Genomic DNA, 127,730 nt, shown 5'->3' with positions numbered 1-127,730 from the left:
AGCCTATAGGTAAACCACCCGGTAACTGACACTTTAAGTTTTTAACTGTTTTGAGTTGTAGACAGTGTCTCGGGTCAGCACTGTAAATGCCTGCATTTCAAGTTGCAAATGTCTTCCTTGAAAAGGAACTGATTTTTGAGAAGCTTATGAAAATCTTTATTCCTTGCTACTGAATTAAGTCTGTTTTTGAGTTGAAACCCTTTTTCACTGGGTCATTGATATGTGTAAACATTTATAACTTTGCTTTTCATGCTTTTGCTTTCGCAAATTGGGTAATAAGTTGTTTGAGACAAAGTTTTGAAGCTATTTCTTGTTATATTAAGATGGTGGCCAGTCCAACAAGTCTCTCTTTCAGCATGGAAGAATGAAAGCCTGTCTTTATCAATTTTAATTTTGAAAAGCTACACACCCCACTAGCAACAGAAACTGGAAGAGTCAAGAGAATTGGAAGATCAATGAAAATGTTGGGAAAGTGATCTGTGAGTCTTTGTTCAGAAATAAACTTCAGTACATCTTGAGGTGTAATGAAATAGCCTTCCATTTGTTGTACAAATCTCTGCATCAGTATCTTTTTAATTCTACTACATCCCATGGCGGGAGGAGACTTCTCTCACTTCTGCCTGCCCCCAGGCCCTGATTGGCCTGGGGATGGGGAGCGCATGCAGTCTCTTGCTCCCTGCCCCCACCCTGCAAGTGGCACATGGCACTTAGAGTCAACCCTGGTGGTTGACTCTAAGTGCCATGCGCCCCTGGCAGGGGAGGAGACTTTGTGCACTCCCTCATCTCCAGACCCTGATTGACCTGGGGGTGGCGGAGTGGCAGGGTGTGCGTGAGCTGAATCAACCTGCTTGGCAGGCCGGATCTGGCTGGTGCAGGCCCTTTTGCCCGCCACTGTCATATATAGTGGGTCCAGCCCTGTCCCCAAGGCTTCAGACATGTGAAAGGTAAAGATTATACGTGTTTCATTACCCAAAAATACTTTGATAGAACCCATAGATATGCAAGATGGCCTGCAATCATGCTGCCTTGAATTGCTGCCCTGTCAGATCTCATAAATTAAGAAAGAGTAGTCGTTGATAGGAGATATATGCAGCAAGTTGTGTTGGTGAGCATCTTCTTGTTGATTCAATGCCAGATGTGTCTGGATAAGAAACAAAATTGACATCCTGGCCACCTGTGGGTTTAAAGATCGTATGGCACTTTTAGCTAGAGTAGATAGGTTAAAACCTCTTCCCTTGGTAAATTCCAAATTGATTAATTACATTCTGCCTCCTTGAATTCCCTCTCGTGTTCTAGTTGGATACAGCATTCTTCACTCCCTGTCCTATATCATGCAGTGTATTGTGGACCAAGCTCTGCTGTGGATGAAATGATTCCTGTGAATAGTTGGAATTTCAGCGTGAGTTTCTAAAGACTTTGGGATCCTTCAGGATGAAAGATGCTGCGTGGGTATGTCTACACATCAAAGTTAATTCGAAATAACAGCCATTATTTCAAATTAACTTTCCTAGCGTCTACACAGGCAAACTGCTATTTTGAAATTAAATCAAAATAGTGGGGTGCTTATTTCGAATTTGGTAAACCTCATTCCATGAGGAATAACGCCAAATTTGAAATAGCTAATTTGAAATAAGCGCTGTGTAGATGCTTATTTCAAAATAGGGGGCCTCCAGCCCTTCCCAGTTTCCCCTGGTGGCCACTCTGGGCCAAACCAGGAAAACTCCTCTCCTCTCCCCCAGCCCCAGAGCCCTTAAAGGGATAGACTCTGGCTATAGTGCATGTGCCAGCTACAAGCCTGCTAGCACAGAGCCAGCAGTCACTGACCCTCACCTAGTGGCCCCAGTATGAGCTAGGCAGCCAGTGCCCGCCCAGTCCTCCAGCTCCCAGGAGCCAGCCAGAGGCCGGAGACAGCCAGCGCCCTCCTGGACTAGTGCACAGATCATGGACCTCATTGAGGTTTGAGGGGAGGCCTCCAATGTCCATGATCTCTGCACAAGATGGAGGAACGCCACCATGTATGGCCGCATAGCTGCCACCATGACCACCAAAGGCCACATGCACACACAAGCGCAGGTGCGCATGAAGATTAAGGAGCTGCGGCAGCCGTACGCCAGGGCCACTCGGTGCAGCTCCTCAATGGGGGCAGACCCCTGCCCCTATTTTGATGCCCTGGACCCCATCATGGGGGCGGGATGGTCCGTGCCACCCCGGGGGACACCGATCCTGGAGCAGAGGGCCCTGATCAGGGCACGGAGGAGGAGCCACAGGAGCTGCCAGGGAGGGTGACATGCCGACAGGACCCCCAAGCAGTCCCAGCAGCGGAGTCATCAGGGTCATCCGAGGAGGCCACACCAGGTGAGTGCCATCCCTGTCCCCTTCCCGGGGGGGGGGGGCAGGGAGGGAGACCAGGGACCGCGCACGTGGGCCTTGCTTACCACGGATCACGCAGCAACCTGTGCATGTGTGAGCACGTGTGGTGCCACCCCTGGGCAGGTGGCTCTAGCTGCCTGCCACACAGGGGCTGTGGCCTGATAGCCACACACATGTGTGAAGAGACATGACATGCTCCTGACCCCGGGGCGGGACACAGCAAGACACCCTCCTCCCACAAGCCCCCTCTACATAGAGGCAGGGGACATCTCCCCCCCCACCTTGGACGCACTATACACAGTACAGGGGCATGGGTGCGATCTTGGGGCAGCTCCCACTCCCGGGGATAGCCGGACATTCCAACATGGCCTCTGTGCAAGCACATCGGTTCTGACAGTGCAGGGCACAGTCATCCTCACCTCGCAGAGGGGGGCTGGGCTTCACCCATTGTGTCCCCAAGGAGAACTGACCACTTCTCTTGTTTCTCCACAGTTGCACCAGCTGCTCATGCTGGGTGCACCACCCCGCGTAAGACATCCTCCCACACTGCAGGGGTACCGACAGTAGCACCCCCTGCGAACCCTGCACTGCATCTTGGAGCACTGGGTGCAGGACGACTGTGAGTTCCGATGGGAGCTGTTTGCCCAGGGTCGTGCCATCTGTGAGCACCTATAGACCCTGGTGCAGAGTGTGCTGCCTCGTGCCGCTACAGTGCCTGCTGCCTCCCCAGCTCCTGCTCCTCCTCCCACTCCTGCCTCTCCCTCCTCAACCTCCACACCCTCCTCAACCTCCATACCGTCCTCCCCATCCCCCTGGGGACACCGAGGCCCCCGCACCTGCTGTGCTGGGAGACAGTTGGCCCGGCGAGACCCCCACCCCTGAGCCCTAAGCTTCCCCTCCCCCTTCTTCCCCTTGCTTCCCCGCTTCCAGCTCCCTCCTCCCAGTTTTCCCCCTCCCCTCTCCCAATCTCTCTCTTCCCCTCTCCCGCCTCCTTTCCCCAGTCTCCCCATAGTTTAATTCCCCCCCCCCCAGTTATGTTAAATAAAGAGAGTTTATATTTTTGAAAATACGTGTATTTTATTGTATTTTATTTGACATTAGGAAGAGGGGCTAGGAAGGGGTACGTGGAAGGACGTGAGGGAGGAATGAGGCACAAGCTCCCAGGCACAAGCTCCCAGGAGCAGACCAGGGAGGTTCTGAGTGCTCCTCAGGGTGGACGCTCTCTTGCAAGGCCTCCTGGTGACAGCCCCCTGATGGACCACCCAGATGGCAGCCTGCAGCAAGTGCAGCCAGGCTGATAGCCCAGGGGAAGCTCTGGCTCCATGTTGCATAGTGCTATGGTGTCCAGAGAGAGGGCAACCACAGCACTCCAAGACACAAATGCTTTGCTGTCCCTCATCGAGGCAGGCAAGCAAGCAGGGACACCTGAGAACCGGCTGCCCAGAGGGGCAGGAGGGGGGGGGGGTGTCCCTTTAAGCACAGGCCTCAGATAGCCTCAGGCAACAGCCACACACAGACACTCCTGACCTGATGCCCTGCCTGACCTGGTTCCAGCTGGCCTTAAATCCGAATCAGTATCCACTCAGTGTGGATGTGATATTTCGAAATAGAAAAAGGCTATTTTGAAATGCATTTTGTGTGTAGATGCATGTAGGGGTTCACCAGTGTCCGTGTCCCCTGTTTCCCAGATAATGCACTCCTTTGTACGTATTTGGAGTTATCAGGTTTATTAAACCCTCTCGCCTTACAAATCCCGTAACGCGATCAATCGCCCTTCACACGCTAGGAAAGGGGGTTCGGGGACACCCTCGCTCCGAACCCCGACCCAGGGCCCAATGGTCAGGACTCTAGTCCTCACCTAGTGGAGGGGGTTGAAACCCCTAAACTCCCCCGCTCTCGAGGTCCACGCCCCCGCCCTGGGCCACTTCTTCCCTAGCCTCTGTCCGTGCCTAGCCAGGGGACCCCGGGTTAGGACTCACCCAGGATCTCCAGATCTCTGGCCGCTGATGCTGGGCTCTGACTCTCTGGGGATCCGCCTCCCTCCCCTCAGGTACAGAGCCTCCTTTTAAATTACCCGCCGGGCGCAGGAGAATGACGCCCCCCCCGATGTCATCACGCCGCACCACCTCCGGGCCTCGGGACGCTGACATCACTGCTGGCATCATCGCGGCTGGCCCCCAAGCCCCGCGGACGTGCTCCCCCGTGCCGCCGCTCATTCGGAGCGTCGCCGCTCCCCGCCCGGGGCTCTCCGCGGCTTTCCGCCCCAGTGCGGCGCAAACCCCGCTTCCCGGTCTCTACAGAGACACGGGATTTTTAGGGGGTGGTGGGGTCGCCCCATCACAATGCATTATTTCAAAATAATTTATTTTGAATTAACTATTTTGAAATAAGATATTTTGAATTAACGCTGTAGTGTAGACATACTGGCTGTGTCTACACTGGGCCACTTATTCCAGAAAATCATCCGCTTTTCCGGAATAAGCTGCGAGCTGTCTACACTGGCCCTTGAATTTCCGGAAAAGCAACGATGCTCTACTGTACAAAATCAGCTGCTATTCCGGAAAAACTATTCTGCTCCCGCTCGGGCAGAAGTCCTTATTCCGGAACACTGTTCTGGAAAAGGGCCAGTGTAGACAGCCCAGTAGTCTTTTCCGGAAAAGCGCGTCTACATTGGCCACAGACGCTTTTCCGGAAAAAGGGCTTTTCTGGAAAAGCAGCCTGCCAATGTAGACGCTCCTTTTCCGGAAAAACTGAAAACGGAATAGTATTCTGTTTTAAGCAGTTCCGGAAATTCATGCCAGTGTAGACGTAGCCACCCTGTAAGAAGTAAGATGATAAAGATATAAATAACAACAAGTGATAGTAGCCTTGCTTTAAATCTTCCCATTCTGTTTAATACGTTTGATGGAGGTACTGATAAAAGCCCTCATCTGCCTTCTGGTAGATGGAAGATAGGAGAAAATCAGTACAAAAAATGGAGGGCAGAAAATTAAAAAGAAGAGCACTGGATTTTGCAGCACAGGTTATCCACATGATGCATGACTCAGAAGAAAACTAAAGCAAAAATCATATATTTGTAATTCACAGCAACAGACGTTTCAATCAGCTCTTACTCCCTCTGGCCTGAGCTTGCTTTCTCTTCAGTGAAGCAGAGTCAGACTATAATATGGGCCCAGTTCACCTCATCATCATCTATTGAAGTCAGTGGTCACTGGAGCCTTCGGCACCATGATGATTTGGAGTGTATATTTGCAAATGACAACAGAATTTCAGAGGACAAGACTCTGAACAGAGTATGTTATCTTTGCTGTCACTCTACTGTCAAGAGAACTTGTGAGAATTTGGTTTTCCCATTGTCATAGGCAGAGCCCTGTGCAGATACAAAATTTTTATCCTCATCTGATCTGAGATCCACAAACATGATATAAACACAATATAAAGCAGATATCCACAGATTTGCAGGGCTTTATATAAAACTTGAACCTGCATCCATCCAGGAGCTTCAGGGGGCAGCCGAATTAGTCTGTTACAGAAAAAAACAGCAAGCAAGTGGTCTGGTAGCACTTTATAGACTAACAAAACATGTAGATGGTATCATGAGGTTTCTGAAGAAGTAGGCTGTGCCCACGAAAGCTCATGATACCATTTACATGTTTTGTTAGTCTATAAAATGCTACCAGACCATTTACTTGCTTTTTTTTTCTGCATCCATCCATAATCTGCAAAAATGGTCTATGGACATGGATATCTACAGATGTGCAGGACTCTAATCACAGGACATGATTAGGGACCTACCAAATTCACAACCATTCAAAATGTGTCATGGACCATGAAATCTGGCATCCTACAGTGAAATCTGACCATTTGTGTGCTTTTACCCTATACTATACAGATTTCACAGAGGAGACCAGCATTTCTCAGACTGGGGATCCTGACCCAAAAGGGTGTTGCCGGGAGACCGTGAAGTTGTTTTAGGAGGGTCACAGTATTACCATCCTTCTGTGCTTCCATCAGAGTTGGGCAACTGGACAATAGTGGTTGTAATGTTGTCTGTGTGCCCAGCTCTGAAGACAGCACTCCCGCAGCAGCAGCGCAGAAGTAAGGATAGCAATACCGCAACCCCCAACGATAACTGTGGGACCCCCACACAACTCCTTTTTGGATCAGGACTCTTACAATTACAACACTGTGAAATTTCAGATTTAAATGTCTTAAATCATGAAATTTATCATTTTAAAAATCCTATGACTGTGAAATTGACCAAAATGGACCATAAATTTGGTAGGGCCCTAGATACGATAGAGTATGTCTACACTGCCACCCTACTTCGAACTATGGTGGCTAATGTAGGCATTCGAACTTGCAAATGAAGCCCAGGATTTAAATATCCCGGGCTTCATTTGTACATTCCCGGGCGGGCGCCATTTTTAAATGCCCGTAGTTCGAACTACCTGCCCGCGACGACACGCAGCATGGACTAGGTAGTTCAAATTAAAGCTCCTAATTCAAACTACCATTATTCCTCCTGCAAGGAGGTTTAACGGTAGTTCGAATTAGGAGCTTTAATTCGAACTACCTAGTCCGTGCCGCGTGTAGCCGCGGGCAGGTAGTTTGAACTACGGGCATTTTAAAATGGCGCCCGCCCGGGAACGTACAAATGAAGCCTGGGATATTTAAATCTCAGGCTTCATTTGCAAGGTCTAATGCCTACATTAGCCACCCTAGTTCGAACTAGGGTGGCAGTGTAGACATACCCATATAGTCAGATGTTTTCCCGTTGCACTTCTATAAACCAGGACACTATAGTCTAGAAACATCCGTGATGTTCCAGGATCAGAGTCCCACAGTGCTGGGGGGAAGAGGGGTGGAATCCCAGAACACTGCAGGGCGCCCAGCACAATGCAAGGTGGGGCCAGGAAGCTGCTGCACTGTTGGGAGAGGGCGCGGCTCAGCGGGGCTGCCAGGAGAATGGGGGACAGGAAGCCCAGTGGGGGGAGGGAAGGGTTGGTAGAAGGGAGGCCAGAAATAACCTCTCCTGGTCTGGCAAATTCCCTCATCTGGGACCAATAAGGTCTTAAGGGTGCTGGACCATGGAGGTCCAACCAGTACTACTTATTTGACATGATTATCAGATGTGCTGAGCACCTAAAATTCATGCTGAAATCAGCAGGAGGAGCAGGTGCTCAAGACATCTGAGAATCAGGCCAATTATATCTTATTTTTAAGGACTCGATCAAAAGCCCATTAAAGTCAATGGAAAGACTCCCACTGACTTCTCTGAGCCTTGAATCAGGCCTCAAATACATACATTTCTATGCATGAGCAAGCAGATGACATTAATCAGAAGTTCCCATGAAAAGGAGACAGGAGGAGGAGGTAGGAGGTGACATGTTCCATGCTCATTTTCCATTTAGACAGAAGACATTTACACATTTGGTATCAGATACTGATAACCTTATTCGTGGTGAATGAAAAATCAATGGGACCACTCATATAGTAAAGTGCTGCTTACTGTGAGTGAGGAGAATGAATCTGGCCTTTAGGATTTTGTTAGGCTCTTCCCCAACACTGTTTCCAATGTTTATGTACATAAAATGTATTGGCAACCAAATCTCATTAGAATGATCTATCAAGAGAGAAGTTATTGAGCTTGAGCCTTCAAAACCTTAATCAAGAGGGCAGGGTAAACAGCTTGGCTGTGTCTACACTGGGCCACTTATTCTGGAAAATCAGCCACTTTTCCGGAATAAGCTGCGAGCTGTCTACACTGGCCCTTGAATTTCCGGAAAAGCAAAGATGCTCTACTGTACGAAATCAGCCGCTATTCCGGAAAAACTATTCTGCTCCTGCTCGGGCAGAAGTCCTTATTCCAGAACACTGTTCTGGAAAAGGGCCAGTGTAGACAGCCCAGTAGTCCTTTCCGGAAAAATGCCCTGATCGCGAAAATGGCGATCGGGGCTCTTTTCCGGAAAAGCGTGTCTACATTGGCCACAGACGCTTTTCTGGAAAAAGGGCTTTTCCGGAAAAGCAGCCTGCCAATGTAGACGCTCCTTTTCTGGAAAAACTGAAAACGGAATAGTATTCCGTTTTAAGCAGTTCTGGAAATTCATGCCAGTGTAGACACAGCCCTTCAGTCTAGTGGACTGCACATCAGGTAGAAAGTCAAAATACCTAGGTAAAATCCTGGCTCTGTTGAAGTCATTAGGAACTTGGTCAGGGATTTTAGTAGAGCCAGGATTCTACCACAAGTTTTTGTCCTGATGATGCTACTGAGGTGCTGTTTGACCTTTGGCACATCAGTTAACCTGTCTGTAAAATAAAGATGGTGATAATAATGCTGACCCACCTTTCTAAAGTGCTATTTAAAATGTAAAATTGTATTAAATCAATAGGCCTGCTTACATAATCAAGAGTTTGCAAGATCAAGCCTCACTCAGTGACTAACCAATTAGGTTTCACAGAGACTCTCGAATGTGAAGAAGCTTCTCTACAAGTCAGGACAGATCATGTGTTAACAGCAGAGCCTCCTCTCCCCACTTCCATCTACAAAAATACAAAAGTGAAGTATTATCTTTCCACTAGTCATTTCTACTCTCCTCAGGCATGCTTTGTTTCTTTTCTGACATACTCTTTTGGATCTGAGTATATTCCTTCTACTACATCCCATTATCTTATATCAGGTAACCAAAGGTGAATGCATTTTACTACATCAGTAATTCAAAATGATAACACACTACACTTTCTAAAGAATAACTCTAGGGGTTTCTTGTTAACAAACCACTGATGCCATCTGGAGGTCATCATACAAATTCATTTAAAGGAATAGGAGACATCTAGTGAACATACAGGCAATATTTCTCTCAAAGCTCTTTACTTTTGTCAATGAACTACCATCCGCTTCTTAGATGAAGCTGGCTTCTGAAACTGTACTTCAAAGGGGAAGGACAATGTGAAGTCCACAGCAGTGGTGGTATTAAATGATTAACTTACATTTTCTAGCAGGTCATTCCTTTACACTAGGTCTTGTTGCCATTCTTGGGTCACCTTCAACTCTGGAGCTAATATGACAATAATAACAAAATAGGTAAACGTGCTAAACTACTAATGCTGAGTCTGCAAGACAGTCTTACTCTTTTATCCACAAAATATCAGGTACAAGATTAGAGTGTTCATTTCTGTTTTCATAATAACAGAACTGCAGCCTCTTTCAAGGAATGTATTTAAATAGTACCTTTCTTAAAAGTCATGCTATTAATCATCATAGTTGCAGCTATTGATGCCTTTGTTTTAAAGATATGTTTACTTGTTGAAAACAATCATCAAATAATTTAAAAAACAGATTTACAAAATCAACAGCCAGTTTAAACTGAAGGTAATGATGCTAATTAATGACATGGCCCATAATCCTTTATGTCCTTTTGGAATGTATTCCACGGGAATGGTCCCATTACTATTCATTGCAATGAAATTTAGGAATCTATCATCTGTTCTCATCTGGACTGTTTAGCAGAGTATTTAGCAGGGTTGCAGAAGTTTCATTGAGATCAACAGGTACCTTTTTAGAGAGATGCTTGGGACAGAAATTTAATTATATTCTAGCTCGTCTCCCAAAAGAGATTTTGACTGATAGGTCCAACAGCTTTCCTGATATGGATGCAGCATTATTTTTATAAATGACCTAACACAAAGCTATTCCAACCCTTTTGCAAAGGAACCATTAGTTCTATTATTCAAATATGATTCATAAAGCATTCCTCTGACATTCCTTCTCCTGCTTCTACATGTGGTAACTGTTGATCATTTAGGGAGACAAAAAACAACAACAAGAAACAACAACAATCAAATATAGGGCTACAGTAACAGATTAAAGCATAGATAAAATCACACATTTGGCAACTTAGGGATATAGAAAATAAGGTATTTTATGGAAAAATACACAATCTTAGGACAGAGATATATTCTACATAATCAGGGATCAAACAGGCTAACATATGTGGGGAGATACCCTCAGTGTTTTTTAAACAATCACTTCAGTGCTGTGATGAAAGGGAGTAGTGATCATCATAATAATACCTATTACATAGCACTTTTCATCACCAAATCTCAAGGCACTTTACAAAGGTGGTCAGTATCAAAGCTGACTAGAATGACAGGCCTCTGTAGGTTCAACATTGTCTGACAGTGTCTATGGACAGATTAAGTTCCCTGCCTGCTCTCAATGCAGTGCACACAGGGTTAGTGTTCAAAACTCAACCCTTATCCAGGATTTTCCTTTATTCTAAACTTAAGAATAATAAATGGAAGAGCCTGATTTAGTTGTTCTTGAAACTCCCTGTCTTTCCAACGCAATGAAGATTACTGTCATTAGATGTCTATTACAAACTTGAATTTTAGACATTCACAGTCTCAATAAGAAAGACCATTTACAATTAAAATGTTTTGGAATGAACACTTGCCATCCACCTTATGTGTAAGCAAAGTGTTTGATGACTTTCGGTACCAGGACACTTGATCTGTGTGTCTTCTCTGGGCCAGTCTACAGCAGTACAGACCTTTGACTCCAGCTGCTGTGTCTTTTGTACTTCAAAACTTATTTTCTTCACTTTATGATGGGAAGATTCTGAACATGTCCCATATGCTGTTGCTTAGCACATAATGACTCAAACAGCATATGCCAAAGCAGTTTCTCTTAAGGCCTCAGGTGTTTGAAAAGGTGCTTAAAACTGTATGAAGGATATTTTCCTCACCTCAACACTGATTAAATATACTAACTTCTCTGTATTCTGCATGGAAGAAGACTATGTTTTTATTAATGCTAAAGAAAGTGTTAACTAGGCAATAAGAATTACACATTTCCTTTATATGAACCAAAAGTGAGATTCCCCCCTCCCCCCCTCGCCTCCCGATACTCTTATTAGACGTCCACGTGCAGCTACTACATCTTGTTGGCCAAATCTAACTTACAATATTGCATTCAGTTGCTCATTTTTAATGTTCTTTTGTTGAATATCCTGAAGCCCATGAATCAGTTCAGCCATATTCGTGCGTCTGAAGAAGAAAACAAACACTTTACCAGTATAAAACTGTATTGAATCTAATTAGCTGTAACATCCAACCTACACTTTGGTTTCCTGGATGGTTTTGCAGAACAGCTTTCCAGAGCCCTCTAGCGGATAAAGTAGTGGATGAAGCATAAAATATTTTCAGTGTAATTTCAAGCCATTCCTATTAAATATATCACCCACAGCAATGACTTGTGTTTCTTGTTTAATAGGTTATTTTATTTTTTGTATTAATTATTTATTGACCACTAATAGTTTGGTTGATGTTGCACAAATATAGAAATAGAATTTGAAATCTTTATTGTGTATCTAAGAACATACAGTACAACACACCTCCTGTTTATTTAGGCCAACAAACTAATTGCAATTTTAGTCTTAGATATATGTTTGCAAAGATCAGTGGACACTGATCACTTGTATCAAAGTACATTTATTATTATCTATTTATTATTGAGAGAAAGTTGTTGTCACATAAGTTATAGATATTATATGTTGCCATTCTATTGTTAAATGGATAAAATCTTTAAGGAAATTGACTAAAATAGTCATTGGAGATTATTATATCGGCCCTACATACATGTTGAAGAAAATGCTAATTTCCACATCACAGCAGAAAGCAGAGTTCAGAAAGAATTAGGTGACCCATTTTAGAATATGGCAGCTCCAAGACTAAAGGACAGATTAAAGCAGAGAACATGCAATAGACAGTTAGGCTACATCTAGACAGCCCCCTCTTGCACAAGAAAATATGCAAATGAGGCAAAGCGGTGAATATTGCCGCACCTCATTTGCACACTTAATGAACTGCCATTTTTGCGCAAGGGGCTTTTGCGCAAAAAGGAGCTGTCTATATGGCTCCTTTTTGCGCAAAACCCCCCTCTTGCACATGAGCTGTTCTTCCTGAAAAAAAGCAGCAGAACGGCTCTTGCGTGTAGATGGCTCCTTTTTGCACAAAAGCCCCTTGTGCAAAAATGGCGTCTCATTAAGTGTGGAAATGAGGCGCAGTGATATTTACTGCTTCACCTCATTTGAATATTTTCTTGTGCAAGAGGGGGCAATCTAGACATAGCCTTAATGGAAAAAATGCTCTTATTGTTTTATGAATTGCTAAAACCTTGCAAGCCTGCCTATACATGAATATTTGCTTGAGATTTTATTCACAAACCTACTTAAATATTAACTACAAACCTGTTTTAGCTATTTAAAAACAAACAGCAACAACAAAACCCCATGCACTTTTCTTGAATGTTTTATTTCTCTTCTCCACAATGGTTTATTTAGTATGGACTGTGTCTTCATCACTGGACTGCACTGAGCATGTTGGGGAAGTTACTGTACCACCATAAATAAATAAATAAATAATAATCCTGAAACCAATCTTTTAAAAAGTAATCTGGAGCAATCTGAAAAGCTTTCTCTGTAGCTTCACACAAGATTTCTCAATATCATTTCTAAGATATCATATTTCTAATATTTTTGCAATACACACACTTTGCTGTTGAAACTCTTAATTTGATGCATTTTTCTCTTAAATATTGGAACTGGGAGAAGTTATATGTCAGATTATACCACCTTTGCTCCCTGTGAATTCTGTGCCTCACTGGCCCTTACTACAAAGCATCTCCAGCATTGCTCCAAATTGCAGTGGCTGTACGTAGTTGCCTATGGGCTACTGAGCATCCTAGAATAACTGGAATACAACAGCCATATATCCATGTCCTTCAAACCCTCCCTGGCATGTCCTTATGACAAGCCTTGTCCTGAAGGGCATTGTTCTGCCAGATGCTTACCAGTAATAGAAACCTCTGTTCACCAGGGCTATGTATACACTCGCGGCTTCTTGCGTGAGTAATATGCAAATGAGGCTAAGCGTGGAATATCACCAAGCCTCATTTGCATACCTAATGAGCCACCATTTTTTCAGAAGAGGCTCTTGCGCAAGAAGGACCCTCTTGCGCAATGCTGTAATACCTATTACTTTTCAGGAGGAACGGCATTGCACAAGAAGGTTTTTCTTGTGCAAGAAGGGGCAGTGTAGATGCTCCTTCTTGCACAAGAGCCTCTTCTTAAAAAAAGGTGGCTCATTATGTATGCAAATGAGGCTTGGCAATATTCCACGCTTATCCTCATTTACATATTATTCGTGCAAGACGCCACGAGTGTAGACATAGCCCAGGGGTATTTCCCTGGAAGCCATTTTGTACCTTTTAGACAGGATCCATAATGAGGGATACAGTTTGATCCTCAATTCTGTACCTTTCTAAATCATAGAATCATAGAAAACTAGGGCTGGAAGAGACCTCAGGAGCAAGGTGCCATTTAGGGTGGTTGGGCGGCCAGTAGCCCCCCTCCCAAATTTGAACCTCCTGGTTTTCATACCTGAGGTCTTCTTAAAGCTGCATGCCCTAACTCCAGAAGCAGTTCTTAAATGCAACAGAATGTGAGCTGCTTGCAGCTTTGCCTTTGGACTAGGGAATTGGTTATAAAAAGAGGAAGATGGAGTAATCTAATATATAAAGGAGAATGGTTATATGTTTGTGTGCTAATAACTTGGGCACTATAAGACCTACCACAACCAAACTTTGCATGGATAAACCTTTCCCCCAGAAGGTTTTAAGGTACTTTTGGCAGTGGGGGGAGAAGCGGCTTCCCAGGCGAAGTGGCAGGGACAGTCACTCGCTAAGGCTGGCAGTGGAGGCACGAGGGGAGGGGCGGCACTCTGAGTGGCAGCTGCCCCACTCACCTCTACCTGGCTGTTCCACTGCACAGGCACATCTGGGACGGGGGAGCCCCTCCTCCCTTCCTCCCGTGATGTCATTCAGCCCATGCCCCTCCCCTCCGGCGTCGGCCGAGGATTGCCGAGCAGCGGGCTGAAGCTTGCGGCCACCGCTAAGGGGCGGTTGCAGGTGCAGCGGGGCGAGCCCAGCGGGGAGGCAGCGGCAGCTGTGGCTGTGCTGGGAGCGTCCTGGGGTCTGGCGTAGCTTCCTGGTTGTGTGGCGGGGAGTCCAGCACCTGCTTGCCGCGGCCCACGGGAGAAGGGAGCCCTCAGCACAGCCCCATGGTGCGGCAGGTAGCGGAGCGAAAGTTTCGGGGCGGGCGGTGGGGTCATTGCCCCCCGCGACACCTGCATCCCCAGGTGAGAGCTGAGCCACTCTGCCCACCCTAGGTCCCGTGCTCGCCCCCTCCCGCCCCTCACACAGGGCACCCCCCTGGCAGCATCCCACCGCCTGCCCCAAGCAATGCCCGGGTAGCTGCAGCTAGTTAAGAATAACAAAAAGCTGAGCATTCAAGTAATTGAAGGAACATTAGATCATCATGAAAACATTGTCGGGTATTCCATTTAAAAGATAGGAAGAAAAAAAGAGTAAGAATGAGTGTTGTGCTACAGGGCTTTGTATTTGGATTACTGTGTTAAATTTACAAATGTTCTTGGAAAAGGGGTAAACAGTGACTAACTCAAAGCTGACTGCAAAGAATTACAAAGAAATCTCACAAAACTGCATGATCAGGGAACACAAGTGCAGATGGAATTCAGTGTTGATAAATGCAAAGTAATGTACATGGAAAAATATAATTTAGATGCAAAAATAGCTGTTACCACTCAAAAAAGAGATTAATTTCTGTTGGTTTTTTTGCTTCTTATTTTCCTGAGACCCCCAAATGATTTTTCTATGGGTCAGCAGCCTCTGGCCCAAAAAAGGTTACCTACCCCTGCCTGAGCTCTTGCTGTTAGATATGTAGCTCTAGGCTTTAAATCCCACTCTCACTTCCAAGATAGGTCTCTGATAAAATGGCTGCTGCAACATGGAACTTAAACTCCTTAGTGGCGTCATGGGACCTGTTACAGTTACAGGGACATCTTCAAACCTCATTCTATGAAGAAATTTGTTTGTATTACATCGACAAATTACATCCTACCATTTGTTGTGTCTTTCCAATATGCATACTAATGACCACTCCTCTGTCTCATCTGTTATTAAACTTAATTTAATGTAGTCAGCTTTGCTCTTAATTAGATAATTGTTGTACAATTTGTTGTTATAATCCTTGGACTGTAACATTTGGTTATTGTGTTCATTTTTGCCGATCAGTTGATCTAAGTGTTTTATAAAAAAAAAAATAGGATCCTGAATTAGTTAACAGACTTGTGCACTCTGAAGAAGATACTTATGCTTCTAACATGAGTAAACTTCTTGTGGAAGTCAGAGAGGGAGATCACATTGCAGAATTAGCTGGAGGACTTTCAATGGCATATGTATTCTGGATGCTGTTGGGAGCTTGTTGGGAAGTGCCTCTTGCTACACCTGTTCAACTATGGTAATCACCAATACTCCCCAAGCCCCAGAGCAACTTTGCTGTTGCATAAGTTGCATGAAGGCAGAACCAGAGTCAAAGCCTAAGACTGATAACAGCACTAAAACTGTTAGACTATGCCATTCTTGTTCTCCTCACTACTTGGAACCAGGTTATGCCTGTTTGAGGGAGAGCTTCGTACATTTATTCAAGCAGATGTACAATTTTGTCCATGGTACTGAAATGTTAACTCCATTACCAATGTCTCTCTGGTTGCATATGCACATGCGTGCATGAACACACAAATTTACTTGAAAAATTATTTTGATATTGCCAGATTTCCAGTTGTGTTAGGCAACCACAATTCCTATTTATTCGCATGGGAACTGTAATTATTCAGAATCTTTGAAGTTCAAGCCATTAGCACTTAGATACTATGTAACGGGCAACATAAAACACCCTAAGAAAGAGCATTTTCGTTACTTTCAAGTTATATTTGATGCAATGATTTGTATTATAGGGATTGTCGAACCAAAAACACGCTCCTCTCTGTTTAGGCGGCTAACAACTGATTTCTTTTATTGATCAGTAAAGCAAAGTGAGCCAAACGTGGTCCCAGCAAAGTCGGGCCTATTAAAGCTGCTAATACAATCAATCCTAGTATCTTTATACTCTTAGCCAAACAGTCTGACGTCAGGGCATCCAATTACAGAAATCCTCAATTAAATTTGGAAAAACAAAGCCTTATCAACAAGATGGCGGACAGGTACGAGGGAGTACATCTCCTGTCCCAACCAGCCCAATTAACACATACCAGTAGCCCATCCTGTAGGCCTCTTCTCACAGGGTGACAGAAAGTTCACTCTGGTCTACGTGCTTGAGAGAAAAGCTGAAATGGTTTCTGATATACAAGATGGCTTCTAGCTAAACATAAAATAGCTTCTACAGGATGTTAAAGCCTGATTGTCATATGTTAATTCACTGCTGCAGCAGCTCTTAGCTCTTCTGGCTATATGCTGTCTGAGCACCCTCACAGTTATTTTTGGTTTCCGAATATTTTTTGTGCAAGAGGCATTAGGTGTATGTTCCAGTTTTCACTCAAACTGCATACCATGTGGGAAAACTGATAGCAAGTTTGCAAATGTAAATGTGTGATGATGCCTAAGATAAGCAGGTCAGTATAAACAAAACCAGAAAAACTAGAATTCAGAGTGGTATATGTTCACCTCAGTGCACAGTAAGGATGTAAAGTGTAAATGTGTGCATTGTTAACTGATGAGCTAACCTTGGCCCATTGGTTAACATTCACGGTTACATGCAAGAAGTCTAAGCCATGCACTCTTGACCCAGTCTTGCCATTATTCTGTGTGTAGGAGTCACACTGCCTGAAATCCCACTATGCGCTAGAACACATCTAGGATTCTGATCTGCTCAGAGCTGCCCATGATGGTCCTTCCTATCATGGGCAGTGTGCAAACCCACACTCTGGGGAGGCTAACCTCCAGTCTTACCCTCCCAGCCACAAGGCTCTGTCTCTGGCTATCAAAGACCCAAATCCACCCGCATGCCTGGAGCCTTACAGCTTCTCTCCCATGTCTGGAGAAGCCCGACTGACTGCCCACCCAAAGCCAATTAGCCCGAGCACAGGGTTGCCCCGAACTACCCAGGGCCTTCAGGTGGCCTGTCCTCTAGGCTGCTAGCCTGTCCCCAGGATGATCCTGATCCACCCTGGGCTGCTGGCTGACCCAAGCGCCAGCCCAGCTCCTGGACTGCTGGCCAACCTAACTCCTGGACCGCTGGCTGGCCCGAGCTCAAGTTCCAAGACACCAGGTGGAAGTGAGCCTCTGCCTATCCTGAAGGCAGATCATGGGCAGGGCCGCAGCCTGGGTTAGGGGAAGCTTAGCCTTCTTTGGCCTACTATACCTGCCAGCCTTTACCGTTAAAACTTGAGCCTTATTTCTAGTTTGAATTTGTCAAGCTCTAACTTCCAGCCACTTGCTATGGCTTTACTAGATTAAAGAGCCGTGATATTTATAAGTTATGAAGACACCTCTTCACACTCTAATTTATAAGCTAATTAGATTGGAGTTCCTTGAGCAGACTGTAGGGCATGTTTTCCAGTCTTTTTCAACAGAAAGATTTATTTTACTTGAATTCAATTTTATTATGAAAAGTTAGTTACCCTGTATGTTTAAATAAAACAGGAATTTTTCTCCCTTAGGCAAATGTGCTTGAGGATAGGAAACTAAAAGAATAAAGTGATTAATATGATTCATATTACTGCAGAAGTGTCTGATAGTATTATCAGATGCAAGATCAAGTTTCATATATTTCAAATGTGAATCTGAGCAAAACCCAGGACGTGGTGTTGATGGGGGACTTCAACCTCTTAGACATCTATGGATCAAATAATACAGCTGGGAACAGATTATCCAGTAAGTTCTTAGAATATATTGGAGACAGCTTTTCGATACAGAAGTTGGAGAAATTGACTAGAGGTAGAGCCATCCTGCCCATAGAATGGTTCAGGATGATCAGTCCAGGCCCTGCCCTTTGTGGGGCCCAGTGGCAGCCACCTCAACAATTCTATTGACAGGGTTCAGCAGTCTACACAGCTCTTTTTTGCGCAAAAACTTTTTTTTTTTGCAAATTTCCTGAGGGATACATCCTGGATCTTCAGAAAACTTGGATAATGGCATATAACATACAAAGTTTGTTGATGAAACCAAGATGGGATTGGTTGCAAGTGTTTTTGGGGACAGGATTAGAATTCAAAATAATGCTGACAAAATGAAGAAATGGTCACAGTTAAACAAGGTGAAATTCAATAAGGACAAATACAAAGTACTACATGACTTCCTAGGACAGAGAACTGCAGAAAAAGCTCTGGGTCAACAATGTAATAAAAAAAGCAAACATTCTGGGATGTATTAGCAGGAGTGGTGTAAGACAGACATGAGAAGTTATTCTTCCACTCTACTCTGCACTTCTAGGGCCTCAGTTGGAACACTGTATCCAGTTCTGGGCACTACATTTCAGGAAAGATGTGGACAAACAGAAGTCCAGAGGAGAGCAACAAAAATTACTGAAGGTCTAGAAAATATGACCTTTGAGGAAAGTTTGAAAAATTGGGTCTGTTTAGTTTGGAACATAACAGTCAACAATAATGTAAAAGGTTAAGATGAAGCACAGGGTAATAAATTCTTCTCCTTAACCATTAAGGACAGAACAACAAGTAATGGTTGATGTTTGAAGCTTACCAGTTCCAGTTAACCAGTGCGGGCTAGAGCAGGTCCCCCATGCCCACTGCAGGCAGGGAGCTGCTCCAGCCCCAGGGGGCCTGTCGCTGACAGGGACTGCTCCAGCGGTTGGGCTGGAACAACTCCTGCCTGCGGCGGGAGAGGGGGGAGCTTTAGCCCCCCCCCCCCATGCCTGCCTTTATTTTTAACCAGTTTAATCAATTAAATGGAGTTTTGCATGCCTAATAATTTAGATTGGACATTAGAAACAACTTCCTATCAGGATGGTTAAGCACATAAACAAACTATCTAGGGAGACTATAGAATCTCCAACATTGGAGGTTTTTAAGAACAGTTTAGAGAAACACATGACAGGGATGGTCTAGATAATACTAGGGATGTTAGATATCAGGCAATACAACAGTTGACTAACTGCATGAATTTTTAGTGGTTATCAACTATTCTATAGTCCCTAGGGATGGGACTGGCAGCCAGTGCAATCTGGCCCTACTCCCAGGGAGCCCCCTGCATCAGAGGCAGCAGTGACTGGCAGCCAGTACAATCTGGCCCTGCTCCCAGGGAGCCCCCTGCATCAGAGGCAGCAGTGACTGGCAGCCAGTACAATCTGGCCCTACTCCCAGGGAGCCCCCTGCATCAGAGGCAGCAGTGACTGGCAGCCAGTACAATCTGGCCCTACTCCCAGGGAGCCCCCTGCCACCCTGTATCAGAGGCAGCAGTGAGGGTGCCAGGTGGGAGCCGATCTGTGAGGGGAGCCAGTTTTAAAACCTAATCCCCTAGTACACTGGGTACCTGCCGCCTGTACTGCTGCCTCTGCTACAGCAGCAGCAGTGCATGGTGGAAGCAGCCCCTTATCTGTGGGAGGTCTGAGCTCATCGCGGACAGAAGCTGCTGGGGTCTAAGAGGTAGGAGAAGCTGCTCCAAAGCAGCCTCTGGCCACAGCAGCCTGGGCTGGCCATGGACAGAAGCTCCTCCAGCCTAGGGATGTTACATTTTGATTAATCAGCTAATCCAGTAGTCAATGGAATTTCCATAAGGGGGGGCTCCTGCTGTGCCTCTCCCTTTGAAATGTACAAGAGCATCTTGTATATTTCAAAGGGAGAGAGGCAGCAACTTCCCCTCTGTGCCTCTTCCTTTGAAATGTACAAGAGCCTCAGGCAGTGCTGCGGGGAAACGGCTTTTAAGCCGACTCCCTCCAGCACCATCTCCTGCTTCCCCCACCCCTTGCTGCTTCTGATATAGAAAGCAGCAAGATGGGGAGGAAATGTGAACAGTCAAGATTAACCAATAAGCCTAGGCTTATCGGTTAATCGTCTACTCAACTACTCGTTCACAACCCTAGATAATACTGAATCCTGTATCAGTGCAAAGCACTGAAGTAGTTAACTTATAGAAATCTCTTTAGTCCTACATGTATATAATTATCCACTAGATAAACATAGGCGTAATCTCCTCACTATCTTAATAATCTCATGTATATGAGCAGGAAGAATTCATAACAAAGACCCTCCAGTGTAGATGAACAACCACCAAAATGCTACATTCTATCAAATGTTCCTTTGTAATATCAGTTAGAAAAGATATTCCTCATTTCCAGACCAAAGTATTGTGTGATGTTGCTTTTACATGTTTTATGTTTCATCTTGGAGGTGGCTACACTTATATGAATTGCTTCCTATATATAGTCTATACCATCAACTTGTACAGCATTATTAATAAATGACACTTAATATACGCAAGGACATTAACCATTGCAAATTAGAGGTCAGAAATTGCAGCACATTATAGCAAAGTCAGAGAGATGGTTTGCTTAGCATGGAGTTAAAATTAAGTGTAAAATGAGGAAACTATAAGAAAACAAGTTAGCAAATTATCAAATTCACAAAAAATGTAAGGGGATTTCTCCCCTTAGAATACCAAGGAAAAGGTTCCTTCTATATTATAGTACAAGCAGCTAAATAACTGCCAAAACCTTTCCAGCTTGGTTTGCCTGAAGACCTATCGATCCTTTCACATTCAGGAGCATTTCAGCTGCCTCCGTTCTTCACACTTTTTACCCTCTTTAAAAAGGTATAGCACTTATTGTGAATGCAAATTTCCCTTTGTACAAGACAAACATGGCTTTATCTCAGTTAATTCCTATAGATGATAAAAATTAGGTCATAGGGTTTCAGTTGCCTGGTCCAGAAATCAAAGTCCAGCGATAGACGGCAACATTAATAGCACCAAACAGGTTGGTACGGAGTACAAATATGATCGCCTCATCTCAAAAAAGATATATTGACACTGGAAAAGGTTCAGAAAAAGACAACAAAAATGATTAGGAGTTTGGAATAGGGATGTTAAATTGCATTTAATCAACCAATTGACTAGTCAATGAGTGGGGGAAATTCTGGAGCTAACCCCACTGTGGCTCTGCCTTGTAAATGTATTAAGAGCCACCAGGCTCTAAATACATTCAAAAGGCTGAAGTGCAGTGGGGAGGGACAATGCATGAGCCAGGAATCAGCTGATTCTACTTGTGCCTGGTCCCCTCATTGTACTTCTGATAGAGGCAGCATTTGAATAGTCAATTAACCTCATGAACTCAGCTTGGGCTGCCTGCCTCCTAATACACTTTAAATGCAGAGCCATAGCAGGGTAGGTCCAGGACACAGTGCAAGTGTAGCCAGACAGCCCCCCCATCTCAACCAATCTTCCTTGCCCTCTGAGATGTCTGTATACAGGGCAGAGAAGGAACAATAAGAAAATCAGCATAACCATTAAGCTTTGATCTGCTTTGATGCGAGATCAGGATTTGCGAGTGTTCTCTGACTCTTGAGTAACGATTAAGGCAATAAACTTAGCTGGAGGCTGCAAGAAGTGCCCGGCTGGCACCCATGTTGATTCGAACACACGTAGTCCTTTGGAGAGGAATTTCCCACTGAGAAAAAGAATGCCCAGTACTTCCAATTTAATCCTCTCAACTCTCTCTTACAAGTGTAAATTAAGTTCACAACTCCCTTGTAAGAACTGGTCTCACAAAAGACAGACCAGCATCATTTGGCATCACAGATAAGAAAGAGAAATATGTGACCCAATGGGTATAAAGGTGGGTACAGGAGCGCACTCACTTTTGAGTGTCAAACTACCCTCTACCTGCTGATTGGGGTAGGTGCTTTGACCTCCCGAGGTTCCACGGGGACGCCCACCTCGTATTTTCTTCTTTCCGAGGAATTGAGGGACTGAACCTGGCCTGACACACTGGGACCGAGCGACGCAGAAGGGGGTAAAAATTGTACCCGTATGTGTCCTTTTGTTTTAGTGCATGCATAGAATAGAGCTCTTTAAAGATTAAGCTGTCATTTGGTACCATTATTTTCTATTTCCTATCTTTATTTTCCTTTGTAACCATTTTTTAAAAGATCTATCTATCTATATATACATATATACTTGCCAGCAGTTAAGAAATAAAACAATAGTCATTGCAACCATATGATTTATAAGCTTCCTCAATAAACCTGTAACTGTTTAAGCTTTAACCTGACTCCTTCAGTTGCTGTAACAGAACCAGGCACAATTTAAAAGAACTTCAGCTGGTCATTAAGGACAGATATAGGGAGAGCTTGGGTGTTTGGATTTGTGTCACACCCAGGTGGCAGAATCCACTGGGGCACCTTTCAGTCTTTCTCCAAGGCTGCCCACTGCAAAGGAATTATGAATTCTAGCAGCTGAAATCTAAGGTGTTATAAGCTCTCCCTGTACACTTATTGGGCACCCGTCAGCCTCCTCCAGGTTGCCTGCTGCAAGGGACCCCGGTCTCAGCAGTTAAAGTCTCGGGTGTATAGCACATACACACTGCCCTGACCGTCGGCTGACAGCAAGCCAGGACTGAGCTGGGCTGCTTGGTCAGCCTGCTAAAAAATTTACTAGCAAGGGGTGGAGGGGTATGCTGAAGTCTACAGCATTAACCTATAAGCTTTTGCTTATTGGTCAATTGACTACTCCCCCCCTAGTTTCTATGCCTTAGGACACAGTGGGCCCCACACATGCTGCAGGCAGCCTCTCCCCAGGCATCACTTGTTGCAATTCTCAGCACAACCACAGCTAGGGATGCTGGAACAATTTGTGCAGTGGGCTGCCAAGAGCCATTGACCCGAACTGTAAAGCCTGGATCTAAGGGGGAGCTGTAGATTCCCCCTGCACCTCTAGTTCTATTGCCTATGACCACGGCTTCTCCCCAGAGGGCTCTTCCCCCCCCGCCCTGCAGCCACGGACCCAGCGCGCCCCCCGGCCCGCCCGCGAGCGGAACCAAGCAGGCCCAGCCGGGGTTCGAGCGCTGTTGCGCGGACGGGGCTCAGAACCCCAGCGCCTGGCGCGCAACCCAGCCCCGTTGACAAGGCCGGGGGCTGCCCCGCTGCCATTCAGGCCGGAGGCAGCAGGTCAACCTAAGGAGGAAACGTCCCGTAGCCCCGCCCAACCCCGTTCCCGCGGGGTCCTTCCAAGAGCCTCTCCGCTCTCCCCGTTGTGCGCCGGCTTCAGGTGGCGCCCGACGGACCCGGCCGGGGAAGGCCTGAGGATTTGGAAGCGGGGTTTTTGGTGCCCCATGGGGACGCGCCGCACTCCTGAGCCCGGGGCCGTCCCGCCAGGAGCGGCGGGGCGGCCAGTGGCGCAGGCGTTCTAGGTAGGCGCTCCTCGCCGTCGAGGACCCATCGCCCGCTCGCACCACGGGCCCCTGCCCTGCCTCTCTCCGGCGCGCGCGCGCTCTCGTCTCTTCCTTTAGTAGCTCGCTGCAGAGAGGGAGCAGGAGCGGCGCAGGCGGCGGGGCCGGAGTGGCTTGAGGCGGCCATTGCCTACAGCGAGAGCGCAGCGCACTGAGCCCCCTCCCCTTGGGACACTCTCTCTCTCTCTCTCACACACACACACACACGGTGAGGGGGGGCGAAGGGCTCCTGGCTCGGGAAGGTTTCCGCGAGTGACCGTTGAACGGGGGATTGGGGCGAGCGGCGCCAGGCGGCTGCTTGTCACGTGACTCGCCCGAGCGCCCTCGTCGGCAAGGCGGAGAGAGCCGAGTGGATTTAGTGGCGAGATCGTTGGGCACGCGCCTGCAGGTGCGGCCCCGGCGCGCGCTCTGCGCGGGCAGGGGCAGGGGGAGGTGAGAAAGGTGGGTGCGCGCACGCGCGCGCCCTCCCGCGTGTCCCCTCCGGCGGCCCGTCCAGCCACCCTCCTCAACGCGCTCTCTTGTCTCCCCTGCAGCGATGCCCTCGGCCACTAACAGCACTATGGCGAGCAGCAGCGCCAAAGTGGGGCCAGCGGCGGCGGGCAGCGAGGCCGCCCCGGCAGCAGCTCCCCCTCAGGCAGTAGCGGCTGCGGGTGGCAGCACCAGCTCGGTGCAGACCGAGGCCATGAAGCAGATCCTGGGCGTGATCGACAAGAAGCTGCGCAACCTGGAGAAGAAGAAGGTACCGCACGTCCCCGCGCCCGTGTTCCAGCTTCCCTGGCGCCAGCCCTTCCCGGCCTCATCGGCCCCTCTGGCTCCGGATTGCCTTCCCTGCCCGGAGCCGCTCCCCCGCGGCCTGGCCCTCAGGCTCGCGCCGGGCTGCGGATCCACCTTTCCCTGTAATCTGCGGCGAGGATTGACCGGCCGGTGCCCCGCTGGGCGGGTGGGCGAGGTTCTGGTCTCGCTGTCGGGGCCGTCCGGGGCCCCAGGGAGTTGCCGCGGGCCTGCTCGGGACGCTCCTGGTACGGGCCCGCAGAGGCTGTCGCCGGAAGGTTCCAGAAGAGCGGCCGCCTCGCCCGGGGAATCTCTTTCCAAGCGTCCAGCCCTTTGGTCCGCCAAGCTCAGCGCGGGGGCGTGCGGCCCTCTGAGGGTCTAGGCGCGCTCGGTCGTAGGCGGGAGGGGCCGCTACTGTTCCCTGCCCGTTCTCCCTGTGGTGGCCGGTGTCTCCGCTCCTCATGAGATCCCGGAGGGCCACAGCTCCCCTCCCCCGCCCTTTGTTCCTTTGGCCGGGGTCTTCGCGAGCTCGGCCTCTGCGGGGGGAGGGAACGAATGGAGTAGCGGCCCTTTCCCCAAGCACATGGAGCTAGCTAGGTGCGGGCGGTGGGCTCACTAATCGGGGTTCCGTCCCTCATGGGCTGTGCACATGGAGGCTGAAGCTAACATGGCGGCGGTGAGAGGCAGTCAGCATTGTGTGAGCAGGCAGCACAAAGCCGGAGCTATCCGGCCACCCTACCACGGATTCCCAGCCTCTGGAGGCTTCCTCTGTAGAGTCACATAGCGAAGATGCGAAAGAGTCCGGGATTTTCCATAACAGCCCTCTTCCTGACTCCTCAGGGTTCATTGTGAGCATATCAATTCATCTTCAAGGGGCAGGGTTCTGTAAGGAGTGAGAGGGTGCTGTGATTGCTTATTATTTTTGTGGTACCAGTTGGGTACATGATGCACTGTGTCATATAAAACGTGACAGGCCGGTGGTCCTGTTCTACAAAAATGAATGGGTAAATATAAAAGGAAACAATAGCAAACACTTTTTGAAAGGCTATTGTCCCACTAAAAGATCTGGAATTTTGGTTGTATACTTGAGGAATCAGTTTATTTACAGGTTAAAACACAGAATGATACCAATTCTGATCTCCAGAAAGGTTAACATATCAATTCTGCTTTTTTTATGTTAAAAATTGTGAATAAACAAAACTTGAAATATGACTACACTAGTTGGGAAGGAATTAATTTGTATAGGTTGAAAAAGGTGACCTGCAAAGGGGCCAAAAACTGTCTGTTTTACGTCTGTGTGCATGAGTGCACTTTTTTTTAAAGAGCTATAGGATGAACTTCTCTAGTCCAGCACCCTTGGGACTTGACTGGTGCTGAACCAAAGATTTGCTGGACCTCAGGAAATCATTGTTTTTTAGCAACATTAACTACGCTTCCACTGCTCACTGAGCTCTTAGAAGACATGCAGGGTAGATTAGACCTGAATAACGGAGGATATTGAGAGCCAGGACTGCTGGCCGTAAACAAACTTTGTTATTTCCGGAAACTTGGCTACACCCCATGATAAGTGTAACCATTACGTGGTTAATTGGTAAGTATGAGCTCCTTGGTTACCGTGATTTTACACTAGGTCCCAGAGCAAGGGCTGAAAGCCAGTATGCACCAGGAGCTGGTTTAAAAAACAGCTTCCAGGGCACACTGGCTCCCTGAGAGCAGCATGGCTTTAAAGCTGGCTTCCAGCAGCCAGGTTTCAGCTCCTTGGAGCCAGCTGCTGCCCCGTACTGTGGGCTCTGCAGTATAAAGCTTATGTTGCAGAGCCTGCATTGCAGCCAGCTCCCTGGGAGTGGGTCTGGGAGCAGGCTCCTGCCGTACACTGACTGCCAGCCCATTCCTGGGGAACCTGCAAGGTGTAACCACTACGATTTTGAATGGTCACGTAGTTACCTTAATTAACTGCGTTTTTTGACATCCCTAATGATAAGTGGCCATCTGGCTAACTAAAATCATGCCGTACCGGAGAGCGCTGGTCTAGAGAGGTTCAATTTGTAGCAGGAATGTTAAATGTTTAAAGAGATGGAAGGCTTTTTACATGATTTAAAAATGCGACAGGGAAGTTCTTTCATACTTTGTCTGTAGACCAATGTATAGCTGTGTAACCAAAGGTGTGATACTAAACAGTTAAATCAGTGTAACCTTATTTGTAGACAAAGCTGAAGGCGTGGAATTTTTCAGCAAGTTCTTAGAACTTTCTTCTGGTATTCTAGACTAATTTATTGCATTGTAAATGGTGTGAATAAAAAACTTCAGACAAATCAAGGAAGTGAAGCAACATCATAAAGCTGCTAGTTTTCCAGGATGGATACAAATTACTGAATTTTCAGTTAAAAAATTAGGAAGAGTAATGGGAAAGGGGGCAAAGCTCTTCAGTTCACCTACCCTAACATAAACAACAAATGCACAAGTGCAACCTTTTTGTTGCTGGTCACTTTTACCTGTTGACGTCCAAATACAACAGTTTCTGAAGTTTTGAAGAAACTTCTTAATTTACATTTTAACAAATGCCAGTGGTGGTCTAGTACTTCTATGCAGTGGCTTCCAACAAATCTAGACTGCCGTACCCCTTTCAGTAGTCTGATTTGTCCCATATTCCCCCATGTTTCACCTAATTTAAAATCTATTTGCATATAAAATCATACATAAAAATACAAAAGTGTCACAGCACAGTATTGCTGAAAAAATTGTTTACTTATTAATTTTTACTGTGTAATTACAAAATAAATGTACCGGAATATAAATACTGTTCTTACATTTCAGTATTGTATGTAGAGCAGTATAAACAATATGAAATTTTAGTTTGTACTGACTTTACAGCTACATAAAAAGCACTGTTAACATTAGGCAAATATTTGGGCGAACTGATATACCCCCTGGAAGACCTTTGCATATCCCCATGGGAATCTTTGAATGGTCCTGATGTAAATTGTTTTTGACTTGAGAAATCGTGTATGTTAGTGCTATATTTTGCTTGCTTTTTTGTTGTTGCGCCCGAAGTATACAGTTCAGGTCAAAACATATGGGCGTATCTAGTTTAGTACTGTACACATGCTGAAAGTGAGTGAAGGGGGGGGGAAGAGCTGCACAGCTCTGAAGACTTTCTGAAGTGAGGCTATCTCTGGCAGACCACATAATATGCATAGGAGAAATCATTCTTGAAAGTGGCAAGTCAAGTTGTTAAACTAGGGATGTTAAATTTTGGCTACTCAATTAGTCGATAAAGGGAGGTGGGGCACTCCTTATCCTGGCTGTGCCTCTGCCTTTTAAATGTAGCAAAAGTCCCACAAGGTTCTTGCTACATTTAAAAGGCTGAGGCGCAGCAGTCAGACCCAGTGCGAGCGGGGACTGCTTGAGTCCCCACTTGCGCTGTTTCCCCTGCTTCACTTCCCCTATCCTCCCCCGAGCACTGGCTCCTGCTCTCCTCCGCCCTTAGTTGCCTTTGATACAGTTGAGTGACTCGACTATTCGATGAGCCTAGGTTTCTCAGGTAGTCGACAAGTTGATTACACCCCTGTATTAAACTGGATTTTTTTGTCTTAAAAAAATCAAAAGTGTTAATATTCTCTGAAGTGCTGAAGATAGTATGGCTGAGTAATCAGAAGTAAGGAAATGACAAAGACTACACGTACAGTATTTATTTGTGCTTCTGTATTGTTATGATTACATGCTATTTTTTAACTGAAGTAATTTATACAAGCACATCTTGAATCTTCTGAATTTCTCAAGATGTCTTGCTGTTTTGTATATGGAGGGTAAGATCAGAAATTATGCAGTGTCTAAAGACAAGTAGATGAAAAATGTTAAATATGAAAACTTTTGATTATGTGAAAGATTAAATGCTTTCACTAAAAGCGATTTTAGGTGTTTATATAGGACAGAGCAATAATTTTTGAAGGGGAGGCCACTTAATGAATTCAGAAGTGGTCGCAGGCCGACCCAGTAGGGGTGGGGCCAGGGGCCTTCATGTGCTCCCATCCCTAGGTTTCAGTTCACCTGCGGGTGGGAGAGTGGCACAGTGGATGCAGGCCAAATCAAAGGGCTTGGCGGGCTGGATTTGGTGTGCAAAGGCTTTGTTTCCTACCCCCATGGTCTGGGAGGGGGTTATAACCTGGGGCTCGACGGGGTGCAGGAATTTGGGCTGTGTCCAGAGATAGCAGATTTGGGTTCAAGGTCTGGGAGAGGGTTGTGACCTGAGGAGGGGTGTAGGAGGGGATGTAGTGTCTAGGAAGATGTATGGGAGCTGGAGCAGTGGTGCAGAAGGTTTGGGTTACATGGGGTAAGAGTGTGGGAGGGTGGCAGAAAGTTGGGGGAGGGAAGGGCTGGGGTGCCAGAGGCAGGCTCTGGCTGGGAGACCTTACCTGGGTGGCTCCTAGCCATCAGCGCAGCAGGTTCCATGCCCCTGTACAGCTCACAGCAGTCACAGGGGCCATGTGAGCCCAGGGGATGAGGGGGGAGGGGAAAACAGGCAGCTGCTATTGGCTGGAAACTGGCCAGTGGGAGCTCCTGGAGGCGGGAGCAGTGTGAGAAGCCTCTGCCCCTTTCCTCCAGCTCTAGCATTCACAGAAGCACATGGCCCTACAGCACCTGGCTTCACTGAGTTCTAAGTAGGAGCGGGTCAGGCAGGGAGCTGGCTGAGGCACTCCTGGGCCGGATCCTGAGGCTTGGCAGACTGGATCCAGCCCACAGATCATATTTTGCCCATATTTTGATCATTGCCCTGATCTAGGACAATGGAGTTAGGTTTTGAATGTTTGTTAGCTAAGAACAATGTAAAAATACTGTTGATTTGGTGACCTGTACAATTGAGAGAAATTTTATAGAAATCAGAAATGGCATGTTGTGGCTCAGAGAGCTTTAATTTCTCGCTTCCTTTTGTTGGTTCTATAGAGTAAAATGATATTGCTCACCTCAAGTAATATTTATTTTAGAATCCCAATATAGCCTTTGTTCAAAATATGTTGAAAATCAAGCTAGAAACATTATTAGAGGGGTTTATTAACGATGTCAATGTGTAGTCAACTATACAATTAACCTATAAGCCCAGGTTTATAGGTTCATCCTGTTGTCTACACACATTTCCCTCCTCCCCCATTGCCTCTATCGGAGGCGGCTCCGCAGGAGCACCAGATCTTGCAGAGTAGTCTGCCCCCCACTGTTCCCCCTTGCTGGTCCTCAGATAGAGGCAGCAGTGCGGAGGATCAGGGGGAGGGGAGGGGAAATGAGCCAGTACGAGTGGAAAGCCAACTTGCAAGCCAGTTCCCCGCTCATATCAGTTCCCGTCTGCCCCCCATACCTTCTGCACTGCTGCTTCTCTATCAAAAGCACCAGTGTGGAGGGAGGGAGGACGCAGACGGGAGATGTGTGTGGGGAGCCAGCTCCATAGAGCTGCCTGTGTCCGTCCGTCCCCTGCTTCCCTCCCCACACGGCAGCTTCCCACAGAGGCAGTGGTGAGGGGTAGCGGAGGCTGCCATGGAGCAGCATCTGTCCGCTGCAAGCTTGGGCCCCCCTCTGTATCATAGGCAGCAGATGGGAGCTGGTCTACATGGGAAGCAGGTTTTTAAACTGGCTCCCTTCGTGGAGGGGAGAGGGGGCTCTCTGGAAGTGGGGCCATGAGTGCACTGGGTGCTAGCCCTGCTCCTGGAGACTATTGAGTAATCATGTGACCACTAACATTTGATGTGGTAATACCATTATTAAATTAATCACTATCTAACATATCCCTAGTGTTTATAGTAAATTACTAGTTATGTTTGAATATTCTCGTTTTCAGTTTGTCTGATACAGAGGCAGTGGGGTAGGAGTGGAGCGCGAGCTGGTGGCTGCTGGGTGGTGGCTGCTGTGAAGCAGTTTCTGTCCGCTGCAAGCCTGGGCTTGTTGCAGATAGAGGCTGCTCTGCAGCACTAGCCCCTGTCCATGCAGGAGTTTGAGGTCACTGCGGCTGGGGCTTCTTGGGCATCCCATAGAGCATCCTCTGTCCGTGGAGGGCTCAGATCCCCCACAGACAGGGGCTGCTGCGTCTGATAGAGAGGTAGCAGCTCAGCATGGCAGGGGGCTCCCCAGAAGTGGGGCCGGGAGTGACTGGCTACTGGCCCACCTTTGGGGACTATTGAACAGTCAGGTAACCATTAAAATTTGATGTGGTGACATTCAGTTACATGCTAGCTAACTAACATCCCTAGTTTAAAAATACAGAAGATGTATTGAAAATATATTCTATAAACTAAGAAACGGGAATAGTTTAGACCTTGTCTGCCTGAGAAAGTTGAACCAGTTTAAAAAAAAATCGAATTTTTAAAACCAGGTTGCTTAATAGAGTGCAAATGGTTATATGGACACTTCTCTTGATTTAAGCCAACCTTAATTTGGCTTGGCTAAAGTCTAATGCAATGGTTCTCAGAGTGCGGTACGTGAACCACTGGTGGTCTGCAGCCACCTCCCAGGTGGTATGCAGCGGGAACTCCCTCCCTCTTCCCTATGCAGTTTGGAGCCTGCACTGCAGCCTCTCAGTTGGCACATAGTCATGCGGCTGGAGCACCAGCTCCATCCAGCAGGTGGGGAGGTGAAGAAAGCAAACAACCCTCCATCCCCCACTCGCACTGGCTGTGGAGCTACATGTGGAGGAGCAGCATCGTCACCATGATTAGGGCAGTGTGTCTCTTGGTTGGTCTTGCAGAGCAGGCAGCAAGTTGGGCTGCATAGGGCTTGGCCGGGTGCCAGTGGTGCACGAGCAGCTGGCACCCCTTCCTTCCCCCGCAGCAGGTTGGGCTGCTCCACTCGGAAGCAGTGAGAGGATGTGATGGTGGGACAGAGGACTCTGTACACACAAGAGGAAGGTGGGGACTTGGGGCCCTTTGGGGTTTTGCACCAAAGTTCCTATTTAGCTGAGGGGTCTCACGTCCCCCTGAAGGCAGAGAGATCAGCTGATTGGTGGGGACCAGCCTCTGTAAACAGCAGTTACTCACTGCCTGCCAGGTGTTAGAAATGGTAGACAATCAGCAGATAAGCAGGGAATGAGTGGCTGGGAGGAGGAAGTGAGGCTTGTAATTAATTGGCTTGGGGAAAAGTCCTTTCTGTTGGAGGAGAGAAAGGAAGAGGCAGAGACCCAGCAGTCTCTTCAAACCTCCTAGGCTGGTCAGGGGGAGGTAAAGGGCTGACTGCATGGGATAGATGGAGGAAAGAGGGAGTGAGTAAGTGTTGGCATCTGTGAAGTGAGGTAGTGTCAGGAAGCAGTTGAGGGTGTTTGACTCACTGCAGTCCTCTGTTAGGCTGATTTGGAGTGTGTGTGTACGCATGCGTGTTAGGAGGACATTTTCATGATTACATTTCAAACAAAGTTTGCATATAGGTGTTAAAAGAATCTTTTCTTTCTTAAACCAATAGCAGTTTCAGAGGGTAGCTGTGTTAGTCTGTAGCTGAAAAAAATATTAAAAAATAGTGAATAGTCCTAAGATGTTGCAGGATTTATTTGAAAGCTGTTTGAAACATGCAGATGTTTACAGTCGCTGAAGCCATGTATTACTTTGTTCTGGGGCTTCTACTCTTTCTCCTCCTTACCTTTGTACAGTACCTTTGTGGTCACTAAGGGTACTGCACAGCAACTAGTCACAAGGCTCTTGTTTTAATATATATTATTCCACACATATGGACTGCTTAAAATATATGTATATGTGGGGTGTGTATGTATTTTGTTTGTATTGGTGTATATTGACACACTACCTCAATAATGATGATGCATATAAGAAAATTCAACTTGCCCAAAAGAAAATTCAACCCGCCCAAGGATAGAAAATGTTAGAGGGAACACTGTTTTGCAGCCAGGGGACTTGGGCTGGGGGGGAGGGGCCGAGCAGCAGCTTGGCTCCCAAGGGTGCCCTGGACTGGACCTCTGTGGGACCCCATTCCCTGCAGGACTGGACACGCTGGGGTATCCTACCCACCCAGCCCCACCTTGCTGCACCACGCCCAGCCTCCCTGCTCTCTGCCCCTCCATTTCCCTGACCCCCCCCCCCCCAACCACCTTGACCATAGCCTATCCCATGGGCACCCTGCCCCATCTTCCTGAAACCCCTCAGCCACCCCTCCCTCCTTCTCCCCACTTTAGCCCCAGGCATTCCCTGCCCCAGTCTCCCTGCCCCTGGCCAGACACCCTACCCCCAGTCTGTTCCTGCACCCTCCCTCCTGGCCAGACACCCTACCCCCAACCTGCTCTTTTGGCCAATGGACCACCTGGCTCAATGTAAACCTTTCTGGTGACCACCAGTTGCTAATGAAAACACATAATTAATTACATAATTACCCCCAAGCCATTTTGCTAGTGCTGCAGCTAGGGAGACTGGTTTAGCTTAAATTTATTTAGCAGAGTAAGTGTTTTAACTCTCGTGTTATTTAAAATGAAGTTCGATTACATTAATATTTTACTTTAGTTTATGTCTAACACAAAAGACTCTTAAAATATCACATTTATGTGTGAACTCTAGAATAAGGTTCAGATGACTGTCCTTTTGCTAGACTAAATAGATGTATTTAAAGGCCTGCGAAAGCCAATTAAGATTATACTTTCATAATGAACAAAGGTAGTTCAGATCAATAAAACCCACTAAGGCATGGTCTACATTACAGAGGTAGGTCAATGTAATCTGCTATTCATCGACCTAACTGAAAGTGTCTGCACCAAAATGTCCCTCCCACCAATGTAAGTTGTCCACTACTGCAGCTTAGTAACTTCAATTCCGTGAAAGGTGAAATGCATAAATTCATGCCGTGCCTGTAAAAACACTGAGTAGTTTACATTCCCTGTTGCCACCCTGCAGCTGACAGCGGCAGTGGTGCTCTAGCTTTCAATGCCTCTAGCTTTCAACATGTACCATGCTGTCAGTTAAATCCGTGCAAGCCCTTCTGGTGAGGATGTGCACTGTTAACAGAAGGAGCATGGCATAGATCAGGGGTGAGCAATAATTTTTGACAGAGGGGGCCGCTCCAACATTTGGGAAGTGGTCGATGGCCGCACTTCTCCATGATATTAATGGAGGAGATGTGGGGTCTGGGATGGAGGTTGGGGGAAGGGACTGGGGTGCAGCAGGGAGACTGGAGTTTGGGAGGGAGTTGGGATGGAGCAGGTGGTTGTGACCTAGGACAGGCGACTGGAGTGCAGGGGTTTAGAATATGGCCTAGGATAGGAGGGGATTGTGATCTGGGGCAGGAAATAGGGGTGCCAGATCTGGGAGGGGGTATGGGTGTAAGAGTGGGACAGAAGGTTTGGATATGTTGAGTGGGGGAGCAGAGAGTTGGGGCAGGAAAGGGCTGGGGTTCCAGAAGCAGGCTGTGGCCAAGAGACTTGTCAGCTGCCAAATTTGCCTGCCTGCCTGCAGAGCTTAAAATGTTTGCCTGACTGGCCATGTGCTTCATGAATACCTGAGCTGAGGAGACGGGGCGTGGTTATTCTTAGCTGCCTGTTATTCCAACAAGCAGCTCCCATTGGCTGGTTTCTGCCAGATACCAGTCAATGGGAATGTTTTGGGGGCGGGACATCTCCTAACCCTCCTCCCCCGTTTCAAAACCTAAATGGAGCCTAGTTTCTCCATGTTGTGCAGGACTGTGGTGCAAGCTACGGAGCCTGCCTGGGGCTCCCTGCTGCCTCCAGTGGCTTGGCAGGCTGGATCCTGCCTGTGGGCCGTATTTTGCGCAGGCTTGGTATAGATATTAAAAATGAAATTAATTACTGTGGTGGCTGTAGGCCAGCTTGATTTTGTAGTATAGACGTGCCCCAAGGCAGTGACTTTCAACCTTTCTAGACTGCTGTATCCTTTTCAGGACTCTTAATTTCTCTTGCATACTGCCAAGCTTCACTTAAGAACTACTTAAAAAGGCATACATAAAAATACAAAAGGGTCACAGCATGCTATTACTGAAATGTTGCTTACTTGCTCTTTTTACTATATTATACAATACTGTACTCACATTTCGGTGAATAGTATATAGGGCACTATAAACAAGTAATTGTATGAAATTTAAGTTTATACTGATTTTGCTAGTGATTTTTATGTAGCCTGTTATAGGCAAATATCTTCATTAGGGACTTTAAACAGTTAGCTGATAAGCCTCAGCTTATTGGTTTCTGTTATGTTTACACACTGGCTTCCTGGGAGCCAGCTTTTCTTTTATACTATATAGCATAACTTTTATACCGTAGAGCAGGGGTGGCCAATCCGTTAAATGAAGAGCGCTGAAGCAGCGGTGGAAAAAATGTGAAGACCCACACCAGAATTGTTGAGAGAAACAAACAAACCACGCTGCCCCTTTAAAATCCACGGGTCAGGCTTTTTGACCACATCAGGCTCCCGCCGGCCGACACCATCTTGCTGCGCCGGATGGCTCCCCTGCACCCGGTGAGCACAGGAAGCTGGGGGCCATTTGTAATTACCTTTAGGAGTGAAGAGCCACATACGAGCCGCAGTTTAGCCACCTCTGCTGTAGAGCATGTAGGGAAGCCTCCCTGGAGCAGGGCCAGCAGGGGTTGCTGACCTACTCCTGGGGAGGCTTTGCTGTGGGCTCTAGCCACTAGGATTTTTAGTTAAGTGGTTACATTTTTAAACGTTTTTTTACATCCATAATCTAGATAAGCTGATGTGCCCCCTAAAAGACTTCTGCATATCCTTGTCAGCGTACACACGCCTGCCTATTGCTAGAGAAATCAAGTAGAGTAGTAAAACAAAAGTGCCGATGATATTGGCTTGATTGTATGCATAGGAGTCTACGGAAGCATATTGACGACAGTATTTAAATTCCAATGCATTGTATTAATATTTCTGCACTGAAATATGCTAGCAATAGGGCGTTCATCCACTAGGAAGACTTATAAAAGATTTAGGTACATTCAATCACTGACACACAAATTAAATTGACTAATTCCCAGTTAGATAAATAGGCATTAGTAGGTAAATCACCTGAATCATTAAGATGTATACATGTATTGCCTTGTATATTCAGGAGTGATTTTATTTGCCTAAGATATTAGATACTACCTGTTAATGGAGTGAACAAATAACGTTCTTAAAAACCAGTTCAAATAAAGCATGAGATTTTTACAGATAATAGAGGATAAACATTCATCTTAGTATCACTTACAAGTCTTTGATATTCTTTATTAAGCTGTGTTAAGTGCTTGACATTCAGGTTAATATAAGATCTCACTTAAATTTTCAAATATAGTACATTCAGAAAATCCTCAATTGTACAGTTTCTGAATAAGAGAGAAGGATATTTATATTAGTGTAGTATTGAAGCTGAAAATTCATGATCACATTATCAATCCAAAAGATAAAAATGTTACCACACTATTAATGTGATCCCATTCCATGTCCTATTTATTTTTAGAGTATAAATTAAATAGTGTTAAACTATTTTTGTGAACAAGGAAAACAATAATAGATAATCCTATGTGTTATGTGGGGGAAAACTTGGAGTTTCTGAAGTTTTAAATGCTCAGTTTCAACCTTAATTTCACTTGACTATTTTTTGCATTTAATTGTCCTGGGTTTTTTGTTTAAGAAATGTGGGGAGGGAAGTGCTTTGTAGTCACTTTCGATATGCCTTTGTCCTGTTAGATCACTAAAATGACACATACTTGAGGAATCAGTGGGGAACATTCTAAAGCACATGAATGATATTTTCATGTATTCATAAACTATTTCAAAGACAAGTTTTTCCTTTTGTATGAGGACTGTGTAACAAACCAATCTTTAAATATTCTGCCTTCATCTATCTGAATAACAGGGAAAAAAATCCAGACACGTATAACTCATAAAAAAACTAAGCTAGTTTTACTTAAAAAATTAAACATCTTTTGGGTCAAGATGGAGCATGGAAAACTAGTCCAAAAAGGAATTTAAGGAAAGTTAAAAGGCAATCCAAAGAGAGTGATGGTTTAGAATGAAAATTAAATATTATAGGTATTTACCAATAAATCTATATTAAAACAGACTTTGTCGAGCATCACTGTCACAGTTCAGGGAAAACTGCACTTGTATTTCCCCTTTGTGATCCACCAAGATACAAATGGTAGGCTCCTTGTTCCTTAACTTTCATCTTTCTTGGACTGTGTGTCTCTCCTGAAAACACTGTAATTCCCTGCTTACACCTCCACTGCAAGCCAGACTGCCTAAACTGGCCAGCATCTGCACTTTGCTTTCTCTGAAGGCTACACAAAGCTTTAATTGCCAGCAGTTCCACATTACCACACAGATCTTCCTAAGTATATTTACGCATAAGGTGAAAGTATTCCAGGAAAAAAATAGACCTGCATGCTTGGTTAAAAGCTTACAAGAGGTTACTCCAGCCTCAGTCTCTGGTCGATGTCAGTCCTTCAAGTCCCACAATGAAGTTTTCCCTGTAGCAATAGTTCTAGATTCAGAACCAGAACCACTATAAATAGTTGAGTCTTTCCTTTATAAGCCTTTGGCCTTTGACTTTGTATAACAGGTTTCTTAGGGTGTACCTTCAAAAGGCTGAGGTTGGCATAATCAGACTTTTCATTCACCTCCCTAGAGATATTTCTAGAAAATCCATTTTATAGGTACAGTCCCAAACATCCATTTTTGGCACATGGTTCAGTTTAGTCCTTTGATCATCCAAGCTTTACATCACCTCTCACAGGGTCACCATGAGTTGATGTCCGAGTGAGGACTAAAACTGGGATCTGCTGACTCAGTGTCTTGTGACCTGTTTACTAGGTCACCCATTTACAGCTTATATTTTTCTGCTGTTTGTGCTTTTTAATAGTTCAGAACACATGTTCTGTAAGAGAGCACAGAAAAATCAGTAAAATGTCTTTTTGCTGTGGTACTACTGTTGGGCTGCTAAGCAAAAATTTCTTAACTGCTATTATTTTACAGCACTTCTTGCTGATAGGTACTTTTCTATTAGTAGCTCAGCCTAATGCAGTAGGTGACCTTCTGTATCTAAAACTACAAAGGAATACTTACTCAGTTTAGAATCCTATTAGTGGTGATGTACATTTAGTTAGTGCTCCTCTGCTGCATTACGGAGGGCAAAGCAGCCTTTCTTTGTCTTCATCTTGGCATAGGAAATGTCTGAAAGCTTTTTGCCATCCCTACGGCTCCCCTCTTCCCTAGTCCAGCAGAGCTGCTGGTCCCAGCCCATTGCTTTTTACCCATGAGTGCTCCAGTCCCTGAGTACTGATGATGCTGGACCACAGGTGTTAGTGGACTAGGGAAATCTAGATTACAGAATTTCAACCTTTAGTAGGTTTAGTGACAAAATATGAAAGGGGGCAACATTTACTGAAAATTTATTCTTTTGGCACTAACGTTTCAGAAATGTATTTTGATTCATACAAAAAACCCCTGAAATTTAAGTGACTAAAATAGTTTTGTGTTGTATTAACATTTATTCTCAAGATATGACTTCCCGATTTTCAGAGTAAAGTGACTGGCGATTAAAACAAAAAATCTCTGCTCTTCAAGATAAATAGATTTGTAACTTTGCAGTGATTATCCCACAATAGAAAATTGAATGTTATGATCTTTGTGGTGATCTCTTTGGTATTATGGTTATCAGTCCTGCAAAAGTGGCGAGGAGTCCTGTGGCACTTTATAGAATAACTGAAGTGTTGGCGCGTAAGCTTTCGTGGGCAAAGACCCACTTCGTCAGATGCATGTAGTGGAAATTTCCAGAGGCAGGTATAAATATGCAGGCCAGAATTAGGCTAGAGATGACAAGGTGGGGATCCAGTCAGGGAGGATGAGGCCCACTTCTAGCAGCTGATCTGGAGGTGTGAATTCCAAGAGATGAGAAGCTGCTTTTGTAGTTATGGAGCCATTCACAGTCTTTGTTTAATCCTGAGTTGATTGTGTCAAACTTGAAGATGAACTGTAGCTCAGCAGTTTCTCTTTGAAGTCTGGTCCTGAAGTTTTTTTGCTGCAGGATGGCTACCTTTAGATCTGCAATTGTGTGTCCAGGGAGATTGAAGTGTTCCCCTACAGGTTTTTGTATGTTGCCATTCCTAATATCTGATTTGTGTCCACTGATTCTTTTACATAGGGACTGTCCGGTTTGGCCAATGTATATAGCAGTGGGGCATTGTTGGCACATGATGGCATATATTACATTAGTAGATGTGCAGGAGAATGAACCAGTGACAGTATGGCTGATCTGGTTAGGTCCTGTGATGGTGTTGCTGGTGTATATATGTGGGCAGAGTTGGCACCGAGGTTGGTTGCATGGATTGGTTCCTGAGTTAGTTATTATGGTGCGGTGTGTAGTTGCTGGTGAGAATATGCTTCAGGTTGGCGGGTTGTCTGTGGGCAAGGACTGGCCTACCTCCCAAGGCCTGTGAAAGCGAGGGATCGTTGTCCAGGATGGGTTGTAGATCACTAATGATGCGTTGGAGAGGTTTTAGCTGAGGACTCTAGATGATGGCCAGTGGTGTTCTGTTGTTTTCTTTCTTGGGCTTGTCCCGTAGCAGGAGGCTTCTGGGTACATGTCTGGCTCTGTCAATCTGTCTCCTCACTTCCTTGTGTGGGTATCATAGTTTACAGAATGCTTGTTGAAGATCTTGTAGGTGTAGGTCTCTGTCTGAGGGGTTGGAGCATATGCGGTTGTACCTCAGTGCTTGGCTGTAAACAATGGATCGTGTGGTGTGTCTGGGATGGCAGCTGGAGGCATGCAGGTAAGCATAGAAGTCGGTAGGTTTTCGGTATAGGATGGTGTTGATGTGACCGTCACTTATTTGCACCATGGTGTCCAGGAAATGGCTCTCCTGTGTAGACTGGTCCATGCTGAGCCTGAAATTTTAGGATGTTGAAACCACAGAGGTCCAGGCCCAAAAAGAGGTTGGGAGGGGGTTGTGGTATTGCCATCTTTACTTCTGCACTGCTTCTGGTTCAGAGCAGGGAAGCTGGACAGTTGCCCAGCTCTGAAAGTAACACTGCCACCAGTAGCAGCACAGAAGGTTGTGTGATATGTGGTTGATTACTTTTGAGGGAGCAGGGCCAGCTTTTATAAGAGTGACTGTCGAATTGTGGTTGGGAGGTGCTGTGGTAACTCCCCCAACACACGCAGCCAACCCAGTGTCCCTTTAATCTGTGAGTGCTGGTGTCTGGAGTGAGGAAGGACCAATCTGGGGAGAGATAGGACTTCCTCTTCTGCACTGGATGCTCCGAAGGGTTAGGTCAGACCCATCTCTGGGAACTTGCCCTGGCTATAGGAATGTGCTTCCTGCCCTTATCCTGTGGAAGTTAGAGCCTGCAGAGTCCCTAGGTGTGTTGCCCTCCCTCTCTTAAAATAGCTAGATGTCATGGTTGGTGAAGCATTTTTCACAGCTGTGAATTTTGTAGGGCCTTAGTTATAGATGGTTACCAGGGATGATGCTTTGATTCTAGTATTTGCTCAGGAAGTAGATGTTACTGTTAAGTTTTGCTTCCTGTTTCTTCATGCTACAGATCAGAATTTCCATTTCAGCTAAATTCAGAATCTTTCATGTTGATTATTCATATTATGATGATGTATTGTCAGTTTCATGTTGTTAGCTTCCTGCATACCACTTACCAGTTAGTTCGTATTCCCAAGGGAAAAAAATGTTTTTGGAGCGGGGAAGAGATGGAGGAAAGAAACTCTTTAACAATCTAAAACTTGATTTAAAGAAAAAAAGTATTGACAAGTAAAAAGTTCGAGTGTGAATGATTAACCAGCCAGGCCCAGTGCACTGTGAGCGGTTGGAGAGAACTCCAGCCTGGCCAGAGGAGCCCCTGCCTGCAGTGGGGAGCCATTCCAGCCCAGCGGGCCCCCTGTCCATCTTCTGTTTAAGTGCTTCACTGATTAAACATAACATTTAACTGTTTAACTGATTATACAGGTTTTTACACCCCTAGTAAAAAGTATAACTGCCAAGTTATGTGAAGAACCCAAGTTTGAAGAAAAACCAGTAGTTAAAAACGTCAGCTCCTTTGGTGCTCATAATATAAGTAGATTGGCTGTGAAGTCAGCATAGCTGACCATGGGAAGATCCTGTGCAATCCTTTCTGCTCCCAAGGGAGGGTATCTTGCTGTGGCTTTCCTATAATAGCTCAAAGTTACATCAAGGCTGCACTTCTGGGCACTGTGGTTTACTCTCCTGAGCTGCACTGTGCAGTCTGGAGTAGTATTTCCTCTAATTTTTGCTATCCCTGTGTGGACTGAATTTGATGTGCACCATTATGAAGGTGGTGTGACAAATCACCTTCATATTGGTGCACATAAAAAAATTAATGAGGATGGGGCTGAGGGTTCCAGCGTAAAGGTGTGTGGACTCTGGGGTGTGGCTGGTGGGGAATGGGAATAAAAGTGAGGCATCAACTACCTGATAAGCCTAGGCTTATCTCTTAGTTGAGTTGACTGCTCACTCCCCTCTTCTTGCTTCTTCTGTATTAAAGGCAGCAATTGGAGGCGGGGCAGGAGTCGGCTTTGTTGGCTCCCCCCGCCCAGCACCGTCTCTGCGTTGCCACCTGCCCCCTCTGTCCGCCAGTGCTGCTGCTTCTATCAGAGGCAGCAGTGCTTGGCTGGGGGGAAGGGGCAGGGGAGGCTGCCGCAAAGCAGCTCCTGTCTGCGACAGACCAGGCTGGGCTGCTGGGACTGAGCAATTCTGGCTCATGGTGGGTCCGGGACCTACCCCCCTGCGGCTCTGCATTTTAAATGTAGTAAGAGCTGGGCTGTCTGTACGCCCGGCTCTTACTACATTTAAACTGCAGAGCTCCAGGACCCCGGTGCAAGCCAGAACTGAGGAAGCCTTCCCTTATCGACTAATCTTGTAGTTGATAAAAAATGGATTGACTACACGATTAGTGGATTGCCTGCCTCTTAACATCTTAAGTGGGTAGAGTCACCTCTCCCTGCTGTGGCAGATTTGGGGCTGGAGTTGGGGGAGGAGCGGGCTGGTGATGACAGGTCTGAGCTAGTATTCCATTCATGACCCACCTCTCCCCGCCACAGCAGATTGGAGACTGGGCTGCGTTGGAGCTGGGGGGAGGAGGGATGGCTCGACTCTGTAGCAGGACCCTGGATGGGTTCCTTGAGTGCCTGTGGGGCACTAAGTAGGCAGCTGTGCTACTGCACAGTGTTGCGGGAACTTAGGTCTGGACTAATACTTAAACATTGCAACTGTCATGATTTGGTACAAAATTTGTTAAATTCTGAAATCTTATCTGGTGATCCTGGCCGGCTTTCATAATTCTGTTTCAGGAGCCCTGCAGATCTCATCAAAACTCCACCAATTGATGGAGTCTGCCTCTGACTTCAGAGTTTGAAAACATTACTAAACTTTTATTTAACTAGAAATAAAAATAACATAACTGTAACAGTAGTTTTCAATAACCATTTTGTGGGTTATTTGCAAAAAAGAAAGCCTAATCTTTTAAGAGCCTGGAAAGTGCTTCTCTTCCTGATAGCAATCCATCTCTCTAATCCCCTTTTTTCCTCTCCTCAAATTTAAAAAGCTCCCAAGTTCCAAAGGAGCAGTCTAGGCAAAGCTTCAATTCAGGTGTCTAAGTTTCTGTGTGTCTTCTGTATTCCAGTATACATTCTTTTGGTTTGTAATATCATATCTTATAATAGGATATGTGTTATACAGTTTTTCTTAACATCTTACAATATACAGGTTACAATTTACATACTGCCTTTTCTACAATGCACAAACCTTAACTTTGACCCCAAGTAAGCTGATTTCGCTAATACCTCATACATGCCCTGGAAAAGAAATGTTGTGTGTGTGCATTGAAGCATGGTGATGCATTTCAAATCCTACAATATTGTCATCACATTAATGAATGTATAAACGTCATTTGACTACTTTGAAAGAACTATTATAAATACATCGAACTTTAAACATGAAAAGAGAATACATAAAATAAAGTATTAAAATAAAGATAATAGAAATAACTAGGGATATAAAAATGTAGTTGTGTAAGCTGTTATGTGGCTACACACAGCTGCTGGCCCATCCTGGGACATACCGGCACTCCTTTTAACATCCCTAGAAATAACAAAGCAGTCCATAGGTTAGTGTTGTCATAGCCTTTTTGACAAAATAGGCATTTCTTTATTGAAAAATGTTTTTTACATGACATTTATCATTTAGAAAGCACTTGGTTTACAAAAATAGTTGTGATATAAGTTACAGCGGTTACGTAATTACCCATAACTTTTTCTTTTTAAGAATATTAGTTTGACATCACTAAGCTTGGTTCTGGAATCTTCATTTTGTTTGGAATCGCGTCCCTGACCACTGAATGCAGTGCATAAGATTTTTAGTTCAGGACTGAACTTGCTGCCTCACTCATTTCGGTTAAAGCAACACAAAGCAACCATTCTTGTGTTGGAGCGGTTTCCCACTTCTTGTGGGCAGCCACTTCTGTGCATCTAGTAATGGCATTTGTTTCTTCATCTGCTGAAATGTTTTCTTGACATTGGGATTTGTGGAGGTAAGAGGGAGTTGACTTGCACTGAACTTGTGGCTTTTGTACTTGTGCTATAGGTGATGCTTGAAAATCGGAAGAGATTTGCCTATCTGACTTAACTCTTAAGTTACCAGCAAATGAAAATGTGTGCACGCTCTTCTTGTCTTTGATGTATAGAGTTGTCCTACATTAAATTTGAGGAATTATAAGTATGGTCTGATCCTTCCTGGTTTTTCTGGAAGACTTCATAGAGTCTCATATGGATTGACAGTTTTTTCAGCCCATAACTGGAGGGGGTAGGTTTTGAATCCTGAAAAGCTTTCCTGGGAAATATTAGGAAAATGAGTGTTAGCTTCAAAAAAAAAAAAAAAAAAAAAAAAAAAAAAAAAAGTTTAAATCGCATAAGTAAAAATGTGTCCCCACCACAGTTAATCAGATATCACTTCATTGGCACGTGAGCTGGATTTCTCTGTTTCTTGTTCTTTCAGAGCAGATAGGCCCTACAGTTACTATGAGAGAGCTTGAAGTTGTCTTTATGCAGCATGGAATTAAACAGGGTACACAAACCTATCTAGGTTTCTTCGTAGGTCATCTTCAATGCTGATGCAAAAAACCTTTCTGTTGTTGCAATAAAGGTCACTAAGATGTGCACTGTAGTACACGCAGTCACCGACTTACGCGGATCCGACTTATGTCGGATCCGCACTTACGAACGGGGCTTTCTCGCCCCAGAGCTCACAGGCAGCAGTCAGCCACCTTGACCTCCGGGGCGAGAAAAGCTGCTCCCGGTGCCCCTGGTCTGCTGGGGACCGTCTCCAGCAGACCAGGGGCATCGGGAGCAAAGCAGCAAACCCGCAGCCGTGGCGGGGTCCCGCGCTTCTGAGGCTTTGCTCTGGCAAAGCCTCAGAAGCGCGGGACCCCGCCACGGCTGCGGGTTTGCTCGTGGTGCCCCTGGTCTGCTGGGGACCGTCTCCAGCAGACCAGGGGCACCGGGAGCAAAGCGGGTCCCGCGCCAGAGCAAAGCCTCAGAGGCGAGGCACCCCGCCGCTGCGACTTTGCTCCCCGTGTCCCTGGTCTGCTGGGGGGGAGGGGCGCAACTAGTGTGCCCGCCCCCCCCCCCCCCCCCCCAGCAGACCAGGCTTTTGTTGTGGACCCTGGGGCAGAGCAGCTGGGGCGCTGCCGGTTGGTCCTGCAGCGCCGCTCTGGGCACTACTGGACCAACCCGGCAGCACCCCAGCCCTCTGCCCCAGGCATCCTGATTCAGCCGCTGCTGGTCAGTTTCAGCAGCGGCTGAATCAGGACCCCTGGGGCAGAGCAACTGGGCTGCTGCTGGGTTGGTCCAGTAGCGCCAAGGAGCCGCACTACTGGAGCAACCCAGCAGCACCCCAGCTGCTCTGCCCCAGGTGTCCCCAAGTCAGCCGTTGCTGAAGCTGACCAGCGCTGACTACAGGAAGCCCGAGGCAGAGTTGCTCTGCCCCGGGCTTCCTGGAATCAGCAGCTGATCAGTTTCAGCAGTAGCTGACTTGGGGAAGCTTGGGGTTCTTAAGTTGAATCTGTATGTGAGTCAGAACTGGCGGTCAGTTTCAGCAGCGGCTGAATCTGGACGCCAGTTCCGACTTACATACAGATTCAACTTAAGAACAAACCTACAGTCCCTATCTTGTACGTAACCCGGGGACTGCCTGTAACAGAATAAGTGAGATTAAAATATTTCCTCCTTGTAACAGCATATTTTAAAATATAAAATGAGTTCAGATATTTGCATTTAAAGTTTCTAATCATGTCAGTTTTCACCTCATGTTACAGTATAATTTCAGACAGAATAGGTGTTGTGGCTAATACTGGAGAAACAAAAGCTTCAGAGGGGTAGCCGAGTTAGTCTTTAACAGGAAAAACTTAAACAAATAGTCTAGTAGCACTTTAAAGACTAACAAAATATGTAGACGCTATCAGTAATATAACTTGATCTCACTTTTATTGAGCTTCACTCTTGGACTTGTAGTACACAAATCATAAAAACTTTTTTTTCTCCACTAGGGCAAACTTGATGATTACCAGGATCGAATGAACAAAGGAGAGCGCCTTAATCAAGATCAACTGGTAAAAATCACAACTTGAACAAATTTTAGCAGACTGTTAATGCTTGTTTTTTAAATATGAATTCAAATTTAACAATAACTGAGATGTGGATTCAGCTATATGGATGGTTGAAAAGATAGCTACAAGGATATGTTTTGTGTGTTAGTGTTTTTTGCTTTTTTGGGTTCACAATTGTTAGTGTATTCTGGTGAAAATAGACTTTATTCAATAGTACTGTTAAATATGTGTCCGTAGAAGTGCCATAATTAAGATTGTTTTGTTTCATGCCTAAACCAGGAGTTGAGCCACATATATATGAAAAACAGTATAATGACCAAAAGTTCAGCACATAATCTCTGAATTCAACTTGAAATTTTGGGGGAGTTTTAGGAAAATCTGGCATCAGTTAAAACTTGGCTCCTCATTTGAGTCCCATAACTTTTGAACTGTTCGGTCTTAAATACAAACTGTATTACTTGTGTATAGTGGTAATTTAGGTTTTTTTCTCTTGCATGATATAAATTAGCTAATTAACCAGGTGAAATAAATTAACTTTGACTATAGTTGAACACTTATGTCCCATAGCTAGCTGAAGGAATGATTTACGGTTTCTGTTCTCATTCTTTGTAATACATAGAAGCTGCCTGATATGATTTAAGAGTAGAACGCCACCTTTATCACATACCTCATTAATTTTCTATGTGAAATTAAGGGCTAAGGTTGTGTATGTGAAGTTAGCTCATGGGTTCCCAAACAGAGGGGCCATGAAGAAATTCCAGGAGGGGGTGCAAGGTGACCCAGCCACACATCCCCATCAATCCCACCCCTTGTTTTGCTGCTTTTTTTGTGGGTGGGGTGGGCGTGAGGGTCTCTCAAAAATCAAAAATGGGGCGTGAGGCTAAAAAGTTTGGGAACCTCTGAGTTAGCTAATCTAGGAGAATTTGTTGAATCAAGATCTTTTACAGAAGAAGGGTAGTTTTGTTAAAGAACAAGTCTTCAGCATAACAGTTGCTGCTTTGATGAACACCTAAGTCTGACCCAGAGCTTCTGACTTAGATGAAAATCCTGATTTTTTTTTTTTAGATTGTTCAGTCAAGTATCTCTTCGCCTTGTCAAAAATCCTGGTGTTCATGAAACTTCAATAAAAGAGATTGAAAAAAGTGGGGTAATTAGTTGACTGGGGCACTTTATCCCTTGGGCCATGCTGGCTTAATTACCTTTTGGATTGCTTTGGTTGGCTGCACATTTGAATAATGTCCTTCATAAAGACATTTTTTTGAGCACTTAAACAATATTTTCTATTTAAAAAATTGTGACAGTTTTCACCGGGTGGGGGGGGGGGGGGAGAAACGGGACTTTTTACTAGTAATGCTTTTGCAGACATTTTCAGTTAGTTTATGCTGGATTTGATACATCTTTTTGCTACCTAGAAAGGTATAGTGTAACTATATATATTTGTGTGATTTATATAGCCTAATATTTTCAGATTTCTATTGATTGGTGTATATATAGTATGTTAAAAATGGTGAATAATACATTATGTATTTACAACTAGCAGGTGAGAGGCATGTCAATGACTGGGCAAAGTCATTTTGCATAGATTACAATAATAGGAAAGTTCAAGAAGCTAAATATATGTAATAGTATTTTTTATTGGTGTTCTTGCAAAAGGGAAGTAAAAGAACAGTTTGAATCAGAAACTCGTGAAGCTTCCATAACTCTTTCCGTAACTAATTTGAATTATTTTGTGATTTATAACAGTAAAAATTTTCTTTGCACTAAAATGACAGTTGAATACGTGACTCGATTTTAATTTTGTTGGCAAATATTTTTTATGAACGCTAATTATAAGAGTCATGTCTTTTCAATAAAAAATGAGAATAATAATTTAAACCTTTCCTCCAGCATATTCCGATGTAAAAAGTAGTGCATTCAGTTTGTGGCAGAATTGTTTATGCAAAATGTGATATCTGTAGGTAATTGTGAAGTATGACTTCATTTTGTACAAACAAATCAACAAACAAACTCTTCAAAATGGATATGATTTTGCTCATAATTCATGTCAAGCTGAATTAGGACAGTAACTGAAACTTAATTAAACACAAAATGGCATATAACATTTATTAAGCAAGACAACTTTAAGTGTTTTGGATGCAAAACTCTTATCAAAATATGTTTCACACTTTTACAACTAAATGATTTCTAAAACAGGGATTGTCTGTTAGTGAAATAAATTGACATTTATTCTCAGGTTGATCATTTCAGATCAACGCGAGAATTTTCAAATATGCCTTTGTTAAAAGTGATTGGAACTAAAGTTCCTGCTCATCTGTGGTGTTTGAAAATAAGTCTTCCAAGTTATTTAGACTAACCTGTTTTGCCATAAAGCTTGACCTCAAAATATTTCCTTGTGGGTCTTTCGTTAAGGAGAAAAGCAGCCTTGAATTTTTTGTTAGAGGCTTATGGATTCAGCATATTTTTTTATTAAAATGTTAAGAGATTATAAGAAGTTCAGGCCTTAACACAGCTGTATTCAGATTTCACTTTACATAGGGTTATTTTTAAAAAGAAAATTATTATTATTATTATTATCAGGGCTCGACAATTAATGTAATCTACTCGCCTATGGTGAGGAGATTTTAGCCCAGCGCGGTCAGCGCATGCGCAGTACGTTCTGTGCCTGCGCAGTGTGTGGTTCTGCGCGGCTGGCAAGCCCTGATTATTATTATTATTTAAATGCACTTCAGAGGGGAGTTGAAGGAAACATTGTTTTTTTTTAAATTTTGTTTTAATCCACTCTGCAAAGTAGGCTGGGCATCTACATTTCACTAGTCCTATATCTGCATTTCATGTACTAGTGATGTGGTAGTGTAAACAGTTAATCTTCACCATTACACCGTTCGTGTAACTTTCATCGTGTAACTTCACAGGTACACACAGGGTCCCCCCTCCCCTGTGTTGCTGCCTCTGTGTCAGGGGAGGCAGTGAGGGGGAAGGGTCAGGCGAGGGAGCCAGTATGTACAGTTCCCTGCATATACAGGCAGTCCCCGGGTTACGTACAAGATAGGGACTGTAGGTTTGTTCTTAAGTTGAATCTGTATGTAAGTCGGAACTGGTGTCCAGATTCAGCCGCTGCTGAAACTGACTGCCAGTTCTGACTTACATACAGATTCAACTTAAGAACCCCAAGCCTTCCCCAAGTCAGCTGCTGCTGAAACTGATGAGCACTGATTCCAGGAAGCCTGGGGCAGAGCAACTCTGCCTCGGGCTTCCTGTAGTCAGCACTGGTCAGTTTCAGCAGCGGCTGACTTGGGGACGCCTGGGGCAGAGCAGCTGGGGTGCTGCTGGGTTGCTCCAGTAGCACCGCTCCTCAGCGCTACTGGACCAACCCAGCAGCAGCCCAGCTGCTCTGCCCCAGGGGTCCTGATTCAGCCACTGCTGAAACTGACCAGCAGCGGCTGAATCAGGACCTGGGGCAGAGCAGCTGGGGTGCTGCCGGGTTGGTCCAGTAGTGCCCAGAGCAGGTGCTGCAGGACCAATCTGCAGCGCCCCAGCTGCTCTGATCCAGGGTCCAAAACAAAAGCCTGGTCTGCTGGGGAAAGGGGGGGGGCACACTATCCGCGCCCCTCCCCCCCAGCAGACCAGGGACACGGGGAGCAGAGCAGCAGCGGCAGTGGGGTGCCGCGCCTCTGAGGCTTTGCTCTGGCAAAGTCTCAGAGGCGTGGGACCCCTCCCCCCGCGGCTGCGGCTTCAGTCCCGGTGCCTGTGGTCTGCTGGGGACCGTCCCCAGCAGACCACAGGCACCGGGTCTCAAGCGGCAGCAGCGGCGGTTCCCCGCGCTTCTGAGGCTTTCCTCTGGCAAAGTCTCAGAAGCGCGGGAACCCGCCCGGTGCCCCAGGTCTGCTGGAGACGGTCTCCAGCAGACCAGGGGCACCGGAGCAGCTTACGAACGGGGCTTTCTCGCCCCGGAGCTCGCAGGTAGCAATCCGCTACCTCGACCTCCGGGGCGAGAAAGCCCCGTTCGTAAGTGCGGATCCGACATAAGTCGGGGACTGCCTGTACTGGTTACTGTGGGGCTGCCTGCCCGCCCCCGTGTAAACGTGTAATCATTGAAAACTTTTTCTCCCTTGGTTTTGATTCATAATTTGGAAGAGGAAAACAAGTTTTAGTGGTTTCAGCTTTCCAGTTTCTTAATTTTGAATGAATTAACCTTTGAACCTTGAGTTGTGTTCAAGTAGATGTACGTATGTATGCCATTTAAAAATGCAGTGCACATCTGTATCACATTTTAAAGGTCCATAGTTAAAGTAAGTCTTAACGTAGTTGGTCATTTAATTTTAAACAAGTTTATTTTTTAAAAAGAAATGTGTTGAATTAAAAATCAGATACAAAAAGCTGAGTGCTTAACATAGGGATGGGCAACTTTTATTGGGTAGGGGGCCACTGACCAACAGAAAAATCAGTAGGGGACCACATACAAGCAAGAAGCAAAGGAAAGAGCACGAGACACCTAGCTCTTGCAGTGTGGAAGCGCCAGAGTTCCCTTTGCACTCCAGCTCCAGGGGGTGAAGGGTAGAAAGGCTCAGGGCTTCTCCCCAGGGCCAAATTAACTCTTTTAAGGGCTAAGCTAGATTATTTTGTGGAAAGCCTCTGGACTTTGGGATGAGGCCAAAACTGAGGGTTTCGATTAGGGATGTTAATGTATATATTGTGTAACTGATTAATCAATAAACCTGGATTTATCCGTTATTCCAGACCGCTATAATCACTTCTCTTCTTCCTCCTCTCCCCCCACTCTCTGACTCTGTATCAGCAGCATGTGGGGTGGCAGGTGGGATGTCGGTGTAGCCTCTGTCTGTGGTGGGTCCATGCTCACCGTGGGATGGAGACAGAGGTTGGGGCGAGCCTGCGCTTGCCACTGACAGAGGCGGCTGCCACCCGGTGCTGCTGCTTGTGTATGAAAAGCAGCAGCAAGGGGTGACAGGTCGGAGCCGGTCTGCACACCCTGCTGTTTTTTATATGGAAAATGTGGTTGTTTTGTGTCATACACCTTCTGCCCATAATTTTCGCAGATTTCATCATTTATGGTGATCTCAACAACGTATCCCCCATGAATGAGGGTTTCTTGTAATCCCATTTCTGTTTTAAAGATGCTTATCTTACTTTTAGAGCAAGATAATGTGTTGTGAAGAAAGTTATCACTTGGAAGTGCATATCTCTTGCTTATTTGTAATCAGTGTTTAATTAATTAATTTATTTTCAAGGATGCAGTGTCTAAGTACCAGGAAGTCACGAATAACTTGGAATTTGCTAAAGAACTACAAAGGAGTTTCATGGCTCTGAGCCAAGATGTAAGTAAGAGATTGAAAATCTGATGCAAGCTAACAGCTGAAATAGGAAAAACTAAAGCTTTAAAACTTTTTTCTACAAATAGTGATATTGAATTACTTTTAATCTAAAGAGAACTTAATGCATGTTGTATTTTTTATATTTGACTTTTTAAATTGCAACATGTTAAACACTTGTTTGAAAATAAGACTGCATTTAAACTTCTTTGGGGGGGGTCTTTCAGACTCAATTCATTGTGTTGTCCCAACAGATGGGTTTCCTGTTATTAAAAGGAGATTCAAAGGGTGTTTGTTTAAAATATTTTTTGTAGAGCTTAACAGCATAAAAAGTACATGGAAAAGGAGTTCTTTGAGTTCTAGGGCCTTTAAAACCCTTGACAAAATGTGACTAAAAATAATGGAAATGCTTCATGATGAACTGGTCACATAACATAAGTGGTACACAACAGTAATCCACCACTTTCAGTAGCAGTAAAATTCCTATAAACTGGTACACTAAAAAGGAGGCCACAAGGATGCCACAGATATATTTGGACCTATTTTCAAAGGCTGATTGTGGGTTTTTTTTTAAATTGCAGATCCCCTGATGGTAGGCCACAATGTCATAACAAATTATAGTCCCTGCCTCAGATAAATTAGGTATTGTCTACAAAATTAAGTTGGCCTAAGATAAGTTGATAAACAGCTGCCGTAGTCATTACTACTTCATGTGGCACTGGCAGCTGAAGCCCCCGCCCGTCTGCAGGGCCAACAGCCAATGCTGTCAGTAGCAGGACTTATGGCTTGGGTTGTGGGGCCAATATGAACACTGTGTTGCTCTAACTACATCAGCCTAAGTACCACACATCTCTGAGGTGGAGGTAAGTCATCATAGGGGGTAACTAACATCAGCAGGAGCACCATTGTAGTTTAGATACAGAGTTACTTATGGCTGATTGTAAACTCTAGAGTTCATAAGCATACAGGAAATTTGTCAAGTCAGGTAAGACAGCGCCTATAAAGAAAAGTTTGAGTCTTAAGTTAACTATGACTAAAATGAAGATTGTTTGTTCAAATGTGCTTATAGGTTAAGATAATCTTCTAATGGACAATGATAAACACTATTTTCATACATTTTAAAATTTTAATTATTGGAATTTTCATTGGATGCACGGAAATTTCCAGTCCTGTGAACTTTCTTCTTTTGTTTCCTTTGCCTGCTGCATCAAACATATCAAAGTGTATTAAACTTCGTCAGTCATACTGCTACTCCTGAGGAAATTTTGTTTCAGAAAATAAAAATTTAACACAGATTACATTTTGCAAGATTTATTTGCCAATAAATATATATGGAGGCTTCAGCATGGCAGTGGGAAGAACAGGCCATTGGCTATGCAGAGGTGGGAATCACTTGCACCTGAGATGCTGACTTGGTGGTGAGGCTGCATGGGACTCTTGACATGGTGCAGTGGCCAGAAGCCCTCTAGGAGCCTGTGCATCTGCATCGGGTGTGGACTGGCAGTCTGAGCCTGGGAGGATCCAAGGGTGGAGGTGCTTAGTGAATGGGTATTCAGGTGTGGATTTGAAGGGGTTTTGTGTGGGGCAATCTGAGAGAGTGTGGCTTAGTTGGGGTCTGGGTATGTCTGTGGGGAATTTGGGGTGCATGGTGGCTAGTTGTGAGGGTTTTCAGTGCAGGGATAATGAGACTCTGCAGGGGGTGCCAGATGAAGTGTTTGGAGCTCAGCAGGGTAGAAGGTCTTAAGCGGGGGGAGGTCAACGGGACGGCTTAGGGTGGAGTTTGGCTGGTGGAGTAGGGGGTGCAAGTGTATAGGGGCTCATCAGGATGGTGCAGGAGGAGAGTGGGGCTTGCTGGGGTAGGGCCATGAGTTCAGCAGGGGATTATCTGGGTGCAGGAAAGGCTCTTACAAGGGAGTGACACTTGATGAGAGGGTCAAGAAGTGTGGATGTTTGGTGGATGGTGGGGGGCAGCTCCCTATACAACAGCTCCTTTATCTGTGATTGAGGAGCATTGTGGTCAAGAAGCAGGTGGAGAGCATTGTTTCCTGTAAGCTATGTGCTTGGGTGGCCACCCAGGAAAGATTAAAATACTGCCCAGCTGATTAGCAGAGCGCCCAGAGCTGGCAGCATCCACATGTCTTTATGCATATAACAAAATGTATTATACACATGGATGAAAAAAATTAGAGGGAACATTGGTGTAGAGGTGTGTGAAAGTTCCTGCAGACAGGAGAGGCTTCTGGGTGTAGGTCTGATGCCACCCAGGATGCTTTTTGCAGGGGAAGTGGAAGTCCTATCTTCTTATAGCCCAGCTGGGACTAGCAGTTGAGCCCAGTGCAAGGTAGGAACCACCAGCTGAAGCATACATAGCCCCATCCTCACACAGAGGTTTGATGCTCTACTGCCTTTTCCAGATACCCAAGATTAGCACTTACGCCAAGGATGGGCAATAATTTTTGACCGGGGGGGTGACTCCAAGATTTTGGAAAGTGGTTGAGTGCTGCACTCTTCTATGATATTAATGGAGGAGGTGCAGGATCTGAGATGGAGGTTGGGTACAGAAGGGAGCTTGGGGTAAGGTACTAGGGTACAGGAGGGAGAGTGGGGTCTGGGAGGGCGTTTGGGTGAAGGAGACAGTTGTGATCTAGAGCAGGGGGTTGCGGTGTGGGGTTTTGGTTTATGACCTAGGGTAGGAAAGGACTGTGATCTGGGACAGAGAATTGGGGTGCCAGATCTGGGAGGGTGTATGGGTGCAGGAAGGGGGCAGAGGGTTTTTGGGTATGTTGAGTGGAAGGGCGGAGGGTTGGGGAAGGGAGAGGCTGGGGTGCCAGAGGCAGGCCCTGGCGGAGAGTCTTGCCTGCTTGCCTGCAGAGCTAAATGCTTGCAGAGCTTAAAATGTTTCTCTGCCTGCCCTGCGCCTGCACAGGCTGCAGGGCCATGTGCTTGTGTAAATAACCCGGGGTGGGAGGCATGGTGTTTGTGTGCTGCCTGCTGTTCAAACTGGAAGCTCCCATTGGTCAGTTCCTGACCATAAACCGGCAAATGGAATTGTGCTGGGGGCGGGGGCAGCACCTGAAACCTTCTGCCCCCCAGGATCGCAGTTTTGAAAGAGAAACAGCCCTGCAGCCACTTTTCTGAGTGTTGTGTGGGGCAAGCAGGGGGACCTGCCTGGAGCTCCCTGCTGAGTCCGTGGCTGAATCCAGTGGCTTGACAGGCCGATTCCTGCCCACGGGCTGTATTTTGCACGGGCCTGACCTACGCTGTTTGAGGGGTGTGTGAGCACTCTTGCAACTTCCATGTCAGAGTGTCATTTTCCTGTGGGGAAGCAAAGCAGTGTTCCTGGGACATGAATTCTGCAAATGTAGAGTGGGGCAGTATTCTCCCCAGAGTATAGTGCATTGAAAAATGAAGCTTAACACATGCACCAGGATACTGCAGATTTTAAGACATGATAAAACACAGAGTATTGAATTATGAGGCGAGAAAGAGAAATAGCAAAATTTTGGCTAGTCAGTGTAAGCACATCAGATTTGTGTGTTTTTAAGACCTTGGAAGCATGTTGAGTTTGTATAAGGGTATTTTTTGATGGCCCAAAAGAATATCAATATATGCATCGAATATAACAACTCATATGTCTACACTAAAAATGTAAGTTGATGTATATTAAGTTGACTTATAGTTAATAATTATTGTGGTGACCTATGTTCACGCTATCCTTGTTGGATTGGTGATGCATGTCCTCACCAGGAATGCTTCCATTGATTGAAGAGCAGCCGTGTGGGGAGCTGAAAGCCCAGTTTTTTAATTCCACTGGCAGCTCCCCACTAGGAGCCCAGTTACCCCACAGGTGTCTGGGCTTCCAGTGGGTGGACCAGGGCTTCACCCTAACTATTGTGATTTAAGGACTAGTTGACAATTGGATAGTCGAGTTGACTAGTCACTCCCTCCCTTTGCTGCCTCTATCAGATAGAGGCAGCGAAAAGAGGAGGAGGGGGGTACTTCAAAGGAGCTGCGTCACACCGAGATCGGGATCAGCTGTGCAGTGCTACTCCTTTGAAACTCCGCGGCTCTTGTGCATTTCAAAGCGCGTGGAGCCTGGAGTCAGCGGGACTTACCGCTGGCTCGGGCTGCATGCCAAGTTCCAATTTTGAAATGCACAAGAGTCCCCACTTGGTATCTTGTAAATTTTGAAAGAGGAAGTGCCTATCGACGAGTTGATGGAAATTCCATCGACTAGTAAATTAACTGATATTTAACCGTGTTTGTAAGCGCTATGCCTCTTGTGGAGGTGGAGTTACGTTAGTGAAGTAGGGCATCTACCTCAGTGGGACAAAGCTGTAGTGTACTATAGAGACTCTAATTAGGTTGACAGAAGATGCCTCACTGCAACCTAACTATAGTATGGACTAGTTGTTCTCAACCAGGGGTCCAGGCCTCCCTAGCAGGCTGTGAGCATGTTTCAGGGGGTCCTCCAAACAGCAAACCATAGCAGAAAGCCAAAGCTCCACTGCATGGGAATGTGCAGAAAACCAGTTTTTCTGGCAAAAATAGGCTGTAGAGAATTTATAGCATGTTTGGAGCAGGGAGGACTCAGAAAGATTGAGAACCCCTGGGGTAAACCAAGCCAGAGTCACTCAGGCTTTGTTGGGCTAGTTCCTAAGATACTCATTTGCATTGGGGTTTCACCTTTTCACATGTGAATCTCAGCAGCCAAGAGCTTTCTTCTCCTGACAGCCTTGTCTTATGCTTTTTCAGTCTTTCTGATCAGCTGGCTTCAGAGAAGCAGTCAGTGCTGGAATAACAAATCAGATGCTTTCTTCTAACTGTCAGACAGTTTTTCTTCCCCTAATTAGGGCTAGTTATTCTAAATTAAGAATGATAGTGCTAAGGAAGTTTTAGAGAAAAACGAGTTTCTAGAAAACAGATCTGACAGATTTTGCCAGATCTGATAGAAGGGAGAAAGTAATGGTTGCCTGCCTTATACTTTCAGATTGTCAAACATGCTTTAGAAACTTAGATGAAGGATGCTGACCTAATAAGTGTCATATTTTGTCAAAGTGAAAAAATATCACTCACGTTACCTATTTTAATTTTAATCTACAGCAGTACTATTTGTTATACAATGTAAAGGAGACAACTGAGGCCAGAAGTCAGTGTTTGTAGCTATGGTTGTTAATTTATTTAACTAATTTGGTATCCTCAAACAGAGAATGGAAGAACTCCCTTTAGAAGGTCTAGATCTGGGATTTTTACTTGGGGTAATAAGAAAGGAAAAGATCCCAGGTCCACCTTGAAGTATCAAAACATTGATTTCCTATTAAAAAGGGTATTTTTCAGTTCGAGTGATGTCTCCATGGGTGCTCCCACTGTTGGTGATGGGTTGCCTGGAGCTGCAGATTGGAGCCTTGAAAAGCAGTTTCCCTGATTGGGCCACGCATGTGCAGGAGGCATTTTGTGGTGCTCCTGCCCGAGCATCTGACATGCTCAGCCCAACCCCTCACTTTCAGTTCCTCTTCAACCACCCTCAGCTGCTGATGGAGCTTCAACATGCTCTATGACTGTGTACCTCAGTATTTTAGTGTTTGACAGTTACTTTTATAGTGTTAGTGTTAGAAATTCTTGTAAATTAGTTTCCCTCGCTCAATTTTATCTCCTTTTAAAAAACCCAAAAAACTTTTCTTCCTCTCAGAGGATTTGAATGTGGGTTTTGGCCACTTAGGGGCAGCATGACCAGGGCTCCTTCCCGGTTCTCCCCTCTTTTAAAAAAAAAAAAAAAAAAAAAAAAAAAGAGAGAGAGAGAGAGAAGTAACACTGCAGACGAATCAATATGTCTGGCTCTTCAGGCTTCAAGAAATATGATTGAGTGCCAGGAGCCCATGCCAGTATCTGATGGCCATTCCCTATGCATTTGCTGCTTGGGGGAAACCCACATCCCACAGAAGTGTGATCATTGCTACAGCCTGATGGCGAACGCCAGAAAGGATAGAGAATTCCGCCTCATACTGATATTATTCAGCAAGGCAACGTAGCCTGTTGAGACACAAAACGCCTCCTGATCACAGAAAGGCTCACCAAAGAAAAGAGCCACTTCCCCTCTCCTCAGAAAAGCTTCTAAAAAGCTTTTCCAACACACTCTCTTCCTCCTTCCTGAGGGTACGTCTAGACTACCGCGTTTTGTCGATGGAAGTTTTGTCGACAGATACTGTCGACAAAACTTCCGTCGACAAAGAGCGTCCAGACACATTGAGTTCTGTCGACAAAGCAAGCTGCTTTGTCGACAGAACTCCGTAGTCTGGACGCAGTGTTACAGGCAGTAACACCTTCTGTCAACAGAAGGTGTTATGCCTCGTAAAATGAGGTATACCAGCATCGACAAAACTGCTGAGTTCTGTCGACGTTATGTCTACAGAACTCAGCGGTAGCGTAGACGCTGGTATAGTTTTGTCGACAAAAGTTCACTTTTGTCGACAAAACTAGGTAGTCTAGACACACCCTGAGAGTCAGCAGGGGAGAAGAGAGTAGGCACCTTGGAGACCCCTGCTATGAGAACAGCGGGTAGAGCTCACATAGTAGCACTGACACTAGTGCGCGCTTCCTTGGTGCTGGCAGAAGTCCAGAAGCGCTCCACACTTGTGGTGCTGCATAAGAACGCAGCGCCACGGGCAAAAGCAGCATGTTCAGATAAAGCAGCACTGGCTTCAATGCTGCTTCTCTTAGCTCCAGCTAGCCGGCACTAGATACAGATGCAATTGATATGGGCAACAGCAGGGAGGCCACTTGACAACCAGGACAAAGATCATCACTTGCACCCTGCCTTTACAAGTCTATCACCTGCAGTATCTCCAGTCCTCAGCTCTCCTCGCATAACTAGATCCCCGGTACTCGCTCAACAAGTCTTTAACCTGATGATGACCAATAAGTGCATTCTTATTGCAGCACTCATCACCGCCAAAGTCACGGTCACACTATTACAGAGTCAGACCTCATCAGCCCTCCTGATACCCATGCTGGGCGTATCCCCCTCCATCTTACCCATTGCAGTGGGAACATGGGGACACATACACAGTGGTCTTTGACCCACTGTATACCAGCAAAATGATGTTTGCCTCCAACCTGATCCCTTCCCCCTCCCCAAGACTCGGAGGAGGGACAGATAGATGACAGGAACCCAGATTCTCATGCACCTGGCATGTCTCCAACAAATAACTCTTCTTTGCTGCCAGATGATGTGGTCATATCATCAGAAACATGACCAACATGCAATCTTAAACAATTTCAAGAGCTGTTCAAAAGAGTGGCAGCGAGCCAATAAGTTCCACTTCAAGAAGTGCAAGAAAAACAGCATTGCTTGTTGAAGAATTGATATGCTATGTTGCAGGGGAAGATTGCCTTTCCCAGAGATGAGGCACTTGTGGAGACATCAGATGAACTATGGCACATGCTAAAGGGCAGATAGGAAATACTTTGTGCCCCCCCTCAGCTCCACCTTCCCCCGAAAGACATGGGATTTTAATCATACACCCCTAACCAAATTCCTTGGCTGTAGAGTCAGCCCAGCATAGATCTAAACTACCACAATATAGGACAGGTAACTAAGACAAAGGCCACAAGAAGTTAGATCTCTTTGGCAGAAAGATTTACTCTTCCTCCACACTGCAATTGAGAATTGTGAATTGCTCTGGCCTTTTGGTGAATTGTGATTTTGATAACTATTCAAAACTGGGGGACCTCATTGAACAACTCCCTGAATCTGAGAGACCTATTCTAAAGGCAATAGTCCATGAGGGCCATACAATTGCCCGTACCACCCTAAAAACGGCGTTGGATGTTGCCAATACTGCAGCTAGGGCAACGGCCACAGCGGTGATCATGCGGAGGGCATCCTGGTTACAGGCCTCAGGTGTTCCCTGTGAGCTTCAGACCAAAGTGGAGGACCTCCCATTTGACAAACAAAAATTATTTGCAGCTAAGACAGATGAAGTACTGCACAGCAGCAAAGATTAAAAAACCACGCTCCTTACCCTTGGCATGCATGCTACATCTTATTGGTACAAGCAATACACCCCATATAACTGCAATAGATATAGCCAATAAAATCGGCCACCACAGACACCATATGAAGATACCCAACCAAGACAGTATGCACAGAGGAGGCACTCCAACCAGGGTCGCCCCTCTACCACTAAGACCTCAAAGCAGAAGGTTTGAGAGTGTGATTGAGGGTCTGCACGACCTCATGATTCAGTGCCAACACAGCAGTGCCATCTTTTTATCCACCATCTGTGTCCCTGCATAACACACTGGGAATCCATTACATTGGACGGGCTGGGTGCTGGAGATAATCTGTACAAGATACGTTATCCCCTTTACCTCTACTCCCCACACCCTACCTAATTCCTCTCCAGGGACCCGTCTCACAAGAATCTTCTAAAACAAGAGATTGATCGTCTCCTGGTACTTGGAGCCATGGAATGAGTACCCAAGGAATTTTCTCAGAAGTTAGAGACAGCAAAAGAGGGTACTTCAAAGGGGCAGCCCCACACAACTGACCCTGGACTCAGCTATGCAGGGCTGCCCCTTGGAAATCCGGAGGCGGCGTTAAAAGGGCAGCACCGCACAGCTGATCCCTGAGGTGGGGTTTCAAAGTGTTGCTGTCGAGCCCAGGGTCAGCTGGGGACTCCCCAGCTGACCCCATCTCCATGTGACATTTCAAATTGGCAGCGTAGCATGGACCCTGGGATCAGCGGGGAACTCTTGAATCCCCTGCTGTCCTCCGACTCCATGCAACACTGTAGCTTTGAAATACACAAGAGCTCCTGCTAGGGACTCTTGTGCATTTCAAAGCTGGCACGCGGTGTGCAGCCCAAAGTCAGCAGGACTTCCCACTGGCCCTGGGCTGCATGCGGAGTTCCACATTCCTCTGTTGCCAAGGAGGAATGCGGAAGTTCCTGTCGACTAGTTGAGTAGTCAATGGAATTTCCATCGACTACTCGACGAGTCAGTTAACCGCAATTTAACATCCTTGATGCATATCTACCTTAACAACAGTTCATAATTATACAAGATCACATAAGTATGATATCCATGAGCCCTTCCACCGCAATAACTTACCTGCCTCCGGTTCATGGGCCATATGGCTGCAACTGCTTACATAGTCCATCATGACTGTTTGTGTTTCTGATCCTTTCAACTCTGGATAGCATCCATCTGCACGGCATCCCACCATTGTCTACACAAGAGAGTTACCATAGGAGATAGGAGATGTTCTCCTATCTCTATTCTGGTGGATGTCAGTGGGCAATCTTCTGGCAGTGGTATCTTTCCATTAATCCCATTCCACAGTGCAAATTCCAACGGACGCATCCCTCCTGGGCTGGGATGCCCATCTGCACATCCATGTGGTCCAAGGAAAATGGTGTCTGCACGAGACGTTGCACATCAATCTGCTGGAGTTCAGAGCAGTGAGAAATGCCTGCACACATTTCATTGCCAGAATTGCCAGTCTCACAGTGAGATCCTCACGGACAATATTTCTACAATGTTTTACATAAACAGGTAAAGCGGCTTCCGCTCCCGCTCCCTATGTGCAGAGGCCATCCACTTGTGGAATTGGTGTATCCACTACCAGGTACCTACCTGGGACCAGCAACATCACTGTGGACTCTTTGAGCTGCATCTGTTACGCGGACCACAAATTGGAGCTGCATTGGGAATTCATGCACTCCATTTTCTCCCGATGGGGTTGACCACCCATAGACCTCTTTGCTTGTCCCTAGAATACCAAATGCCTCCAATTCTTCTCCCAAGCAGGACTTGGCAAATGCTCCCTCAGGGGTGTGTTCCTAATCCAATGGAGGACCCCATAACATTACGCCTTTCCCCCGTACCATTTATTCTCAGAGTGCTACACAAGATCTGCACAGACAAGGCTCGCGTTATTCTAATAGCTACATTTTGGTTGTGCCAGACCTGGTTTCCAAATCTCCCTACCATTGTCTCCCATCTCTCCCAGAATCGTGGGATGATACTGCATTCCCAGCTGCATACTTTTCATCTTCAAGTGTGGTTCAGGGAATTAGAGGCCCAATGTTATCAACAAGTGAAAGATGTTCTCCACATCAGGAGACCTTCCACATGAAAGACTTCAGAAAATGGGCACATTTCTTCCAGTGGTGCCAGAGATTGCTGATAGACCCTCGCATGTCTCCACTGAACATCATTCTGGACTACATACTACAGTTCTAGACATCCGGACTGTCACTTTCTTCTTCAAGAGTCCACCTTTAGGCAATAACAGTTTTCCACACCCATGTGAATGGACTCTCCATATTTGCTTATTCTGTCACAAAAAGGTTTCTTAGGGGGTCTCCAGAATATATACCCACCTCATAGGAGGACCCCACTTCCGTCGTGGCACTTGAACCTTGTTTTGCATTGCTTGACCAGGCTCCCCTTAGACCTTTTGGCCACTGTTGCACTTCCTTCCTCTTTATGAAGGTCTGCTTCCCAGTAGCCATTACCTCAGTGAGGAGAGTCAGTGAGCTTGGGCTGTTACGGTGGAGCCCTCCTACACTATCTTTACAAAAGACAGAGTCACACTAAGACCTCACCCAGGCTTCCTGCTAAAATTCTGTACAGCATTCCATGTGAATGAACCCATTGTGTTACCTATCTTTTTCCCAAAGCCCCATGCACCATGACAGGACACGATGCTGCACACACTGGATATCAAACATTGGCTGCCTTCTTAGAGCACTAACCTTTCGTAAATCTCAATGACTTATTTCTATTGCTGAATGCTCAAGAGGTACACCTGTTTCATCCCAGCAGATCTCAAAGTGGATATCTACCTACATAGTCAGATGTCATACTCTGGCCAATAGGCCCTTACAGCACCCACCATGAGCGCATTCTACTTGTGCTACAGCAGCCTTCACGGCCTTCTTGAACAGTGTTCCCTCTAAGAGACATTTTTCAAATTGCCACATGGTCATGAGACTACACTTTCACCAAACATTATGCGATGCTACCATAACTCGCATTTGATTCAGCGGTGGCCATTGCATTTTTGTCCACTACTGCTAAACAATTACTCCGACTCCCTCCATGCAAGTCGAATACTGCTCTACAGTCACCAACAGTGGATCACCCACGGGGACATCACTCGAAGAAGAAAGGGAAGTTACTCACTTTGTGCAGTAACGACTGTTCTTTGAGATGTGAGTTCCTGTGGGTGCTCCTCGACCCTCCCTTACTACCGTCTGCTTGGAGTCTTAGTAACTCTGGTGTAGACGAGGAACTGGAAGGGAGGGGTCAAGCCATGCGTATCGGATGCTTGGGTGGGAGCGCTGCAAGGTGCTTCCTGCGCATGCGTGGCCCAATAGGAAAACTGCTTTGTAAGGCTAACAGTGGAGCACCCACGGGGACACACATCTTGAACAGCCATTACTGAATGGAGTAACGCCCCTATATCATGTCAACCTGTTACACTAACATCTCAAATGATGTTTTATTTTACGGGCAGAAATTTAGACATTCCAGTCAGAAGAATATTTATGTTGCTGCTTTAGAATCTTCTGCTGCCAAATAGAAAGTTAACAGGTTCACATAGGCATTAAGCCAAGTGCTCTGAGACCCCAACATTACAGTAACATCTAGATACTAACCAAGAGTGAGGCCCTAGTATGCTAGGTATTGTACAGATACATACAGTCTCTACTATAAAGGTCTTACAGTGTAAACAACGGGCAAGAGGGAAAGTAGAGGCATAAAGGTGAAATGATTTGGCCACAATCATTAGAGCTGAGAATAATGTCTCAATCTCATGATTCCTAGTCCATTACTCTGTCCACTCAGTCACCCATTTCCCTTCCCTCTTCCCCTGCCCCTCCTGGTTTGGATGCATCTTGTTTATTTACTTTAGGGACTGTCTCTTTTGGTGACAATAAGTAGAATATTCTGACAAGTACTGTATTTTAGTGAATATAGCACGCGGGTTATATTCGTTTTTACAAACCCTCCCCCCGGCGGGGTATTCTCAGATGCGGGATATACAAAAATTGTTTTACTCACCTGGCCTCCAGTGTCTGGGTGGGGGAGCACTTGTCCCCCAGTTCCTGCGCAGGAGTGTTCCCCCTGCCCCTTCCTGCAGTTGTGCAGGAACCAGGAGATGAACGCTCCCCTGCCTAGAGGCTAGAGGCTGCGCAGCTGCAGGCAGGAGCAGGGGGGAGCGCTCCTTCGCAGGAACCAGGGGATGAGTGCTCGCAGGAAGGAGCAGGGGGGAGCGCTCCTTCGCAGGAACCAGGGGATGAGTGCTCCCCCACCTGGAGGCTGGCAGCTGCGCAGCCACAGGAAGGGGCGGGGAAGTGCGCTCATTCCCCTGTCGAGGTTGTGTGGCCGTGTGGGACCCAGGGGAGTGAGTGCTCCCCCGCCCAGAGGCTGTGCGGATGCACGGGAACCAGGTGGGGAGAATGCTCCCCCATCCGGAGAGTGACTAAATCCCCATTCCTCACCCTCTACCCCCCGGCCTGTAGAAGGCTCCTTCCCCCGCTGCACAGTTTGAAAAAGTCTTGTATACCCTGTGGGTTGTACTCGTGCATGGGGTATACATGATTTTTTTGTAGGTAGGAGGACTGTTGTAGAAATCACTCTGCCCCCTCCCTCTCCCATGGTTTGAGGTAAGGCTGTGAAAGGTCTGACTGAGAGTCTGGGTACCCTGTATGACAAAGAAAATGTATACTGGTTTGTGGCTTTTCAAGAAGTCTTGTTTGTATGGATCTGTCTGAAATTTTCAGCAAGGGATCTGAAAGACAGGTGGGTTGCTCTGTCTGTATGCTTGTCGGGGAGGAAAGGACATACAAGGCTCAGGTGCTGGCCAAAAGATTTTTTTTTCCAAAGATGTGAGGGTGGGGGGTAGGGATGTTAAAAGCGTGACATTGATTAACCATGTAACTGCTGTTGCATGCAGTTACATGCTGGGCAGCAGTCAGGAGCTGACAAAGGCAGCTGGGTATGTAGGGAGTTGACTTCCACCTACTGCCCCACCCTTCTGCCTCTGATACAGAGGCAGTGGTGTGGGGTGGCACGCAACTGGGACCCATGTATAGATGTTTGGGTAACCAGTAAGTTTCCTGTTTAAACAACTGCACTCTTGCACCCCTAATGTGAGGCACATGTGCCTCAGAAGTATGGGATCCATGTGGGTGATGTCTTGAATCACAGTTACTGTAAAATAACTGTTCTTTCTGCCATGTAACCAGATCTTCTCTCTTTAATCCCTTTAAATTAAGCCCTCAGTCTGTGGAGGAATGAAGTCATTACCCTTCTGTGACTTGGAGAAATAGAATTGGCTCCTGAGCAATATCATGATGGGGACTTAAGTTTTATTTGCTTGTCCTTCATGAACCTTGTTTGCTGCCAAAGAAGGTCAGGTTACACTAAGCTGGCTCTTAGCTGCTACATACCCCTGCGTAGATGATTCAGATGTATAGTGTGAACATATTTCCTCCTAGTGCTTTACCTACTTTCCTTATCTGTAAAATAGAAATAAAAATACTTGCCCTCTTTGTAAAAGTGTTTTGAGATGTATGGATGAAAAATGCTTTTGAAAAATATTAATACTGCTAAAGTGGATTGAATCCTGTATAATAATAATAATAAGCAGATGTCCCAGCATTTGGAAATACCAGAATTAATTAATTACCTATAAGGCATCTTCAGGGCCTGGCTTCCACATGATGGAATTGTGGAAATTTTAGAGCTGCTTCAGTTCTGCGATCATTGTTCAATTAAATATTCTCTTCCCTTTCTTCCCTTCCCCCCCCCCCTCACCCATTGAGGCCGTGACCCCCTAGTCAGGTTAGATGTGGGGAGCCAGAGCTGACCAATGCATCGCAGCTGCAGTTCTGGTTGATGCCATGGAGCTGACAGCTGTAGCGCTCCCTGGTCTCCTACTGTGGTGCCCAGGATTGTGGCGGCTGCTTGGTTTCCGTTTGCTTGCACAGATAGTTAAGAGATTCCAGACTGGGTGGCTCTAGCTCCAGGGGCAGCAGAGTTCTTGGAGGGCAGCTCTTGTAGGGGGCTCCTCCCAGCTCACAGCTTGTAGCTACACTCTCCCTGCACCCTGAGCTATCCTTGCCTATACAGACACGCTTACCCATTTTTCTGCTCCCTGAGAAGTTTTCAAACTTTCTGAACTGAGCCATCTTGCTTTGAATTATAATTTACCCCCTCTGCCCCAACCCAGACAGGCTGGGTATCATGCTGAGGAAAGTTGGAGGTGCAGGTGATGCTGCCTCCCCAGACCCCTCACCCCCACCCCATTGAAGTCAAGAGTCCTCTTGTTTGAGGGATCTTCCCCCCACCTGGTGGTTGAAACCCCTCTCTTTTCTGCTGAGCTCTGAAGTTCTTAGAGCATGTTGAAGGGGCCTCTGAAAGAAACAAATTGTGAACCCATGACCAATGAATTTAAACAAATTCATTATTATGCCATTACTCTCCCTAAGTAGAAATTCTGTTTTGATGGGAGAATGGCCTTTTTGTTAGCTTGTCATTTGAAAGGGTTTTAAGTAAAATGAAGAAAGATTATTTTTAGGAATAAGACTCCCTACGCAGAACATTATATCTATATAACCAGTTGAAACATCCTTTTGTTAAAACAATGCCTTTGCTATAATGCTGCTTTCTGGATAATGTTTTATTTGAAGTTTTTAACTTAGGAGGTTGGCATGTGAAATTGTGAGAACTTAAATGCCCCCGCCCTTTTTTTTAGACAAACAATACTTATATGTCAGCAGCATAGGTGTTATAGGGAGATACAGTTTTTCAGTTATTTTCACCTCCCACAGATGCTGATCTCAACACTTGGGAATGGATACACATTCAGGCCAATCCTTAGATATAGCTTATTTTTTTGGGGAAAGAAGGCATTTAAAGATGCCGTATTTAGGTTTGAACACTCAAGGTGTAAAGCTTTAAGAATGGTCTACTATTATAATTCTAGTTTTTTCTACTGAGTCGATTGCTATTATACTGCTTAGCTCTGTTTCTCAGAGGCAACCACCATAGCCTTCTCTAGCAGCCACAGCTTCCTGGTGGTGATTAGGTATGGGGGTGGGGGAATGAAAAACAATACCCCCTCTCTCAGGCCCTTCTGTCTAGAAGCACACATGATAGAGGAACAGGTGGACAGTGAGTTCCTTGCCTTCCCGGAGGTACTGGGGTTGGACGTCAGTGCTGGGTCTGTGGGTGCCATCCCCTGGAATCAGGGCCTTGGGATCCATTCCCTGGGCTCTATCCCTCTCCCCCCATTGAACCTGGCCCCCATCTCATCTCCCCATCCAGGATTTAATTTGTCCCTGAGGTTGCCGAGGCTGAATAAATCTGCTGGGATATTTGTTTGCTTAATATCACTACATAAATTACAATGGTTTGGATATGTATGTGCATAATTAACTTTAGGAAAAACATAGAAGCATTTTAGGAAAAATTGACCATGGCTACCACCCAGAGTAGGTGTCAGCACTCGTAGGCTACCAAAAATGTTGAGCACCGCTGACTTCATTTTATCACCAGTACTTATGCAGATAAGTGGAGAAGGCTTGCTCTTCCTCCTCCTCCTGTGTTCCGTTTCTGTAGCTGAATTCCTGTACTGCTCTGGCATTGCCTTTTCCATGTTACTTTTTAACACTCTGTGTATGAACTCTGTATTTGTTGGGGATCATGATATAATATCCATGAAGTAGATCTCTAAAGTTTATCTTGGTTAATATTGATAAATGTCAGTGATTTTTCTCTGTTAGTGGAATGTACTTTCATTGGTACTGCATATGAAGAATATCTTACATGATAAAGGTGATTATATTATTATTATTAAAGTCAGAAGCTTAATAACAGTAATGCTCAGATCTCAGTGGCTGAGGAGCCAAATTAGTGATGAGCATTACCCAAAAGAGCCGTAGTTGTGGGAATTCATGGATTACATTTACCACAGTACTATCACTTTGTGTTTTAAACAGTATGACGGAAAGTAAGTGTGTGTGAAATATACAAATTCTCACAGCAAAAATGACTGACCAAGTATTATCATCAGCTACATTTGTTTAATAACATAGTAAAAGCATTCCGATGGTTAAGAATTATTTCACAGCATTTTAATATCATGTTCTGCAAAGAGCTGCAAGAGACCCATTAAAGAGCCACTAAAGAGCTTATGCATCTCACTCTGACACTGCTTGATATAAACAAAATACAGTATTTGTGGCTCTTGTATAGACTGTTACTGAATATTATCTAACTCTATCCAGTACAGAACCTATCTTAAGTAGTCTAACATTTGGTTTTCCTTATGGATAGATCCAGAAAACAATAAAGAAGACAGCTCGCCGGGAGCAGCTGATGCGAGAAGAAGCTGAACAGAAACGTTTAAAGACTGTACTTGAGCTGCAGTTTATTTTGGACAAGTTAGGAGATGAGGAAGTGCGCAGTGACCTGAAACAAGGATCAAATGGTATCCCTGTACTGACAGAGGAGGAACTGAAAATGCTAGATGAGTTTTACAAGCTAGTTGAACCTGTGCGGGACATGACTATGAGGTAATGTGCTAGTTTTATTGTTAAGTAATCACTATCATGTTAATTTTGATCAGTTAGTTTACTCTAGTTTATCTGCAACATAAGAATTTTGAGACCTGTTCAGCAATATTATCCTTCAGTTAATTAATATTTTTGTTGAAGGCTGAATGAACAGTATGAGCAAGCATCCATTCACCTGTGGGACTTACTGGAAGGGAAGGATAAGCCTGTTTGTGGAACTACCTGTAAGTATGTACTGTATCACGTTTGAAGTAGAACACTGAATGCAAAAAAAATATACAGTCCTTAGATGTCTATGTAAAAGTTGCATTACAAATACCTATAATTATAGTTTTAACTGTCAGAATGGTGTTTAGTTTTTTTTTTTTTTTCCGTAAGTGCTTGTCGGGAAGCACTCAGGTATGTTATAACTGTATAGTGGAATGAAAAGCTAACTCTTCTGCATATTGGCAGTGATGCAACCTTACTCCTCATTTATTAGGCTCCTGGTTTCTGCTGTTTCAGCAGTGTTCTCTCATTGTTCTCTCATTGTTGATGCTTAGTATTGCTTTTTCCTTTGTAGAAATCTGGATTAGTCTAGAAGCATTTTGCAGCAACATAACCTAATATAGGAAATGAGATTTACTGGGCATTGCTCGGATCCTTCAGGGCAGGGGTTGGAGATGTGGGGGTGAGTGCAGGGCTGGAGGTGAGGGAATTAGGGTGAAGGGTGCAGTAATCAAGAGTAGGGGCTGAGAGTGCAGGAGGATGATGTCTTCACTAGGATTTTAATATCTGGTGTGGGGAAGTAATCCCTGCACACGATGCTTGTCTATTTTAAGGAGTAGTGTTTGACTTGCAGATTATTTGCTCACCTTCATGTGAAGCAGCACCTGCTTGAAGTCTGTCAGAGTCAAGGCCCTCATCAGATCAGAGGTTGCCCTCTGGTTCTGAGAGCTCTTCTTAATTGTGTTTTAATGCTGGTGCCTCTTGGAAGAGATCAAAGAGTCATTCTGCTGTCAAGTGTGCTAAGGAAAGCGTGAAGTTAGACCACTCCAGGTCCTGTCATTTCCCTTCTCTAAAAGGAGTGCAGATCAGCATGTGCTGAATGCTGATTCTGTTAGTAGTTTTCCAGTATCGTACAAAGGTGTCAGGGACCGTGTACAGTAACTCCTCACTTAACTGTGTAGTTACGTTCCTGAAAAATGCTCCTTTAAGCAAAACATTATTAAACAAATCCAATTTCCTCAGAAGAATTAATACAAGTGCGGGGGAGTTAGGTTCCAGGGAAACTTTTTTTTTTCAGCAGATTGTACACAGCAGTCATGCTTGTGAAGCTTGGGTTGAGGTGGTAGAGTCAGTGTGGAATATTTCCCAGGGAGTGTCTTGCTACTAACTAATAAACTAGAACTCAGCTGAGCGTTCAAGGGTTAAATGTGGTTAATGTAGCCTCATGCTCTAGAGAAGTGGTCTCCAACCTTTTTATACCCAAGATCATTTTTTAAATGCCTCTCCTGAGGTAACATGCCTAGCCCCATAAATCTCATAGGATGAAGCACTCAGGCCTGGAACCTGACCAGATCACATGCCCTCCCCTGATGTGCTACTTCCCCAACTCCATCCAGCACCTATTTTGAGTCCTTTGTCTAACTGGTAAGTGAGGCAACACTTCCATTGCAATGGGGTTTCAAATGGTTTTCTGCACTGCAGCAGGGCCAGTGCAACGTGATTTTTGCGAGGTGCAAGGATTGGGGGAGGCTACAATTGCACCAAGGGTTACTGATGAGTGTTTCTTACTGTCAGATTTCATCATTGAATCCTTTCTATTTCTAGCATGTCATCAATTTCCAGCTCTTCCTATGGAAATTCTTACATTAACTAGAGCCATTACTGAAGCTCTGTAATAATTCAGTAAGAATTACGAAAAAAGTAAACTTGTTACCAATCCCTAACTTTTTATGGTACCTTTTCAGGTATTTACTTCCTAGGATCTTATAAGAAATGAAGTTCAGCTTTTTGTAGTATTCAAGAAGCAAAATGGCTTCAAAATGACTTTGGAGTTGTCAGCTGCTCTCTTCAAATTAGCCTGGTTTAATGTGCCAAGAGGCAGTACACATTGCTAGCATAACTCAGGAATGCTTTTTATTTCTTATGGCTAAAATCTAGAGGACGTTCCATGATAGATAATTAAATTCAAAGTGACATTAGACTAATTCTGAACAGTGAACGTTTCCTACCAATAAATGGAAAATAAATTTTGAAATTTTTGAATTGCAGGGAATGACATGTTGGAAAATAGTTGACCTTTTAATATATACTTGACCAGAGTTTAATTCCTTTACAGACAAGGCCTTGAAGGATGTTGTTGAACGCATTCTTCAAACTAGTTATTTTGATAGTACCCACAACCATCAGAATGGATTGTGTGATGAAGAGGAGGCAACTCCTGCACCTGCAGTGGAAGATCCTGTAGCAGAAGCTGGTAAGTACATATGTGTTGTAACTAGCTGCCTTTTGCCTGTCACAGTAGTTCGGTGGATTGCAGATGTACCGGAAGCTGGGTGTTTTCTGTTGCCTGAATAAACTGCCAGAGACTGCTGCCATGTAGTCAAGGCAGGCAGGCAAGCATCTGAGGCTAATTAAGAGCTTGCCTGAAGCAGCAGGCTAATCAGGCATCTGTAGCTAATAAAGGCCTGTTGGCTACTTTAAAAGGTTTCCCTTCAAATAAGGGAGGAGGAGGAGAAGAATGAAGGACAGAGAGGAGGACATGTGTTGCTGGAGAGTTGAGGTTTGCAAAAAGGAATGTGTGGTCTAAAACAGGAAAGATTCACTCGGGTACCAGGGAGAAGGTATTAGGGGAGCGTTTGGGGGAAGTGGCCCAGGAAAAAGGCTGCTGTATTGGGACTAGAGGAAAAACCCTGTCAGTTGCCACTGCCTAGGATCCCTAGGGCCGGTTTCCCCCCAACACTCCCCAAACCACCAAAAAGTCCACTCCTGAAAAGGGAGGCCAGGATTATGAAGGGGTTTCACCCCAGTCCTTTGACTCTGCCAATAAGGATGGCTCAATAAGCTGTGACTAGGGATGCTAGATATCAAGTAATTTAATTATTGTGTTAACTGCATCAAAACTTAGCAGTTACAAAACTTAGCAATTACATGTTTATTTGATAGTCTCTGGAGCTGGCAGTCAGTGCACTTCTGGCCCCGTTCCTGGGGAGCCCCTTGTCAACCCGCACTGCTGCCTCTTAATATAGCGGCAGTAGCAGGGGTGGCACTAGCCCCTGTCATGGGGCCCGCGCACCCTGCAGACAAAGGCTGAGTAAGCATCACATGGCGCAGCCTTTGCACCAGTGTGTAGGAAGGGGACAGGTGGCTCCGTGGAGCTGGTTCTCATAGGGAGCTGGGTTGTAAGTTACACACCCCTCTGTAGGAGGCAGCAAAGAGGGTGGGGGAGGGCAGCTCTGTACAGCTGGCATGTGTGGAGAGCTGGCTTAAAAGCTAACTTCCTGGTGTCCCCACTCCTGTCAGCCCTCCTCACCTCTATATCAGAGGCAACAGTGTGGAGGTGGGAGGGGCACTTATTGCCCCCTCCCCCCTTGCTGCCTCTGGCATAAAGGCAGCAAGAGGGAAGGGAATGTGTATAGTCAATAGGATTATCTGATAAGCCACAGAGCAGTGTGGAAGGTCACAGTGAGTCTGAGCCATACAAAAGCCACCTAGAAGCACAGGGCACCTCTGGAGCTTTGCCACAGTGTTTAGGTCTCTATTTGTAAGTTGTATATCTACTGTAATCCCCACTTGCTGAGGTGCATGAGAGCAGTAGAAAAATAATTAAAGATATGAAATAACTCAATCTCTTAAATCTAAACTGTTCAGTCAGGTTAGTGCCTTACATGTAGCCTGGCTGCATAGTAGAAAAATTCAAAGTACATAAATGTGAGGAATGAACTAACTAGCAATTAAAATTCTGGTTAGAGCAGCAATCTAAAAAGGCACAGGCATTTAATGTGATCTTCATTGAGTGGGCAAATTTCAAAATATGCACCCAAGACAAAGCTCACCGCAACTTCTAAATGAGAAATACATCTTAACAGTGAAACTTTCTATGCTATTGTGTAGATTAAAATTGTAGTCACCACGTATTACTTTCCCTTCTGCTGCATGTTGCTCTAGAGCTGAGGGTTTAAGAACAGAAGAACCTATTTTTCATTATTCTAAAATCAGAAAGATGAAAACAATATTGGATTATTTTTCCTGCTCAAAGTCAAAAGGAAAGAATACATATGCTTAATGTGCCTAAAATAGTATATTTTTCTCGTAGAACCTGAGCCAACAGAAGAGTACACTGAACCAAGTGAAGTTGAATCAACTGAGGTACTATTCAATGAAAGGATTGCAGCCACTGTTTTAGCTTTAATACCACTGTCTGTTTCATATTTTCTCTCTCTTATTTTAGTATGTAAATAGACAGTTCATGGCGGAGACTCAGTTCAGTAGCAGTGAGAAGGAACAGGTGGATGAGTGGACAGTTGAAACAGTTGAGGTAAGAAGCCTTATGTGCTGCTGGTAAAATTGCAGAACATGATTTCACTGATTCATAGCTCTTCGAAACATTTGATATATTTAACCCAAAAATAAACCTGTTTACCAGTCTTGAGTTGACCATGTTTTCTTGCATCATGTATACAGCTCAAAGAGCTCTATAATACTAACTTTGCATGTGGATAAATCTCAATGGTGAGGTTACTTTAGTAGGTTGGGGAAGTGGTAGAAGAGTAATAAACAGTTTTAAAATTGTCACTCATGCATAGTCAATGTAGGACTTGAAATTAGTTACAGCTGTTGGTAGCAGCAAAGAACTATATTGGTTTATGCAGTTCCCTGGTGATAACCGTTAACAAGTCCACATGTAAACTCAACCACAATTCACATTGCCCAACAGGTAGCCACAGTACAGCTCAGAAATAGATAAACTTATATGTACTACATACATTTTTACTTCTAGGCTTTCTTTCTTCTGTAAGAAACACTGTACTTAAAGTCAAGGCATTAATTATTCATGTCATGAAAATGTGTGTTCAGCTTTAACACTGTTTTGCATGCATGAATTACAACATTAACAGAATTTTACAAATGCTATGACATATATAAAAAAATTAAATCACTACTGTACTTACATCGACTCTTTAAACTGTTTTCCTCTTTAAACTGTTTTACATGAAAATGTGTGATCCTGCTATATTAATTACTTCAAAACTCCTTGAGTGGATTAGGTGTGAACTTATTCCATCCATTTCGAAACTATATGAACAAAGTGTTTTTTCGGGATGTGTCTAGACTACATCCCTCTTTTGACAGAGATGTAAATTAGGCACTTTGAAATTGCAAATGAAGCGTGGGAAATTCAAATCCCGGCTTCATTTGCATAATCACATCATGGCGCTCTTTTGAAAAAGTGCTATTTTGAAAGTAAAACTGCAGACTAGACACAGTTCTTTTGGAAAGGGGGAAGGCTTTTTCGAAAGATCCTGTTAACCTGAGGTCAAATCCCGGCTTAATTTGCAATTTCAAAGTGCCTAATTTACATCCCTCTGTCGAAAGAGGGATGTAGTCTAGATACACCCTCAGTGTATATCACAGGATCAGTGCCAAAAGTAAAATCTCTGCAAGCTGCATGGAATTGTTTCAAAGACACTATAACAGAGGCTCAACTTAAATGTATACCCCAAATTAAGAAACACAGTAAGAGAAACAAAAAAGTCTCACTGTGGCTTAACAAAGTGAAAGAAGCAGTGAGAGATTAAAAAGTCACTGTTTAAAAAGTAGAAGTTGAATCCTAGTGAGAAAAATAGAAAGGAGCAGATAAAATGTAATCAAGTAAAATGTAAAAATATAATTAGGAAAGCAAAAAAGAATTTGAATAACAGTGAGCCAAAATCTCTAAAAGTAATAGCAATTTTTTTTAAGTACATCAGAAACAGGATGTCACTGGACAATTGAGATGCCAACGACAATCAAGGATGATCGGGCCGATATGAAGAAACTAAATTAATTATTTACATTGATCCTCAGTGCTAAGGATGTTAAGGAGATCCCCAAGCCATTCTTTTTAGGTGACAAATGTGGGGAATTGTCCCTGATTGAGGTGGTGTTAGAGTAGGTTCTGGAACAAATTAGTAAACTAAGTAGTAACAAGTCACCAGGACCAGGCGGCATTCACCCAAGAGTTCTAAAAGAATTCAAATGTAAAATTGCAGAACTATTACCAGTAACTGTGCTTTGTAACCTATAGTTTAAATCAGTATCTGTACCAAATGACTGGAAGATAGCTAATGTGACGCCAAATGCCAAAAAAGGCTCTTGAGGTGTTCCTACTGGCAATTACAGACCAGTAAGTCTAATTTCAGTATTGGGCAAATTGGTTGAAACTATAATAAAGATCAGAATTGTCAGACACCTAGGCTGTGTCTACACTGGCCACTTATTCCGGAAAATCAGCTGCTTTTCCGGAATAACTTGCCAGCTGTCTACACTGGCCCCTTGAATTTCCAGAAAAGCACTGACGATCTACTGTAAAATCATCAGTGCTTTTCCGGAAAAACTATGCTGCTCCCGTTCGGGCAAAAGTCCTTTTCCGGAAAACTGTTCTGGAAAAGGGCCAGTGTAGACAGCACAGATTTCTTTTCCGCAAAAAAGCCCCGACCGCGAAAATGACGATCGGGGCTTTTTTGCGGAAAAGCGCGTCTAGATTCAACAGGATCTCACAGAAGTAAGTGATTGGGCAACAAAATGACAAATACATTTTAATGTTGATTAATGCACATTGGAAAAATAAATTATACATACAAAATGCTGGGGACTAATTTAGCTATTACTACTTGTGACGCCGCAGGTCGCCCCGCGGCGGCCCGCCCGGGGTCACTCCCCTAGAACAAGGGACCACTTCCTTTAGTTTCCTCTCAGACGCGTTCGTCCTCAGTTTCCCACTCCCTAGCAAGGCGGGAGAGGAAGGGGGGCCCGGGCCCACCCACTCTCACGGGCCCCAGCCCAGGGCCCTAAGGGTTCAGGTTCCGTTTGACCAGACCCGGCTGACGGGGCGTGAACCCTTAACACGTCAGCCCACCAGTCAATCCAGACTCTGCCCTAGGCTGCTTCCTTTCCTTTCCTTCCCTTCCCGCGTCGGCGCCACCTGGCACCGGGCCTTCCCGAACGGTTCGCTCACCGTCTATACACGGTGCCCACTCAGGTGGACCGGGGGATGGGTCCACCGAACACTCCTTCAGCCGCTGGCCTCCGTCAGCAGCGATGGCCTCCGTCAGCAGCGATCACCTCCGCTCCCCCGTCTCTCCTCTGCCGGGCCATTTTAAATCTGGCGCCGGGGCTGTGACCCCAGCGTCTCCCGGCGGCCCCACCTCTCGCGCCCGGACGGCCTCCCGTTGCCGTGGCACCGTGCCCCACACCCCCGTGGGCTCCGGCAGACGTCTTCCGGCCCGCCGTACGCCGGAGCGTTCTGCGCGGCTGCCGAGCAGCCCGGACAAAGCCGGCTGATGCCCGGCATCTCGCCATACAGCGCCGTTCGGGGGGGCGCCTCCGCACTGTGCGGGCCTGTCCTGTCACACTACTAAAGAGAGAGATTATGGAGTTGCTATGTATAATTCTCTGAAAATATCCACTCAACGTGCAGCAGCAGTCAAACAAGCAAACAAAATATTAGGAATAATTTAAAAGGGGATCAAGAATAAGACAGATAATTGTATTGCCTCTGTATAAATCTATGGTATGCCCACATCTTGAATATTGCATACAGATGTGGTTGCCTTATCTCAAAGATTTCTTGGCATTGGAAAAGGCTCAGAAAAGGGCAACAAAAATGGTTAGGGGTTTGGAACGGGTGCCACATGAAAAGAGATTAAAACTTGGACTTTTCAGCTTAGAAAGAGGAGACTAGTGGGGGTGAGGGATATGACGAGGTCTATAAAATCATGACAAGCATGGAGAAAGTAAATGAGGAAAAGTTATTTACTTGTTCCCATAAAATAAGAACCCAGGAGTCACCAAATGAAATTAATAGGTAGCAAGTTTAAAACAAAAGCAAGTATTTCTTCACACAACGCAGTCAGTATCCTCTTTGACAGAGGATGTTATGAAGGCCCAGACCATCACAGGGTTCAAAAAAGAACTAGATAAATTCATGGAGTGTAAGTCCATCAATGGCTATTACTAGGGCACGACAAATCACTGTTTCTACTTGCCTGTGACAAGTAGATTTGAGCCGGTCACCCCGTTCACCGGCAGCGTGCGCATGCACAATGCGGGGCTGGTGAGTAGATTTCACCGCCGTTTGTTAAGCCCTGGCTATTACTAAGGTGGGGTAGGAATGGTGTCCCTAGTAGGAATGTTAAATGGCGATTAATCAGCTAGTCGTGTAGCTGTTGGAATGTCTATCGACTACCAGATTAGTCGATTGAGAGGGCTGCTTGCTACCCTGGCTGTGACTCTGATGGAAGGTTGGGGTACTAAGCAAGCCAAAACTTGTGGATGTGAGGGTGTAGGAATTTGGATTGTGGTATGTGAGGGTCTTAGGGCAGGGGGTTCCAGTATATGATAGTCTCAGATCTAGGGTTGGGGGGTGTGCGTGCAGGAGTGTTGTTATGCTGTGGCCAGATGTGGGCTTGGCCCCAATTGGGGGTTTGTTGGCCAGGCTTCATTTTTAAATAAAATACTGTGTCAAACACAAAAAATTTCTGTATTGTCTTTATTTATGAGAAGGGCAGGGAACCTGTTTTGAGTCAGTTGGGGGCCACACAAGTAGGATGCAATAACTCCTCCAAATCCCTAGAAAGCCTCACTAATGTGGCCCCAACTGTGCTGGTGGGAGCAGGGGACATGGTACTGAGGAAGGGTGCTAGTGGGTGCTGGGGTTGGGGCAGGGTGCCAGTTGGGGGGAGAGGATGGGGGGGCAGGGGATAGGGTTCTGCAGCAGGGGACAGGCTGCCAGTGGGGACAGGGTTCTGCAGTAGGGGACAGGGTGTTGCTGGGGGCAGGGGACTGGGAGTCCCCGGGACTCCTCCCCCCTCCCACGCAAGTTCCTGGCACACCACAAACCTGGGGGAGGGGAGCAGCCAGTGCACTTCCGGAACCCCTGGAAGTGGCACGCAGCTGCAGGACTTCAGTCCATGCCACAGGAAGCCGGCACAACTTTCATTGTTGCTGGAGGTAGGTAGTGGGGCTTCTTTGGAGTGGGGCGGGGGGGGCCTGAACGCTTCGCAGTCGACTGGTCGAGCCCTCACGATTGACCGGTCGATCACAATCGACAGGTTGGTGACCACGGATCTTGACCATCTGACAGTTGTATCTAACTTGCTTTTAATCTCCAGCGATAGAAATTCCACAACTTCCCTAAGCAGTTTATTCTAGTGCTTAACCACCCTGATGTTTAAGAAATTTTTCCTAATGTCCAACCTAAATCTCTTTTGCTGCAATTTAATCCCATTGCTACTTGTCCTGTCCTCAGAGGTTGAGAATTTTTACACTCCTTGTAACAAACTTCTGTGTACTTGAAAGCTGTTACGTCCCTTCCACCTTCTGTTTCCCGGTCTATCAATCTTTAGTCATAGGTCATGTTTTATAGATCTTTATTTATTTATGTTCTTTTCTGGATCTTGTTCAATTTGTCCCCATCTTTCCTGGACTGTGGTACCTAGAACTGGCTGCAATACTTCAGTCAGTATGGAGTAGAGTGGAGGAATTGTTTGTCTTGCTTACAACACTCCTGATGATGCTCCCAGAATGACAGCTGCTATTTTTGCCAAAGTGTTACACTGATGATTCGTATTTAGCTTGTGGTCCACTGTGACCCTCCCATGTCTCTTTCTGCAATGCTTTTTCCTAGATAGCCATTTACCATCTTGTAGTGTGCAGTGGATTGTTTCTTCTTAAGTGGAGTACTTCACATTTGTCCTTATTGAATTTCATTCTGTTCACCTCAGATCGTTTGTCCAGATCATTTTGAATTTTCATCCCATCTTCCAAAGCAGTTGCAACCCCTCCCAGCTTGTTATCAAGTTTGAGAAATGGAAATATGTCGTTGTTTTAGAGAGGCATTGAACTACATTTATGTGTCTGTGCTAAAATGTTGCAGAAGAGAGACATGGGTCAGGACTATCTGTACCCTGAGCAATGCTTCCAAAACATTGGGTAGGTGCAAATAGTCATTTGGGTCTCTCTGGAAGTGCTTGCGAAGTGCAGAATGTCATATGAAAACTCATAATTCACATAAACTAATGAATTGTAGCCACATAGTGGTAGCAAAGCAAGACACTATATTTAGACACCACTGGAAAATAGCTAATCTGACAAGGTTGAGGGTGAGACAAAAGGAACCCAGCTATGAAAGCACAGAAATGTAATCCTAGAATTACCCACACTCCTAGAGCACGATTCTGAGTATTAGCCATCAGAATTATGAACCGTATTAATCTTAGACACTATCATAGGTATATTTTTTGGCTTTATAAGCCGCATTCTTCTCTTGATTCACCTCAGAGACACATGACCATTTGTAGTGACCAGTACAATTAAGTTTTCATAGTCATTTCTATATAATTTGGTGTTGGGTCGTAGGAAAACTGGTCTGAAGTTCTTCAGATCTTGACTTTTAAGTCCTAGATACAGAGTGGCACTGCATAGATTAACAGTACATGTCCCAATTAATATTTGAAATGGTCACCACTGTTTTTTGCTTCTGTGAATCAGCAGGGAATATCCTCAAGCTTGGGTACTATTAGGAGCCTCTTCTGAATCTTAACCGCTCTTGCCTGCTATCTGCTGCTCAGTTATTTCATGCCTGAGTGTAGTCACATGCTGTACTGCCTTCTCTCCTGTTACTGTGACCCATCCCTTGTGAGACATTGTGTAAAGAATCCCACTGTTCTGTTCTGTGTAAAGAATCGCACTGATCCTTTGCTCTGTACTGTTTGTTTTCAGGGTGTACAGGCTGTAGAGCAGATTATGCTTAAGCATCTCAACTTCTACCTCCAAGCTTAATTAATCATGCCCGTCTCGGAGTACTTTTTGGTCACCCATTCTCTCTAGATCATACTTTCTGAGAAGAGTGGTCACTACATATTCAGGCAATTTGTGTCGGATAACATCTGGTTACTTAAGTCCCTACATAGCTGTTTAGGCCTACCTAAGCTTTAGAAACGCTATTGGAATGACTACAAGGGCATAGCTACACTTGAAAATTTACCAAAATAGTATTCCTGAATAATATTCAGAAATAACTTCTTTTGTGGACACTTACTGCAGAATTGAATGCTTTTCTGATTTAGTTTAGTGAATTAAGATAAATTATGAAAAGGCTCTCCTGATTTCTGAATAAGTGTGCCCATGCTAGGAGTTATTCTGGAATAACTGTTTTGGTAAACTTCCTTAGTCTCAGTGGTAGATGAATGATAAAATATTGACCTTGCATTTCTCCTGTCAAAAATGGCTCACCATTATGGTGGGTCAGTGGATACTGAGTAATTGAAATAATTGTTACTGAAACTTTTGTCTCAGCAGCATTCTTTGAGCAGTTATTTAGTTTTGAAAAAAGCAAAAGAAATTTATAGAAAAATAAGGTATAATGTATTGGTAATTGAGGCAATATAGAAATGTACATATGCTGGCAATGTAAAAAGGTACAGTAATACTCTTTTTCTAAGAACTTGGAGTAGTCTTGTACTTACTAGTTTGCCAAACCTTTGTCATTAACGTTGCAAGCTTCTTGAATAAATTGCTTCTGATATCTCAATGAAATATGTACATGAAACCCATGAGCCAATTATTTCCTTACTAGGTTGTAAACTCACTCCAACAACAACCACAAACAACGTCTCCTCCAGTTCCTGAACCCCATGCTCTTGCTACTGTGACTCCAGCTGACCCTCTTGTTAGGAGACAGCGTGTACAGGACCTTATGGCACAGATGCAGGGCCCATACAACTTCATGCAGGTATGTAGTTGCTCTGCTGTGGTGAATTGGTTTTAGAGGGACACTAAATAAAACTTCTAAGATTTTCTTACATCTGTTAGTAATACAGTGAAAGCTTTGTTATCTGGCACTCCGCTAACCAGAAAACTTTATTAACCGGCATTCCTTACGGCCACAATACTGTCACATCTTAAGGCACACAGGCCTGGCTTGGTTTACCATGATTGGCTTAATTTTTTATTTAAGAAGTACTAATCATCTTTAACGCAAAATAGAAATGTGAGACCAACTGCCTCATACTACAAAACTACCAATATTAAAAACTAGAGTTTTACTGTTGTTGTCCATTGGTTTTTCCTAGGTTGATGGGACCCTCAAATATCTGTATTTTTTAGATAACCGGAACGCCCTAATCCCTGAGTGTGTTGGATAACATAGGTTTTACTGTACTTCAGTTTGTAAAGTGAAAATAATAAGGCCACCTAAAGAGTAAAGACCAGGTGCTTTTGTACTTTATTCTGTGTGCCCTGTGCAAACAAGCTGCCACAATTTCATTGTATTTTCTTTAACTGAGTATATTTCATAGGTGCAAGGTAAGTTCTGTAACTTTGAAGTTGTAAATGGTACAAGAGAATTCTTGAAATATTTATTGATTTTGAAAGTATCGATATACCTATTTTTTGTGTTAAAGAAAAAGTCTGGAACCCTGATCATAACTGTAGAATTTAATACATTTTTAAAGACATGCTTGAATTTTGTTAAATTATTCTATTTAGGATTCCATGTTGGAGTTTGAGAATCAGGCTCTTGATCCTGCCATCGTATCAGCTCAGCCCATGAATCCAACACAGAACTTGGACATGCCACAGATGGTTTGCCCTCCAGGTTTGTAATGGTAAATCATAAAACTGAATCTTGGGGAAGGTTTGCAAAACTAACTTGGTTTCAGACATTCCTAATCCTGCTATCTCTAAGATTAAACCCACTTGGGTTTCAGTGAGATCATGTTGTGCTTTTCATGGGATGTAACTATGCAGTAGAGCATGTTGTAGACATCTGATGGTCTGTAATTTCTAATTTTAATTTGTGGAATTGGTGTATAAATTATTGCCCGAAATCACTGGCAGTTGGGTGTCCTTTAAATTATTTAAATATAAGACCGAGCACTTAAGTCATGGATGACATAATGTCAATCTGCAATAGACTGATATCTCTAGATTTAGTGGATAATTCTGACCTTAATCTCAGTTCCTGTTCTGTAAAATTCAGATAATTTTATCTCCTGTCACAAGGGTATTCAAAAAGTACTTGTAAAGCACTATGGTGATGAACATCATAGAAAAACCCATGAGAAAATTTATTAATTCTGTTTTCAGAGCGAGGTTTGAACATAGTGCAGTAAATGAGGAATGGGGTCACTCATTAAACTAAACTAAAATAAAATACAAACAAATAAAATAGTGCTCAGTTAAGTGAGCACTATCCAATTCTCTGAGTCAGGGATCCTGTAGGGGAAAACTGTTTTCTTGTAATTAAAGACTTGGTCATGCATAAGCACAAATGGGCTGAATTATGGTTATACAGGCATCATTAATTCTGACATTTCCTAACTTTTGAGTGCTAACTTTGCAACCACAGTGAACTAAACATTTAACACTTCTGTGTATAACTTCCTTGTTTTAAAAACAGTAAACTTAAAAAATCAAAATTCCATTGAGAGACACATTGATCATTGTGTCAAGTATCAGAGGGGTAGCCATGTTAGTCTGAATCTGCAAGAGCGATGAAAAGTCCCGTGGCACCTTATAGACTAACAGATTTGGAGCATAAGCTTTCATTGGTAAAGACCCACTTCTCAGATTCGGTGGCACCCGCATGGCCCCACAATATGCCAACATTTTTATGGCTGACCTGGAACAACGCTTCCTCGGCTCTCGTCAACTACTGTAGTGCCCTTTCTCTACTTAAGCTATATTGATGACATCTTCATCATCTGGACCCATGGAAAGGAGGCTCTGGAAGAATTCCACCGCTATTTCAACAATTTCCACTCCACCATCAACCTCAGCCTGGATCAGTCTACCCAAGAGATCCACTTCTTGAACACTACGGTGCAAATAAGCGATGGTCACATAAACACCACCCTATACCAAAAACCTACTGACTGGTATACTTACCATCATGTCTCCAGCTTCCATCCCGGACACACCACACGATCCAGCCAGGCGCTAAGGTGCAACTGCATTTGCTCCAACCCCTCGGACAGAGACAAACACCTACAAGAACTTCACCAAGCATTCTTGAAACTACAGTACCCGTTCGAGAAAGTGAGGAAACAGATTAACAGAGCCAGACGTATACCCATAAGCCTCCTACTACAAGACAAGCCCAACAAGGAAACCAACAGAACACCACTGGTTGTCACCTACAGTCTTCAGTTAAAACTTCTCAAGCGCATCATCAGTGATCTACAACCCGTTCTAGACAATGATCCCGCACTTTCACAGGCCTTGGGAGGCAGGCCAGTCCTCGCTCACAGACAGCCTATCAACATGAAGCAAATTCTCACCAGCAACTATACACTGCACCACAGTAACTCTTAACTTAGGGGAACCAATCCCTGGAACAGACCTCAGTGCCAACCATACAAAAACCTGTTGGAGGACACTTAAGTCTCCCTGGACACATGGTAGCAGATTTCAAGGTAGCCATCCTGCACCAAAAAATCTTCAAGAACAGATTTCAAAGAGAAACTGCTGAGGGATTAAACAAAGACTGGGAATGGCTAGCCAACTACAAAAGCAGTTTCTCCTCACACCTCCACATCAGCTGCTAGAAGTGAGCCTCCTCCTCCCTGATTGAATTGACCTCGTTCTCTCTAGCCTTACTCTTGATTGGTACTCTTTTTCTTATGCCTGTATATTTATACCTGCCTCTGGAATTTCCTCTACATGCATCTGACGAAGTGGGTCTTTGCCCATGAAAGCTTATGCTCCAATAAATCTGTTAGTCTGTAAGGTGCCGCAGGACTTTTCGTCGTTATTGATCATTGTATTGGTGAGTCCTCAGTAGGTTTGGAATCTTCTGATCTACTGCATCGATCTCTGACATTTTGAGCTAACAGTAACAGTATATCAATTAGTACTAGAGAAAATGGGAGAGTTTAACAGGAATTTCAGAAAGGTATGAAACTCAAGAATCTGGGTGCCATTACAGCCTGTGGAAGGGAGTGTTCCCATGAGGATACGGATTCTTTTGACAGTTACATGTCTTCTGCCCCATCACAGTCCTCTCTCTTTTCCTCATCCTGGTTCCTTATCCCGGTCTCCAAATCCCAGTCCTGCACCTCTCGATTCCATTCAAACACCAGTCTGTCCTCCCACTGCCTTGTCGTCATTCCTCTCCCTTCCCTTTGTCTCCACTTGAATCAGGCAGTGTGTTGCACCGTGCTGTCTGGACCCAACAAAGAGTCACAGAGTACAGGAAAGGATGGACTCCCCGATCACATATCAGGTGCCCAGGCATTGTTGGCAGCAGCCTAGAATAACCCAGCCATAGTAGCTGCACTCTGCCAAGTTTCAGGTCTATTCTTCAAATAGCTATAGTGAACATACTTTTGTAGCAAAGCTCCTTGAGAGTTTTTAAATGGGCAAAGCATATTTTTCTGTCCTTGTTCTCTGCAATGGATGAAACGGCTTATCTGAAATTTAAAAAAAAAATAAAAAAAAAATCCTGAGGCCAACAATCAGCCTGGACAATGTCAACCTAAAATGTTAGTTTGACAGAGTTGTAAACAACATATTTTCAGAGGGCAATCATAGTAAAAGGCAGCATTGCCAGTCCCACCTATAATTTATACCATGTAAGAAAACATTGTAAAGTTAACTTTAAGTACAATTATTGTATTTCCAGTTCATGCTGAATCTAGACTTGCCCAGCCTAACCAAGTTCCTGTGCAACCAGAAGCTACGCAGGTAAGATCTATGCTTGGTGAAGTGTTTTCTAGACCTTTCATTGACTTTTTGTTTATTTTAATTGATGAATATTGTGTTGGAAAAGATTAACTATTTGGTGTACAGAAATCAAGCGTACTTTTTCTTGTAAGATTTTATTTTTGATATTGTTAGTCTCCACTCCCTTCAATTTTGGTGTCTTTCAACTAGATAACTGCTAAATTTACACAAGAAAATGCTGATAGCTTAGAGCAGTGGTCTCCAAACTTTTTACACCCAAGATCACTTTTTAAATGTCAGGACAAGCCAAGATCTACCTCATCCCTTCCCCAAGATCCCACCCCTTCCTTGAGGCCCCGCCCTGTCTGTTCCCCTTCTCTCCATCACTTGCTATCCCCGGCCGTTATACACTCTCAGGGTATGGCTACACTGCCGGTTCTTTGGAGTTTTTTTGGATCCTTCTATCAGAAGAGATTTTTCCAACATTTGACCCATCTAGATTGGGTCAAATGTTGGAAAACCCCCTTCTTTTGAAAGCCTCCTTATCCCTTGTGGAACGAGGAATACAGGTGCTGCCAAAAGAGTGTGTTTGCCATAAAAACTCCGGTAGCCTACCTGTACCCTCACTGGGTTGAGACAGGAGGAGCGGGCTCTGGAGTGGGAACGAGGGATTTGGGTGTGAGAGAGGGTGAGATACGCAAGCTCTGGGAGGGAATTTGGATGCAGGAGGACGTGGAGAAGGGGATGCTGACACAGGGAGGGGACTCTTGCATGGGAAGTGTTAGGCTCAGGTGTAGGGTTAGGGTGCTGAGAGCCACAGGTTTGTGGATGTGAGGGTGCAGGAGTTGGGGTTGGGGCTTGTGAGGGGTTCAGGGCAGGGAGGTTGGGAGTATGATGTACTCAGGACACAGATTTAAAGTGTGTGAATGGTGCAAGAGTGTTGTGGCAGAAGACTGAGCATGTGGGGATGCAGGAGTTTGAGGATGTGAGACACTCAGGATGGGGTCCTAGTGTATGATAGGCTCAGATTTGGGGTCAGGGTTGGGGGGGACAGGAGTGTTATGATGCTGTGGCCAGATGAGGGCTTGGCCCCAATTGGGGACTTGTTGTCCAGGCTTCATTTTTAAATAAAATATTATGTTAAACACAAAAGGTTTCAGCTTTGTCTTTCTTTATGAGAGGGGGTGGGGAACCCGTTTTGAGTCAGGGGTCACTGACCCACAGAAAATTCAGTTGGGGACACGCAAGTGGGATACAAAAACACAACTCCTCCAAATTCCTGAAAAGCCTCACTAATGTGGCCCCATCTGTGCTGGTGGGGGCAAGGGACAGGATGCTGGGGCAGGGGTCTGGGGTGCTGATGGGTGCTGGGGAAATGGACAGGATACTTATGGGGGTCTGGGCAGAGGGAGGGGACAGGGATCGGCACCTGGGGATCCTGCAGCTGCTAAGGCACAGGAAGTGCTGCTCCCCCATCCTCCAATCAGCAGCACAGTACCTGAAACATTGTGTGCCTGTCGCCTTCCTACGCAGGGGTGTGTGGAGTCCAGTGCCAGCTCCAACTGCTTGGGCAGTGCGCACCTTGCTCTTCCGCTCCCCACTGCAGCACATGCTGTCTGGGCAGTTGGAGTTGGTGCACCCGGACTCCCACTCCTTCACCCCTTCTTTCCCCCACGCGCAGGAACGCAGCAGGGGAACAAAATCCCCAGCGGGTACTGCACTGGCTGTTTTGGGGAGAGGGGGAGAGCAGCCCGCACATTTCCTGGACCTGGCGCAGCTGCAGAACTCGCCACGCACCCCACAGGAAGTCTGCTCTACCTCCATTGTCCCTGGTGGTAGCATCAGCGTGGCTTTCATCTTGGGGGTGGGAGGCAGCAAGGGGGGGGGGGCCCTGAAAGCCTCGCGATCGAAGGGTTGTGACCACGGGTGTAGAGGATCTGATGATAATTTTGTTCAGTAGAGGCATAAGAGTACTTCGCAATGTAGCAGCAAGTGTCTGTGCTAGAAAACAAATGTCACTGTTGAAGCACAGGAAGTGCCATGTGGAGTAACAAAGAATGTGCATTAGCAGTAACATGCCTTTTAGACTGAACTGCGTATGGGAAATTTGTGTTTTTTAGAGTAACTATCTTCACCATTTCTACTTTTGGGGCCATGCCACCCTAGGTGCATTTCATAACCCCATACTTTATATTTTCTAGTGGGGTTTTTGCATTTTAAAATGTTAGGTGGTGGTTATGGGTTTTCCTCTGTATACCCCCGTTTGCTCAGTTCTAACAATACAGTTCTTAACAGTGATTCCTTAGTCATTTACGTAACCAGAAGCTAAATTGCTTTCAACTTTGCTGTACAATGGATTAGGAACATGGCAGGATTAAAAAAGGTGACTTGGGCAACCAGCCCTGTGAACATCCTTTCAAGAATTGTCATCAAGCCTCTGTTTCAAGGAAGCATTTCTGTTTTCTGCAGATTGTTTGGTGGGATCATGTTGGTGATGGCAGCAAAGCAGTTTTTAAACCAACATTACTAATCTGCTTCATCCCATAACCTGCATCAGACCACAAAGCCTGCAAACAAATTGAGTTAAAGGAGGTACAGTTAGGTGGGTTTATGCCCACAAACATCACCTCTGTGCCTGCTGCTGCACACTGTTCCTCATCACTGGTACACTATGCTTCCAGTTGTTGTTACCTTAGGAAACATAACAATAGGAAGAATTTTCATTTCAAACCAAAAACATACTTTCAACTGGAATGGACAAATATTAGTGAACTCAGAGCTTCTGACCAGAACAATTGGGTGTACACTAGAACAAATGAATTTAAATAAAAAAAAGTTTTTCCCCTGTTTCAGCATTGCTAAGTTTAGCCCAATTATGCTTAAGTGCATTTTTACTGTGGATAATTAGCAAAAATGTGGGGGATCCATAACAAGATTTTTTCCCAAGACACAGGTTCTTCTGAAGTTCCTGTCTGGTACCAGTTTGTAAAGTTTGAAGGCGTTTCTGCTAAATCTTAAATTCTTTCCGGCAGGTGCCCTTGGTTTCTTCTACAAGTGAGGGTTACACAGCATCCCAACCCATGTATCAGCCTTCTCATACAACAGAGCAACGACCACAGAAAGAATCAATTGACCAGATTCAGGCAAGTTCTGTTAGTACATAGCTCCAAAAATAAAATCTGTCTCAGTTTGCAGGTGTGAATCTAGGGCTAGTGTATGGCATTTTGAAGATGCTACTTCATAATTAAAATATTTGTTTCGTGTGTCTATTGCTAAGACGTTTTTAGTAGCAATTGCCTGACTCCTGAATAAGTTTAAGACTTTAATATAAAGTTACCAACAGCAAGATGCTGATAAAGAGGAGGAGGGGCTAGTACTTTTCAGTGGAACACTTTGTTGAGAATTTCAGTGCTCAAGCATGAAGGATGAGATACTAGCTTGGAGGAAGAGGAAAATATTGACCATTGCTAATAGGCAGGGCTTGGCAATCAGTGTAATCTCACCTGTGGCGAGTAGATGACAAGCTGGCGCAGTGCAGTTAGCACATGTGCAGAGCGATCTGCGCATGTGCAGAGCGCCGAACCGCGATGCTGGCGAGCCCTGCTAATAGGTATCCTATTGGGAACATGATTCTCCTTCATTCACCCATTTCTCTGAAGTCCATGAGAGTGGGAAGACTTACCTGTTTTTTCTTTAATCCCAGTGTGCTGTGGAGTTAGTGATGTAAAATCCCTTTTAATTGGTTAACCAGTTAAACTTTGTATAACTGCATAGCTGATGAAAGGGGGGGTGGCCAGAAGTGGGGGTGGGCTGCTGCAGTCCTGCTAGAGCAGCCCCTTCCTGCAATGTGCATGCCCGGGCCTGAAGCAGTCCCTGTCTACCACCAGTTAACTTTCACATCCCTGCTGTGGAGGGGAGAGTAGTTGAGAGAATCTGTAAATGTCAGTAGCAATATAATTTGGTATTAGATGAGTTGACATAATTATTTGCTGTGTGAAGTTTTGCTTAAGTGCACTTCTTTTCATTTGTCAGGCTTCAATGTCTTTGAGTACAGACCAAACCCCAGCATCATCACCGCTTCCTACTGCATCCCAGCCGCAGGTATTCCAGGCTGGGTCTAGCAAACCTTTACATAGCAGTGGAATAAATGTTAATGCAGCTCCATTCCAGTCCATGCAGACAGTAAGTATCAAATGATTAATACTGAATCACTTTCGTTAATCAAGAAGCTGTTATAAAAAATTACATTAAGAGGCTTTATTCTTCTTTGAGTGGTTGCACATGTTAATTCCACTGTTGTGTGTGCACACCTAGTGCACGGATGTCAAAACTTTTTTTCTTCATTGGTATCCATTGGAGTGGCAAGAGTGCCACTCTGTGTTTGTATGAGAGGAGCTATCTTTGACTCTCCTCAGTTCCTTCTTACCACCCTGGTTATCAGAGAAATCTCAGACTTGTTTATTCAGAAGCCTTTTTCACTGCTTGTAAATAGTACTTCTGAGAGAATTCTGATCCAAAAATATTAAAAATTCTGAGCACATTTAGAATCCTGCAAGTTTTACTTATCCATAAATAAGGTGGAAGCTCCAGAATGGCAGCGGGAAGCTGGCTGCATGAATGTGGGAGATCAAACTGCAGGCTACTTAGCCCCCTTCCTGAATCTGAGTTGGCAATGAGGATGTACCCAATCCTGAAACAGTGCAAGGAGTGGGCCTGCCCTTTTAGGCCAGGTGAGGCCAAACAGGCTCAGCCTAGAGGGATCCAAGTGGTGGTGGGTTTCTATGTGGGGCAACTGGCTGAGGATATCTCTGGGAGGTCTGGGGCTGGAATCTGCAGAGGTGCTTGTTGGGGCGTGGGGTGGGGTGGGGAATTCTGGGTGGAAGGATAATGGGACTCTACAGTGGGTCCAGATGAAAATGGTTGGGGCTCAATAGGACTAAGGGAGTTTATCTGGGTATGGAGGGAAGGGTCTTGGAAAAGGGGAGGCTGACAGAGAGGGGCCTGGCAGAATGTAAGTCTGTGTGCAGCTGGTTGGGCGAGGGGTCTAGGGAAGAGGTGTTAGTTGGGGATATTCCCGGTTAGGGATGTTAAGGACTAGTCGACTATCCAATAAGCAAATGCTTATCAGATAGTCTACTTGTGGTGTTCCCTCCTCCTACTCCCCTTTGATATCTCTATCAGATAGAGGCAGCAAGGGAGGAGAGGGAGGGTACTTCAAAGGGGCAGCACCGCTCTATCAACTAATTGAATAGTCGATGCAACAATGCATCAACTGTTCGAATAATGAATTACACAATACTTAATGTCCTTAATCCAGGTGCAAAAAGGGTAGGGTTTCTTGCGTTGGAGTTTATAGTACACAGGGTTTGGGGAAGGGGATGGCTCCAGAAGTTGGGATGGTGGGGTTTTGATATATGGTTGGGTCTGGGTATGGGGGGTTGGGTGTACAAGGGTTGGGCCGATGGGGGAGCAGGTCCCTCAACAGTGATCTCTTCCCCTACAGTTGAGAAGGGATGGGCGCAGGAAGTGGAGAGTGGGAAGAAGTGTAGCTTCTGCAGTTAGGAACGGTTTCTGAGGGAGAGAGGTTGGGTCTGGCCCAGCCCTAGCCAATTGTGCAGGGGATTTGAGCTCCCTCACCCAGCCCTGCAAGGACTAGTAGCTGAACCACATACAGGGTAGGAACCACTGGTGAGGGCATGCCCAACCCTAGGGCTAGGTGCAAGGGAGTCTGAGCTTGGAGGAGAGGGTATTGTGGGGGGCGGTGTTTCTGGGTGCTGTGAGGCTTGGCAGGTGGTTCTGGTTATGAGGAGTACAGATGCACAGCAGTTGGGTCATTCTCAGCCACAGTCTCTCCACACTCTCTAAACTGCAGTGATTTACCTCTCCAAAGGATGCCCCTGTTCTATTTGGGAGTGGTAGTGGCTGCTCTTGTGGCTTCCATTTGCTTCCCTGTCAGAAAGCCAGGGAAGCATATGCTACGTCTGCAGGGAATATGAATTCTGCGCCCGTACAGTGATGCAGAATTCACCCAAGAGTAAAATAGTTATTAATTATTGTTAGTTCTTAGATAGTGGTAGGCTTCCATTTTTCATCTGTTGGAACCTTTTCTTTTCCTACCAAGGTAGGTATCTGCACTGTTCAAATTAGGGAAGTTAGCATCTAGTCAACTAACCGATAAGCAGGAACTTACCAATTAGCACTATCAACTAGTTGCTTCCCCAAGCTGCAGATGTGCATTGTAAAGCCCCAGGATGCTGGTGCACAAAGTTGCTAGCATGGCCTCTTCTATGTAGGTCTCTTTTCATTCATCAGACTTCTCTCACTCATTCACACACCCACACCACCCCTGCAGGTCTGCATTGTGAAGCCCAGGAAAGCCAGCATGAAGTCTCTAGCATAGCCTCTGCTCCGCAGATCCCTTTTCATTCATCAGACCCTGTATGGGTGAGATCTGATGAATGAAGAGAGACCTGCGGAGCAGGGGCCGTGCTAGCAACTTCCTCACAACCTTTTGCATCTATCCCACAGGCATATGCAGCCACAAAAGACTTGTTCAGTCTCTTGTTACTGGATTTACCAACACTGGAAATTTTCCAACCTTTTCCTGCTACCATAGCTCATTCCTTAGATGTGGGGTGGGGAAACTTTTTTGGGTCAGAGGCCGGTGATCCACAGAAAAATCAGTTGGGGGCTGCACAGATGTGAGAAGCCCCTGACTGAGAAGGAAAGACATCCCACATTCCCCTTGCACACCAGAGCCTAGAGGGGCCTAGGCTAGTAGATTTTGTGTTCTCTAGCCCTGAGGGTGGGTGGCTGGAGCACCAGTGTGGGCTCCTCAATGCTGAGCCTTAAGGTCTGGATCCAGGCAAGTGGCCCCCAGAGCTGAGTTTCCCCACTCCCACTTTAGAGAACTGAAAAACCCTGGTATCCCTCTCAAGATCTTTTCAAACCAGTTTTATTGGGAGGAAACCCCTCTTGATTTCTCTGGAACTTACCACCCCCAGGTTTAGGTTACCCTTTCCAGTATCATCAGGGCCTCCACTATTGGAAGCCTCTGACTCCTTGAACTTGGAAGTGGATTCTTGGATTCTCAATAGGGACTTGGCATTTACCCTCCTGCAAAGTCACTGGGGCCATGGGCAGTGCAGCAGCCCCATGGCAAGCCTTTTCCTTAATGTGCAATGGCATGGATGTGGCCTGCATCTATACTGATGGCCACTCTAGGCTCCATGTGGCATCTCCCTTTCCCACCTAGGACCTTGTCCCAGTAATCTCAATAGTCGTGGGGAGCCCATCCGACGTGGTAGTGCCGAGAATGTCATTCACCAGTAGCTGACATGGAAACAGGTACCAGGAAAAGTGTGTGTATGTGTCTCTGCTTTCTGGTACTGTGCTTGGTTCCAGCCACACAAACCTTCTCAGGTAGCTTCTCTACCAGAGATTATGAAGTTGCCACCACCTTAGATGTTGGTTACATCTTTGTCTTTGTCATCAGATAAAACTTGGATTCAGTGGGAGATCCTTCTCCAGAAAGCTTACAGGGCCCACTGAGAGAGCTTGAAAAGACTGCTTTTGGGTCTTTGGCATCCAGGCAGAAGAGGTATCTCTGCCAGCCTGACTGGAGTTGCTCTACCAATCAATGAGGCAATCATGGAGCCCATCAAAACTCTATGGCAGACACCCTCTTCCCTAGCTCCTACAACAAAACAGGCTCAGAAGATATTCTCCCCTCCCCCTCCAAGGGTATGAAGATTTTTACAATCACCCCTCCGGCAGTTCTCCTGTGGTGTCTCAGCTGCCAATGTGCAGGAAAAGAAGTGTGAATAAGTCTTCACAGTTCATAGGAAGGACTCAAAAAGACTCGATCTCTTTGATCACAAGCTTCATTCCTTATAAAGCCTTAGGAAGCTCAAGATCTCAAATCAGCAGGCGCCACTGAGTTAATGCATCTAAACACACTGGGAGAACATTGCCAAATTCAAGGACAAATTAATAGAATCTTGCAAATGAGAAGTCTCTGTAATGGAGAAGGAAGGTAAATTGGTAGCCAGAGCTGCCCTCCAGGACAGTTTGGATAGTGCAGATTGAGCTGCTCGAACCATGTCACCAAACTGCCTGCCCAGAGTACAACAGCCCATATAGGACCTTGTATTTGAAGGGCCTACTGAGGGCTGCACAAACGAAAACTGATAGCTTTCAAGGCCACCAAAGAAAATGTATTTCTATCAGAAAGTCATAATTATTTATTGTGTTTAGGTATATTTTACAATATTTTTTCAGATCTTGTTTGAATATAATACAATAATTTGATGTGTAAAACTGTTTGCTCATATATAATCATTTTTAATTTAAATATAAATTTAAGGTACTTTTTAATTATTTTTATATGATACAAAACTTGTTTTGTTGAAATAAAAACAAGTATAGACAGTGGTTAATTGAATAACACTACTTCCCTATTATGTCTTAATGAGTTTTTTAAAATTAAACAGAACTGAGAAGTAAATTACCACAATTTGAAGTGCCTGTTTCACTCCAGCTTGTTGATCTCTGATATTTTTTGGCTATCAGTAGCAGAGCAACTACTAGCAGATAAGACTAGTTCATCATTTCCTTGCCCTTTGGCTGACTGATGTACAAGTGCATATTTATTGGCACTATTGATATGCCCTGGTTACTCTTGACTGGCTGGTGGTACTTAGATATAAAACTGGATAATTTCCTTTTCCTTTTTTATCTTTAAGGCAGATGTTGTTTGAGCCAAATAGGAATCCTTCAGAAAATGGAACCCCAAACCCAATTTAAGTCTATAGAACAGAAAATGAAATAAGAATAAGTAAAATGTAAGATAGATATTAGATGTGCACTCCCAGTCCCTTCTCCCCGCCCCCTCCAACCTAATGCCTGGGTCCTGGAGCCACCGCCACGCACTTCTCCCTTCAGGCATTGGGACAGCATGTGCAGAGTGGCCAGCTGTGAGCAGGTGCTGGGGCACGTGCACGGAGTGGCCAGTGGGCCACACTTAGGTCCTGTATGAAAATATAGTTGTGGGCCGCAAAAAAAAGTAATCGGGTTGCATGTTTGACACCACTGACCTATATGTTCTTTGAGAAAACTTATCACAGGCTTTAAGCCTTGAAGATTCCAGGGTAACACTTAAATATTTGTGACAGGATGCATTTTCATCAACAATCACCTTTTTGTCACCATAGCTTTTCTCCTTGTTCCCAAGATCTGTCTAGTATAAAAAAGGAAGGCACTATAGAATGTGTCCTCCTCTTCTGTGCCAGTGAACTTATCACATTCAGCTGTCCCTTCAAATAGATATTTTGATGGGGTTGTTGAGGACATTATACCAATCTCCTCACTTCTGTGTGTTCCCCTTTTTTGATTACTGATTGCTTGTCCCATTTCTTAGGTACTTGGAACCACATAACGTCAGACCAGTGTGCTTTAAGTATGGTGGAACGGAGATGTACCATCTAGTCTAACGTGCCCACACAACCCTACCCCTCTATCTCTACCCCTGCTCTACCAGTCAGGAACTACTCCCTCGACATTGCCGTTCAGTGATGGTTCAGTCTCTCTACAGTCTCCCTGAAAGAGGAAGTAACATTTAACCTCAGGAGAGAATGCTTCCATTATTTCCTGATGCCCAAGACAAAAGGAAATCTCATGCCCACCTTAAATGAAAGAAAGTTAACCAATTCCTAAAGAAAATAAAATTTCTCATGGTTCATAGTGTTAGTTATTCCTTCCCTGCAACATGGAGGCTGATGAAGGAATCTCGACTTGAGGGACACCTACTTCCATATTGCCCACTGATAACTATGCATTTGCAGGCCTTTACTGATACGTCTGGTCTATGCTGGGAGTTTAAGTTGAACTTAGCTATATTAGATTGAATTTCTAAACAAGAGAGTCCCCAACTCCAAGCACATTCCATCAACTTTAAGGCCAATTAAAGTACATTTTGTTACTCCTGCTGTTCATGAGGAGTAATGCTAAATTCGACCTTGTATGGTCAATTTTACAGTAGTGCAGACACAGTGCTGTGCAAATCAAAGTTCTTGTCCTCTGGGAGGTGTCCCAAAGTGACTGCTGTGGCCAAGACTTTCAACTCTAGTACTCTCCAGATGAATGGGAGAAGCCTTGGGAAAAATTGAATTCCATTACCTATGCGGCCAGTGTGGTGAGCAGACTGCACACCTGACCATAAGTTCACAGGGTTGCAGATGAGCACCAGCATGGAGGAGATCCTGAACCTCATTGGTGTGTGGGTACAGGAATCCATTCTTGCGGAACTACGAACCATCAAAAGGAACACCGATATCCATGCAAAGATTGTAATGGTCATGGAGGAGTAAGGATATGCCAGGGACACCCAGCAGCGCCTAGTTAAAATAAAGGAGCTGAGACAGTTATACCAGAAGACAAAGAAGTTCAATGGATGGTCTGGATTTTCACAACAAACATGCCACTTCTATGAACAGCTGCATGCTATTCTAGTAGAGAACCCAACCAGCTTCCCTAACAAGTCCCTGGATTTCTCCCAAGACCCTCCTCTGACAGCCTCAGGCAGCAATGTGTGGAACAGCATGGAGGAGGGAGGAGAGTGTTCAACAGTGGAGTGGGGTAACCAATCTCAGCAACAGCTAGGACCTTTTCATAACTTTAGAGATAATTCCCTCCTCTCAGGATGTCTTACAGCTGGCCACTGATCCTAGGGAGGGTATTTATGGTGAGTTCACATTTTGCATCATGTTACAAGTGGGTGAAGGCCATTGCATATGATGTGTGGCATCATCTGTTCCTACACAGTGGAGAGTCCCAGAAACAGCTTGTTAAGATATCTTGAGATGGAGCAGGAATCCTCCCTGCACATCTCCATAAAGCTGTGATAGAGGAACTTGGTAATCCTACTCATAAGATTGCTGGGGAGGCCTGCCTTAGTCCATCTGTCGTCCACGGTAGGATACCTTTCCACGCCAAGCCAGCTGTAAGTGGTCTACCGTCATTGCATTGCAGCATAAGGTCCAAGTTTCTGGGCACATTCAGTCAGCATCTGCTCCCTACCATTCTGTGTGAGTCAGAGAAGACTGATATTGTGCATGGCTGGACCAGGTAGGGGAAGCTATTAGTTGATGCCTCTGCAATAAACCTTTATTTGCTCATCCACAAGAAGGCATAGCTTAAGCCCCTGCCACTATGCCCAGACCCTCTCCCACCAATATGGTCCTGCAGGAAGTAAAAGGTGCACTCTCCTGGCAATTGGGGGTGGGGGGTACAGAACACATGAGTGCCACATGAGCTCCTTCCACGACACCCAGAACCTCTCCCCTCCACAGGCTCAAGCCCCTAACCTGTGCCCTACAATGCCTGCCACCAAACTGAATCCAGCTGCTTCCCTAAGAACTGTGTGGTGTTCCTGCTGCATAGTGGCTGCTTAAAAGCATTACTGTGGCTTTGTACATAACACATGCTGCTTATCTCTAGATACATTTTCATTTTTTCCTAACAGATTAGGTTTTACACTACAGTGTATCTCCTGTAAAGTCTGCTCTTCACTTTTCTTTACAGCGGGAACAGCAGCAAGCATGCTGCACATGACCCCAGCTCCACCAGCTATCCAGCTGGCACAAATCTATAGGTGAAAACATACTAGGGGTGATATGTTCAAGCAGTATATGCAGTCCACCCACTTGGACAGGGAGCACTTAAGTGAAGGAATATGCTGCTGCTGGAAATGAGAGCGGAGAGTGAGGATAGGAGAACATGGAGGGAGCTGGAAGTGAAGAACCAGGAGAATGTCTTGAAGACCATGGTGGATATAATGAACCACATGGTGGTCTTCCAGGACAGTTTCATGCAAAGGCACCACTGCACCCTTATGGAATCACTTCCACTCCTCGCCAATCGCTGCTTCTTCCGGAGTCTTAGAATGTGGGGGGGAAGGGGAGAGAGGAGTCAAGGGCAGCCTCGCACTCAGTCCCCAAGGGATGCATCCTGAGACAAAAGGCTGTCCTCACAATTGTGATCTGCTTTCCTCCATAGCCCCCAACCTCCCATCATTAATTCCTTTTCGGTCCCTGCTGTGTTCGCTAAATAAAAAAGCATGACTTCTGAACAGTAGTGTCTCTATTGTTTGTGTTGAAGAGGGCTGGGATTTACAGGCAAGCACACTGAATGCAGGGGCACCTCATTGAGAGCCACTTGAATCTCTCTCAAAACTCTCTTTCAAAGCCTCTCTGATTTGCAGTGTCCCTCACTGTACTCTCCTTATTGCCCTGGTGTCTGGCTGGTCATAATCCTTGGCTAGGCACTATGCTTCCCCTTGCTTCCGTGGCTCATGAAGCTGTACATGGGATAGTCTGGGTCACCAAAGATTACTATTAGTATTTAAACATTTCAGATGGTAATTTGCCACTCTAGGGGGGGAAAGGAGAAGGTGAGTGCATTATGGGATGCTGATAGTGCATACCCAAAACCACCTGCTGCACTGGGAGCATAACCCTGGATGCAGGATAGCTATCCACAGTGTATTGCTATCAAAGTTGCTGGTAGCTACTCTTCTGGAGACATGTTACTTTGGACGGTGTCAAATTCTTGCGTACAGCGGGAGCCACACACCTCTGACTTTACAAAATCAAGTGCTAAAAGTCAACTTTAATAAATTCAGACTTATCTTGTAGTACAGACATAGTCATAGTTACGAGCGAAGCCAAATTCCTTCCGAATAATCTTTCTGCATTCATTTATACTATTAGCTGGTTAGTGTGAGCTTGTCATCTGGAGCACTAGCGTGTTCTGCTAGAGCACAAGCTATCAATTCACACCTTCACTTCTCATTACACCATTGGCTATCCATCTAAAGATGCCAATTTATGATGGATGGTCTTACAGTTGCTATTCAGGTAGACTCTGAATCCACTTCTATAGATGTTTGCTCAAAAGTCACCTATGGGGGGAATTATGTTCAGTAACTCAAAGAAAAGGTTAACCTTCCTTTCTGTTCCTTTTGGAGATATTCCACATGTCCATTCCAGAATACGTCCGGTACTAAGGGGGTTTGGTTTGGCTCAGCCTTCTTTATACCACTATGGATTGGCATGTGGTAACTGGGAAGGGGAGAACCATCCTGACAAAAGGTAATGGTGAAGTGGGGGAAAAATGACATCTGTGCTCAAGGTGCATGCTCACCCACAATGGAGTGGATATGTGCAACGTATTTCAAACAGTTGCAGAAAGGAAGGTAATTCTTTCTTTCTTTCTTTCCTCAGTTTGTAAAGCATATGTCTTGAATTGTATGCAAAAGAAAGAGAGAATGAAAGAGATGAGAGAGATTTAGTTTTTTCCTACCATTGTAGGTATTCAATATGAATGCACCTGTTCCTCCTGTCAATGAGCCAGAAACCTTAAAGCAACAAAATCAATACCAGGCCAGTTACAACCCGAGTTTCTCCAATCAGCCTCATCAAGTAGAACAATCAGAACTTCAACAAGAACAGCTCCAGACAGGTAAACTTATTAGACAAAATTAAAACATTTATGTAGCCTAAAAGGCAGGCTTCAAGTGGAGGATGACTATGGTGAGCAAATACCAAGAAGTGTAGCAGCAGACTTCAAATTAAATGGAATTCAGAATGTGTACAATTTTGTTCTTCAGGAGAAGTCACTGCAAAACTGAAACTGTTAATGAAGATAATCGAATTGAGGGGAAGTTCTGCAGGCAGATTAAACTTTTTTTTTTTTTTTTTTTTTTTTTTTTTTTGGTATGGAGTAGTGTTGCTGCCTCTGGGCCCCATGTTTAGCAACTTCATGGAAAGATTGTAGAAGTTGCTTGAGAATATTTCCACTTGTTCAGTCCTGTGTGGTGATGTAGCTTTTTTATTTTTCAAATCTGCAAATACCAGTGAAAAGATAAGAGTAATTGTATTAACTTGAAGCCTGTTGACACTGACTTCACTGAACACTAGATCTCTTGCACTATTTTAATATTGTGGAATGTGTCAGAACAGCAAATTTTAGTTTTGGAAACCTTTTTTTGGGTGGGTAAATATTTATTGCACTGTTTGATTGTAGTAAAGAAGACTTGGCTGATACCTTTCAGTTGTTGGGGAATATAGGAAACATAAACTTCCATTGTTGGTTTTTCATTATAGTGGTTGGCACCTACCATGGTTCCCCGGATCAGTCCCATCAAGTGGCAGGTAACCACCAGCAGCCTCCACAACAGAATACTGGGTTCCCACGTAACAATCAGCCTTATTATAACAGCCGGGGAGTGTCTCGTGGTGGATCACGCGGCACTCGGGGCTTAATGAATGGATACAGGGGACCTGCCAATGGGTTTAGAGGTAAAAAACATATATATTATCAAGCTTTTGAGACTTTATCTGATTTTTTTTTCCTCCCCCAGGATTACAGTGTGGCAGGAGACTTTAAATGTAATGTTGACCCTATTGTTTAATAGAGAAATATATTGGGAAGATACCGAAGTTTGTAATGGTGGTGCTTGCTTTGTTCTATCTTAAGAAAACAGTTCTTCTAGCCTTGTGCTGGACTTTTTCTAGAAACTGAAGAATCATCTTTTGTTCTATGTTTGTGCAGTACCTACCACTCCAAAGATTGTGGTCCATGGCTAGGGTTCCTGGGCATATGGTAAAATACTAAATACTGAGTTTAAGCATGTGTACTAAATATTATGAAAGAAACACCCTCAGATATTACTTCCCCCAGTTTTTACAAGGTCTTAATGAGATGATGTAGGTTATTCTACAGGTGTTTACAGTCTGCTGGCACACAACACTTTAAGAGTCAGAGAAATCCCTTAGTGGCTTTCTCTGTGTGTAGCATAATTTGTGAAGAAGACAGGTTATGTGCCCTTCAATAAGCATTTGTATTTTCATCCTTAGGAGGGTATGATGGCTACCGCCCTTCATTTTCCAACACTCCAAACAGTGGTTACTCACAGCCTCAATTTAATGCTCCTCGGGACTACTCCAACTACCAACGGGTGAGTTGACATTTAAGTTGAAATTATAGGAATAGAAAAAAATCAATAAGACTAAATGAAATAACTTGCATAAAATAACTAGTAAATACTCTTTAGAATTTTAATTGCTAAATCTCACTGACTCCCTATTAAATTAGTTGTTCAAGTGAAACTGAAGCTCTCTGCTTCACAACAATCATCTGGTCAGCCTTGCTCACCCTGTGACTTGAAAATAAAGCTTTTTTTAATGATTTGTGTTTCACCAAAACTTCTTAAAATTTGTCATTTTACATTTTCACAGTTGCACAAAATTAGGTACTTGAGCATTTTTTTTAAAGATTTTTTTTTATACACATTTTCAGAACTGGTAAATTATCTAAGGGTGAATCAGAACAATTTACAATAGACATTGAGATTCAAAAAAGCTTTATAAATGGATAACATGTTGTCAACATTACATGTCCAAATATGCAATGTAAATATGTGTAAATCAGCAAATCATGACTGTTTTTACTATTCATTTGCTAGTCCATTAGTAACAATCCTAATCAAAGTCTGAGTTTGGATTTTTACCTTTAAGTTCTCAAGCAGCTTTTTTTTTCTTGGCCTACCTGTACACTTCGATTATTTATCAATATTATTTGTTGGCTTGTGTGTGTACAGTGAAATCTACATTTACAAATAAAAAGTATAATGCTTCTTAGCCTAGATATGTTATGTAAAGTTTAATCACTTAGTCCATGAAAATAGTTTAAGATGTTTGTTAGTGGCTAATGAACCTAACCTTTCGAGCGTTATGAGGCACATTAGGATTTCCTGCTAAGAAATACAGTTCTGTATGTTGGTGGTGCCCCTACTGCTATTATTTAAACAAATGGATATATTGAAAAATGGATGGGTTACTTATAAATACTCTTGAACCTTACAAATGATGGTGGTTTAATGAAGTTTCCTTGATTTACTTTCTTTAGGATGGATATCAACAGAATTTTAAACGTGGCTCTGGACAGAGTGGACCTCGGGGAGCCCCTCGAGGTAATACTCGATGTGTTCCTGATTCTGCATAACTGGAGTTTCTGATGCAATCTTTAGACTAAGGGTTGTGGATGTTGTGAAGAACATTGTATCATGTAAAACTAATAAGCCATAGTTCAAAAATACATTTAAGCTTTCCTGGAACTTTTTGGGAAGTTGTTTAATTAGTTGATGGTTGAATGAAGTTATTTTGTTTATAACAATTTAAACTTAAATCTCAGTAGACAAATGTGTCTTTGCATCCATGCTATTTTGTTGCCTTTTTTTCTTGCTAAACCAGTACGAGTCTTGAAAATTTTTTTGGGCGGGGAGGAGGGGGGAATTAAAGCTTTACCATCATTTCACTACTACCACTGCTAATCTTATTTGGAATTTTAATTTTTTGCTGCAAGACTTGCTAGAATTTTGACTTCAGGCTTTTCTTTTGTGCATTTTAAAGCTTTCTTTGGCTTCTGAGTTAAATTGTATGTTGATGTTGCTTCAGTTTCAGTAAAGATGTGTTGCATTACTTGCAATCCATTGTAGAGCACTTCTCTCTCTGTGTTTACAAACTCTGCTTTTCGTTCATTTAGTTCCTAGAATCTGCAAGCCAGTGATTACAGGAACTGATGCTTAAATAGAGATGAGGAAAATACACCTTTGTAAAAAATTTCCAAAATATTTTCAACCTTATTTGCAGTTGCACAGTGTACTTTATTTTGAGAATGAAACAAAAATAATAATATACTGCTGTCACTCAGTCATGTATGCGCTTAAACTCATTTTTATCAGATAACCAAAGCTGTAGTTGAATCAGTCTTTCTCCATTTGAACATTAATTATATTTCAACAATACTTCCGTAGTTTTTTGGTGGTCATTTGGTAACTTCTTTGTGTGAGCTCCATAAACTGTTGAAATCTAGAACAATATCAGTTGTCTCATAGAAATATATGTATGTGTTGTCAAAAGGAACTGTCCTAGTAAAGAATGAGCAGTCCTGTGGCATCTTGAAGATTGCGCTTGCATGGGTAAAATCCACTTCATCAGATGAGTTGGAATGGAAATGACAGAATCCAGAGTATATTCAAAAGCAAAAACAGCTCCCTGTCAATTGTAGGACCAGTGTTAATGATGCTAATTAGTTAAGTCAATTAGCATAATTAACACTGTTCCTACAATTAATAGCCAACTGCTTTTGCTGTTGTATGCTCTTGATTCTGTAATTTCCACTCCAGCTCATCTGATAAAGTGGGTTTTACCCATGAGAGCTCATGATATATTTATTAGTCTCTAAGGTGCCACAGGAATGCTCATTATTTTTAAAGTTACAGACTAACACAGCTATCCCTCTGAGATTTTTATCTTAATAAATGGGGCTATGGGATTGGGAATCGAGAGGCTATCTATTTGTGGTGAAGTTTTAGCGATGCTGTCCATAAATATATTCTAAATAATAGAAAAGTCCATTGTTAATAAAATGCAGGTAAGAATCTGGCAAAAAGATGGGTTGATTGAAGATATGTTAAAAAAAGCTGTCTTTCAACAGAACATTATCTATTGATTTATTTTCAGATTGCAATTTGAGACTGGCTTGTGACAATCTGAGACTTTTTAGCATAGTAGCTTTAAAATACTTTTTTTTTTTAAAGTGCTAGTCAGTTACTTAAAAAAAAAAAAATCTTAGCTTAACTTGTATTGGACCTGATGTCCCATGCATGTGTGGGTGAGAAATCTCTTTAGAAGCTAGGTTAAATTAAGTAGACTTGGAGAAAATTATGAAAAATACCAAGAGGATGAAACAAAAGAATTGATTAGATGATTTAATAGAAAATACAATGGTGTTTATGTTTGGATGGATAAGGATGTTGACATGCGTTAGTATAGTAAACTTATACCTATTAATTCTAAATTAAAGTTATAGAGTCCAAACGTGAGTTAGACCCTTTTTGAATTCTATAATGATCTGATTTGATGTGAAATTTAAGAGCTGTTTCTATTTTCTAGGTCGTGGAGGGCCCCCAAGACCCAGCAGAGGGATGTCTCAAATGAATGCTCAGCAAGTGAATTAAACTTATCCCACAGGATTACATTAAACGCCAAAAACACACTGGCCAATGTACCATACATGTTACCAGAAGAGTTATTATCTATTTGTTCTCCCTTACAGGAAGTTCATTGTAATGGGACTATTTTCATTACCCATAAAGACAGGACTACAGTTGTCAGCTTTATATTACCTGGATATGGAAAGAAACAACGTTTACTCTGCATGTTCTGTCCTAAGCATCATCTTGAGCCTTGCACATGAGATTCAAATTTGTCACTCTTGCTATGAGTAAAGCAAAAAAGGCAATTTCAGGGTGATCAAATCTCCATGGTTTACTGAAGTGGCAGAAAAAAGCAAGACTGCCTCACTTCTGACATTCTGTAGTGATGCAACAATCGGCAAATCCCTAAAGATTTTATTCTGATGGCAGTTGACAAAATTAAACTTTCTCACGAAAGAAGGATGGAAGAAGTGAAGTGTGGTTTGGCACAGCAACTACATTTCAGCTTTTTCACGTTAAAATGAAGCACTGAACAGTTTACGATGCATAATGATGCATATATCCCTAACTAGACAAATAAGCTGACAGCCAGCTTTTGATAGACAAGATACACCCTTAGCTACAGCATTCTCCATCACCAGGCTCAGTTTACTGTGGCTAAGGATACATAAATTGCTTTTGTGTAACTGCTGATATAATTGTATAAGGTTTTTTTAACCCTCCTCCCCCCAAAATTAGCTTTGATTGGCACTTTAAAACTTTTGCGACAAATATGGGATATAATCTGGACGCCCACTTGTATATTTGATGTGAAGTATCTAGATATCTCTCTTGAACATATTTAAGTTTCTTTGATAGCAATGACTTTTGTAAGGATTGGTATTGTCTCTATCATTCCTTATGACTTGCACATTGTCTGTCACTAATACTTGACCTTGCTGTATTATCACCTAAATAACTGATACCGGTACTGATGGAAATCTCTAATGGATAATCATAATACTTTTGGTCACATGTCCTTTTGTCTTTTCTGCAGCCTGAAGGTTTTAAGAAATCTCAAATGCCCGCTGCTGCTGCCCTTTTAATTGCTATCTTTTGAAAAGCACCAGTATGTGTTTGGATCGGTTTCCCCTTTTAAGGGAAATGACAGCCAGCAGTTACAGTTCTAACGGTATAAGCAAGACAAATAAAACATGTTTATAAAAATTGTATTGTGGAACAATGGTTTTCAGCTACTGATGCAGACTTCACATGATGGAGATAGACATTTACATAAGCCTGTTTGTTCCTTTTTAAATTATTCCAAAAGTTATAACACTGTTAACTGTTGTCTTAATTCACACTGCTCTTCTCCATGGAGACTTTCATGTTAGTTGAGTCAACATATTGTGTAAAAGAATTAGGTTGGGACTGAGAGATGGGAACTTACAAATCTTATCCCAGTTTTGCCACTTGCAAAATGATCTTGGTCATATTGGTTAATCTTTGTGCCTGTTTCCCTATCTAAAATGGGGAGAATACATATCTACCTCTATAGAGGTGTTTAGTACAAATGCATGTTATAGCACACCGCAGATGTAAAGTGCTATTAAAGGTCATTAAGCAACAGCCACATATTGAACAGAGGATGTTTAAATCATGAGATAATGGTATTGTTTTTACTAAACCAAACTGAAGGGTTTGCTGCTGTTTTGGAGAATGTTTTATACTGTCATGATTTTCCGCAGCTTTTTTTTTTTTTTTTACTTTAATGTGTAATAGTTCTAAACTGAATACACATGACTTACATTTTGGTCGTGCCAGAACGAAAAGACCAGAGACATTAATTACAAATATTATACTACTGGGAGACATCACAGTTTTGTGGAAGCAACAGTAAACTGTCATCTTGCAAAAAAAATCAGTAGCTTGGGGTGGCACTTTTTTCCTAAGTAATTAAAGGACACACTCTGGTATGATGGCAGGTAACTCTTTTGTGACAATATTTTAGTAAACTCTTGCTCATGCAGTTCCACTTAGTGTTTTTTATTTCCTTAAAGCTGGAAAGCGGTAAACTTTTTAATGCTGATCTTTAGGAAAATAAGAGAATCTACAATATTTTCTTTTAAATCTATTTATAAATAAGTGGTAGAGAACTAGCCATTTATCTTTCTGCTGCATCCCAACTGACTCTTAACTAATTTTAGTTTTTCATAGAACTCATAACATATTGAAGAGGCCATTGACTAGATCAAACATTCCGTTTTCCAGAAATATAGGCATATCTTTCTTTTCAAATTATATCCTTTCAATTAACTAATAAAATGTGGGTAACTGAGACCTATTATTCTGAGGTGTTATCTTGTGAGCTTGTGTGTAAGAATTGCCTTTAGATAACGTAGCCTTCTATATGCAAATGATACATAAAATGTACTATAATCATCTGTAGTACATAAAACAAGTACTTTGAGTACTTATTTAGTCTGAATGTTCACTCTAATTTCATTAATCTTAACAGTTGTATGGTTAATAAATCCCTGCTGAAAAGAAAACTCATCCCTTTATATGAGTTCCATCATATTAAGGTTCATAGATCCACTAACTAGTCTTCAAGCCTGCACTGCAGAAAGTAAGACCAAATATGTTCATAATTGGCATTGCTAACCACACCTGCCAAGAAATCTTTCCCTGCTTCTATTTTCTCCTTTGTGCAGACAGGATAGATTCTCATGCTGCAAAACTTTTCTTTTTTTAATTTGATTTTTCATTTAAGAATTCAGAGTTCTTTTAGCCTCTTCAATCCCAGATTTGAATTCAGATTTGTTTCTCCCCCTAGAGAGAGTAGCCCAAGTACACTCTAACTATTGCCACATTGAGCTCTTGAGGACGTAGCTGAGACCAGCAAGGAAAGCCTCACCCATGTGGAATATCAAGCTTCTTCTGCCTCCTCTTGGGCTATGGAGGATTGAAGCCAAGCACTCAATCCCAAAGGATTTCTTAGGCATTAAAATGCTTATGAGGCTTGATTCCCAGCTTGTAATATATTTTTCCTCTGGGGCATATATCCACATATGGCCTGAATGACAATTACTTACAAGGAGTTTCTCGTCTCACTGCATAGGCGACCCAGACTCATGAAGGCTTTAATGGGAATGATTCAGAAAGGACTTTTATAACTTGTTTCTGCAGCGCTTTTGTCCTTGATCACATTAGCTCTTGATTAAGTGAATGTTGTGGATTTTTTCTGGCCCACGAAAGCTCATCATCTAATAAACCATCTTGTTAGTCTTTAAAGTGCTACATTGTCCTGCATTTTGCTTCAGCTACCCCAGACTAACACGGCTACATTTCTATCACTATTCTATGAAATTTGAGGCACCTGTAGAAGCCCAAGAGAACTTTAGCATCCAGATTTTATGGACTATACTGCCTTGTCTAGCCTGTCCTTAATGTTTGGGAGACTTCGGGGTCTGGGAACTTCTTTTCAAAAAATGGCTTTGGCCAGTTATGTTTTGTCCAGGGTTTTACTAGATGCTCAAATTCTCTCTTGACGCATTTGGTTCAGGTTTTGGAGCAAGGATATGCCAGCTAAATTCTCTCTTTGCACAGGATCTTAGGCAAAGTAATCCCTGACTTGGACAAGACAAACTTTTGACAATCTACATCTAATATGGAAAGGACATAGTGGCAGTATGGGAAAGCAAGGCAGCATTTAACAGCTGATCAAATATAACAAAGAAAAACCTGGCAAGAGGAACAGTCCTCAAGTCAACTGATCCAGAAAAACCTTGGACATTCTACTTTGAGTCCAAGTTTTCTGCATGGCTTCTTCATAGCCCCATCTAAACCAAATAGTCAATTCAGAATCCTTGGAATGCAGAAATTCACTAAACAGACTGCTTAATACTAATCACCTCCGTCATGTCTTTTTTCCCCCCCGGACATTAAATAGCTCACTTGATAGAATTGCTGTTTTTCCAAAACTTCTGTAATGTTGTCTATGCACGTGAAGAACTAATACAAAGAAGGCCATTCACGGTCTTCTGTGGATTTTGGCAATAGAATCAGTTACTTTCAGAGATGCTTTTTTCTCTAGAACAGTGGTGTTTAACCTGAAGTGTGTACTGTCTAAAGTAAGTAGGAAAATAAGCTGAAAACCCAGAAGTGTTGTCATTAACATAGAAACCCGCAGTTTAGTGCCCTTTCTCATGCTGCATCAAATGCCATGCTGACAGGTCTTATGTTTATAGTTGAATTCTGTTTCTCAGTTTTCAGTCTAAGACTTGTATGGTAGGGATCTGTGGACCATAAGGTGAATTTCCTAAGGAGTCCACACTGCAATTTGAAATTATTAGGGCTCCATAAATGAAAGGTTGAAAACCATTCCCCTAGAATAACAGTGGAATCTCTTGATGGACTATAATAAATGTTAATACACACATAGTTTCAGTAGGTTGAGCCTAATGGAGATTCTCTATCTTGGATGAATATAGTGAAACAACGTTTGTGTATAAAGCCCTAGAATGGTCACTATCCCAAAGCTCAGGCTTCCTTTTTGGAGGCTGAAGTTACTTCGGAACTTGTGTTTATCTTGGTGTGTGATTTGAGAATGTTATGTCAACTTTCTGTCAAACCATCAGGTGGTCTGGACATTTGGTTAGTTGAAAAACAGTCCTATAGTATCTACTAGCTGGAACTCCAGGATATGTGATATGATGTTACAGTCCTGTCTCCACCCCTCAAAAAGATTGACCACCTTGGCAGCTCATCTAGTAAGGAATACGTTACCAAAAAATTCCAGAAGGAGGCCGAGCTCCTTTTCACTGGCCCACAGAATTAACTTTTTTCTAAAGGCTATATATATGCTCCAGAAGTTCATTGAATTTTACAGCAAATTGGCTCACTCATCAGAAAGATGACCTAGCAGAATAATCATTTTTTCTTAAAGGATTTGTAGGACTGATGCTACGTTGGCACTCTGCAGGTGGATCGTTTGCCTCCTGTTCTATACAGAATCTCTGCAACACTTTTCCAGAAAGTGGGTGCTCAACTGTAGGGGCATCATATGCTCGGTCTTAAAAGGAACAAATAGTTTTTCTGTTGTTTTCTTTTTCCCCCCTCTTCAAATAGCCATTCAAGTGATAAAGAAAAACTGTCCTTTTACTGGCCCAGGAAGCCATGGTTATCATTCTGATAAATAGCGTCAGAGGGGTTGCTGAGTTAGTCTGTAACAGGAAAGATTTAAACAACAACAAATAGTCTGGTAGCACTTTAAAGACTAACAAAACATGTAGATGGTATCATGAGTTTTCGTGGACTGTGCCCATGAAAGGTGATGATACCATCTACGTGTTAGTCTTTAAAGTGCTACCAGACGGTTGTTTTTTAAGTTTATTCTGATAAATATAACCTACAGCTAGGGTGACCAGATACCAAGTGTGAAAAATGATGATGGGCGGACGGGGGTAAAAGGCCACCTATATAAGAGAATGTTCCTATGAAATTGTGACATCTGGTCACTACCTCCCATGTTGTCAAAGGAGTAGCCTTTATCCTAAGAAATTTTTTTATACCTACCTGCACCACAGAGGGAGACTAGTTAACTGGCCTTTGAAGAAAAATCTAAGTACTGTATCATTATTATGGTAAAGAATGCATTCTTGGAAGCAATTGAGGTGTATACTGAAACCTAGCTTTTTCAGATACTGGTGTAATGGAGGAAGATTCCCCATTTTCTATGGGAATGAAGCATACTCTTACGATTTCTTAGATTCTAATATGGGAGTTCAGATAGTAACGTTCACATATCTTGCATATTAGAAAAAGAAAGCTTTTGTATCTAGTCAGACCTCGAGTATCTACTTAGATAGCATCTCAACTTACACCAGATTTGAATTTGAATACAAGTAGTTAGTTCTGATAAATTTGAGCCTTTGAGAGAAATCTCCCTTTGTGTTTCTTTACATAAAAATAATATTCCGTATAACAGCATAGTGATAGTCCATTAAAGACTGTTTTTTGCACTGATTCTACTCTTTCCATATCAAAGTAGATCTAGTAAGCCATTTAGGAGGCTTCTGAAGTTCTATCTCTTCTATCCTGTGGGATCATTTCTCTGGTGCCTTGTCTCCATTTATTGGAAAATTGATGTTGCAGAGATTGAGCTCCTGGGGTTCAATTTAGCAGGTCTAGTAAGGATCAACTAAATCGATAACTGATCGCAACCTCTTCAAATCTGATACTCCCCCGGGTCACAAGGATTAAGGGAAGTCGACCTTCCATAATGGGATGGCACAGGGGGATGCCATGGTATGTCAAACTTAGTTTGACTTTGTCCCCTAATGTAGACCTGGCCTGAGCCATGAGATATTCATGCAGTTTTTTTTTAAATAAATTTGTAAATTGACACTTTCCACCTCTGTTCTCAAAGTGCTTTGAACTGGATATTGTCGCATCTTTTAATGTGGCCTTTTGACACATGTTCCATGCAGTGATATGTTAGTGGATATAAACTCATATTGTAAATGGCTTACCTCAAAGAGGAGCTACTGCTAGTACTATGTTTCCCAATTTCTTTTTCTAGAGCTGTGTCTTGATGGACAGAAAAATTCCTTTTGCTAATTAGAAATTTTTCTTCAAGATTCCAGATCTTCAGCTCAGCCTACTCTTTGGGAAGTAAGGAGAGTTGAATCCAGAAATTGTTTGTTTAACAAGTGTTAGCTATTCCACTTGTTCTGAAGTTGGATTTATCAAAATTTTATACGGTGATAATACAAATGTGTAACTTGGAAGGGTAACTTCCTGATTCTGTTCAGTATTGAACTATCTGTACATCATTACACTTCAGCTTGATAGTGAATGAATCATTTCATGGCCAGTGTCAAAACTTAAAAAAACGCTGAAAAAAATTTAAACCATCCTTCCCTTTTATGCGTGCACATGTCATTTACATTTTATAGAACTGTCTTGTTACTACCACTTCCTTGTTACTTTGGTCTTCAAGTAATTCATTTTACCGGCTCATATTTTGCTGACAACATAAAAGTTGTAAAGTACAAGTGGTGCTTTCCTTAGTATTCTTAGGTACATGGATATTAATCTACCCTTTTTGTACTTTTTTTTTAATTCAAGGAGTTTGCTATATTGTAAAACCCAATATTTATATTGGGCTAATGTCTTTCAAGAAACAATGCCAATAGAAGTTGGATTTAAATGAATGAGTAATGTAGTTTTAAGATGTGTTTATGTTAAAGAAATTTAGGTCTTTGGAAGTTTTCCATGTCAGGGATGAGTTAAATACCTATGCAAATATCTTGGATCAATTTTTGTTTTGAAATAATTGATATTACGTGTTTGAGGATACAATCAGTGAGAATTAATTAGTGCCTTTTAGTACTATAACTTGTATGCTTGTGAAGCTTCCTAGGAGAGATTCAGATGCCGCCCAAGCTAATTATCAGAGTGTCCACAGCTAGATTTTTGGCACACATAGGAAAAATATATTCCACACATGGATTGTAAAAATCTGCATATGGATGGAAAAGATTAGAGGGAACATGGGTGCCTGTGCACTCTTTTCTTGGAATTGATAACCTGGATTTCAGGGTGGTAAATTGTTTTCCTATCACAGCTCCAATGTGAAGTTGCATCTTTGGAAAGCTCAGTTTCTGAAATTAATGTTCACACCAGACAGATTCATTGGCTTTGAGTGCAGAATGTGTAGCAAGATGATGGATGAATGCCGCATCCAGCAAATCCCATTGATTTCAAGTCTCTGTATTTTTGTCATTGAAAAGGGGATACTACTTGACTTCCCCGAGAGGCAGTAAATAGGGACGCTTAAAGAGGGGTATTAGTACATTCTTGTGACTAAAAACATGCTTTTTCTTCATCACCTGTGGAGTGGAATACCAGAAAAAGAATTTTGGTTTTAAAACAAGTCCCACCCATCTGTTGGGTTTTAAAACAAGTCCCACCCTCTCTCAAAGCTGAAAAGAATCGGGAGTGACGTGCCATTTGAAAAAAGAAATGGAAGAGGTTTAGTAATGCAAGGAGATGTTTTGTGCACATGTTTTGTGTAGAGATGCTGATTTGAGCAATTGAGAAATTACATGATAGTTTTCATTCTATGTTGGAGGAGATTAATTAGCAATTGAAACATAATGCTTGAAATACTTAATCTGGTGTGACTAGTTCCAACTCAGGTCTATGTTGCACTAGACTACCATCCTCAGAATAAAGAGTTTTCTGAAGTTTGAGAATTTTAAGGTCAGAATTGAAAGCTTTTGTATCTCTTATGGCTGTGTGTAGCACTCTAGCCATTCTCAAGAGGTTATTTAGGTCTATAAAGGATTACATGAATTAATATTACAGTAGATGTTAATGGCTCCCAGAAGGTGAGTATTTAGAGAATGGAAATATTTTTTAGCTGAAACAGTATTGGCATTATGTTAGGGAGTAATGATTCACCAAGCACACGTCTAGACTACGTTTTAATTTTGAAAGAGGATATGTAAATTCTGTGTGGATTTGCCTATCTTCTTCCAATCGCATTTTTGAAAGAGGATCTTTCAGAAGGGAAAGTAGTCTGGATGTGTTTTTTTTTTTTTCAGGAAAACCCCTTTAAAAAAACAAAACAAAACAAAAAAAGCTCTTCCTAAAAAAGGAGGTTTACGCGGTTTTTGAAAAAGGGTTTTTTCCCTGAAAAACCCGTGTCCAGACTACTATCACTTTCAAAAGATTCTCTTTCAAAAGTGTGATCGGAAGAAGATAACGCAAATTCCCGAAGAATTTGGGAAGAATACCTCCCCTAGAGCTAAAACTGTACCTAGCTCAAGGCTACTCAGCTTGGGAAGCTCTGAGGGGCCACAATGATATTCAGCACATGCCAAGGGCCGTAATGTAAGTGTGGTTACATATATATACAAATAGCTTCTTTCACACTGATGGGCATGAATATGATTAAGGCAAGTCTGCACAACATGAAGGCCCCATTTGTCAGTTCTGCTGATATTAATAAAATGCAATATTGACCCGATTTCCACTCATATGACAGCACTTTTAATGAGCACTTTTAAAAAGAAAATTGTATACCAGTGTTGTGTGTGTTTAGCTTGAAGCTTCGGGTTGTGCATTTCTTGGAGTGATTTTACTCATAAAAGGTTTCCAAGCCAGAGTGCTTCAACCTGTGGCAGCTGGGGCGCTAGGGGAGGTAGGCTGGACACAAAATGCTGGAACAGGTGCCAGGGAGCCCTGTCCTGGATTCCCAGCAGGGCTGACGTTCCCGCCGCAGGAGTCTGTCGCTCTGTGCGGGATGGAGGCAGGGCTGCCCAGTTGCAGCGCTGGACCCAAACATGGCCAGTGTGAGCCAATCAGCACTTGGGTTACATCTAGACTGCAGAGCTTTTGAAAAACTCTGCTGTGTCCAAGGAACGTGTCCGCTTTTTCTGAAGTTCCCAAAAAAGTGGACGTGTTCTTTCAGCATCCCTGTATTTCTCTTGGTGTGAGGAATAAGGGATGTTCTGAAAGAGGAGTTTTTTCTGAAACTTGGCCCCGTGTAGACGAGCCAAATTTCGGAAAAGCTTCTGGGGGGGGCGGCGGGGGGAAGTGGCTTGTAATTTGCATATCTTTTTCTGACTTTTCTCTGCAGCATAGACATAGCCTCAGTTTCTGCCCACAAAGCTAAGCAGCAGGCTTGAAATGCTGATACCCTGAACCTGTCTGTTCCAGACAGCCTGTCCGCTTGCATCTTTCAATGCTCACCCTGCTTGGGAGATGACTCACTGTTGTGGAGCATGTTCCCAGTGGAGATCATGTTAAAAGGATCCTATCCGCGGGCCATGTGTTGAGCCCTGCGTAAACCCAAACCCCACCTCAGGCCATGTGATTAGTAGCTCTGACCTAGCTCCTTGACTTGACTGATTCCCACCTTTCTCTCGGCCTTCTGCTGGTGATTGGAGTACAAAGAACTCCTCTCAGTAGATTAAGTTGCTGGGCTTCCTAGGCTTGGGAAAAGACAACTTCTCTCTTCTGACCCAGGTACCTAAGCAGCTGTTCTCAGTCCCAGATCCCTCTCTGCTTCTGCTAGAGCAATGTGGCCATAGGCTAGCACCTGGGTCTGGAAGACACCATGCAGTGTAAAGCTGACCGGGGGAAGTTCCTCCTTGCAGAATCTTCTGAGTGAACATGTAAAATATGCATTTTATGGCAACTATAGCATCTACTTAATTATCAGTGTAAGCCATGTTCTTAGAGGGTCAATTCAATTTTAAGATCTGACAGACTCTGCATGTTATGTCCCATTAGTTCCATGCATACTGATCAGGAAATATTCAGTTATCTTTTCTGAATTTGTTTAATTAGGTAGAAATTCTTATGTTCTAGAAAGTGGGTGACTGTACAAATTAAATTTAAATGAGGTGGTGATCATTTTGTTTTTAGATCTGCTTTTCTAAACAAATCCTGCTTGCTATGTCTCCTTCCACATCTTGAACTTAATATGTGATTGGCAGCAATATATGATTGGCACCCTCTGTGCGCCCTCCAGTGGGGCATGTGGCACCAACGAGCCTGGGCCTTCTAGATCGGGCGGCCCTGCCTCTCAGCAAGGGGGACTTCCCAGAGCCATCCACACCGGAGGCCTTGGAGGCAGCGAGGGTTCTGAGTCCTTCCCCTCCCCTTCTCCAACTGCGGCACCCCCTAGGCGGCACAGGGACGCTCTGCACCGATCGCCTCCTGGGGCAACCGAAGGCATGGTGCATGAGGGCAGACATCACCCGGCACCATATGTGGCACCAGCCATCGTGGCACCAGCTCCCCCGGTGCTGGCCAAAGACACGGCACTAGACTTGGCATGGCAACATCACCCAGCACCATCACTGCCCTGGGGCCCATCGGCACCTACCTCCGTGCAAGACTCCCGTGCGGCCATGCCTCCTCCATCACTGCGGCAAGCTGAAGTCCTTGTCTCGGGGCACTGTAACTCCTTTGGCATCTGCGCTAGCACTGCCCTGGTCCACCTCGGAGTACTTGTCCGACTCAGAGGCAGTATCTGTCCAGTCCTCAAGGGCCTCCAGGTCTCACTCGCAGTGTCACTCCTGCTCTTGGCACTGTTCCCGGCACAGTAGTCCTCCGCTCCCAGCAGCAGTGGGCTTAGCCGGTTCCAGTGCCCATGGTACAAACATGACCCCCTCAGCCTCCGGGGCAATGGCCCTTCTGGACTCCCTGGGCTTACCGCCAGGGCATGGAGCCACCCACACCAGCTTTTGTCTCCTCAGGGCCTCGAGTTCCTCTGTCGGTGACACCTCTTGTGAGGTCCCCCACCTCGGGACGTTCCCTACCCCTGGGCCAGTTGTCCCAGAAGTCCAGTGGGGAGCATGGCTCCGCTGAGCCAACCTCCCCCCTCTTCGTCCATAGACACCTTGGACGATCCAGATTGTGAGGATGCCCCTGTGGGTGAGGTCCAAAAGGGGTTATCGTTGTCCTCCCTGGACGAAGTGTTAGCTGACTCCACCCCGTGCATGCCCTCCATGGATGCTAGAGCACATCAGGACCTTCTTCGCCATCTGGCCCAATGTTTGGGGGTTCAAGCAGAGAAGGTTTCCGACGACTCGGATTCTACTGTTGACATTCTGCATGCCGACATCCCCTCTAGAGTGGCTATACCGGTCAACAACAGTGGCCAAAATTTCCAAAGCCTTGTGGCAAACCCCCGCCTCTATTCCTCTGATGGATAAGCATGCGGAAAGGAGGTACTTTGTCCCTCAAGAGGGTAATGAACCCCTCTTCTCTCACCCTCCCCCAGGCTCATTGGTGGTGCAAGCCGTTAATCAAAGGGGGAAACAAGGGCAGTCTGCTGCCGCCCCTAAGAACAGGGAGGCCAAAAAGTCTGACCTGCTGGGATGGAAGGTCTACGCGTCTGGGACATCCAGTATCGCATTGCCTTCCAGCAAGTCCTCTTGTCCCGCTATGCATACAACACATGGACATCCATGGACAAGTATATGGACTTGCTCCCTAGGGACTCCTGCTTGGAGTACAAGATCTTCGCGATGAGGGGAGAGCAATCTCCAGAGCGGCTCTCCAAGATGTGGCGGATGCTGCAGCTCGAGTGATGGCCACCGGGGTGGTTCTGCACCGTAACTCATGGTTCCAGGTTTCTGGGGTGCCACTGGAGCTCCAAAACACCATTCAGGACTTCCCATTTGAGGGCCTCTTGCTCTTTTCGGAGCAGACCGACCAGAGGCTTCATGGTCTCAAGGATACCAGGGTGATGTTAAAGTCCTTGGGCCTGCACACTACTGCTGCCCAGAGGCGTACGTACTCAAATAGGAATGTTCCTACTGTGCCTCCCCAGGGTCCACGCCCCAACTTCGCCCGCCGTAGGAACAGGAGTCGCAACGGCAGGAACAGGCGCCGGCTGTGCCCAGCCCCTAACAAGCCCCCAGGGCCCCATTAGGGGTTTTGACGGGACCCTTGAGGGCATTTTACCAGTCTCCTCTCTACCTTTACGGGACCGTTTATCCCCATTTCCTCCAGGCCTGGTGGTCTGTTGCGTCGGACCGATGGATGCTGGAGATAGTGGAAAGGGGTTATGTAATCCCCTTCCACTTGCCCCCTTCTTCCCTACTCCCTACCCCGTCCCTTTTCAGGGACCCCTCTCACGAGCCTCTACTACAGGAGGAAGTAAATCATCTCATGCTAGGGGTGGTGGAATGTGTTTTATTCCTCCTCCCCCTGAGCTTCGGAACAGGGGATTCTATTCCTGTTACTTTCTGGTTCCAAAGGTGAAAGGGGGCCTTCATCCCATTCTGGATCTCAGAGCTCTAAACCCAAGATGGGTTCCAGTTCCCCTGATTCTAGATTCTTTTGGACCTTAGGCTCCAGCATCTCTCTCCCTTCTCCATCAAAGTTCACCTGGCGGCCATCTCGGCCTTCCACCCGGGAGAAGAAGGGAAACCTCTGTTTGCCAATCCGATAATCAACAGGTTCCCAAAAGGGCTGGACAGGCTCTATCCCCACGTCCGCCAGCCCATCCCCCAGTGGGACCTAAACTTGGTTCTCTCCCAACTTATGGGGCCTCCGTTGAAACCATTAGTGACGTGCTCCCTCCTCCACCTATCCTATAAGGTGGCTCTCCTGGTGGCAATCACTTCTGCCAGACGGTTATCTGAACTTAGGGCACTCACATCAGATCCCCCTTACACGGTATTTTTTTTTACTGATAAAGTTTGGCTCTGCCTTCACCTGCCTTTCCTGCCGAAGGTGATGTCATCCTTTCATACATCCCAGGACATCTTCCTGATAGTTTTTTACCCTAAACCGCACGCATCTGGGAAGGAGCAGGCTTTATACACTCTAGACGTCCGTAGGGCACTAGCCTTTTATTTAGTCAGGACCAAACTGTTCCGAAAGTTGCCACATTTTTTCGTGGCTATCGCAGAGCAAATGAGGGGTCAACCTGTGTCCACCCAGCGGCTAGCCTCTTTGATAACCGCTTGCATCAGTGAGTGCTACACCCTGGCTGGCGTTTTGGCTCCACCCCTTCTAGCGCACTCCATGAGGGCAGTGGCTACCTCCACCACTTTTGTAGTGCAGGTTCCCATCCTGGACATCTGCAGATCCGTCACATGGTCCTTCGTCCATATCTTTGCCAACCACTATACACTATCACATCAGGCCAGAGGGGACGCTGCCCTGGGTAGGGTGGTCCTCCACGCTTCTGTAGTTTCATCCTCCAACCTGCCTCCTTAGGTTCTGTTTTGGAATCACCTATATTGGAATGCACATGAGCAATCACTCGAAAAAGAAAGAATGGTTATTTACCTCATAACTGTGATTCTTCAAGATGTGTTGCTCATGTCCATTTCAAATCCCCGCCCATCGCCCTTTCTCCGGTACATGCCGGAAAGAAGGGACTGAGTGGGTGAGGGGGCCAGCATGGGTATATATGGGACGGTATACTGGCACCACTCCAGGGGGCTCCCTGCTGGCCCTAAGGGTACTGCTGAGGGAAAAACTTCCGACAGCGTGTGGATGCTGTCCGCACACCTATATTGGAATGGACATGAGCAACACATCTCGAAGAATCACAGTTACGAGGTAAGTAACTGTTCTTTACACTAGTAATACCATCATTGCTAAATCTATTTACAACAATGTTCAGTATTTATTTGCTATTGAAATATTAAATAGTCACAATGGCATACAGCTGCAGAATGTTAAAAGTAAAAAGTGCTAAGAATGAGCAATAAAACATTTTAAAAGTAATTTTTAAAATAATTGACAATGGATTACAAGAAAGGGAATCTAATTTCAGTACTTCACAAATTTATCTGCTGTTCTGAAGTGCTATATGAGACTGTGCATTGATACGGTACTTTTTCAAGTACTAAAAAAAAAGATTTTTTTTTTGTAGGAGGTATGTAAACAATTTCACTTAGATCTCCTTTAGCAGTTGAATACATCCTTTTCAAATAGGAAAGAGATGCTTATGTTGGCTAGGCTTTGGAATGGACTGTGCCTTTGAAAGAAGTGCTGAAATGTACTGTGTGCTTGAGGGGATCATCTCTGCCATCCAACCTCTATTTTTGAAAACACTGCAGAAGGCCTTGGGCACGTATGGTACCTTTTATCCCCTTTGTCCTTTCTTATCGTATAGCTGTTGTTTTTTTTCCAGCAGCATCCCTTGCTCCTACTCCTGCGGTAGTAAGGAATGTGCAGATCTCCCTGCAGGAGCACCTGAGTGGGGACCTTTTCATTAATACTCCATTACCAATTTAATCAAAGCACACAAATGCTGACTTAGAGGTATCTGCAAGTAGTAATTGCCAGCAAATATAGTCAAAACTAAATTAATTGCCTGTTTTACTCTCTTTAGTGGATAATGGCTGGAAAAAGTATGAGTGTGTTTCTTACCTTGTTCATAAGTAATGGAGCATCTATTCATGAATTCTTCTGTCATGTCCATGAAGTTTTGTGCAAATTTTACTTTCGATGTACAATGTAAGTTGGTCCTACAAAAGATTCTTGAGACACAATAGATTTCATAAGTTTTTATTAACTTACTATTGGAGCACTGAGAAACACTCATGGAGCAAAGCACATGTTTGGATACACCAGGGACAAATCTATCCTACAAATGAATTGAAGTGACTCAAGTGCATTGATGGGCTTCAGCAAAACACAAGAAAGACTCTGGAGTTCATGTTCCAAATTGTACCCATCTGTATTCCCAATACTGAATCCGAACTTGTCAGCTGTTGGGATATAAATGTTTAACTGGTTAATCAGGGACTGGAGCAGAGCCTGCAGTATAAAGCAGAGGCTGTAGTGAAGCCTCCATGCGATGGGGTTGGAAGCCAGCCCTTGCTGGCCCTGCTTTTGGAGAGGTTTTGGTGCAAGCTTTGCTTTATACTGCGCACCATGTGTAACTATGCAACTGCTAGGATTTTTAGTGTTTACATGGTTACATTTTAAATAACTTTTTATCTCCCTACAGGTTATTGCAAAATGCATTGAATGCACTTATTAGAAAAAAGTGTGCACTGTTTTTCACATCTCACACACATCCATCTGTTCTTGCAGCAATTCAAAAATGTTCTTCCAAGTTCATGAGAGCAGCTAATCATTTGATCCTCTGCTTTGTATGTGAACAGTTTTTCTTCTGTGGACTCATTTCAGCTGCTTCTGCAGGCACTGGCATTCCTTCTGTATCAGAAATTATACCACTACCTTTTCATTTTCATGATAATTCTTTATTTGCTGAGTAGCCTCAACTTATTTGCTGACATCAAGGTCTGATTTTTTTTTTGTCTGCAAGGTTGATTTTAAAAAGTAGGTTATTGCCAAACTAGAGATGAGACTATTAACTGAACTGACAATTCATCTGTCAGTGATCTACCTTCTTCATCTACCCTATTATTTCTTGTATTTTCTCTCCATTTCAACAGTGCTGATTGCACACACCATCTGCAACTGCAGAGCACTGACGCTTTCAGTTTTATCCTCTTGTGTCGAAGAGACAATGTTTTCACACTGAGTATCATTCTAGTCAAAGCTGTGAACAAATAGAGTGAGCATTGATTAAAGCACTGAAACTGACTAGTATGAGAAGTTTCCCGTATTGCTCAACACTAAATTTAAAGAATGGCATCCTCATTTTTGTTGTATTGAATTAAATGTTTGTCCTCCTTGATGCTGTCCTCTCACGTTAGCGCTATTGTCATATCCTTGTCTCCTGTCATTAGTAAATGTCACACTGTCTGAATAATGCCTGAAATACCTCATGTGATGGAGTCTTTCTGATAGTCCCCTGCACATTCAGAAGTGATAGGAAGTGCTCTTCAATGCTCATTTCTCTCTTGAATCTTAACATACCTCAAAATGAGTTGTTCCTCATGACTGATCTTAGAGGTGTAATCCCAAATAAAGGAGTAATATTTCATCTTGTTTGCTAATTTTACCTGTTACATCAACACAAAATATAATGTAAGGCAAGGTTTAATGTATGTTTTTTAGTGAAGAAAAAACATGTAAGATCATCACAAATGTAGCTATTCACTCAAGTTAACCTAAGTTTCTATTTCCATGCTTGGTTGGTTTTTTTTCATGAAATGCACAGTTTCAAATACAATTTACAAGTGCTTTCTCTTCCTTGTGATCAATGATCGTATAGTCTAGTCAATTGAACATTCAGTTTTCAGGTGCAGGTCCAATGCTCTTCCATGTGAACATGGCTTTTTCTCATGAGCTTAAAAGTATATGGTTATACTACTGTTCTCCAAAACTACCATTAATAAGACTAAGCTTACCACCAATAAATAATTTGTAACAGCAGCAAAACACTAGTACACTTCCCTGGAATCAGGGCCAGATGGAGGCATGGGCGAGCCGGGCAGCTGCCCGGGATGCCTGATGGCAGCTGTAAGGGGTGCACGGTGTCCCTTACAGCTGTCATCAGGTGCTGCGCGCCCAGCTCCCGCAGCGCCGGCCAGCAAAGCCCTTCCCCCCCCCCCATGGCTGCGGTCCCCTACACAGCCCAAGTGCGTGCACCATGCTTGCACCGTGCGCCTCGAGGGTGGGCCCCGGGCTGCGCATCAGCGGCTGTAGCCAGGCTGCGTATGCGCTGTGTGCCCCAGGGTAGCCATCCTGCAGCAAAAAAACTTCAGGACCAGACTTCAAAGAGAAACTGCTGAGCTACAGTTCATCTTCAAGCTTGACACAATCAACTCAGGATTAAACAAAGACTGAATGGCTCCCTAACTACAAAAGCAGCTTCTCATCTCTTGGAATTCACACCTCCAGATCAGCTACTAGAAGTGGGCCTCATCCTCCTTGATTGGATCCACCTTGTCATCTCCAGCCTGATCCTGGCCTGCATATTTATACCTGCCTCTGGAAATTTCCACTACATGCATCTGACGAAGTGGGTTTTTGCCCACGAAAGCTTATGCTCCAACACTTCGGTTAGTCCCGTGGTCCCCAACCCGGTGCCCGAGGGTGCCATGGTGCCCGCCGGGCCCTTTACACGTGCCTGCGGAGCAATCTGGGTTGGCCCTGTCCCCGGGCGTGCAGCAGGTGCCAGCCTCGGGCGCATGGCCGGCCCTGGCCCCGGCTGCGCTGCGCATGCTGCATGCTGGTGCTGACCCTGACCCCCGGCCCTGGGGGTGCTGCACAGAACCTGGGCATCCCCTGCCCGGGATCGTGGCACATGCCGGTGCCGACCTCGGGCGTGCAGCGCATGCTTGGCCCCGCCTCCAGTCACGTGGCCTGTGAGCGGCCCTGCCCCCGTATGGGCAGCGCGTGACCGGCCCCACCCCCAGGCGCCCGGCAGCCCCAAAACATTGGGGACCACTGGGTTAGTCTATAAGGTGCCACAGGACTCCTCGCCGCTTTTGCAGATTCAGACTAACATGGCTACCCCTCTGATACTTAATGTCTCGTGAATCAGGGCCCAGCTGTGCAAATTGTTACAGCTAGAGCACAAAAATGGGAGGCAATGCTTAGATTATTGCATCTAGCCAGCTTTATTACAAGTTCCTGACTAGAACTCCACAAATCAGGCAGTCTACTCGCCCGCGGTGAGTAGATTTTAGCCCAGTGTGGCCGTGCAGCGCAGTCTGCTTCCATGCGGCTGGCAAGCAGGGCTCGCTGCTGCTTGGTGAGCCTTGGCTGTATTAGTGTACTCGATTAACTGATAAGCAAAAGCTTGTAGGTTAATGCTATAGATTACATGCATTTCCCCCATTCTCCCTTGCCAATAAACTTTTTAGCAGGCTGTGCCCTGAGACCTACCGCGGTTGCAGCTCTGCATTTAAAGTGTGCTAAGAACCAGGTGCGTAGGCAGCTTGACTCAATTCTGGCTTGCGCCGAGTCTGACAGCTCAGACCCTCCTGGACAGGCAGCTGGTCCGTGAGGGGAGCTAGTTTTTAAACTGGCTCGCTTTGTGCACTGGCTCCCATCTGGCAGCCTGTGTTGCTCCTTCTGATAGACAGGCAGCAGGGTGGGGTGAAGGGGTCATAAGAACATAAGAATGGCCATACTGGGTCAGACCAAAAGTCCATTTAGCCCAGTAGCCTGTCTGCCGACAGTGGCCAGCACCAGGTGCCCCAGAGGAAGTGGACCAAAGACAATGATCAAGCGATTTGTCTCCTGCCATCCTTCTCCAACTGACAGACAGTTGCGGGGGAATAGAAATTTTCTAAGTCCCACCCGCTCGCTCACCGCCCGCCGCCCTCTCCTCGCTCACGGCGACTGCAGCGAGACGGACCGACTCACCCACCCCGCGCGCCTCCTCTGACCTACCCTCCCTCGCCCCAGGGAGACCCGGTGGTGGTGGGTCGCCGGGGGCCCTCTGGCCGCTCTACAGCTGATCTTTGGAGGGGGAGACTGCAGGGAGAGGGGACGTCTGGGGGACGCTGGGGGGTGTCTTGGGAGGGGGAGAGTACGTCTGTGTGCACCGTAAGGTGAGGTAAGCTCGATTGTAGAATCCGCCCGGGGTCCTGTTTGAAGATCGCCTGATTAAGCAACCGCCGTGGGATCGAATCCTTTGCTCCCTGGGACCCGATCGGATCCAGCCCTTTTTCGGGCTTCTGACACCAAAACTCTGCAATCAACAGCCTTATTTCTAGGCCCCTCGGAAACCGCTCCGGAGCCTAAAAGGCTCCAGTTGTGTGCGGTTTCTTTTTTTTAAGCCTGGAAGGGATTTAAACCCCTACCGCGGTTTTTCTGCCGGCCGCTCTACAGCTGATCTGCAATCAGCTGTTCAGGCCCCGCCCAGGCACGTCTTTTGAGACTGCCTATTGGCGGAGGCTCTTCTGTTGCCTTAAAGCAACACCTGCTCTTTCCTTTTTGCTACACTGGATCCTCTGCTATCGGCTGTGGATCTGCTCCGCTGGATCTGGATCTGGATCTGGACTTTTGCTCTGCTTCTGCCTGGTCTGCTGGCCCCCCGCCCCTCCCCCGTCTGCTGCCCCCCCAGCAGACCAGGGAGACGCCGAGCAAAGCCGCGGGGAGCAAAGCCACTCCGCGTCTCCCTAGTCCGCTGGTGGGAACCCCCAGCGGACCAGGGAGACGCGGAGCGTACTTTCTCGCTGCGGCTTTGCTCTGCCTCTCCCTGGTCTCCTGGGGGAGGTTTTTCCAAAGGCAGCATTGTCAAGCCGCCGCTTTTTCTCATTTTCATTTTTTTTTTTAAATCAAGAACGGGAGTGAGGGCTCGGAAGAGCAGAGGCAAAGACAGACAGACTGTGGGGAGAGGGGGCGGAGCCTGTCTGCAGATGAGCCTCGGGGGCTGCCAGGAACGGAGGAAAGCAGGAGGGAGGGAGGGAGGCGGGCGAGCGCCTGATTAAGCATCCGCCGTGGGATCGAATCCTTTGCTCCCTGGGATCCGATCGGATCCAGCCCTTTTTAGGGCTTCTGACACCAAAACTCTGCAATCAACAGCCTTATTTCTAGGCCCCTCGGAAACCGCTCCGGAGCCTAAAAGGCTCCAATTGTGTGCGGTTTCATTTCTTTAGCCTGGAAGGGATTTAAACCCCTACTGCGGTTTTTCTGCCGGCCGCTTGTCAGCCGACGGTCAGGGCAGTGTGTGTGTGTATGCTTCTGAGAAAAGGTTTAACGTCTGTGTTTTTACTGCTAGGACTGGGGTCCCGTCGCAGAGAGTGGCCAGCAGGCCAACAGACGCCTCGTTATATAGGAAGAGCTTATTACACCTTTGATTTTAACTGCTAGAACACAAAGTTCCTTCGCAGCGGGCAGCCTGGGAAAGGCTGGAAAGGTGCCTCAACGGATCTTGTCACCTGGGAGTGACACAGATCCAAACGCTTAAGCTCTCTTTATGTCTGTCTTTTTATGACCGGCTGAAGTTCTTTTAAATTGTGCTTGGTTCTGTTACAGCAACTGAAGGAGTCAGGTTAAAACTTAAACAGTTACAGGTTTATTAAAAGACTTATAAAGCATATGGTTACAATGGCTATTGCTCTATTTCTTAAATGCTAAGAAATACAGATTTTAAAAATGGTTACAAAGAAAATAAAGATAGAAAATAGAAATAATGGTACTAAGTGACAGCTTAATCTTTAAAGAGCTCTAAGTCTATGTATATATATACTTAAGCAAAGGACCACATCCAGGTACAATTTTTACCCCTTTCTGTGCCTCTCGACTCCAGCGTGTCAGGCCAGGGCCGGTCTCTCGATTCCTAGGAAAGACGAATACGAGGTGGACGTCCCCTTGGAACCTCGGGAGATCAAACACTAAACCTGACCAGCAGATAGATGGTAGATTGACACTCAGAGAAAATGCGCTGCTGGACTTATATTTATACCCCTGGGGGCCCGTATTCTCTTTCTTATCTAAGATGCCGAATTGTACTGGTCTGTTTTGTGGCACCAGTTCTTACAAGCAAGTTTCAAGTTAATTTACACTTGCAAGAGAGAGAACTAAATTGTGAGCACTAGACATTTTTTTTACTGGGCGAGAGATTCCTCCCCTGCGGATGGATGTGTGTTCGTATCAATATGGGTTTCAGTCAAGGGCACTCCTTGGCAGCCTCTTGGTCAGCAATTGGCGTATCTCTGTTTACAGCTATTCACGGTCACACAGCCTGGGCCTTCTGCTCTGTGTGCCCTGTATGCTCTAGGCAAGCAAAAATGGATGTTACAAGGGGTGTTTCTGTCTGGCTACATTCCACCCCCTGATACGACACACCACATTCCAGGATACAAGATGGCGGTGATACCAGCACCTCTTGCCCACTTTGGGGGAATCTAGAAGTGCCCGATGGCCGGAATAGGAGGTTCAGGATCTAGGAATTGGCTAGGGTCTTTTCCTAGTGCTGTATATCGAATGTGCACAAAAAAGGTAGCTGCATTAACTAGGCATTGCACAATACATAGGGTTATGCAGAAAATGATTACAACAATTATAATGGTTAGAACAGTGGTTAAAATAAAGTGTAGGAAAGGAGTTAGGGAAAATTCTAGGTCTTGGGCTAACTAATTTAGCCATGAGATGTTTACATTCTTAGTTACAGCATGTCTTACCCTATACAGTCTGTTGCCACTTCCCTTGCCTCCCCCTAAAGTTATTTTGAGGATTGCGGTGGTCGCTGTCATCGAACTACACCGGTCTCCATTGGAAGATGTTGCTCTTGTTCCACTAGTTGTTTGGGCTGAGAGGAACAAACTCAATTTCCAGTCTAGTAGAGGAGTCAGGTAAGGTGTTCTGGTACAGCAGTAGCAGTTGGGATGAGGAAGAAGACCATGGCAAGTTAGAGTACTATGTCTTGCTTCAGCTTAGGTTTCTTTTTATAGTTCAGTCTATAACCAGCGATTGCAAGCACTGCAACAGCAAGCGGTATATATACAAAAAGTTCATGGTGGTTTTCCGGATCCACACCAGCGTTGGGAGGGATCCACCCCACTGGAGCACTGTTCAGGGCCATTGCCTCGGTTTCCTGTAATAAAACATAAGGTTTGCTGGTCTTGGATACAATCCAAGCCTCAGTAATGGTTATTGGTGTTAGCCCAACATCTGAAGTGGTCCTCCTTTTCCCTTGTAGGAGTGCAGTACGTGGGTTTGCGTTCCTAAACTGGGGTGTTTGATTACCACAGTGTCTTCAGGTGCATATTTAGAATCTTTGAGTGGCACAGTGTGGCTAGGAGAGGTTCTCCCTGTAGGGAAAAATTCTTTACTGACTGGACTGCCCGTAGGGGTCTGCCGATTATTTAATCTTTGCATCACAGTATTTAATCTGTTTTTTCATTTGCCATTTGTGGGCCTTTGGGTCCTCATGGATTCTTTACTTCCCCACTCCCATGGATAGGCACAGGGGAGATGGGGACTCACCACCATAAGGGCTGGGTGGTCAAAGCTATCCTATTCTTCAATACTGGCCTTCTAATTTAATTTAGTTCTATTAATTAACAATCTAATTAGTCTCTGGTCTAAATATCTGGTTAGGTCTAGTGAAGTGGATACAGAGCTGGACAAATCCTTCAAACTATTCAGGATCAGTCGGTTAGCTTGGCTGGTGAATAGGCTTTTACAGGCACTGGATATTATTGCATCTACCAGCCTGGATTCTATACAATTTCTGGGCTATGACATAAGTGTTGCTGACAGAGTTTCCAGGCCCAAACCAATCTGCGATGGTATCTGCTAAGCCCCGTCGTTGCCTAATTAGGCACTTGCCAATTTGATTAGCCAGTCTAGCACACAGCTGGTCTATACCAGTGTGGAACATCACTAAGGTAAGGACTAGTGACAGTTGTCCTGGTTCTGGGACAGGGGTCTGTTCAGGGCATGATGCACAATTGGGAGGCTTTATTTTGTCCTCAAGGACCTGGTTAATAATACGGCAAGTTAGCAATGGCCATTGTTTAACAAATGACAGCCATGCCTCAGGGGTTACTTTGTCTGGGCTTTAAGTGGTAAGCCCCAGTGGGAGTCAGTAGGTCCAACTTCAGTGGCCTGATGTCAGTGTTTAGCTTCTTTCTCACAAAATTCTATACAAACTTTAACTCAGAGGACTGCGTATTTGTTCTATGTATGTGACTTGAAGGAGGTTACGTTGACTAGAGTCACTGTTTCTCTTATAGGACCAAGCATGGTTCACAGATGTTTAATTGATAACTCATGCAATTCCATAATTCTTGAGGCCTTTTAAGGCATCAGGCACTAATGAGTAGCAGGGCAAGTAGCTATTATTGCAATGGTGAGGTTACTAGTTTCCTCATTGTTGTGGGCATCTTTACTTAAATATGCTGATGTCTCACTTGCCCGTGTTGTTACTTATAGATTTCTTATTATATCTGGCGCTCTAGAGCTATTAAAGCAAAACTAATCCAGTGGGGGAGAGGGCTGTTACCCCACTCCCAGTCTTTCTGTTCACGTGATGCACTCCTTGCTTCTTTCTAGTTTCTTCTTTATTCACCTGTGGAGACATTGTTAACATTCTCTTAGCCTAAACAATTACTAAACTATCATCCTTTCACTAAAGTTTAAAGTTGCCAATTGATTGGGCCTAATTATTAATTTTGTTGGTTTAAATTCATGCTTCTGCTTTACTCAAAGTATCTTTTCATTAAAACAATATCTTACACACAACAATATTTGCAATTCTTATTACAATTAAGACACACAAGACAAACTTGGACAGAACACAAACTTATTGTGTCATGACACAGAACCATGGTGTTTTGTTGTTGTTGTTTGTCTTTTTTCTTCAGCTGGCACCAGCGCTTTCTGATGATCTGAAAGACAAGAAGACATCTCTACCCCCATCGGGGTGGCCTATTATAACTTAAAATACTGCCTAAGATTTGTTAGGGGAACTTGTTACAGCTAGTTCCTTAACACTTCTATGGGCGAGTGAGCTACAACTTTCCGAGACCAAGGGCGCTTTATCGGTACTCGTGACTTTCCACTCCCTTGAATTACTTCTGAGTTGCTAGCCTTCCTCAACAGTGGCATGCCTCAGTTTCCCTCTTGTACCACAGATTAGGCTTAATGTGTAAAGCTATAATGCTTTTCTTTAGCACAAGGTGTTGGTCAGTTACTGTTCCAGCAAGCAAAAAGCTTTTATTTTCCTGAAAAGAATCATATGTACAATGTTACAGGCTTACTTATGAGGGACAGTTGGTTTCACACTTCTTCAGAACAGACAGGCAGTCTGCACTCACTTACAACTTTGGATCTGAGAGCAAGCTAAAAGTATTATCAACTCAGCCTTGAACATAGACACAGTGAAGTTTCAGAGTTTGGATTTTTAAAACAATAACTTGGTTTTCTTAGAGAGCAAATTTAACCTTAAAAATTGAATTCTTAACAGAAGCACTAACCAATTTGTGCTTTGTCTGTTTGCAATTTTAAGCAAGAGGACATTATCTAAAACAAAATAAAACTAGTTCATTTGAAACTTACAAAATAAAGTTACAATATATAGAGCTCATTCTTTGGACAGTCATTTTCTTTTGGGATATTCCCGGTGGCAACTCCTTTCCTTCCAATATGGGCTTAATGATTGGGAGAGGAGTGTGAAGTGTTATGGCTTGAGCTTGGGTTAGCTCTTCTGTTTCTTTTAGTGCTGTGTAGGCTGCCAGAAGCACTTTTCATAAAGCGTGTAATTTAACTGTGACTTTTTCCATAACTTCGAGCCAAACTGTATGGGGCGGCGGGGTACAGTTTCTCTTTCTTTGCCATAAGGCATAGGACATCTCTGTGTTTCCTACAGTGAGGTACAAATGAAATGGGGCATTCGGGTGAATCGGACCTATAGACTGATAAGTGCGTATCTCGTTATCACTGTCTCAGAGCTTCCTTGTGGATGGGGGCTCATTCCCATCGAGCATGCTTCCTGAGCAAATTATACGGGGAGTAGGTACAAATTAAGATTCCCCATTTTTTCAGATCTTTAATTAGTTCACAGACCGGAGCCATAGCTTCGGCTGGAATGCTGTACTGTTTTATCTTGGTTACAGTGGAAGGCGGGAGAGCGGGGGTTTGAGCCAGCAACGTTCTAAAGCCAGAAAGCTCCAAAAGCTCATTTTTCTCCATTAATTACTTTCTCCTTCCCCTCTTTAGCCTCAGGAGGAGCCGTTCCTGAAGGTGCTCCAAGTCCTTATTTAGGGTTCGCACCCGAGTATCCAGGTTCTGGCATTGTTCCAAGAGTTCGTATCTCTCTTTCTGCACCCTTATAAGCTCTGTTTCTAAGTTCTAGTAGCTAGAGCAGGCTGCTTGCCACACACCCTTTAACAGCCAGATGCAAGCGCCTTTCCTTAAAATCTCTTTATCCCACTTAGGGTTGCCCTATCCTTCTTGGGCAAACTCCTTTTCTATACAGCTAAAATCCATGTCAATCGTGACTGGCTTCATGCTGCTGTATTTGAACTAATAGCACAATCCTGCCGACTACGCCAATTCTGTAAGCCGACGGTCAGGGCAGTGTGTGTGTGTATGCTTCCGAGAAAAGGTTTAACGTCTGTGTTTTTACTGCTAGGACTGGGGTCCCGTCGCAGAGGGTGGCCAGCAGGCCAACAGATGCCTCGTTATATAGGAAGAGCTTATTACACCTTTGATTTTAACTGTTAGAACACAAAGTTCCTTCGCAGCGGGCAGCCTGGGAAAGGCTGGAAAGGTGCCTCAACGGATCTTGTCACCTGGGAGTGACACAGATCCAAACGCTTAAGCTCTCTTTATGTCTGTCTTTTTATGACCGGCTGAAGTTCTTTTAAATTGTGCTTGGTTCTGTTACAGCAACTGAAGGAGTCAGGTTAAAACTTAAACAGTTACAGGTTTATTAAAAGACTTATAAAGCATATGGTTACAATGGCTATTGCTCTATTTCTTAAATGCTAAGAATTACAGATTTTAAAAATGGTTACAAAGAAAATAAAGATAGAAAATAGAAATAATGGTACCAAGTGACAGCTTAATCTTTAAAGAGCTCTAAGTCTATGTATATATACACTTAAGCAAAGGACCACATCCAGGTACAATTTATACCCCTTTCTGTGCCTCTTGACTCCAGCGTGTCAGGCCAGGGCCGGTCTCTCAATTCCTAGGAAAGACGAATACGAGGTGGGCGTCCCCTTGGAACCTCGGGAGATCAAACACTAAACCCGACCAGCAGATAGATGGTAGATTGACACTCAGAGAAAATGCGCTGCTGGACTTATCTTTATACCCCTGGGGGCCCGTATTCTCTTTCTTATCTAAGATGCCGAATTGTACTGGTCCGTTTTGTGGCGCCAGTTCTTACAAGCAAGTTTCAAGTTAATTTACACTTGCAAGAGAGATAACTAAATTGTGAGCACTAGACATTTTTTTTACTGGGCGAGAGATTCCTCCCCTGCGGATGGATGTGTGTTCGTATCAATATGGGATTCAGTCAAGGGCACTCCTTGGCAGCCTCTTGGTCAGCAATTGGCGTACCTCTGTTTACAGCTATTCACGGTCACACAGCATGGGCCTTCTGCTCTGTGTGCCCTGTATGCTCTAAGCAAGCAAAAATAGATGTTACAAAAAGGTGTTTCTGTCTAGCTACACCGCTCTACAGCTGATCTGCAATCAGCTGTTCAGGCCCCGCCCAGGCACGTCTTTTGAGACTGCCTATTGGCGGAGGCTCTTCTGTTGCCTTAAAGCAACAGCTGCTCTTTCCTTTTTGCTACATTGGATCCTCTGCTATCGGCTGGGGATCTGCTCCGCTGGATCTGGATCTGGATCTGGACCTTTGCTCTGCATCTGCATGGTCTGCTGGCCCCCCGCCCTCCTCCAGCGTCTGCTGCCCCCCCAGCAGACCAGGGAGACGCCGA

The 127,730-nt window shown here is 44.6% G+C and overlaps 1 protein-coding gene across 5 annotated transcripts; it reads left to right on the top strand.

The window, feature by feature from the left end:
• The first annotated feature begins 23,724 nt into the window (after positions 1-23,724).
• CAPRIN1 (cell cycle associated protein 1) lies at positions 23,725-102,147 on the top strand. Of its 5 annotated transcripts, none has more exons than XM_014575620.2 (19): positions 23,725-23,892; positions 24,218-24,423; positions 44,993-45,055; positions 50,299-50,385; positions 66,733-66,971; positions 67,113-67,195; positions 69,295-69,432; positions 71,272-71,324; positions 71,407-71,493; positions 78,793-78,948; positions 79,704-79,812; positions 82,840-82,901; positions 85,913-86,023; positions 86,913-87,062; positions 96,248-96,398; positions 97,043-97,090; positions 97,796-97,896; positions 98,847-98,910; positions 100,895-102,147. In XM_014575620.2, exons 2-19 carry the CDS (start codon positions 24,220-24,222, stop codon positions 100,957-100,959), a joined length of 1,971 nt encoding a protein of 656 aa, XP_014431106.1. In that variant the 5' UTR covers positions 23,725-23,892; positions 24,218-24,219; the 3' UTR covers positions 100,960-102,147. The 5 variants fall into 5 exon arrangements, with proteins under 5 accessions (XP_014431106.1, XP_006127373.1, XP_025042575.1 ...); XM_006127311.3 differs by having other exon boundaries at positions 23,726-23,892; positions 97,043-97,237; XM_025186790.2 differs by lacking the exon at positions 23,725-23,892 and adding an exon at positions 23,903-24,072 and having other exon boundaries at positions 97,043-97,237.
• The last annotated feature ends 25,583 nt before the right edge of the window (positions 102,148-127,730 follow it).

This window comes from Pelodiscus sinensis, chromosome 4 (genome assembly GCF_049634645.1).
Source record: "Pelodiscus sinensis isolate JC-2024 chromosome 4, ASM4963464v1, whole genome shotgun sequence".
Taxonomy (NCBI): Eukaryota; Metazoa; Chordata; order Testudines; family Trionychidae; genus Pelodiscus; species Pelodiscus sinensis.
The sequence above is the reverse complement of the archived record's forward strand: the minus strand, read 5'-3'. Positions and strand labels throughout refer to the sequence as shown.

Bases quoted from the DNA above. Each gene is read 5' to 3' on its own strand.
- CAPRIN1 (XM_006127311.3), top strand. From the start codon at position 24,220: ATGCCCTCGGCCACTAACAGCACTATGGCGAGCAGCAGCGCCAAAGTG. The intron at 66,972-67,112 runs GTAATGTGCTAG...TTTTTGTTGAAG, and splicing joins GTGCGGGACATGACTATGAG to GCTGAATGAACAGTATGAGC. The intron at 67,196-69,294 runs GTAAGTATGTAC...ATTCCTTTACAG, and splicing joins GCCTGTTTGTGGAACTACCT to ACAAGGCCTTGAAGGATGTT.